The sequence below is a fragment of the Hyaena hyaena genome, unplaced genomic scaffold, assembly GCF_003009895.1.
Source record: "Hyaena hyaena isolate Hyena2069 unplaced genomic scaffold, ASM300989v1 scaffold_34, whole genome shotgun sequence".
Taxonomy (NCBI): Eukaryota; Metazoa; Chordata; class Mammalia; order Carnivora; family Hyaenidae; genus Hyaena; species Hyaena hyaena.
Window position 1 is genome coordinate 1,778,697 of NW_024080665.1, and position 140,060 is coordinate 1,918,756.

General features: G+C 53.1%; 3 protein-coding genes, 1 long non-coding RNA gene and 2 other non-coding genes across 10 annotated transcripts; 4 read left to right on the forward strand and 2 right to left on the reverse strand.

Annotated features, from left to right (window-relative positions):
• Positions 1 to 7,825: 7,825 nt before the first annotated feature.
• RPS3 (ribosomal protein S3) lies at positions 7,826 to 13,439 on the forward strand. The gene is made up of 7 exons (XM_039228763.1): positions 7,826 to 7,903; positions 9,088 to 9,218; positions 9,495 to 9,588; positions 10,067 to 10,161; positions 11,859 to 12,046; positions 12,514 to 12,710; positions 13,365 to 13,439. The coding sequence occupies exons 1-6, from the start codon at positions 7,874 to 7,876 to the stop codon at positions 12,705 to 12,707; spliced, it is 732 nt and encodes a 243-aa protein (XP_039084694.1). The 5' UTR covers positions 7,826 to 7,873; the 3' UTR covers positions 12,708 to 12,710; positions 13,365 to 13,439.
• Positions 8,776 to 8,924, forward strand: LOC120229657. Its single transcript, XR_005527800.1, has one exon. It is a non-coding gene; the product is annotated as a small nucleolar RNA SNORD15 (small nucleolar RNA).
• On the forward strand, positions 12,262 to 12,406 carry LOC120229656. The gene has a single exon (XR_005527799.1). It is a non-coding gene; the product is annotated as a small nucleolar RNA SNORD15 (small nucleolar RNA).
• An 8,527-nt stretch (positions 13,440 to 21,966) lies between the features above and the next one.
• Positions 21,967 to 31,039, reverse strand: KLHL35 (kelch like family member 35). 2 transcript variants are annotated; one of them, XM_039228732.1, is made up of 7 exons: positions 31,017 to 31,039; positions 28,002 to 28,862; positions 26,589 to 26,773; positions 25,527 to 25,645; positions 24,689 to 24,877; positions 23,168 to 23,356; positions 21,967 to 22,304 (listed from the first exon to the last, which is right to left on the reverse strand). In XM_039228732.1, exons 1-7 carry the CDS (start codon positions 31,022 to 31,024, stop codon positions 22,116 to 22,118), a joined length of 1,740 nt encoding a protein of 579 aa, XP_039084663.1. In that variant the 5' UTR covers positions 31,025 to 31,039; the 3' UTR covers positions 21,967 to 22,115. The 2 variants fall into 2 exon arrangements, with proteins under 2 accessions (XP_039084663.1, XP_039084662.1); XM_039228731.1 differs by lacking the exon at positions 31,017 to 31,039 and having other exon boundaries at positions 28,002 to 28,865.
• Positions 28,780 to 44,024, forward strand: LOC120229613. The gene is made up of 4 exons (XR_005527787.1): positions 28,780 to 28,869; positions 30,703 to 30,790; positions 39,023 to 39,197; positions 43,941 to 44,024. It is a non-coding gene; the product is annotated as an uncharacterized LOC120229613 (long non-coding RNA).
• Positions 33,965 to 119,283, reverse strand: GDPD5 (glycerophosphodiester phosphodiesterase domain containing 5). 4 transcript variants are annotated; one of them, XM_039228727.1, is made up of 17 exons: positions 118,598 to 119,283; positions 87,182 to 87,265; positions 75,890 to 76,066; positions 60,579 to 60,682; positions 57,447 to 57,540; positions 56,727 to 56,786; positions 50,297 to 50,395; positions 49,921 to 50,014; positions 49,397 to 49,542; positions 45,262 to 45,344; positions 43,964 to 44,114; positions 43,198 to 43,416; positions 42,465 to 42,622; positions 42,079 to 42,226; positions 40,535 to 40,617; positions 37,630 to 37,742; positions 33,965 to 34,942 (listed from the first exon to the last, which is right to left on the reverse strand). In XM_039228727.1, exons 3-17 carry the CDS (start codon positions 76,004 to 76,006, stop codon positions 34,794 to 34,796), a joined length of 1,818 nt encoding a protein of 605 aa, XP_039084658.1. In that variant the 5' UTR covers positions 76,007 to 76,066; positions 87,182 to 87,265; positions 118,598 to 119,283; the 3' UTR covers positions 33,965 to 34,793. The 4 variants fall into 4 exon arrangements, with proteins under 4 accessions (XP_039084658.1, XP_039084659.1, XP_039084660.1 ...); XM_039228728.1 differs by lacking the exon at positions 75,890 to 76,066 and having other exon boundaries at positions 118,598 to 119,279; XM_039228729.1 differs by lacking the exons at positions 75,890 to 76,066; positions 87,182 to 87,265; positions 118,598 to 119,283 and adding an exon at positions 61,689 to 61,769.
• Positions 119,284 to 140,060: the final 20,777 nt, after the last annotated feature.

Genomic DNA, 140,060 nt, shown 5'->3' on the forward strand with positions numbered 1-140,060 from the left:
TTGAAGACTAGGGTCTAGGCTGCCTACCCAGGAGTGGAATTGCTGAGGTTTGGGGACGCATGCTCAACACTCCTAAAGGATACTGAACTTTCCAAAGCGGCTGTGCTAATTGCTATTCCCCCAGCAGCACAGGGCAAACGCCATTGCTGCCAATCCTCCCAGTGCTTGATGACTGTTGTGGAAGTCTGCAACATTCAGGAAGCCGCTATGTCCTTTGTCTCCCTGGGAAAGTGCAAGGGTCAGCAGAGGTTGCTTGTAGCCAGAACTCCAGGCCTTCCGAGCCTGCAGGGTCAGAGCCTGGAGAACTAGATCAAATGGTTCTAATGGCTTCTCTCCACAAAAGCCAAAGTACCCATCCCTGAGAAAGAGCAGAGGCTCATAGCCAGCCCTGTCATACCCCAGGCCTGGCTCCTGCCCCTGAGCTGCTGCTGGCTACATGCCAGCGCTTGGCTCTTGCCTTCCCCCTTTGTGTCCGAGCTAACCAGCCGCCTGTTCGCACGGCCTTGCTCTGGGCAGGAAACTGGGCAGTTGGTAGCACTGGCTTGTTACCATCCCATTCCTGTCTTCCCAACGCCTCAGTGGAGTCAGAAAATTCAGTCCCTTATATGTGGGTTTCACGAGTCCAATCCTGGGGAGCCAACCACCTGCCTCCTGTTTGTGGAGCATGCCCACCTATACCTGGCTGTGTGCTCTCCCACATTCTCAGCCCCCTGCCTTTGACTACCCAAGATGCTCACTTGATTAGCGGACGGTGGAAGAAGTAAGAAGTACCCGCTGGGATGAGTCCCAGCCCCACGCCTTTCTGGGAAAAAGGTTGAGCAAAGCGCTGTAGTTGCAGACTATGGCCGCCAGAGGGCAAAGTAGACAAAGGTTTGGGAGAGCAGGTTTGGGAAAGGTGGAATTTCCGCGTTCTACAGTGAAACTAGGCAGTGTCTCTGGGTACCCCACTTGTGTTCCCCCTCCTCGAGCTGGGTTTGGTGACACCCTCTCAGAAAGGCTGTAGCTGGTCTTTCTTACCTGCCTGCCCTCCCCTTATTCGACCTTGCTATAGCTGTCCCCCGGCCCCACCTGTCCAGCCCAGATGCTGATCCCACGCCCTTGGAGGAAGCCTGATGATTTCTACTCCTTTCTGATGAAGGATCTGAGCTTCAGAAGGTTAATGAATTGCCTGAGATCACAAAGTTTGTAAGTGGCAGCACTGGGATATGGAACAGATCGAGGGGCTCCTGGATGGCTCAATCAGTTAAGTATCCGACTTCGGTTCAGGTCATGGTCTCATAGTTTGTGAGTTTGAGCCCCGCATCGGGCTCTGTGCTGAATGCTTGCTCAGAGCCTGGAGTCTGCTTCAGATTCTGTGTCTCCTTCTCTCTCTGCCCCTCCCCGCTCACACTCTGTCTCACTCTGTCTCTCAAAAATAAATTAATTAAAAAACAAAAATTAAAAAAAAAGAGAGAGAAAAGAAACAGACAGAGCCGGCTTCGTTATTTCCCCAATGCCCTGCCTCTGATCCAGCTTCCATCCGCTCGGCATCCTCCAGGCAGGGCCCCAGCGTCCTTCATGGCCCCCCTGCATTGTGGTGACAGTATTTGCCTGATGTTTCAGATGCACATCTGTCCGTGAGAATATATCTCACTGCCTAAGGAGAAATCTGGGGGGATGTGCCCCAATATGTTTATACTGCTTAACCAGAACAGCGTCGTTTTTATTTCCTTCTTTATTCTTTTCAACGTTTTTTATTAACGTATTTTATATTTTGAATCAGAAAAGAAAGCTATTTTCATAACGAGGGAGATCAGCCCCTTCATTCTGCCTCAAATGTCCACTGGTCTAGTAAATACCTAAGTGTCTTGTGAGCCTTAGCTCAAGGATTGGATCTCTGTGACATCTGTTTGAATATTCAGTCTCCTCAGTACTCTATTGTCCCCATCATGACACGTATGATGCTTATCACACTAATTTATCTGTATCCTCCACCTCATCCCCAGTTCTGAGCTAGGGTCCCCAGGACCTAGCATAAGCTGAGGATCCATGTAAATAACTAATGCTAATTGAGCACTACTATGTTCTGGGTGCTTAACTATGTACTAAGCACTTTGCCTCTATTAATGCATTTCATCTCACAATCATCCCATGAGGTTGAGGTGGGCTTACCCATATTTTCATCCATTTAATAGACGAGGAAATATATGCAGACATAATGTGCTTGAGGTCACATAAGCTAGTAAACGAGCAGAACAGGGGTATGTGCCCAGGCTGTCCGGCTCAAGCATGTGACCTTAAACACTATGCCACACTGAAGAAAACATGCTTGGAAAAGTTTGGCAGGATGAGAAAACCTGGAATTTCTCCAAAGTGTCATTCAGTCTGAGAAATGTTTTGCCTAACCCCAAAGGCAGGGATTTAAATCCATACCCCAACCTGCTGTGTGGATCTAGGGGCCACACAGGTAGTTTGCTCAGAAAAAAACGAACAGTGAGTTCACCTGTATGCATTCACCGGATCACGTGGGCCTCTGTTTATAGAAGAGAGAGAGCAAATGTATGTGGAAGAGGGGCTGTGACGGTCTTATTTCCTGGTGCTAGAGGGGCGGAACGATCCTGAATTCCCCCGATGGGTCTCTTCCACCCGTCTAGAGTGGACCTGGGCCAGAGTGGGGTCCTAGTGATGTGGAAAATGTTGGGGATTGGAGCCAGTGGTGAAGAAAGATTTCTTGAGATGTCTTCAGTGCAAAAAGCTGGTTTATTAAATCACGGAGACAGGACCCACGGGCAGAAAGAGCTGCATGGGGGGTGTGAGTGATGACTGACTGTATACCTTCAACTTGGGAGGAGGTTAGGGACAGCATAAGTCTCTAAGGAATTTTGGAATTAAGGTTTCCAGGACCTTGAGGAGGGTGGCTAGTGGTAGGAAAAGGTCATTTATTACTGACTAGTAAAACTTCAGTCATGAGATCCTTCAGATGTGTATCAGTGGGCTACAATCTTGGAGTATAGTTGCCAATATGTATGTTGGTGGGGGAGGGGTAGAGATAAAGGAAGTTTCCAAAGGAATTTTTATATGTTAAAATAGACTTACAGGATCCTGGGGGGTCGGGCTAAGATCACCTCTTGCCCTTAGCAAAGTGTCATCGTTGGGGCAGCTGAGCTCCTAGAGGAAGTCACTCTGCCTGTTCCAAGGACTTGTTGATTCACTGTAAGTTGTCAGGAAATTTAATTTTTTCTTCTGCCATTGTTTCCCACATTGTTAGGATTCAACTGAGCATGAAATTTAACTCTGAGCTTCTCAAGGCCCCAGGCAAACAGAGAAACAAGGTTGGTACGTAACACGCCACGTGAACTTTCTTCTGTTCTTTTAAGTTTGTGAGAAGTTACCGATGGCCCATGCTCTCCTAGCCATGGTACCCGATCCCAAGAAAACAAGAAGTCAGACCCACTGATCTCTGCATCAGAAAAGATTACAGCAGCACTGCCCGACAAAAACGTTAAGGGCTGCAGATGGGAGTCACATATGTAATCCCAGTTTTTCTTTTTATTTTATGTTTATTTATTATTTTTGAGAGAGAGCACGAGCAGGGGAGGGGCAGGGAGAGAGGGAGACACAGAATCCGAAGCAGCCTCCAGGCTCTGAGCTGTCAGCACCAGAGCCTGACACGGGGCTCGAACTCACAAACCGTGAGATCTTTTTTTTTTTTTTTTAAATAGTTTATTGTCAAGTTGGTTTCTATATAACACCCAGTGCTCATCCCCACAAGTGCCCTCCTCCATGCCCATCACTCCCCTTCCCCTCTCCCCCATACCCATCAGTGCTCAGTTTGTTCTCAGCATTCCAGAGTCTCTCATGGCACAAACCGTGAGATCTTGACCTGAGCTGAAGTTGACCACTTAACCGACTGAGCCACTGAAACAGCAAAAGAAACAGGTGTATTTAATTTTAATAGCATTTTTAAACTCAATATGTCTAAAATGTTATTGTCTCAACATATAATCAATATAAAAATTATTAATGAAAATTTCTTTTTTTATGTATGTACTTTGAAATCTGGTGTGTATTGTATACTTCTAGCACTGTTCACTCTGACCAGACACATCTCAAGTGTTTAGCAGCCCCATGAGGCCAGTGGCTACTGTATGGGACAGAATAGATTTATAATTTAAGAAAAGAAACTTTCCTTTACCTTAAACTCTCAGAAGAAAGGATCATGTATGGCATTTGGTGCTGGAGGCTGGGACATTCATACTGTTTCACAAATGGTCGTGTGATTAGAAATCTAAAACATGTGGCCCTTGCATTTTTTGTCTTTGTTATTTGTTTTTAAGTTCACGAGTAATGGATATATATTTATTATAAGGGAAGCAATAAAGTATATTGCCCCTTCACCTCCCTCAATACTGTTCCATCCCCAGAAGTAGGTTTAGTTCTCCATCAGGGGGTGGAGATCCTTCTATGTATTTACAGGCATACGTGTTTTATTTTATTGTACAAGATATTACACAGTCCATATTGCTCTGCAACTTGTTTTTCTGATGTAGCAGCATTTCTTGGTGCTCTATTCCCTTGTGCACCTCATTCTTTTTAATGACTACATAATATTCTGCAGTCATTTCCCTATGGCTTTTGGGCTGTTTTTAATTTATTTTTTCATTATTAGTAACACTGCTATAATGAGCATTCTTTATTTTATGTTTATTTATTTTTGAGAGCGGGGGAGGATGCAAGTGGGGGAGGGAGAGACAGAAAGAAAGAGAGAGAGAGAAAGAGACAGAGACAGAGAGAGAGAGACAGAGAGAGAGAGACAAAAAATCCCAAGCAGGCTCCCACACTGGCAGTGTGAGCCCAATGCCAAGCTCAGACTCACCAACCGTGAGATTATGACCTGAGCCAAAGTCAGACACTCAACCGACTGAGCCACCCAGGTGACCCATTATGAGCATTCTTGCAACTACCTCCATGGATATTTGCCAGGGCAAACCACAACCTTTAGTGTTCTGGAATTTCAGGACGGGTGCTTGCGTGGCACTCACAGAGCCCAGGCATGCCTGCATGTTGCCACAAGGCCATATGAGTTCTCCTGCCCACCCGCACCTGCCTCCTCCCAGTTCTGGGGACACTTCTGTGGCACGGCGGGCTCAACACAGTGAGCCTTGTCTACACTTTGGATGTCCTAGGGGAGACTGAGGCACCCTCAAAGTCCCTGCTTCTATTAGAATCCAGTGTATTGTGACCACTATTATTTTTGTGGGGTTATTTTGAGTAATACGATATCTTCTTATAATGGTCTTAGATAAAATGTAAGGCATCATGATAAAGACAAAGGCTTCCTTCGTGGGCTTCCTTCCGGAACCAGAGGGCAATACCCAGGCAGGCAGCCTCCTAGTGTCACCGAGGAAGGGCAGCAGATGAGCTACCATGGAGGCTCCAGGGCTGGATTTACCTCCAAGAACTTGCCATGGTCTGATGCTTACTTCTGAGTCTCCAGAGCTTGGTTCAGAAATGGCACTTGCAAACAAATTCATGTGAACCACACTACTAGGAAAGATCTAAAACCGGAACTCATGCATTGATTTGATTGCTCGTCAAATTTTTATTGACACGGGGCTTGAGCCAGACCATATGCCAAGCTCTGGTTGTAATGAACAAAACAGGCTTGGTCTTGATGGTCTAGTGGGACATAAGCAGGCCATTCCAACCCCATGAGATGAGGTGTTGTGGTTATGAGATCAACTAGGAGGAAGTGACGTATTTAGCATGGGGAAGGAAAGAGCCAGTAAAAGTATCACAGGAAAGAGAAGGCATGACTGCTAGAGCAAGGTCTCAAAGGAATAGAACTAAACTTGAACCAGAACACACGGGGTGGTTGACCTTGGGCAAGAAGAGAGTCTTTTTCCTAAGCAGGGAGGGATGGCCAAGGACACACACAATTATAGGATGGGTGAGAGGTAGTTCTTGCCTGTACGATCTACCGGGGGGACAAGGGGTTAGGAAGCAAGTTGATCACTGAGAGTGAGCGGGAGGCTCTGGTTTGGCAAAGGTTAGAACAGGCACCATGGGAGAATGAGGGGCATATCTGGATAAGGAAATATTCTGACCCCAGCATGCAAGGCTGCTCCTGTCCCACAGCACCCAGATCCTGTGTGAGGGCACAGGGAAGTCAGGTAGGCAGACTCACCAGGGTGGAGACTTTATCAGCCTGAATTCACAAGCCATTGAGCTGGATAAGCACAGGAGTGAGGAGCAGAGGGACATGACACACGGAGGAGGAAAGCATGATCCTGGGTTCCTCATCTCAGTGAGGTTTGTCACCAAGTGCCCACTGCTGGCATCAGAAACTGGGGTATCATTCTCAATTCCCCCTCAACCTCAGTCTATCACCAAGATACATAGATCCACAGCCTACCTATCTCTTTGGCCCATCCACTTCTTTTCATTTTCCCTGGTCTCTCTGCTCCACTACCCCCAGAACTCTGGTAATTCCGTGATTATAGGACAGATCTTTGCATCAGAGTCATTTCAGTGCTAGAGAAAAGCTAGATAGCTTCTAGGGCCAGACAATAAATGAGTGAAGCTGCCAGGGCCTGGGGGCACATTGGAAAGCCCTTTGCCATCTAACACGGAAGGAGAGTCTGCATGAGAAAATGTGGGCTCAGTATTTTGCTAGATCTATTTTTAAGAGAAGCCTAAAATAGTTTTACAGATAAATGTCCTGATTTTAAGTGTAGGCAAACTATTCAAATTTAAGATAAAACTGCTCCTCCTGAAACCAATATTGCTCTGTATGTTAACTAACTAAAATTTATATTAAAAAACACAAATAAAATGTAATGCATCTACAAAGAAAACCACCCTTCATCACGGAGAAACTTTTTCTTCTTTCTTTTCTTTTTATTGAATCTATACGATATGATGGGTGTTAGTTGAACCATCATGGCAATCATTTCAGAATATTAGTAAATAAAACCATCATGTTGTGTGCCTTAAACTTATACAGTGACATATGTCAATTATTTCTCAATAAAACTGTTGTTGAGATGTTTTGGAGTGAAGTGTGCTGATGTCTGCAATTTACTTTGAAATGCATCAAATGATGCACTGTTGGGTGGATAGAAGGATGGGCAGATAATAAAGCAATTATGGCAAAGATGTTAATTGGAGCGCTTTGGTGATGCATATACGCACAATCCCTTTAACTTTTCTGTACATTTGAAAATTTCAAAATGTAAGGGGAAATATTTTAATTGAAAAATAATTGTGAGTCCATGAACCATTATTTTGTGACTTCCGTTACAAGTTTTAACGGACTTTATGAAAATGAGGTACTGGTAAATGAGTTCATAACATAAAGGGTATAGAACGGTTCTTAAAATATTTAATAAATATTAGATATTATTATTATCATCATTTGGTAAAAGGCGAAAGATTTATGCAATCTGAAGAGAAACCTATTGTCATTTGGAACAGAGGAAATGGTCACAGATTGGAAGAGCTGGGCACCTAAACGGATTTCATCGAGGGCTTTCAGCTGACTTTTATTACAGTGTATAGTGTAGGAACCAGGATTCCATGCTGTTGTTGTATGACCTTGTAACTGTAATTTCCATCTCTGTGCCCAGTTGCTCACTTTTAAGCTAATGAGAATTGGACTGTAAACTTCGCTGCAGTTCCAAAGTTCTGATTGGTCTGCTGCTCTTCCTGTTTCTGCCTATAGGTGTCTCCATTACCCTTCTTCCCCGCCCCTTTAATGCTTTCCTAAAACTACAATTCCCAGGAGGGCCCACGGGCGCTGATGTCGCGCAGTTCTTTGTCGTAGCTCGCGCCCTTTATACGTATTTCCGCCTACGAACCCCTTCCTTTTCTCTCAGCCGTGCACGGCAGCAAGATGGCGGTGCAAATTTCCAAGAAGAGGAAGGTGAGGACCTGGGGGCCGGTCCGGGGAACTGTGGCGCCGCGCGGGTACGGGCTTGTGGAGATGCCGTCGCAAGACCCTGTGCCCGGCCTTGGGAAGCTGCCTTGTACGCGTGGCATTCCCGCGGGCTGCGGATGGCGGTGGATGGAACGCGGGGCCCGAGCCGGGCGAGCGCAGTTCGGCGGCGGAAGGCAGCGAGACATTTCTGCCGCTTCGGGGCGGAGAGCAGATATGAGCGCCAGGCGCCCCTCCGGCGCCGGAGAAAGCACTTGTGAGCATTTCTTGGTCGACAGATAGCTTTAGCGAACGTATGGTATCTGGGGAGCGGGAGCCATTTCCCCCTGCGTCTCACACTGGCTTTGAGCAGGAGAGGGAGCGGCGTTTTCATGCCTTCGTGACAGGATGCAGCCATCTGACCCCAAAAACCTCCATTGGAAAGGCTCCTGAACGTTTCTTGCTGCGTTTGGGGCCCAAGGGAAACTCCTGGGGGGGAGGAGAGGGAGGAAACCTGGGGAGAACATTTCGAGTTTTAACTTTCCGCTTTTCAGTGGGCGAGAACTGTTAAGTCCCATTCGCTTTAGACAGAGGCGACTTGTTTTCGTTGTGCATAACATCGTGTAAGTCCACACGCTTTGGAGTTAGAACTTGCCAGTTTTGTAAGACACGGGTAGTTAACCTCTAGGTAACGTGGCTGGGGTTCTTATGGTCCAAGTTGTGTCTTCAGGGAGGCTGCTTAAGTCACTCTATTTTCACCAGTTCCGAGAGTAGTGAGCGTCTGTGCTGTGCTGAGTGAATGGGTTGTAAATGTGCCCTTTTAGAGCAGCTTTTGGTTCTGCATGTGTACCTGCGTGTATATAAACAACGTCTTAAAAACCCTTCAATGAAGAGATGATGACGAGTCTGACTGGAGGTATTCTCTTTGTCCGGGTGGCCCCTACTTCGTGCTGCGTTCTGTGGCACTTTTAAGGGCCCTTGGGTTAAAGTAACTTCCAAAGGACGACCTAGAGGCATTTATCTGAGAAGGGTTGCCCCGTTCCTGATGGGACAAGGGTATATATACAGAGAGAGGTGACGGGCTGGTTGTTAGAGGTGTGAAACTTTGATGAGAGTTGCCCTGGCAGAAGGACTAGGCAGGAAAAAGTGAGCCTGCATCCGTGTTCTAATTGTGAATTTTATCTTTTGGTTAGTTTGTCGCTGATGGCATTTTCAAAGCTGAACTGAACGAGTTTCTCACGCGGGAGCTGGCTGAAGATGGCTACTCCGGGGTTGAGGTCCGAGTTACACCAACCAGGACAGAAATCATTATCTTGGCCACCAGGTGAAAACTCCCATTTTCCTGGCTATCACCTGTAATTGTTGTAAATGCTAGAACGGTGTATTCTGTAAATTTAAGGGGACAACCAGTGAATTGGCTCTAGCAAACATAACATGTTTTTTTAGCGGCATTTTAAGTCTGATTCTAGTTTTTGACATCCACGTTTTTATATATTCTTATGTCAGGTGAATGAGACTTTACTACCCCATATGTAAAAGATTTAAAATCACGTCAGGAATTTTGTGAGAGCTATAAGTTAACCCTTTTTATTTTCCTCAGGACGCAGAATGTTCTGGGTGAGAAGGGCCGGCGGATCCGAGAATTGACCGCTGTGGTTCAGAAGAGATTCGGCTTCCCTGAGGGTAGTGTAGAGGTGAGTGATCGAGCTTATGCCAGAGATTACTGTGGTCCTGGAGATGGTTATTTAGAATGGTATTTGTACAAACTCTTACCATCATGAAGACCTTAGTTATGATCACTGAATTTTATAAATGGAGTGGTATTCTGTTGAAGTTCTCTTAATAAGCAGTGGGCTTCATTTTATAGGCCTGTTCTTAATTTCTGATGGTTAAGGGAATTTTACATTCAGTTTGGGCATGGTAATGGTACGTATGATGGATTGGCTACCCCATTGGTTGGTGTAGCTGTAGGGGGATCTAGGGGTGGGAGGGCAATAAGGAAAGATTCAGACCATATCACAGTATATGTTACTCGTGGGTAGCAGAAGTGTTTTAGTACTTAAGGGATGCCAGCAGGGATACCTGCTTGCTTGCAGGATGAACTGATTTTTTTTATTGAAAACACTCGTGAAGGTAACAGGTTTAAGGGTGTGCCTTGTTTCCTTCTTAAAGCTTTACGCTGAAAAAGTGGCCACAAGAGGTCTGTGCGCTATTGCCCAGGCAGAGTCTCTGCGTTACAAACTCCTAGGAGGCCTCGCTGTGCGGAGGTAAGTGTCTTGAGCCTTTTAATAATTATACTTTAAAATGAGACATAGGCAGCAGTGACCTGCCTTTCAATAGAGTTGGGTGTACTTGACATCCTTTTAAGAATTAATCCTCTATTTTATGGGCATTTTAAAATTGGTACCTACCAGATTAAAGTTGTAATGGGAGAACCCTCCTTTTTGACCTTCTTTTGTAGATAGAGTACAAAAACAAAAATAAAGATTCCCCTTGCTTCCAAAAAAAAAAAAAAAGTAATATTATACTTTAAAGATTGTCAGTACTGTAAAGGGAATACTCGGTGCTTTGGGAGTAGAACAAAAACTCTAGGGGGAGGAGATTAGGATTCCTGTTGAAGTTACTCAGATCCATTGAGTGCAGGTATTATAAAGAGATGAGACACAGCCCTGATGGGGAAGAGCTTATACGTGAGCAGTGCGAAGATAGTGCTGTGTGGAGGGGTGGACTATAAAGCCACAAGGTGGCTAGATTGGCCCTGGAGCTGGGCCTGCTGGTAAGATTTCAGTAGGTGTTTTTTGTGCAGTTTCACGGTTTGTGAACTTCTCGGAATGCCTTGCCTGGGTGTTTGGAATTTAGTCAGTACTTCCTGCAGAGCCCTGGCGGGTTTTTCAGCAGGGGGAGGACATGAACGCTTAGCTTTAGGAAGGTTGACCTGATGGGGAGATAGGTAGCAGGATAGGCTGTAGGCAGGGACCTCTAAAAAAAAGGCTGCCTGCGTGGTTTGAATACCAGGTTATACCACTTAGAACTGTGGTCCTCAAAAGCTTGGTTGGTCCCTGGGCCAGTATCACTGCCATCATCGGAAGACCTGTTAGAAATAAAAACTCTCAGTCTCCACCACTGAAGTGGAAGGTGGGAGTGTGGCCCAGCAACCTGGTCCAGGTGATTTTTGTATATAATGAAGTTTGACTTGGAAGTTCTGAGACCTGAGGCACTTAGCTTCTGACCCTTGGATCTTCTGTTTGTAAATGGAGGTCATTACATCCACCTCACCCTTTTGTGGTGATTAAATGAGATGCGAAGGGGCCTGGATCCTAGAGTGATGGGTCCTACCTTCCCTTCCCCCCTTCCCTGTTGAAAGTCACATAGCTCTCCCAGTTAGTATTTCCTAGGGTTTACGGTGATAAATGAGTTGGGGGCATGATGTTTTAAGGCTTACTGTCCATTTATAGGCCTAGAAACCTTTGTCAAGGCGGGCTGGGAACCCACATTAGTAATTAGGGTTCCTAATGAATGCGAATTCTGGAGATACAGGGCCACTTACTGACTGGGTTCTTAAGATGTGTGCTTACCTGATTGAAATGCTGAGTTTTGCCACCCCCACCATTTAATTGCCAGTTCAGTTGGCCAGAGTGGGGTCTAGACTTCGTAGGTTTTTTTGGTTCTATTTTAATCTTGTTGAGGTGATCCTAATATGCAACTAAGGCCGGGAAGCATGTCGTTAGAACGAATTGGTATATATTCCCTAAGGAATCAGCCTAAGATGAGGTGCGATGGGAATGAAGGAAAATTGCAACACTCTGGTCAAATTTATTCTCCATTAAAGGAACATTAAAGACCGTGCATACTAATAAGTCTTGTGCTTTTTGTTTCTGTTTTATAACACGGTGGGGTGTGGTGGGCTTGAACAATCCTGTCTTTGGTGATAATAGGTGGATATCTGTCTCTTGTTCTCCCAAAGGGCCTGCTATGGTGTGCTGCGGTTCATCATGGAAAGTGGGGCCAAAGGCTGTGAGGTCGTGGTGTCAGGGAAACTCCGAGGACAGAGGGCTAAATCCATGAAGTTTGTGGATGGTCTGATGATTCACAGTGGGGACCCTGTGAACTACTATGTTGACACTGCTGTGCGCCATGTGCTCCTCAGACAGGGTGAGCAGCTGGGAGTGCTTGGGGGCAAAGGGCCTTTAGCAGATAGATGTGTTTTCCATGCGCACCTCGGTGTTTGGGGAATTCGTTTTGGGAGCAGTGGGGCATATGTATACTCCTTGAGTTTACTGATGAATGTGCTGCATTGAACTGCGAGAGTTACTGAGGTCAGTCAGATCCGAGAGTTGGTTTGCTCTTGTCTCAGCCACCTGTGTACCCTTCAGTGATGACACGATGACGAGTCAGAAAGGTCACATCCTGCTCTTGGTCCTTGTCAGTGCCACGTTCTGTGGTGCTGTGCATGGGTTCCTTTTGCAAAAGTGTCCTGTTCATTGATTGATTAGAGGCATTTGTCTGAGAAGGGACTAGACCCAGGGGTGCTTTAGTAACCTACTGTTCTCTTCCTTCTGTCCTCTCCTGTCGTGGGACCGCTGCAGCCACAGCTAGATTCTAACTATGGCATCTTCTAGGTGTGCTGGGCATCAAAGTAAAGATCATGCTTCCCTGGGACCCAAGTGGTAAAATTGGCCCTAAGAAGCCCCTGCCAGATCATGTGAGCATTGTGGAACCCAAAGATGAGATCCTTCCCACCACCCCCATCTCGGAACAGAAAGGTGGGAAGCCAGAGCCACCTGCCATGCCACAACCAGTACCCACAGCATAACAGGTACGTCTCCAGAGGCCTCTTGGGGTAGAGTCAGATCCTATTTCCTTGTCTTCGTATTAATAACTGTCCTACACTGTGGTAAGCACTTGATACATAAAAATTGGACTATAGTTGCTTTACAATATAGGTTGGAGTCAGAGGCCCATTTGCCCAGGGATTCTGTTGAGTATATTTGCCTTTTCTCTTAAGTTCCTTTCTTGGGGCACCTGGGTGGCTCAGTCATTTTGAGTGTCTGACTTTTGATATTGGCTCAGGTCATGATTCCAGGGTTGTGGGATCGAGCCCCGTGTTGGGCTCCGTGCTGAATGAGCATGGAGCCTGCTTAAGATTCTTATTCTCTCCCTCTGTCCCTCTCCCCTGCTCATGCTCTCTAAAATAAATTACTCTTATGTTTACTGTGTTTGAAACAAATTTTCCTTTATTTGCTTAAAATCATCAAGGCACTCCTGTTAGTAATTAGTCATCTCTTCCTCAGCAGCCCCTTCAACAGTTAAAACAGTAACACCAAGCCTCTTCTTTACCCAGCACCTCTTGTTTGTTTCTAGGTGTTCTGTGTATATATATATATTTCACACAAACCCTAAATGGGAAATGAAAGAACCCAGTATTCAGGTGAAGATTCTGTTCTTACTGATGTGCTTCATTCTGTTTCAGGGTCTCCTTGGCAGCTGGATGTGGAGTTTGGATTTTGCTGTGTAAAGACCTTTAATAAAATCTTTGAAAAAGACACATGGCTTGAATAGACTGTAGGTCTACTGTTTGGACTGATAATTTGATTGCCCTAAGGGAACATTCCTTGATTGAGTCTTTGGGCTGCCTGGCTCGCTTTTCTGGAAATCCTTGGTTTGAGCTGTGCTTATGAGGCAGGCGCCAGAACAGGGTCCAAGCAGAGTTAACCAGACCTGATAGTCCATAAATCTGGTGAAATGTGAAGGCTGATGGCTAATAGGACAGCACCTTGAGTAATTCACCTGCAGTTTGAGGTTATAGGTTTAGAAGAGGGATATATTTGAGATGGCCTTTTTTCCCCCCGATGCATGAGGAAATCTGTATTGCACATAGGAAATCAGTGCATTTTATTTTACCCATTAGATTTTGGGTCCTTCTACACTATAGGTAGTGTTCTACATACTTCTTATTTAATCCTGAGCATCTCTAAAGTGTAAAGGGAATTTGTGCCACTAAAGAGCTTGAAGTGTAGAAGTATATTTTCCTAAGCAGCATAGACCTGTGATTAAAATCCACATTTCTGTCTATGCTCAGTCCTCGGAGCTAGAAGAACATTTACATTGTCTATAATTTGTCATATCTAGAAGTAACCTCTAGTCAGTTCATTTAGCAGGGACACTCCCCTTTGGAAGTCTCTAACCTCTAGCACAGCTAATGTGTTAATGGCCGCACTATATTCCACTAGGGAGTGGAATATATTTTATTAGGAAGTAGACCCTGAATATAAAAATGTGAATGTTTATTTCCCCATGCTTCCTACCTTGAGGTGACAATTTCTCAAGCTGATGAGTTTTCTGGGAAGGGCTGAGGTGAGGTGGTTATGAACAGGCAGGCTGGTATTGGGCCTCCACAGTAACTGCACGTGAGTTTTGAGTGCCTTGAAATAATTCTGCCCACCACCAAATCTAATGCAGTATATGCAGCTATCATAAGGTCTTATTTATCCTTTGTGGGTAAAACTAATGGTACTTGGCAATTTTACTGAAGATGTTGAGCTACATTGTTTAATTCCTGTATTTCTGGACTTCTGTAGTTTGGTTGTGAGGGGATCTTTTTTGTTGTGAAACTAGTTCAGCTAATAGGAGCATCGAGAATATGTGGTGAAGACAGATTAAGGTAGTCCTGGTCGCCTAGGACCTCAGTATGGCGTACTGGCACAGCCAGTCACAGGTCTTTGTATATCAGATGAGGTGATTAAATTCCTTAACTTCAAATACACTTAAAAATGAAAGTGTGTGGGGTTCAGTCATGCTGTTAATGTAACTCCCCACAAGGGGGTGCTGTAGCAGGAAATACGCGCCAAAGTAGCAGCTTGGAGAAGAAAAGTAAAACGTGAATAAAGTATAAGGTTATTAATGTCCATGTGTAAAGCTTGAGTTAGAACATAAACACCCCTGGATACCCATTATTCTGGTGAGGAAAGGGAGGCTGAATAGCAGCTGGAATTTGAGAACAGACCCAGAGGCCAAGCATGGGTCCCAGACTGATGGTCAACTGTCAATACGGAGAACCAGGAAAAGTGCAAAAACTGGTGGCACCAGAGGACAATGGGTGTATGTGGGGGGGGGGGGGAGGTTGTCTATCTCCAGACAAAGGTCCCTGTTACAGCTGCTCTAGGCCCATAGCAGAATGATAATGTGTGGAGTCTTACTTTCAGCCCTTACTTCCAGTCAGCCAATCTCTACTAGTTGGGAAATTAGGCTATGGGAATGTCCAAGCCTGGTGGGGGTGAGGAGAACCTTTCTCTGCAGAGTGCTTAAGGAGACCAAGTTGGGGGGGGGGGGTGCTAGGCACGTCAGTCTCCTCTCAGAGCCTCTGCTCATCTGCATGTGATTTCATAGCACAGTGCCTGACCCCTAGGTCCTCCATAAATACTGGATGTTGTTACTATTAGTACTTAAGTGTATCTTGGAAATGATTAATGGCTTAACTTCATGGTATTGGGGTTCTCCCCATCCTAACTACAGACCCTGACCATAGGAACTGAGCTGCTTCTGCTGGGAAGTGGGCATAGCCAGTCAGGTCTCCCTACTCCATTCTGCAGGTGGTGAAATCAGCCTTTACCATGCCACGTCCCACCTAGTGATTGTTTCTGAGCCCCAGTGTTGCTGTGTATAACTAGCTGTTCTATGTTAAGGCCTGCCAACCCCAGAGCAGGAAGTCAAAATTGAAGTATTGAGAATCAACATCTTAAGGCACATAAAATTTTGAGGTTATTTTATCCATGAAACCAACCATTTCCCGATGTTATTGATCAAAAACTTGTGTAACTTGATAAGCAGCATGACTAGTTAGAAAATGATTATTCCTTGCCCTGAGTTTGCTGTACACATTCCATTAATCTTTGAGCATCCCTATAATGGGCTAGTTCTGTCACCAACTTCATTTTATAGCAACTTTAGCCCACATGATACATCTTAAAGGAATGTGTGAGTTTTCTTAGGCTATGGAAAATAGGATATCTCAAGACTCTACTTAAGGTTTGACAAGTGACATGAAGCCCTAGGTTGGGAAAAACTTACTCTAAACTCACATTTTTAAAATAGTAAGAGGCCCCAATGGTTCTGAAATTCAAATGAAATGATGCTTCTGCTGCTCAGTCCTGTATTGTATACCAGCTCAGGTGGCCAGGTGCAGCTGGGCCTTTGTCCACCAATGGGGGTGAGGAGGGGGGAGTGCTGCTGTGATGGGTTCATCCCACCCTCCACCCTCGCTGGCTGGCCATGAACTGCCCCCATGACCAGCCTGTACCCACCAGTCTTGTGTGGTGAGTCAGAGGAGCTGGACCTTTAGAATCCTAAGTTGTTGAGAGGGTAGAGGAATTCCCTTGCCTTTAAGAGTATTTTTGCTTTTGAGAGGGAGAGCAAAGACCCAGCTTTAGGGCCACTTCCCCATCAGGGATGGGGAACCAGAGGAGATGGATCTTGGCTCAATGGGTTTCCCTCAATACAAGAGGAAGATTAGCCATCACTATTTACCATTTGGGTCCAATAGACATTGTATCTTTTATATTTTAAGTCACTTTACAAATTTATAGAAGAATAAAGGGACAGTGGAAAACAGTTTTATAAATTTTACAAGTGTTCAGAGTTTAAAAATACTAGAATTTTATTTTAAAGTTTATTTTTGAGAGAAGGAGAATCCCAGGCTCTGTGCTGTCAGCGATGAGCCCAGTGTAGGGCTCTAACCCACAAACAGTGAGATCTTGACCTGAACCAAAATCAAGAATCAGACACTTAATCAACTGAGCCACTGAGGTGCCCCTAAAAATACTAAAATTTTAGCAAGTATTAGCACAAGTCAATATACTAAAAACCATTGAATTCTAACCTTTCAAATGGTTAAGTTTTATAGGATGTGAATTACATTTCAATAAAAATGTATTCATAAAAACAGATAATTTGTGTATATATATATACATAAATGAATTAAACCTGCAATTTTGTATTTTTCTTGCTGAGAGACATCGACCTCAAATGAGCACCATCTCTTGAATGCAGTTAAATGTTCATCAGCCACCATGTGCAAAGCTGGAATGTGATCATCTTGTGGCTACTGATTCCAGATTTCAAATCGATCTCCAGTAGGCTCTAGCTTCTTGCTTCTGGTTTTTGGTTTTGATTTTGTTCAGTTTTGCACTTGCATTGTCTACATGGAATACCTTACAATTTTTGATGGCTCATAATGTTGAAAAGAAGACATTTTCATTGCTCCATAATTTTAAAACATTTTTGATTTTAGATTTATAACGATCAATTTGAAGGACTGATCTAATTTTTAAAACATCTACAGCATCTTTTCCCCTTCATTCACCTTAGTACACAACTGCCTCAGCGTGTCTCCATTTATGAACTGTAACAAGCTATATCAAGTAAATGAGGTGCAGACATCATAAAAGATGAGTATTGTACAAACAGGATGGTACAGACCTTTGTCAAATCAATACTGTATGATGAAATACTTCCTGTTGAATGACTTAAAATGCCATATATACTGTCTGTTTTTAGAAATAGGTTGTTCACTCACCAACTCTTGAGTCTGAGAAAATTCATCTAAGAGGGATTGTGCTTAGGTGACCAAGCTTCCATCCTTTCAGACGAGAGTGCTGCCGTGTGTCCCTGCATTTACTTTCTGGTTTGTCTCTATTAAGTGTGAAATGTCCTCTGTCAGTTTCCTTCTCTTCTGTCATTATGGGCAGAGAATGAAAAATCCTGAGTTCTCAGCCGACGTCTCGACTTCTTTTATACTCTTGAAAGATGATATGCACTATAGGAAATCGAGTATGGAGGGGCGCCTGGGTGGCTTAGTCGGTTAAGCGTCCGACTTTCGCTTAGGTCATGATCTCGCGGTTCATGGGTTCGGACCCCGCATCGGGCTCTGTGCTGACTGCCAGCTCAGAGCCTGGAGCCAATTTCAGAGTCTGTATCTCCCTCTCTCTCTGACCCTCCCCTGCTCACGCTGTCTCTCTCTCTCTCCTAGAAATAAAATAAAAAAAATATTAAAAAAAAAAAATCGAGTATGGAAACTGAAGGATGATGTAATAGTAATGGTTTATTCACTACTGCATCTTCCTTCTGGGCACTACCATCATTCTTCCATTTGATCATTGTAGTCTTTGGGAATAACTGATGAGTAATATGAAATAATATTTGGGATGATTAAACAGCAAAGTTTTTCAAGATACAGGAAAAATAAATTCATGATCTATTAATGTACTTTATAGAAGAATCTAATGAATCCATATGGTCATTGCAAGACAGAATGAGTTTTATTGTCTTTTTTAAAAAGTAAATTTCTCATTGTTCTTTGGAAACTCACTAAGAATAACAGTCATAAAGTATTAATCCTTACAAGTACTTAGAACTTCTCAAAAACGAAACTCAAAAACTAAATTTGGGTCCAGTGGCTTCTGATAGTATACAGAAAGTTAAGTCTGTTCTCAGCTGGAGAGAGGACGGCAAACCCATTTGGCTAAGGAGTCATATACTTAGGACTTGTGGTCTGGCTTTCTCCTGGACTGTAACAGTCCCCCCCAATTTCAGCAGGCAGCCTCGGAGTGGGGGTGGGGGAGAAGCCAGGGAGGCCCTCTATATATGGTCTTGGTCTAAACCGCAGTCCTAGGAAATTAGGACACTAGTGTATAATCTTTTGCTTGTGTTCTGGTGAGCCTCACCAGGGAGATGAACCATGTCTCCTCTCATCCAACCAGGAGCCCTTAAGGGCAGGGACGATATCCCATCAGGCTGGGATTTCCCATGGTGGAAACGTACAGTAGTTCCCCCCGCCTTATCCATGGTTCCACTTTCTACGGTTTCAGTTACCCGAGATCAGCTGTATTCTGGAAGCAGATGATTCTCCTTCTGACTTAGGTCGATAGTAGCCTAATGCTGCATCACGATGTCTATTGTCATTCATCTCACTTCATCTCACCCTGTAGGCATTTTATCATCTCACATCATCACAAGAAGACAGGTAAGTATAGTACAAAAGGAGCCTACATTCACATAACTTTTGTTATAGAGTATTATAATTGTATACTTTATTAGTTATTTTAAATCTATTACTGTGCTTAATTTATAAATTAAACTTTATCGTAGGTATGTATGTGTATGTATGTAGGTATGTATGCATGTATGTATAAGAAAAACATAGCATATATAGGGTTTGGTACCAACTGTGGTTTTAGGCTTCTGCTAGGGAGCTTGGGATATATCCCCCCACAGATAAGGGAGGACTACTGTATTTTCTTTTTCTAAACAGCAAAGCTACACTCAACACCATTTTAGCAGAGCCTGGGCAAGGCTGCATGGAGACCGTGTGCTTTATAGATAGCTGGACCCAGGGTGGAATCCTGGCTCTGCCACTATTCACCAGACCAGTGACATTAGTAGACAAATCACTTCATAACTCTGAGTGTCTACTTCCTCACTGTTAAGGGAGGAAATAGTACTACCTCACAGGTATTATGAGATAGAAATCCAGGAAACTTTGATATAGTGCACTGAGTGGGAAGTCTTGTTCGGGGCATTGGGGGATACAGAGGTAAAGCTGACACCATTCCTGCCTCAAGAAGCATTCTTTGGGTATGTCGAGGGAGACTAGAGATGTCACATGTATAGGCTTGGCCATATGCCTGGCGATAAAAGAGCAGCCTATGAGGAAGGGGCACGAGGAGAGTGATCAGCTCTGGAGTGGAGGGTATCAGATCTGCCTAGTCAGAGAGGGCAGGAAAGGGCATTGGCACTTGCAGGGAGAGCACTGGGGGCATGAAGGGTCATTGTTGGGGAAATGGGGCAGCCTGCTTGGCACACAGGAACTGCCCAGCCCAGGTGGGGTGCCCATGTCAAGATCTTACCCTGAATTTACCCCTACCTTTTCCACTCAGACTTTGGCCTGGGTGCATAAGCAATACAACACCTTTTTTGCTTTGTTCTGGGTGTTATCAGTGGGGTAGAGACTGGCAGGCTCTGAGGGGCTGAGCCTCCCCTCCCCTCCCCTCCAGTATTATCAACTGTGTCCAGATGGTCACAGGCTTCTTAATCTGGGATCATCAGAGGATAGCAGCTCAGCTGGGACCTGGGGCTTTGTGCTGGGTTGTGATGGGCCAGTCCCAGCTGGAGAGACCCCACAGATAGGGCCCTGGGGCTTTGGAAGATGGGGAGGGGCATGGGCTGTCCCCGTGCCAGAGGGGATGCAAGGAGCAGATGATAGCTCTTCAAAAGGTGATCTAAGTGCATGAGAGAAGGAGCCCCAGATGGGGCCTGGCCAGCTCCTCTGGGCCTCAGAAACAGGCATAGGACCTGAACCGCTGGATCTCTGCCTCAGAATACATGACATCTTTTGTCTCCTCTCTGTGCTCTGAGCTCATCCCTTCCCCTCTAGCAGTTCTATTTGGCTGCCCATAGAGCCCAGGCCCCCCAGGTGCTTATGATGGCAGGAGGAGCTTGTGCCCCCTGTTGACACTGGGTATCTTATAAGTCCAGGTGTGGAACCTGGGCTGGCTGGGTTCTCAGGCCTGGGCCCTGGTGCCTGCCACCCTGAGCCTCAGGGCTGCTCAGGGTCCCATGACGGTTTTGTTCTGTTTCTACTTCTTTCATGGGTCAGTTCCTCCCTCCTCCTTGGCCCTAGCATCTAGTAGTGAGCCTCATTTGTAATCCTTTTTTTAAGGCTTTATCCCAGAGTCTGAAACTTAAAGCTGGAGCTTCTCCCTTCCTTATGATTATATAATTCTGTTTCTGATCCTTGGATATGTTTGCTTACTTATAAGCCTAAGCCTCTGTCTTTTTATTTTACATTTGTTTGTTGGTTTATTTATTGTCAAGTTAGCTATGATACAGTGTAATTTTGGCTTCAGGAGATTTCTGTGATTCATCACTTATATACAACACCCAGTGTTCATCCCAAAAAGTACCCTCCTCAATGCCCACCACCCATTTTCCCCACCCTCAGCCCCCCAACCCCATCAGCCGTTTGTTCTCTGTATTTAAGAGTCTCTTACGGTTTGCCTCCCTCTGTTTTTATCTTCTTATTCCCTCCCTTCCCCTATGATCATCTGTTAAGTTTCTCAAATTCCACGTTTGTAAAATCATGATATAGATCTTTATCTGACTGACTTATTTCACTTAGCATAGTACCCTCCAGTTCCATCTACATTGTTGCAAATGGTAGAATTCCATTGTATATACAAACAACATGTTTGTCCATTCATCAGTGGACAAACATTTGGACTCTCCATAATTCGGCTATTGATGATAGCACTGCTATTAAGCATTGGGGCACATGTGCCCCTATGCATCAGCACTCCTGTATCCTTTGGATAAATTCCTAATAGTGCTATTGTTGGGTCATAGGGTAGTTCTAGCTGTAATTTTTTGAAGACCTTCCACAGTGTTTTCCAGAGTGGCTGTGCCAGTTTGCATTTCCACCAACAATTAAGCCTCTGTCTTTTTAGTTGTCTGGCTTTTAATTTTACCTCTCATTGCTAAGTGTTTGAATTGGAGAAGGTGGTTTAGAAAGAGAACCATCCTGACCAGAAGTGCTTTACGTATTCCTGAAGCTTCATGAAATGTTGAGTCATAGACTCTGCCACTGACTAAGGTATGTGATCTTGGGTGATTCTCATCTTTTTAAGGCAGTTCCTTCTCTGTAAAATACAAATATTAATAATTAGCTTATTAAAAGTTTCAAAAATGCCAATAATCTCAAATGTAGACAGTGGTTACCTCTGGGATGGATGTGAGAAGGAATGGGTTTAGGAAAGGAGGTACCTACAAAGGCATTTGTAAAGATCTGTTTGTTAAGCTAGATGGTGGAAACACAGGTATTTACTTTATTATAATTCTTAAGCCATATAAAAATATATACTTTTTATGCATGAAATGTTTCATAATTTTTTTTAACATGTCCACACTGCCGTCATGAAGGTAAACAAGGTAACATATGAAGGTGCTTTGTAAAGAGTCAAAGTAGGGAGTAGATATTGGCATTACTTCTCCAGGCAAAGCAGGCTTGAGCTGGAACACAGACCCAACCTTTGAACAGGTTTTATTTCTATGAGGAAGGGCGGGGGGCAATAAGTTAAGGGGCTATTTACATGGAGGTGCCATGAGGGGAGCAGATGAATCTGAGTTCTCTTTCCTTTCTCTGCTTCCTGGCTTCAGGCTGCTCAAGTCCGTGTCACCTGCTCAGGCTCTGAATGATGGTGATGCAGCCATGGGAGCTGGTACAGCGCTGTAGGGATGGCTGGGCCTCCACCTGCCCACTGCTGGGGTCAAAGGTGAAGACCTTGTCGGTGCTCTCCCCGAGATCATCCCGGCCACCAAGGATGTGGACTTTGCCATCACACACAGTCACACCACAGCTCTCCTGGGTGGACAAACAGAAAGATAATCAGTGATAGCCTGGAGATCCCTCTGTCCCTGGCTGGCCAGGCCAGACAATAGCCACACAATATGAGCAGGCAGTCTAGATTGCAGAAAGGCAGGGACTGGATGAATCTGAGTTCAAGTTCTGGCTTGACCCTTAGTAAATGGCCTTAGACAAGTCACCTGCAAAATGAGAACAATAATTGTCCCTTCTTCGTAAGGTTGCCTTAACAGATAATGGGGTTAAGCAATTTAAGCATTTTGCATACTGCCAGTAACAGTGATAACAGTCACAACCACTATGATCTCAGACTCAGAGAAGCCAGAAATCTCAGGCTCTTAGAATGACTGAAGGTCAGAACTGGCAGGGACCGGCAACCCAACCACATGTCTATGTAGTCTCTTTGGAGTTTCAGGGAAGGGGACAGGAGGTGGGGGAGGCAAGGAATGCAGGGGCCAGAACAGCCAGGGCCTGGACCTCCCTGCTCTGATATTACTAAGGCAAGGGAACTTACCAAGTCCCTTCTCCACTCTGACCTCCCCCCAACAGACTACCAGCTGGTGGCCTTCAGTACAGGAGAGACTGCAGGGTCATTTAGCCCAAGACCCCCATTCAAGGCTAAAAGCACTTAGGACTTGGGTTCCATGCTCTGCCTTAATATGGCCTAACTGGTGGCCTTGGGTGAGGCCTCAACCTAAGGCTGGTCTCCTCATCCTGTGGAACACAAGGCTGGTTATCATAACGAGGACAAAGGAAAGGAATTATGTGTAACTGCCTAGCATGGAGTCCACATCCTTAGACATGGGACTTTGCTCTCCCAAATGCAACAAGTACCAAGGCTTTGCCCGGGAGCCTCTACTCACCACAGGGCTGGGGAGGACAGCCGCCTCCCCCCAGACATCTGTGCCAGGGTCATAAGTGAAGATTTTGCTCATGAGGCCTCCTACCACATAGATGGTGCCCTCAAGGGAGACAGCCTCGAGACAGCACTGTGAGAAGGGCGCCGGTGATCGCAGGCTCCACTGGTCCTCCTCGGGGTCAAAGCACTGCACCTGAGGGGCAGGCAGAGGGGCTGTGGTGAAGCTTCACCCCCCCCCTCCCCCGCAACTGCCTTACTGCCCACATCCTCCCACCTCTCTGGCTAGGGGGACTCATTCAACACATTGCCTGTGTCCACCAGGCCTGAGCTAGCATCTGGAAGAATAGAGGAGACCCACCGGCCCTGCCCTCAGGGGTGCTGAGTCTGATTCCACATTCGAGCCTCAGCCCTGGACTCCTCCCTTTGTCCAAAGCCGCCTCATCCTTCAAGGTCCAGGAAAGGTCTGTGTCCCACGAGGTGCAAGTGCCATCTGCACCAGTGCTGGAGAAGGCCCTCAGAGAGCAGGCCCCCAGTAGAGATGCATTTCTTGTTGCAGACATTGTCAACCCTCTTCCTTCCTCCTAGTGCTCTGAGCTTCCAGCTGGGCTGTCCTGGCAGTCCCCATCCCTACAGCTGTCCACAGGCTGCCCAGCACCACCAGTGTGTACAACACCTTCCACAGTTTCTGAGGGCTTATCCTACCTCCGTGTTCACCTTTACTCAGTTTCCTCAATTGTTTACTTGGAGACCCCTGGAATGGCTTATAACAAATCAGTGCTGCACAAAAGGATATTAAAGGGCAGTTCCCCCAGCCAGCCCCAGGAGGGTGGGGGTGGGACAGGGTGGGAATAAGGAGGGATGAGGGATCCTAGTTTTTGAAAGATTCAGGTCCCAGAACCACAGACTTGCGAGACCATCCTCACAAAGGAAGGGAAACAGAGGGAGGAAGCTGCTATGAAGATTAATTTTTATTCACAACGTAAATGTTCAGCAACAGAAAATTTGGTTGATAGACTGGTTCTCCACCTAAAGAACTACTGAAATGGTGGCTGTGAAAAGCATGTGGAAATCTGCTTACATTTAAGTGAGAATAAAAAGCAGAATGCAAAATTTTACTAACAGAACACAAAACTAAAACAAAAAAAGATTCAGAAGAAGCCTGGAAGGCAATGTACCAAAATATTAATGGTAGTTATCCTTTGGTGGTAGGATCATGGGCGATACTTTTCTGTTTCTCTGGTTTCTAAATTTTCAGTAACGTGTGCTGGCGGTTGTTTGAACGGAGGAAAAATTATTTTCAGTAATCCCATCCTTGCCCTCAATTTTTAAAATGTATGAAACCACTGTGGCACCAGGTAAAAATACTCAGGTGACCTTGGGGTCATCCATCTCTCTGAACTCACTTCCTTGCCTGAAACAAGGTCACTTCTCAGGGTTGGTGAGAGTGAGAAAATGGACGAGGACATCAAAGTGCCGGTTCTGCGCCTGGCACACAGCACACTTCCAACGCCCCCTCTGTGCCCACCTTGTTGGTGCTGACTCCGTCTTGTCCGGCACCCCCGATCACGTAGATTCTGCCGGCGCAGGCCACCACTCCGGCCGAGCTCACGGCCTCGGGGAGAGGTGTAGCAGGTGCCCAGGTGTTGGAGAAGGGGTCATAGCGTTCTACGCTGTGCAGGCGCCGAAGGCCATCGAAGCCGCCCACCACAAACAGCTGCGGATAAGGACAAGCAAGGGTGAGGTGCCGCGGCCACTTTGGCGGGAGTCAAAGCTGTCTGCTTGCCCGCCCCACGGTTCCGCTCTGTGCAGAGAAACTTTCTCAAGACCCACACTGGGTGCTTCCCGGCACTGTGGGCACCTGGGAGGCCTCCAAGCACTTACCAAACCTCCCTGAGCACGTTTCCTCTGTTAACTGGGGATAATGTCAGTCTCTGGGTGGATACTAAATTCGTAAAATATCTGGCATCAAACTGATACTTAATAATAATAGCTAATAATTTATTGAGTTTATCAACTCACTTCACTGATCCTAAGAACTTCTATTTTCTTTTCTGAATTTGGGATGTAGCTTACAAAGATAGCAGATTTTTTTCCTTTTTTTTTTTTTTTTTTTAAGTGGCAGAGTCAAAATTCAAACCTAGTCTGTTTGGCCCCAGAGCCCACACCTTTGATCCCTGACCACTAGGCTGTACTATTATGGTGAACAGTATTAGCATTAGCATTATTATGTAATTTCAGGCAAGTATCTTTCCTTTTTGGTGCCTAAGATCGCTTCTTTCAAAGAGTGTCTTAGAGGGCCTTCCCCAAGTAGTCCATTGATCTGTACCTTGGTCCACCAGGCAGCAGCTGCTGTGTGTCCCTACCTGCCCCTGCATGACTGCCATCTTATGCCTCCACCTGCCCTTGAGCAGCGAGGCCACCTTGATCCAGGTGTGCAGAGGGGAGCTAAACATCCACACGTCACGGCTGTTAATGTGGCCTCCTAGGGAAAGAGAAGCAGCTGTTGACCCCAAGCCCTCTTGCCCCAGCACCCCTAAAGACCTAGAAATAAGGGCCCCCAGATGCAAAGGAAGCATTAAGGGTAGACAGCAGGAAGGACTCCCCGCACTGTGCTGGTGTGAGGCTCTGGGCCTGTGACCTGGACAGTGTGCTCTGAATGAATGGTGGGAAGGTGTGAGTTAGGACAAGGGACAGGAGTTTTGATGGGAGAGGCCTGAGAGACTCAGGGAGGGGGAGCTGATTTTCACTGGGTGCCTTATGGTGGTATGCCAGGCTCTGTGCTCAGGGAAGCAGCGGGGGGGGGGGGGGGGGGGGGGGGAGAACGCTTAGAACTCAAATAGACATGAGTGCAAAGTGTGCCCAAGTGTCAGGAAGCTGATGGAGACAAAGGGAAAGCAGAGTCACCTGCGCTGAGATGGGGAAAGGTAGAGTGTGACCTAGTAACCCTGCCTTATTTCTGCCTTTACCTTCACACGATTTCATGTCTGTTCTCATCCTTCCATGAGGTGTTAGGATTATTGTACCCAGTTTACAGACAGGAAACTCAGATGCGGCTTAGAAACCAGGAATGTACCGCTGAAGACCACACAGCCTTTCATTCCAGATCACAGACCAGAACCAGAACTTCTAGTCCCTGAAGCTGAGCACTGGTATGTCCTACGGGCCCAGGCCCCAGGATGCAGGCGGTGGACTCTCCTTCCCTGTTCTCCTGGAGTTACTGACCAGGGACTCACCTCTGAGGAGCAGCCTTCCCAGGGTTGGAATCACACTAGTGACAGGCTCTGCAGACGTACATACCACTTCAGGCAATAACCGCAGGTTATCAGGAAAGGCCTGCCCCAATTTTGCAATTGGAGATTAAAACAAGGGACCAGCATGAGAGGCAAAGAGGCCAATCCTGTGGGGGTGCCACTGCCTGCCCTCACCAGAGACATAGACGTCATTGCGCAGAGCACAGGCGGCAAACTCTGAGCGCGTGTAGCCTGGGAGGCTGGGCAGAGGGGTCCAGCGCCGGCTCTCTGGATGGTAGGCATCAGTGAAGGGCAACTTCAGGAGTCCCTTGCGGTCACAACCGCCGACGACCACGATCACTTCAGCTAGGTCCATGAATCTGGCAGGGTGATAAGCCCAATGCCTGTTAACCCGCACCCAACTCTCGGCCTTCTCTCACCCTCTCGATGACCACACTGTACTGACCTGCCCTTCCACGCTCTTTTGTCCTCCAGCCCCATGCTGGACTCTGTCACCTCCAACCTCCTTTCCAGCTATTGATGGAAGAGTGTCACACTAATCCCTAACCCCAATCTATTGACCTCTAAATTACAGAGAAAGAATCTTTACAGAGCCCTTACCTAGAAATGTTACTTCATTCAATCCTTATGATAATCTTATTAGGCAGGGATTACTACTCTTTTTGCAGAGGAGGGAACTGAGGCTCACAGATTTTGGCTTGCCAGAAGTCATGGCAATAAGTGAGAGAGCTGGAATTCAAGCCCAGGTTGGGTGCCACTAACTCATTCTCTTCATCCCTTTCTGCCCTTCATCCTTAATGAAGACTGCTGACTCTGCTGCCTCCCTCCTACTATAATCACCTAAACCCATTCCCTAATTACTAATTCCTTGGACCAGGCTACACACCCTTTCAGCAAAGCATTCTCCCCTCCCACTAACCAACTCCTCAGGCTTTTGACCACACCAGAATTTCCAAACCAAGCCACCCACTTCCTACCTAATTCTTTGACAAACACTGCGCATCTTCTTTGTACCAGGCCCTGAGCTTAGTGTTGGAGACACAGTGTGGGAAGACAGTGGCGTCCTGTCTTCTATCCCTGGGAGGGTGACAATCTTGACTACTCCACGCAAAGTCTCCTGGTTTGGCCCTTCCAGGGGTGGGAGTAAGCCTCTTATTTTTTTTTTTTCAAGACCTATTTATATCCCTTACTAGGTTGAGCTCTCGGAAGTAAAATCTATTTCCACCTACTCCCAAGTCCCAAGCACCCAGTACAAGACCCGCACGGAGGAAACACCCAGAATTACGGATGGATGGGCAAGACAAAGGATGTGTACAAGTTGTTAGATCCCCGCCTCTCCCTCATTAGATCATGGACTCTTTCAAGGGTAGACAGAATTCCCAATATCAAGCCCATGAAGTGTGTGCTGAATGCATGACCACATCTCATTCCAGAGGCACGATTACGTGATTGGATTAAAGAATGCCACAGGACTGAGTGGTTGTAGAACAGAAGATGAGAAAGGGTGGAAGGCAAGGGAATGGGGGTTGGGGGGTGAGGGGGGTGGGGGGGCGAGGGGGGTGGGGGGGCGAGGGGGGCGGGGCGTACCTCCGCGGCCGGGCCCGCAGCGCGCCAGCCTCGCAGCCAAGGATGAAGCAGGCGCGGGCCTCGAGCAGCAGAGGGCGGCACTCGCGGTTGGCCTGCAGCAACTCGTCGGCCTCCACCTTCTCCAGGAAGTAGGCGGGCGCCAGCAGGGGCAGGCGCACGTGCTCCAGCAGGCGCCGCAGTTGCCCGCGGCGGGCCGGCGCGTCGTGGCGCACCCAGCGCATGGCCGCCTCGAACACGGCCTCCTCGCGCGCCACGCCCAGCGCCGGGTCGGCCAGCAGCGCCGCCACCTCGTCCGGCGCCAGCTCCAGGAAGTCGGCGTGGCGCGCCACTTCGACGAAGGCCTGGCGCAGCACGCGGCCGCAGCGCTCGGCCAGTGAGGCGAGCGAGAAGGCGGCGGCCACGCGACGCAGCGCCAGGCTGTTGGCGGCGCGCAGGCGACCCTCGAGGAAGCTGGCGCAGGCCTCGCGCAGGCCCGCCACGCCCAGCCGCTCTGCGAGCGCCAGCACGGCGGCCGCCTCGTCCTCAGCGCGCAGCCGCACGCCCGCCCCGTACACGTAGTCAAGCACCACGGCCAGAGCCGCCGCCGCCACGCCCGGCGCCTCCGAGGCCACGGGCACCACGGCCAGGCCGCGCTCCGGCTGCCCGGCGGCGAACAGGCTGCGGAAGTAGGCGCTGCCCGCGCTGAGTGCCGCGCGGTGGCACGGAAAGTCGCGGCCACCGGCGCGCAGCACCACGTCGGTGAAGGTGCCGCTCAGTCGGTACGCGTTGAGGGTCTGCAGAAGGCGCTGCGCGTGGCAAGAGCCGGCGCACGGCCCCTGGGACCCGTGCTCCGACTCCTCCAGCACTGGACTCTCCAGCATCCTGCCAGGTAAAGAGCACAAACAGCGTCACAAATCCACCCGGTTGGGCCTGGCGTGAGGGCCGGAGGCCCCTCGCCCGTCTATTCCTTGGTCCCTTGGCTGGTTTGCTCACGCAGGTGTGCATGGATGTAAGGCGTGTGCTTTCATTTGTTCAGCTGCTCCTCATTCCACTCCTCCACGCAGAGCCCTAATGGCTGTAGTGATCTAGCCCCTGACTACTTGAAGGGCTGGGCCCTGCCTTAGCTGTATCTCTTCCCCTTCGCTTACCCACTTAAGCCATTTTACTCTTTCTCATCTTTAGACTCGTTAAACTTTTTCTTTCTTTTTAAAAAATGTTTATTTTGAGTGAGTGAGAGAGAGAGAGAGAGGAACAGAGGGTCTAAAGCAGGCTCTGTGCTGACAGCAGTGAGCTGATATGGGGCTCGAACTCATGAACTGTGAGAGCATGACCTGGGCAGAAGTCAGACGCTCCACGGACTGAGCCACCCAGGCACCACGAAACTTTTTCTTAATATCAGCAGGAGACAGATGGTGAGCTCTCAGATGGGATGATTTGAGGAGAGTCTAATAAGGAAAGGGATTACAAGGAGTGTGGGAGCCGATAGCCAACTAAACCCAATTGAAGGGGAGTCTGGGAGGGTGTTCCTATGGAGGCATCTTCAGACTAAGAAGCATAGGTAGAATCAGCCAGGGGAAGGAAGGCAATGCAGGGAGCTTGTCTCTATTTAGAAAAGAACTTTTGCTAAGGCCCGGGGAGGAGTGCCGGAGGCTAGGGCCCAGCTGAGAGGGAAGTTGGCCCTCTCTCTAGTGAGTTCTCTCCATGTTTTCAAGGAAGCACTGTGGGGAAATAGAGCTAGCTCTAAGGGCTGATCCGGGCTCTAACCCTGCCTCTGTCACTGACTCACTGTGTGAGCTGTGCAAGTCACTCCCCTTCAGTTTCCTCTTCTGAGATGGGATCATAGTGCCTACTTCACAGGATTGTTGTGACTTTGTGACTATTAAGGGGAATTTAAAAAGTGCTAGGTACATAGTACAAACTCAGCTAACATTTCTTCACATGTTTTTTTTTTACATGAGAGGAAGGAAGCACATGTGTTAGTTGCTTTTATGTTCACAATTTCATTTGATCCTTACAACCCTGAACATTTCTTTAGATGCCCCTGCCCTTCTTTAAGTCTCATAAGGAAACAAACACACAGGGAGTCAGACTTTCAGTGGTTGCTGTGAGGATCGAAAGAAAGGTGTGTGTGAAAGCACTGTGCAGACTGAAGGGCCGCACTGGGCTGGTTGTAACTTGGCCATTATGAACATACAGTCTGTGCTTGCACACCTCCAGGGACAGGGAGCTCACCGCACGAGGCTACTTGCCCTGGAGGTCAAATCTTGCCCAGTGTTAGTCTGGCTTTCACTGCTCATGCCCCGGTCATCCTTGGTGGTGGATCCCCTGTCTCGGGATTACAGAAATGGGCTCCGTGGTGGGCAGGGTCCCAGGAAGCTAACTGTGCCCAAGGAGAGGGGCCGGGCCCTGCACCCACCTGGCTCCGGTCTCTGCATGCCTAGCTGCTCAGCCACACTTGGCAGGGCTGGGGGATGTCCTGGAGCAGCCCAGGATCAGCGGAGGGAGGTGAGAGGTCAGCAGAGCACGCTGCCCCCATTCCCTTCTCTGCAGGCTGCTGGCTAAGAAGGCAGCCGCCTCCTGAGCTGAGATCCAAGAGGGCAGGTCTCCTCAGGGTAAGGGGGGACTTGTCCCGGCTGCACGAGGGGCTGCCTGGTGGGGCAGGGAGGGAGTCCTCTCCTGGGAAGCGCGCCAGTGCTTTTGCATCTTTTCATTTGTTCTGCAGCTGTCTACTGCGCTGGGACATCAGACTCCATTTCCACCCTGGAGATTCCCAGTCTGGGGGCTGGAGGACACCCGTTGCAACGTGGAAGGTAGGGATTCCCAGGCAGGGCCCTGTCGGGCATTCTCCCTCCCCAGCAAAGGATCTGGGCCCCTCCAGACAAGGATCCTGCTGCCAACTAAGAGATCCAGCCTCTAGAAGTTGACATGCTACCCTGTTCTCGTTCACACCCACACCCACAAACACACACTCAGACTTTTAGACACGACACAGCCTTGCCGCGAGGGTCTGAGTCCCCGGATGTACCTGGAACTTACCTGGCCATGCCCTCACCCTGGTGCTCTGCGCTGCTGCTCTGGCGCCGACCCCTCCTGTCTGTCCTGCTGCCGCACCCGGCAGTCTCGCTCCACTGTCCTTGCTGCTCTGCCTGGACTCCCGCTCTGCCTCAGCTGCAGGAGGACAAAGGGGCCGGACGCCAGGGGGGAGGGGAACAGAGAGGGGGAGGAGGCGAGGAGGGGATGCTGGGCTTTTGTTCCATTCTTGGACCGGCCCAGGGACGGAGGGAGGGGAGGAAGGAGGCGAGAGTAAGCGTGGCATTGACTGTCCATACATCTCAGGAATCGTACCTGAATTGGGGGTGACTGGCACTGGCTGCACCCCTCAATAAATGCATGGATGTGAAGGTGTGGGGGAGATTGCCCTAGGGAGCTGGGGTGTAATTGGGTGGTTGTGAGCGTACAGGTGTTCCAGGGTCCCTGTATGCAAGCGTGGGAGTGCATGGGGACGTGGTGACTGTGTGGCACCGGGGTGGGTGATTGTGTAGCTGTAGGTGTGACTAAGCATGTGACTGCATAGCTTAGAGGTCTCCCGTTTCCCTCCTGCCTCTGTGTGGTTCTCCCTTATCTGTGTTCCTGCCTGACAGCAGACTTTGTCTTATCGGACTGCAGGTGTCTGGTCGTCTGCCTGGTGTGTCCGTCTTAGTGTCCATCTCTAAGTGATTGTTTCTGGGTTTGACGTGGATCTATACAGGAAGAGGGCTGTGTCTTGTGGACCGTGTGTGTCCTATGAGTTGAGGTGTTTTTCAGCAATGTACGCGCCTCGGAGGGGACCCAGTGAGGTGGGACGTGGTGGTACCGAGCAGGCCTGGTTGGTGGGGATGAGAGGACGCAGCTTTGGGCTGGCCTGGCCTCCTGGACACCGAGGAGGCAACCCCGTAGGCTGCCTCCACAAGGGACCACAGGGCCTAGTGTTTGAGAGGCGGGTGGGGAGATTTGCCTTTCATGGAAGAGGATAGCTACCGGGAGGAGGTTGCTTTGACAAGAGCCTGGATAGGCCCAGGGCGCTTGGGGTCTGGTCCTGGAACTGCTGTGACTTGCCCTGCGGCCCGAGGCAGACCCCTGCTCGTCCCTTGGCTCAGATCTTCATCGTGGCAGTAGGAATGCTCCCAGTTCCTGCTCCTCCCCTCTCAATGGGTTGCTGTGACGCTCACGAGGGGGTCTGTAAGTGAAAGCCACATGCCATGTGGAGTCAGTGAGGCCTGGGTGCCACAGGAATGTGGCCCAGCCAGCTCAGGCAGGCAAAGTTTGTGGAGGGAGCTGGGATGGCAGGGGTCACCATGATGCTGGCCAAGTAGGTGTCCTGGGGGCAGGGCAGAGTCTGTTCCCAGCATCCCATGCCAGGGAATGGTCTGTCTCCCTTCCCCCTAAGAAAGGAGTGTGTGTTGCTCTGTGTCAAAGGTTATGAGAAATTCTGGCACCTTTTCTTTTTTTATGTTTATTTATTTTCAGAGAGCACGAGCAGAGGGTAGGGGCAGAGAGACAGAGAGGAAAGAGAATCCCAAGCAGGTTCCACATTGTCAGTGCAGAGCCTGATGTGGGGCTCAATCCCACGTCCCTTAGATCGTGACCTGAGCCGAACCTAAGAGTTGGACACTTAACCGATTGAGCCACTCAGATGCCTCTGGGTCACCTTTTATCTGAACTTGGGAAGGATGGCCCTGGAGCAGGCTCACCCAGAGGAGGCTGTGCCCCTGAGGTCCAAGCAAAGGAAGGAGTGGGACAGGGAGGGGCCCTGTCTCCAGTTTCCCTGTGAACAGGACAGTCAGTCTGTCCTCCACAGACCAGGGGAGGATGTGGGGATGGCATCAGGAGGGTGGGGTTCTCAGGAACTCTTCAGGTCAAGGGACAGCAGCCAGCACTGACCACAAGCTGCAGGCTCAGCTGAGCGTGGAGATGGGAGTGGCCATCTGCCCACCTAGGGGATGGCCTCTATCCTGCCTCCGTTTTGGGGGATGAGGGGAGGCAGCTGGACGGCCTCTGCAATGGGGAGGTGGGTACAGCATAGGGCCCCAGTGAGAGTGGGATGCTGACTAGCTGTCCCACTCCGAACTCCCAGCAGCCTCCACCTGCTCCTGAAGGCTTTGGGAGGTCTCAGGTTGCCCGAGTGTGGCCATGAATCTGCCAGGGGGACTGACTGGACAGGAAAGGGCTGAAAGGAAAGGTCAAATCCACTTTCCTGGGTGGGCCTGCCAGAGGCTGGAGCGGTTACTGGGACATTTTGGGTAGAGCAATGTGCCCCATCCCTGACCTGGCTGTTCAGGATTTCCCTTATACTTTGTGCCCAGGGAAAGGCAGGAGCTGACCTCTGTCTCGGAAAGGGATGCACTTGGTAGAAGTTCAGTAGGAGGAAGGGGGTGTGATTCCTCTCACAGTTCCCAGAGGGTGGTCCTAGAGGTTAATGTGGGGGGCCCAGTCTGGATTCCAGAATTGGGGAGGGCTTTCTTTTCCTTTCTTCTAAGAAGGTACCAGAATTGCTCAGACCCCAATAATTCTGTCCAGAAGAGATACATCCCTTGGCTCCTAGGAAGCACCTCAGAAAGCCTCCATATGGTTGTGAGGGGACCTCTAGTTCCACCACCCAGGAGGCCTCCCCCTCTGCCTTGCCATTCCTGGCTGGTTATGGAAGGCACGTGTAAGCTCTGGGGCCAGAGCTTAGGTGGGAGTCTGCCTCTGCCCATTTTAGGCTGTGTGGCTTTGGATGGGCACTTTACTGCTCCAGGACCATCTCCCCCACCACAGTATGGGGATACTGGTCCCCAACCCCAGGGCCATTAACCCCTGGTGTCATGGTGACGCTGGGTAGGGGCCCAAGTACCCTGCCACTCTTCCACTCATTTCTGAAGATGGTTCCTCCTTTGGCCAAAACTGAATCCCAAACCCAGGAAGTTCTATCCCTGCCCTCCCACAGACCGTTCAGAGACAGCACATGTCAGGATGGCAGCTTTAATCATAGTGGCCACGGCTCTCAGGCTTGCTCCACTGTAGGCCTCCTTGGCCATGCCTAGAACGCTCTTCCCAGGTGGCCACTGCCGAGTGGCCACTGATGTGGGAACCTGAGGCTGTGCCAGTCCGCAGATCCCTTGGGCCTATGCCACCCTGCCCTAGAAGCCGGTTGGACACTAGAGCAAGGGACAAAACAGCCCTAGGCCTGTTCTCCTGGCCGTCTCCAGCTGCTCCTGGGACATGGCTCAGTCCCTCTCCTGAGGCAGGGCCCGTGGTGGTAGGAGGCTGGTTAGGGAGGAGTGTGTCCACCACGGCAGGCTTTCCTCCTGGGCTGGACCTCCTTGTGCTTTGAGACGGATGTGAAGAACAGCTGCTGGGGGCAGAGGCCCAGCCCAGGCCCTCAAGGCAGGAGCCACACAGAGAAGTCGGTTGCCTCAGCATAAACAGGAGGATGGACACACGTGGACATCCACATCCTCAGCTGCCACGCGGCCCAGCAGTGACCCATCAGAGCTTCCAGATCAGGATGCAAGGGAAGGCCTCCAGGGGAGGACCAGGCCCTGGGCCCCAGACTTCCCAGAGCGAGCCCCAGGCCCGCAGGGGCCTCTGTGAGGCTGGAGTTCTGACCCAGCTGGGCCTCAGGTGAGAAGGGAGCCCCCTTCAAGGGGAGCTGTGGCTGACAGGAGGCTGGAGCCAATGAGGAGGCCGTGGAGCCAGCTCACAGAGCACTCCAGGTCCAGACATGCTTCTGCCAGCTCTCTTGGGTCCCCTGGTCTCCACGTTAGGTGCTGGCTGGGACAGACAGGTCTTCAGCTAACGCCCACTCCGGTCTGTGAGAGTCTTGGTGCGGCTGCCACTCCCTCGGTTATCCTTAGGGGTGGGAGCGCTGTTGGCATACATGTCATAACTGTTGTCTGAACATACAGAGAGCTCATCGGAGATCTCCATGCCGTCGCTGATCTCTGTTGGGCCAGAGGGAGGCAGAATGTGAGTAGGGAGAAGAGGGGTCAGTGAGGATGGCTGGCAGTTGCAGGGGGAAGGGTAACTCTCAACAGCTTCTGATCAGACATTTGGGGGCTGATGAAGTCACTGTGTTCAGGTTTGGCATTGAGGTTGGCATTCAGGGCCCTCCTCGGACTCTGCAAACACTCTGGCCACACCCCATCCTCCTCTCCCTTCGAACTCCACCTTCCAGCCACAGAAAGCTATCTGCACCCTCCTGAGCTTGGTGCTCATGTGTTTACTCGGGGCCTTTGCACATATTGGTCCCTCTCCTAGGAGAGTCACTCTCCTGGTCACTCCTAGGAGTGACCTCCCCATCAGTACTTCCTTTTCTTAAAATATGGCTCAGTTTTTCTCATCTCTGTTATTATGGTCCCTTAAAAGCCTCCCCTGAGCCCCCCAAGCTGGGATGGGGCCGCCTGATGTCCACCTTAGCCTCTGCTTCCCCCTGCCCCATCACATCCTGTACTGTCACTATCTGTGGCCCCCACCAACTGAGTACTTCAAGCACGGGGTGAGGTCTGGGCGTCTGTGTCCCTACTGCCTGGCACAACACTGGACATAGAGCAGAGGCTCAGGAAAGGTCTGCTGAGTGGAGCTGAGCCCACCCTGACGGGACTCAGGGTGCCTTGGTGAGGATGAGGGTCTCCAGAAAGGACCTCTCAACCTAGAGTGAGCAGGGTGGCATGAGGACTGTGGCTGGCTCCTCAGAATCTGTTCTCAGAAGGTGCTTAATGAATGCGAGTGTCCTTTGACACTGAAGGAGAGGTGGGGCCCTGGATGGGCAGAACCTTACAGGCCTAGAGACTGACCTCTTGCTTTCCCTTCATTCTGTCTACCCCTTCTGACTTCGCTGGGCCAGGCTGTAGGAGCCTAGGGACCCCAGGTGCCTTTGGCCCTTCCAGGAGCTTCCCAGTGTGGCTAGAAGGCTGTGGCCAACAAGGGGAGGCCCTCTAACCCAGCCTTGGTGCTCAACCGAGAAGGCTCCCAGGAGACAGAGGTCTTTTAAGCCAAGGGGGGAGTAATGTAAGTGCCCCATAGGCAAGAATCTGTAAATCCTAAGCACCTAAAACAGTGCCTGGCAATCATTGGTTGAAGGAATGAATAAGTAAAGGGAAGAATGAATGAATGGATGTTCACACAGTCCTGGGAACAATCTTCCAAACCAGTCACCCCCACTGGGGTCTCCTTTGTTCAGGCTGTGTTTACCAAGCACACTTCTGGGCCACGCGTGGTGCTGCCCCCACAAGCACCTTGTAAGGGGGGTGCCAGTCCGTTTTACACAGGAGGGGTCTGATGCCAATGTGCCCTGGTTCACACTCTAGTTGGGGATAGAGCTAGGATTTGAGCCCCAATCCATCTGGCTCCTAAAAATCCCTCAAATCTCTCCTCTGTGTTCCCGCACCCAATCTTGCACCTGAATTTCTGGTTTCCTTGCCTCCAGCTTCCCTCTCGAGTTCACCCTCCATGCTTGTTACAGGTGGAATTGTGCTTCTTCCCCCAAAATTCATATGTTGAAAGTTCTAGCCCCCAGTACTTCACAAAAGGTAAGAAAATAAGGTGGTTGCAGATGTTAAGATGAAGTCATTAAGGTGGGCCCTAGTCCAGTATGCCCAGTGTCCTTATGAAGAGATGAAATTTGGACACATGCATACTGGGAGAACCATGTAAACACAAAGATGACCATGTACAAGTCAAGGAGAGAGGCCTGGACCAGATCCTTTGCCCACGGTCCTCAGAGTGAACCAACCTTGCCAACACCTTAAATTTGGACTCTGGCCTCCAGAATCAAGACTATAAATTTCTATTATTTACACCACCAGTTTGAAGTGCTTTGTTACAGCCCTGTTGTAACAGGGACAGATCTGCCCATCACCCAACTCTGCTCTCAAAATGGAGCCCAAGCTCCTGACCACACATTCATGGCCCGAGTGCTCCCCGCCTCCCGTGCCATCTTGGGGTGAGCGAACCCAAGGCTGCCCCCGCACACCATACAGAATGATAGTTCTTGGTACCCGAGTAAGCCGTCCCCCCTCACTACTTCTGAACATATGCTGTTCCTGCCTAAATACCCTTCCTTCCCTCTGCTTGGTCAGCTCTCACTTCAACCCACCACCCAGACCCTCCTGCTCATCTGTCCCATTTCAGCTGGGCCGCCTCCTTGTACAATGGGCCCCAAAACCCTCAGAGAGCTCTGACCACTCTTCTCTGCACCCCACTCTGGCTCAGCACACCTGTTGAGTTCTAGTGACCCCAGTTTTCTATGTATTTATTCTTAAAGCTGCCTCCTCCATCAGACTGGGAATTCCATCAATGGGCTGGCAGCAAGCAGAAGTGAAAAATCAATATCTGTGGTGTATAAACCAGGCAAAGGAGGGAGAGCCTTAAAAGCAGACTCCCCTACCCCCACCCCTGCATGTGCCTTTGTCCACCAGCCCGAGGGCTAACTGCCACAGGGCTTGGAGTTGATGACAGCATGCGGAGGAGTGCATGTTTCTGTATGTGTACATGATGCTGGGTGGACATATGTTTGTGCTGTGTCCCTGGCTGTATGTGCTGCATGTGAATGTGTGCACGCATACTCGAGTACGTGCTGGGGTGGAGGTAGCTGAGCCCACTGCCTGTCTCAACCTGCAGGGCTGCACACCTGAGAAGATGAGCTTCTCCTTCATGATGCTGACGTCCCGGCTGGTCCGGAGCACCGCAGCACTCAGCATGATCTGCTCGGGGTTGTAGCTCCGTATGCCACCCAGGCGCCACCTGCAGAGATGGGCACAGGTCCTTCCCCACCCTACCTCAGAGCAAGGGTCCTGCCCAGTTCCAGAGTCTTCTCTGGATTGGGCCTGAGAGACCAGCAGGACTCTTATCTGACTAGAGATGGGGAAACTGAGGCTCAGAGAAGGGCTGGAGTCAGACTGCGCTGACTCAGCCAAGGCTCTGCTGCCTCCCTCTAATCCCCGGAACACTCGCTCAGCCCCCCTTGCCCAGGAAGATGGTTTGTGGGGTTGGTGAGTTCTGTTTCGGGTGCTTGCAGTTACACATTGACCTTTGGGGTAAATGGGGGTGAGGGAGCTTAGCAGCCCTGATTGACGAGCCATCTGTGGGTTGCACACCAGTCTCCGGGAGTCCCGGCTGATGCATCATCCAGCTCCACCATCAGGCCAGACTGAGTGAAGTCAGTGGGGAGCCCCCCCCGCCGCCAGTGAAGTGAAAGAGGGGCGGGAGGGGAGGCAGTGGGGGGGCTTGTCTTCACAGGTTCAGAGGCAAGGGTGTCCAAGTGACTTGGGTGAGCCAGAGGCTGCTCTGCTCCGACAACCCTAGGAGAGTGGCCTGTTTCCTCATGGGAGGCACAGGCTAGATTGGGCATTAATCCCTCTGAAGGCAGAGGCAGGAATGAGGTGTGGGATAAAATTAAGCCAGTGGGCAAGAGGTGGGGCTGTACGGGGTGTGCAGGGGCCAGGAAGGGCTGGGTAACTCGGCCTTCTGTGCCCAGCCCACAGCAGTTTTTGCTATTGCGATACCTCTGAACCAGCCCCAAATCTCTGGTCTCTGAACTTATGACTTGTCCTGCAAACTAGACAGAAAGACTCACCGAACCCCCACCCTCATTCCCACCAAGAGAAGCAGGGGGCAGCTTGGAAACAAGTACCCAACCCCTTGGGCGCTGAGCCCAGCCAGGGTGGGGGGTGCAGCCCAGACTCCATGAGACATCAGTTGTTTCCAGATGGGGTCAGCACAGCAGAAATGGACAGACAGGTGGACAGGCAGATGGGCAAATGAAAAGGACAGACAGACCAGGGGAAAGCAGGAAGCAGAGGAGAAGGCAGCCTGTGTTCTGGCTGGGCTGGCTGCCCTACATGTCCTTGAGGGCAGCGAAAGATCTCTTATCTGCCACTGTGTCCCTGGCATCAACCTCAATGCCTGCTGTGTGGAGGGTGCCCATAGTATTGGTTCCGTGAGCAAATGGAGGAAGGGGGCCTGCAGGGCATGATATTCTCCCTCAGGGTCCCCTCCTCCATAATTCCTCTCCTGATCCCCAGGAAGACAGTGACACGACCCTGGCTGGATATGTCCATCCCAGCACCTGAGCCACCCTGGCTGGCGACCACCCAGCACACCGGGGCTCCGAGGGTGACGTCCTGGCTCCTCACTGTAGGCCCAGCACAGCCCCAGCACATGTGGATGTCTGCTGGCTGAGAATGAAGGAAGGGCCAGGTATGTGTCCCTTTGCTGCCTCAGCCCCTCAGCCCGGGAGCAGCGTGTCCTCTGGAAGCTGGTCAGTGAGGCTGTCTAAGGCAGGAGGCCCAAGGCACTTGGCCTAGGTGAGGGCTTGGAACCCAGGACCTAGGACTCCTGTTGGAAATTAACATTAAGCTTAGGAGGAAAGTGGCAGGTCGGGATCGCTGCAGCCAGGCACCTCGAGGACAGGAAGCTCAACCACTGCAGGGTGCCCCCTGGGGAAAGCAGGGAGGCCGTGTGTATAAGGTGGGGGGGTAGGAGTCACAAAGTGAGAGAGACACAGAAAAAGATAAACAGAGGCAAAGCCAAGAGTTGGGAAGGGAGGGATAGAACTTGGTAGGTTTGCACCGGCTAGTGGTGAAGGCCCCTGCGAGTGCCAGACTTGGTGGGGGGAGGGACGGCCAGGCACAGCCCCTGCCCAAAGGGAGCCGCTTCGGTGCTGAGAGAGGCCAGGCCAGCAAACCTGCAGGGAAGTGTGGGCTCCCGTCCACAGAGACAGCGAGGAGGGACACACCGGGCAAGATGGGGAGAGAAGGGAGGGTTGTGGGGGAAAGACGGAGGGCAGGGGACAGGAGGAGGCTTCAGGCGAGGGGGAGGTGTCTGGGAGGGTGACCCGCGAGGGACCCTGACCCAGGCACCGGCTCAGTGCACGGCAGGTTCTCAGAGGGAACTGGAGAAGGGGGTGGAGAAGGGGGTGTCAAGGAAGAGGGAGAAAGAGGAACAGGAGAGGAAGACCACACCAGAATTACCTGATCAAGTGATAGCTGTGAGATGCCAGAGTGCAGCAGAGAGGGGGGTGGGGAGAGAGAGGAGGGACATGCGCCGGATCAGAGCGGTGTGTGACAGAGAGAGAACGTCAGTCAGGAACAGAACGGCCAGTTGCTGTTTGGGGCTGGTTTGGGGCCCCTGCCTGGCCCTAAACCCTCCCCCAGACCAACCCCACTTCCCCACAGCAGCCACCATCCCGGCTGCTGCCCCGACCGGCAGGAGGTCTCCAGCACGGCACACCTGAGTGCCGGTGACAATCCAGGCCCCGGGGACCAGGTCAGGACTCGAGCCAAAGTCCACATAGCAAACCATGGCAGAGCTTGGCTGGCTGTGGGCTCCTAGGCGGGTACTTGTTCCGGGAGCCCCTCAGCTCTGGCTGAGGAGGACGGGCTGCGGGCCACTGGGCAGTCCTCCCTCCACCCTGAACAGGCTGCCTGGGCAGGGCTTCTCCTGGCCCTGGACTTGGGGAGGTCTGACTGGCTGAGGTGGGGGCTTGCCCGCTGTGGGGCAGGGAAGGCTGTGGAAGGGCGTCTGGGCCTACTCACTTCTGCAGCACGAAGATGCCAATGATGAGGCTGAACGAGATCAGGTCCGCGGTGACCCACATGAGACAGTACTCGTCTGGGGGCTGTGGACAGATCGGGGCCGCTTTTCAGTCCTGGCCGGTCCATACCGGGGCCCCAGGCTGAGGGTCCATATGGGCAGGAGGACCCCACTCACTATCAGGGATGAGCTGGGCGGGTCCAGAGGGGGCTTCAGGGCTTGAGATGATATTTTGTAGGAGTAGGCGCTGAGCACTGTGGGCCTCTGTGTGTGTGTGTGTGTGTGTGCGCGCGTGTGTGAGTGTAGGATAAAAAGTTCTGTGTGGGGCGCCTGGTGGCTCAGTTGTTAAGCATCTGACTTCGGCTCAGGTCATGATCTCAGTCTGTGAGTTTGAGTCCCACATCAGGTGAGCATGTGCCCCACTTCTCTCTGCCCCTTGTGGGATTCTTTCTCCCCCTCACTTGTACCCCCCTTTCTCACTCAAAAAACCAAAACCAAAAAAAAAAAAAAAGGTCTGTGTGGCATTCAGGGCAGAGGTGGCATGTGTGAATAAGCCTGGCGGGTTTGTGTGCTTACAGGGGGCTCCAAGCAGAAGCTGAGTAATGAAAGACAAATAGCTGAATGTGAGGGTGTAAGTGACTAGTAGGTACGCAGCGGTGCATTGGGCATCTGTGCCAGTATGAGATGACGTGTGTCACTGCAGGGTGTGGAGCGAGGGGCTGCCCCCAGGGGGGCCAGGGAGGGCGAAGCCTCCAGGGCAGCCAGGCCTTGATGTCAGGTAACTGAGGAGGATGGGTGGGGCTGGACAAAGGAGCACTTCTTGCTGCCGGTCAGCTCCTGTCGCCTGACACTCTGTGCACACTGCTGCGGCGGCCGGTCGGTGAGGTGCTGCTTCCCAGCAAAGCCTCTGGAGGTTTGTAAGGACCACGGGCAGGCGGACGGACGTGACCATCCCTAACCTAGACCTGATTACTTGACGCTGACACTGTCTCAGCCATAACAAGACCCTCAGACTGGCCGTCAGGTCCTCAGGGAGGTGGCGGTGGGGAGTTGGGCTCCCCCCCGCCCCCCGCCCCCTGTGGCAGAGCAACTGGAGCTCAGGCCAGTCTGCAGGGGACCGACCGACCACTTGAAAACTGGTGTTACTGGTGTATTCTCAGAGCAGCTTTTACATGTTTCCTGTCTGTCCTGTTGTTACCCTCCTTTCCTAATGCCTTCCCTTTCTTTAAAACAAAATACAACAAACCCCCAAAACCCAACCCCCCAAGTAGTAATTTACTTCTCTGGGGCCCTTACATGATGTTTTTCTCCCTGTGGGTTGGGCCCAGGTTCTTTCCACACCCCCCTCACCTTAGTGCAGACCCCAGAGGCCATGATCTTCCTTTTGCCTCAAGCCCAGGCCCCCCACCATGCACTGCCCCCACCCTTGAGATCTCACCGGAGAGCCCTGAGCATGGAGCCTACCCCCCAACCCTGAGCCACAGGCTCTCTCTACACCCCCAGGTGCCCTCTGGACCCCTCCCCCCACAACAATTTCCCAACTTACCATGATCCAGAGAGGGGAAGGCACCTGGGACAGGGCATGGGAGTTGTCGGAGGTGACAGACGGGACCCCCGCGCACCACAGCAAAGAGAAGAGCCACGGTGCATTGACTGTGTAGAGGTTCACGCTCAAGTTCCAGGATGCATAGTCCCTGTGGGGCAGGGGGATGGAGGCTGGTCAGCCCTCAGACTGGGGACTCCAGGCCCGTAAAGCATGTCCCCCTCACGAATGTCCTGCCACCCCCACAGCTGGGGCTGGAGAAAGGGGTCTGCACGCCCAGAAGACCAAGCCAGACCAAGCCCAGCTCCCCCTGATGCTCTTGGCCTCTGCTGTCTGCACCAGGAGCTCCTGTGAGCCAGCCTCCGGAGGGGGGGTGGGGGGATGGACACCTGAGCTCCTGGCGGGACACTTGAGTGTAGCGCAGATTCAGCCTCTGGATGTGGCCTCTCCGCAGGCTGGCAGCTGCCTCCTTGGAGCCCGACGTCTGTTGGAAGCCAGGAGCCACCTTCCGCACGAAGGGCCTCTGCCTGTTAGGCAGCCACATGACCTGCAGGCGGGAGGGGGGCAGCCTCAGCTTTCTCTTCATCAAATGGGGTTAGAGCGTCTACCGCCAGAAGGCCCTGGAAGGTTTCAAAGAGCCGGGACCTGGCACACAGGGGAGCTTACGTGTAATCATCACTATGGGGGTCAGCCTGGTCCCCGCCCAGGCTGTGAAACTGCTCTAGCAACAACTCAGGGAGCTTCCCCTGGAGACCTGTCATGACAAGACTGACAACCCAGGCGTCAGTCACTCTGTAGGATGACACCAGTTTAGTGTGCTGCCATAAACCGGTTTGGAATTCCTCTGATCTCCAAGTGTTACAGCACAAGGATGCGGGCAGCGCTTCATGGAAATGACTGTCCCGGAGAACCTGCTCGCACCCCTTGTACATTTTAAAGGACTTTGTTTCCCTCTTGTCTCCACAATGACCTGGTCAGGAAGGCAAGGGGCACACTACCCCCATTCTACATATGTGGAAACTGAGGTCTGGACAGGGGTGCAGTGACATTACGCTGCAGTCCTCCTGCAGCCAGGCCAGGGTTTTGGGGGGCGCAGGGCTGGGCTGCTATGCAGGGCCTGACCTGGTGCTGGGGGAAGCCAGAGCGCAGCAAGGCCTCCAGCGTGATGTTGAGGAAGCTGCCGCGGTAGGGGTGTTCCCGTGGCGGGTCACGCAGATTGAGCAGCAGCGTGGCATTGCCCTTGGCCAGCTCCAGGAGCTCTGCTAAGCTGCAGATGGACTGGTTCTGAGCCTCCCTGTGGTCGGAGGGTGACAGGGAGCTGGCCGTCCAGAAGGGATCCGTCTGGCAGAGAAAGGGACACACATGGCTGCCTCACCAGCCCCTTGGGGCCTCCATGTGCCTTCTTGGCTACTGAGCACGGAGACCCCCCCCCCCCCCCCCCCCGGTGCCTACTGCGGCGCGGCTCAGGTAAATTGATAGCTGTGGCCCTGTGGGGGCACTAGAAGACTGCGACCCTAACTTTTCTGTGCCACACCTGTTTACTGAAAGAATCAGTTGCTTGGAACTTATCCCAGACCCTAGCATATTTCTCCTTTAGTAGCATTTCACCCCAGGGAACCGATTTCCCTCTAGAGTTTGACTGTTAACATCACCACCATCAACTTTTTCTGATGGGGGAGACAGAACCAGAAAAGGCAGTGACAACCATGAGATCAGGGCTTCAGTGGCCAAAGCCAAAGCAGGCCACTGACCAGCCTGGATGTGAGTCACTGATGCTAGCGGTGGGGGCTAGGTGTCATCTGAGCTGATGACCGGCCCCAGCCCTCTTACTCCATGGGGTCCCCGCCTCTACTTTCCATGCCTAGGACTGGGACAGGTACAGCCAGACCTTCAGGAACCACTGGCCAGCATTGAGCCTCTGCAGGATGGTCCAGTTCAGCATGGAGGCGGGCCTGCGGGCGAGCTCCGGGAACAACTCCTCCACGTTGGTGGTGCGCCGCAGGGTGGTGTCATGCATGAGAAAGGGCACGCCGTCCAGGCTGCGGGAAGGTGGGGTCCCCACGTCACTGTCCGCCCAGGGTCCCTCACCTGCCCACCAGTCATCCCCCTACCAACACATGTAGGCTTCTTCCTACCCACTTCTACAACCCCCATGACACCCAGGCAGGCTTTGCCTCTCTCTGGACCTCAGGTTCCCTGTCTGCACAGGGAGGACAGGGGACTGACAGGTGACTCCTTCCGGCTCTCTGTGAGGGTCAGATGGGGTTAGGGGCTGATGAGGATGGAGGGCTGGGTCTATTCTTTTAGCAACCTTAGTAGATAGGTACTACCTCGTTTGATGATGGGGAAACTGAGGCTGGGAGAGGGAAGTACCTAGCTCAAGACCCACTAGCCAGTAAATGGTAGAACCTGACTTAGAACCCAGGCCATGTGATGCCATACTACAACAGTACAAATGCAGGCGCCTTTGACCTTCCCCCTTCCCACCATCCTAGTCTACCCAACTGGAGCTGCTGATACCACATATCATGTCTTAGTGTGACACAGTAAAAGGCACCTGAGCCCTCCTTCCTCAAGGCAATTTACCTCCATCTGCTAGAAGGTTTTGGTACACAATTCTGTGGTATCTACACTGGGACCAGATATCTACGATATCATACCCTCATGCATGTGATGTCCTTATTCACTACACAACCCGTGTAGCTGTACATGGCAGCCCTGCCTCTTTCCTCAGAGATAATCTGTTGTGAGATGGGTATGAATTCTTCTTGACCTTTCATGTTAACACATACTTTTAAAATCTACATGTCGAAAACGTAGAAATCGGTTTCTGTGGTCTTGTAAAATAAAATTGACATCACAGTGAATATATCACTCTGCAGCATGCTTATCCCAGCCATCGGTGTTTGAGCTCCACTTGCTGAGCCACTCAGATCTAGTCTTTCCTTCAGGTGGATCTGCGGCAGGACTCCAGGTCCCACACACTCACCCCTGCTGGAGCCAAGAGCAGCTGCTTAGTTCCCTATTTTATATCCTGGCATCTGGCACAAACAGGGTGTCGGCCCTGGGCGAACCATCCAAGCCCCCTCTCTGAGGCTCTGGGACCCGAGGCTCCTCCAGCAGGGTCCCGGATGTGGATGCGGCAGGGATGAGGGGACTGGCAGTCCTCCTGACCCCCACACCTACCTGATGGTGACATCAGCCTGTAGCCCATACAGCTTCTGCTCGAGAGCCTTCCGGAAGGACATCAGCGTGTGCTCTGGGGCCAGCTGGGCAGAAAGGGAGAGCCGAGATTTAGCTGATGAACACCTCCCCAGCCAATCTAGAACCTTCCGTGTTGGGAGGCTGGAGTAAGTCTGGTTCTAATTCCAACTCCTCCCAGTAGTAGCTGTGGGACCCTGGACACCCATGCAGCTTCTCAGAGGTTTGGTCTCCTCATCAGTGAAATGATGCCTGCCTCACGTGGCGGTGGGGTGGGGAGGAGGCAGAGTGGTTGGTTAGTGTTGATGTATATAAATGTGGGGGTGCGAGGGCTTTTATACGGTCCTCTGCCTCGTCAGTCTTGGGCTGGACTGCAAGCCATGTTTCCTCCTGGTTATACCTGGAGTCTGGGTGGAGATCCCAGAGGGGGAGAGGGGAGGGGACACAGGATGGCAGCGTTTCCATAGAATGACCCGTTTTGTCATCCATACAGCCATGACAGGCCCATCCCCAGACTGTTACATGGATTAAAAGCCCCTAACCATGCTGCCTGACGTACAATAAATGCTTAATAAATGACTACTACTAATCCTGTAGCGTACACATCAGAAAACCTGGGTCTAGCCCTGGCCCTGCCATAAACTAACTTTGTAACTGCTGGTGCATCTCTTTCTCCTATGGACCTCAGCTTCCCCATTTTCCCCTTGGGGGTATATATCCATTGTTCTCTGAGGGTCCTTCCAGTTGGGAGAGTTGGAGGTTGAAGTCTCCCTCCCTAGTTCTGTCTTGCCTGAAGGCTCTGTCATACCCTTTGTTGCCACTGGGGGTCACCACCATATCGGGGATTGGGCTAGGACCCAGTGCAGTGGGAGTGGGAAGGAGCAGCTGGACTTCCCAGTCGCCTCACCTTCTGCACCTTGGATTTTTTAGCTATAAAATAGGCTAATGTTATCAAGCTCACAGGTGAGATAAGGGGCATCAGCAGTCTCTATAACTGAGTTCCTTTCTTCCCCTTTCCCTGGGGCGGAGCAGTTTTGGGGGACATGGCCACCTTCCCCAGTCAGGTGTGCTGTGTGGCCCCACCCAGAAGTGGGACAAGGCCACAGAGGCATCTAGAGACAGGTGTGACCTCAGTGGAGTGTCTGCCCAGCTCACCTCTAAACGTCCTGCCGCCAGACCTCCCACAAGTGGCTGCCCAGGAGGTGCTCCTTTGTGGGCTGAGGCTGCTGCAGGTAGACTCAAGGTAGACTCATCGTGGACACAAAGGAGCACAGTGGGGTTGGGGGGGAGGCTACAATGGCCTCTGGGGTGCAGGGGAAGTGACTGGGAAGGGCGGAGTCTCTTTTCCAGAGGCTTTTGAATCTGCGCTCCCAGGGGTAGGTGCTGGCCTGGAGAGGGAAGCAGGGAAACCTAGCCCTCCCTGGCCAGCCTTGGGACTCCAGGAGGGCTCCAAGAACCATGTGGGATTTCAGGGTGAATTCTTAATCCCTACCTGCCTCAGGCCTAAGCTCAAGTGGGGTTCTTTTGTCAGGAGTGTGTATGTGAGGGTTGGCTGTCACAGACTCAGGTGGGCAGGCCACTGCAGTTAAAAGTCCTGACTTTAGGGGCGCCTGGGTGGCTTAGTCGGTTAAGCGTCCGACTTTCGCTTAGGTCATGATCTCGCGGTTCGTGGGTTCGAGCCCCGCGTCGGGCTCTGTGCTGACTGCCAGCTCAGAGCCTGGAGCCTGTTTCAGTCTGTGACTCCCTCTCTCTCTGACCCTCCCCTGCTCATGCCGTCTCTCTCTCTCTCTCTCCTAGAAATAAATAAAACATTAAAAACAAACAACTAAGGAGCTTACAAATATGTTGCTTTGTTTAAAAAAAAAAAAAAAAAAAAAGTCCTGACTTTGGAGTTAGTCTGACCAAATATTAAAGACACACACGCACACACAGGTGTACCCACAGAAGAACCATACAGCCAAGGGCACACGGACACACTAAGACAGCAAGGTGCACTTGGGCTTATCACACACAGATGTGTGGATCCAGACTCAATGATACACACAGGTGTAGACACCGACCCGCATGCATGCACAGTGACACATGGAGCTGTGTCAGATGCTCGTGCTATCCCCTCAAAAGCCACCCAGAGGATGCAATCAGCCGGATGCACAATGTGGGAAATTCTACAGGACAAATGACTCCGTTTCTTTGACAAATAAACAGCATATGGAAAAAAGGGAGGGGATTCTTCTCTACTAAAGGATACCTGGGAGACCTGTCAACCAGATGCACTATGTGTTCCCCATGTGGATCCTGATTTTTAGCAACTCAACTGTAAAAAGGCATTTTTGAGACAAAGAAAAACAACATGGATTCAGCATTAGATAATACTACAAATTATTACTAATTTTGTTGGGGGTGACATCAGCATTGTAGTTTCGGCTGTGTTTAAAAGAAAAAAGCCCTTATGTATTAGAGATACACCCTGAAGTATGTATGGGCAAAATGATAGGATGTCTGGGATTTGTTTGAAAATATTACAGCAGAAAAGAAAAAATAGGGACACAGATGAAACAAAGGATGGCAAGAACATTGATAAATGTTGAAGGTAGTCTTGGATTCATTATATTATTCTTCATTATATGACCCCTTACACAGTTCTCGCCACTTCTGTGAATGTGACAGCTTTTTCCTACTAAAAAAACGATCCATGCTGGGGCTATCTGGTTCCTTCCCTTTGGCTGAGCACCCACCCACCTCGGCACACCTACTTGTCCCCTGGCCTCTAGAGCAGGCAGGTGGGTAATCTGGGTCATGGATGGAAAAGGTGCTGTAATCTTGAGCCCTGCCCACCTTCAAAGGCTGTGCTTCTAAATTACCCTCACAATGGTCAGCAGCATGAGGCTCAGAGGAGACAGGTGACCCCCTGAGACCCACAGGCAACATGGGGCAAAACTGGACCGCAAGTCCAGATCCCTCTGACTCCAAAGCCATGGCCTTTCCAGCGGGCTGCCTCCTGGAGGTGCTGGGACCAGCAAAGGGTGTGTTGGGAGGGTACCAGGGTCCAGCTCGGGCTGGATCTTATCTAGAAAATGGCACAGTAACACCCAGCACAGGTAATGGGGGAAAACCTAAGGATGACCCACAGCCCCATCAGACTCAGCTAAAAGTTACTTTGTGAGGCTGCCTTAACTGCCCTGAAATTCAGTGACACCATGGAGCTCTCAATCACTGCAAAAGGAAAAAAAAAGAAAAAAAAGGTAATAAAGCTCTCATGCAGTCCCCAAGCGCCGCCTGGTGGTGGGAATCGGTACTGCCTCTGTTGAGAACCACAAAGTCAAGGTGTTGGTGCAAGAGGAACCCGGGGTCCAGAGAAGGGGGCGGGCTGGCCCCAGAAGACAGAAATATCTACCTCTCACTCTCTGTGCACCAGGCTCACAGCCTGGCACTTCACAGGTGCTAAGTCCTGCTTCACATGGTCCGCCGGTGCAGGCACTCTTGTTATCCCAGGACACAAGGTCAGGAAACCAGCACAGAGCAGACAGGGATGGGTTCAGGCTCCCACAGTTGCCAAAGGGCTGAGGAAGCATGGCTCTGGAACCACCCTCTAAACCTGTGTGTCACAGGGCTCTGACTTTGACTCCCTCTTGTCTCTAATTCAACCCTGTTCAACAACCTTCCCTCTAGCAGTGGGGTCTGAGCTGCACGTGTCCCTTCCGCACCCCACAGCCCAGAGGGTTCTCCTGCAACCCAGGGACCTGCTGTCTTCCCCACTCCACCCCCAACATCCTCACCCCCCACCCCCCGGGCCTTCCCAACCCACAACCTGGCCATGTCTGGCCCTGGCCAAATCTATCTTTCCAGGGCCCTCAGGACAAAAAGTTAAATCTTTTTAGTGCGACACCTTCAGGACTCCTCAGGATTCAGTCCCATCTGAGCTCCCCAGCTTTGTCACCCGTCCTTCCCATAAACCCCCCAAAAGGGCTAAAGATTCCTGCTATTACCATGTTACACATATTATCTCCCTTTCCATACAGGGTCCTCCCTACAAGGAGATAGGTCTTGGCTTGTCCCCCCGAGAATGGCAGCCCACCCCTCCCCACCCCCCGCTCTGTTAGGACCCTCCGGTGGCGCTCACCATAGGTGCCCCACGGTGGCCGATGAGGGCAGGCTTGGGGCCCAGGTCCTTTTTCTCCATGATGCAGGGAGAGGAGATGGTGAGAGGCGCCAGGTAGAAGGCAAACACCATGGCAAAGAAGATACAGAGAATGGCCATCTGGGAGGCTGCAGACACCAGCTGTGAGTCAGGCTACCTGGTGAGCCATCTGGCTTTCCACGAGGCCTACCCGTGAGTCCTGGGCAGGCTGGGGTCGGGGCAGGGGGATGCCAGAGCCCTCTTCCTTCCACCGGTCAGGACCCAGATGCGCTGAGCGGACCCTGCACCACAGCCAGCGCCCATCTTGCTGGGAAGGAAGTGGGCTTCTAACTCACTCACACACAGACTCATGGAGGAGGAAGCGTGTGAGGCTTGGGCTGCAGCCCTCGGTGGAACCCATGGGCCATTATGAAGCAGGACCACCACGCTGAGAGTGGCCACCCAGGTGAGGGCCAGGTGAGCGCAGGACAAGCTGGTTTTGGTACTTGGGAGGCAGCCATACTTACAGGACCGCTCTGCACGGGCAAACTGTCCTGCCACGATCCAGGAAAGCGCGGTGACGGCGGCCAGGGCCCCCACGTGCAGGAATGGTGCCGTGCCCTTGGGTGTGGGAAGGGGCAAGAGGGACCATGAGCTCCCAGCCATCCTAGACCCTCTGGTCACCAACATCCCAATGGCCAGCGTATCTCTGTCCGTGGGGCAGGCAACTCTGTCTCCTCAGAAACCCCAAGCTGTAGCACCCTCTGTGCTCTGACTTGCTGTGTGACCTGGACCCCTCCCTGCCCCCTCTGGGCCTTTGGAGGGATGTGAGTGATGAAAAAGCACTGCCTTGTTGTGAAGGTCCTGGGGAAGTGGCTGCCCAGCCCCACCTCACCCCCTCACCTGCAGGGAGATCAGCAGCACCTCCCACTCGTCCTCCCACAGCTGGGCCACGGCTGACATGGCCACTACCGTGGCCACCAGGATGACCACCAGCCCCATCTGGAAGGGGAAGAGTCACAGACAGGGGGTCAGAGCAGGTGTGCCTCGACAGCCCAAGCGTCCCCAGTGTGTCTGAGAGCGGGACGTGGAAGCAGAGACAGCGGGAGAAGCCCAGGACGGGCACAGGGAGAAACGGAGGGTGCAAGAGGGACCGACAAAGCAGGGAAGGGGGAAGCAGAAAAGAGGTGCAACGAAGCCAGAGACGGCTGGCCAGAAATGACAGTGAGAAACAGAGGCAGGAGGCGGCCGGCAGACCTCAAGAGAACGAAGGGAGGCTGAGGAGGAAAAAAGGTGGGAAGAAGTGGGGGGAGGGGGAGGTGCGGCCCCAGGGTTCAGCCCCGCTGAGGGGGTGAGGAGGGAAGACACTTGGCCAGTGGGGGCCTCTCATGGGCCCAGCAAGTCAAGTCCAAGGCCTCACTTAGCCCTGCCAGCAACCCCTGAGGTGAAGGGTGACCTGCCTAGGCCGCAGGGGCAGGAGGCTGAGGAGCTGGGTCCCCTGCAGGAGCGGATACCCTCTCAGGCTGGAGCAAGTAGAAGTGAGGCAGAGTTCTGGCCCACCGGCCCCACGGCTGAGGCTTGCTCCCAGCCCAAGCCTCCAGCCTCTACTGTGTTTATGGGGGCCCCTCTCAGCTGCCTCCTAGAGAAAGCGAGGAGCAGGACTCGGGACGGGACCTTCACAGAACAGAGCGCTCTGGGGACAGTTGACACCTGAAACCTCGCATGCAGCACAAGGTGCTCCCCCAGACTAAGCGAAGCCTGGTTTCTGGCTACTGGGCCCCCAGCCCCAGCCTCTACCCCACTGCTCGGCTCTCACTCCAGCCGCCTCCCACTCACCGCCAAGCCTGGCAACTTAAGGCTCAGGTCACGTCTCTACCCCAAAGCCCCCAACCCCCTCTCCATAATGGGCCAGTCAGGGCCCCCATCCCCTGCCTCCAACGACTTCCTACCACGGCTGCAAGCTGTCTCCCCACTGCCCCCCTTCCCTTCCTGCTGCGCCCTTCCCGGAGGCAGCCCAGCCGTGTTCGAGAGCCCTCCTGAACGGAACAACTGAACGAGATCGGAGGGTGGGGGAAGACCGTGCTTGCTCCATCTTCGCTCCCTGCGCCAGGCAGAAAAGATTCATTCCTGCCTGGGATTAAGTTTTCCTTTGGAGGTTTGTCATTCAGCCCATCAGCCCAGAAACGAATGTTCCAATAAGAAATAAGAATAAGGCTGAGATGGGTAGGGGCCTTTATGGACTGTAACGTACTGGCCCTGGGGGACACGAGAAGGGGGAGAAGAGGAGAGACGCAGGTACAAAGAGGAGGGCCTGTATGCCTGGGGCGGGGGGATGGACATCCTGTTTTCCTCCTGTTTATTCTTGTAATGTCCCCTGTGAGGTCATTATGACCTCGATTTTACACACAGGGAAATAGCTCAGCCTAAGGGTCTGCTTGCCCTGTAGCTCTGAGGGGGCAGATCAGGAAGCAAACTCCACTGTCTGCCTCAGAGGTCGTGCTCTTTCTGGGATGTCAAGCCGCAGTAGAGGGAGGCCAAGGAGTGTCCTAAGGGTCTCTGAGAATCCTCGACGAAACACAGGCTCCCTGCCCCCTGCCGCCCCATGCAGGCAGGCCCTGGGCACAGCAAATGTCTCCGAAGGGTTGTTGCTGACAGTCTTATTACATTTAACTGCTAGTGGAAATACTTGCAATAAAACTGATTTCCCATAATCCTAATGCAATTAAAATTTTCATTCTCTCTGAGCTTTGCAGTTGCTGTCGTGGCAACCATTATGCTCAGCAGCATTCCTGCAGTGTTGAGGGTCTGTGGGATCCCCCACCCCGGGCTTTCTGCTTAAGACACATTACCAGCACTGATTCCCAGCAATGTGACCATGACCATTGACCCCTTGCCCACGTGCTGGCGCCTGGAGGAGCTGGAAGGCAGCCTGGCAGAGGGGGCAGCAGGTGGGCCTCCTGGGGGCGGCTGGAATCTGGGTTCTGCAATCCAAATCGCAGGTGACAGGCCAGGGCTCTTGGGGCCACTGGAGCCACACCCTTCTGTCAAATCCCAGCTCTGAGGCCTAACAGGAGAGGCTAAACTCTGAAGCATGTTTCCTGAGCCGTGCCGTGGGAGGAGTGAGCGCCCACTCGCGAGGGGTTCAGGGATGAGGGAGAGAAGGCAAGTGGTCTGCTAAGCACAAGCGTTACCAAAATAGTGAATGCTTGCCAAATGTCAGTGGTGTGATTGAAAACGTGGGCATAATATCCAGTGACCAAGATTATTACAAGGCATGACTGAAACACTGTGTGGGAAGTGTCTGACGCACAGAGTAAGCACCCACTACAGGATGGCTACGGCCATCGCCATCGCCATCGCGAAGAGTGGCGCCCAGCATGACAGAGCCTTCCTAGTACACTGCTACTGGGTGGGGGCGGGGCAGGGGGAGGTTAGATGCTGGGAAGAACTGGGGAGCCTGGGCCGGTGGTTTGGAGGGGAGCCTGAATTCATGGGTAGCGCTGATGAAGGGAACGTGGTCAGGTGGTACACAGAGGCGCCACTGCCAGCCACCGGGGCCTGGGCTGGGGGCAGACGCACAGGCCCCGCCCCTGCTCAGTCAGTACTGCCGCATGCATGACTGTGTGGCGCCCAGTCCTCTTCCCTGGGCCTCAGGTTGGGTCACTTGCAGACACCTCCTCCATGCAGGCTGTGGGCTGGGGGCTGCCACCCCTGTGACAGGAGAGTCAGGCAGGGTTGCAGATGGGGCCGTGGGGTGTGATCAGTGCCAGGACTGGGTAGGGGGCAGCCTGGGGAGGGGGGAACTGTGGTCAGAGCTCCTCACAGCCGTGGTGTCTGGGCGGATTCCGGAGTGGTGGGTGGGACAGGAAGGGGACATCTCAGGGAAATGACCTCCTGTTTACTGGAAAGCTCCAACCACACTTCTCACCTTCTGGACCTCTGGACTTGTCTCCTGTGTCTGGGAAACGGGGTGTTTGGGAGGACGGGGAAGGTCCCCAAGTGCACACCCAGACCTGATCATGCAACCCTGCTTCCCCAAGAAGCACCCTCTGTGCATCGTCCTGGGCCCCTCTGTTCTGCAGCCCCCCCACCCCCAGGCCCCAGGGAACCAGAGACTCTCTAAATAAAGCTCATGATTAAAACACAACCTAAAATATAGTTCTTAAAGCAGTATGATACAAGCATGGACCAGAGAGAGAAGTAAAATTTAAAAACCCAGAAACAAATCTAAATACATTTTAAAAACTAGTCTACTATAAACGTGGGAGAGAACAGATTACTGAACATAGAGTTGGGACCTGGGAAGCCATCTAAAAAGGAACAAAAATCACACTGTACCCCCCTCAAAGAACTTCCAAAAAGGTAAAACAAGTAAATGTTGAAAAGAAAAATTAGGAACCCAGAAACCTATAATTACCAAATGATACCAACAGAGAAATTTTTTATCATCTTGGAGTGGGAAAGATTTTTTTAAGTTTATTTAAGTTGTGGGGCGGGGGGGGGGGGGCAGACAGAAGAGAGAGAACGAGAATCCCAAGCAGGTTCTGCACTGTCAGCACAGAGCCTGATGCGGGGCTCAATCTCATGAAGAGAGAGATCATGACCTGGACTGAAATCAAGAGGAAGACAGGCTTAAGTCAGGTTTAAATCAGGCTTAACTGACTGAGCCAATTTTTGACCATCCCAGCTGTCCCTAGGGAAAGACTTTCCAAAGTCCGACACAAAATCCAGGAGACAGAGAGGACAGATTCACATCCTGAAAAATTAAATTCCTATGGCAGAAACACAAGCCCAGTGGAAAGATGAATTAGGGAGAATCATTTGCACTTCACTGGCCAAAGGGGTAATTTTCTGAATCTATAAAGAGCTCCTACAAATCAATAAACAAAAAGCAAATGCCACAGCAAAAAGGGCAAAAGAGATGAAGAACCAGTTTACGAAAAAGGAAATGCAAATGACTCAGGCATGTGGAAGATGCAAGTCTAAGTCATCACAGGGGAAATGCAATTAAAGCTACTCTGAGGCATCACCCTCACCCATCAGATTGGACAAAGTCAAGACACCTGTGAATACGCTACGGCGAGGGTGCTTTCTAAGCAGACTGTGAGGCATGGGTTGGCGGCCCCTGGCAAGGAGGTACTTTGGCAGGAACGAGTGAAAGTGCATGCTCTTTACCTCGCACCTCCAGCCAGGGTCCCTGCCGCATTGTGCCGCACGCACTGGGATGTCCGGCTGGCCCACCAGCCTCGGGAACCAGGGATGAGACAGCGGGACAGGAGCAAGGGATGGACGTGATGGGAATGTTCTCAGTGCACGGAGGGGCAAGGAGCTCCAGTTTTGTCAGGGTGCAGAGGTAGCTGGCTGATACTTGTGTTTAGAGAGGAAGGAAATCAAGAAATGCAGATGTGTATTTGCAGGTACTTAAAATACCTCTAGAAGGATAGTAGGGGGAGTTACATTGCCTGCTTTTTAGTACCTTTTTAATTTTGAACCATGTCCATATATTGGATGGTCAAAAATTGGTTAAAACAAAAAGAATAAGGATTCTTTAGAATCTTAGGATGAAGTGACAGAATCTTAGAAACAGAATAAATAGTAGAATTTCTCGCTCCTGCTTGAACACTCCCAGCCCCCGGGAACCCCCTCGCTCCTGATGCAGTGGGTGCAGCCATGGATCAGCTCTGCTTGGAAAGACCTTCCTTGGGAGGGGACAGAGGGGAGAGGAAAGCGGGAGCTGGCACTGGTGCGGATGAAGGGATCGGACCCCCTAGCCCCAGGGAAAGGCTCCGGGTACTGGTCTCCGACCCCGGCTGGCTCAGTGCCTCCGGAGGCCTCTCCACTAGGATCAAGCAGTGATCCTGGCCTGCTGAGAACCAGGCACGAGCCTGAGGCGGTAAGCATGGTGAGTGCCAGCCCCCCTACTCCAGGTGCCAGCTGGTGCAGCTCTTTCAAGTCAGCTGCCCAGTGGAGAGAAGAAAGGGACTCATGAGGGGACTTCAGAAGCCCAGAGGACACCTCAGGATACAGTGACAAGCAGGAGGAAGCAGGGAGGGCTGCTGGCTGGTCTTCCCTCCTGTCAGACTTCAGTCCCTGGGATCTGACTCCCCAGCGCCTGGCCTCAGAGGCCCCTGGATGCCCACTGGTACCTGCCACTCCACACAGACCAGTTGGATCTGCCCTGTCCTCCCGGGTCCTGCTCCATGTCCTCCTTCTAGCAGGAAGTGAGTCCCTCCCCTGCTGCTCCTCACCCATCTCATGGGCTCATGGTTCCTTCTGGACCTTTCTGTCCCTTCTTCAACAGCAGGCTCGCTCTGAGCCAGACTCTGGGGAAAAAGAGATGTCCAGCCTCCCGCCAAGACCCAGGTGTTCCCAGGAAGGAGGGGCTCTCCTGATGGGCTTTGTTCCACCCATGCCCCCTGGGGCCTCAGGAAGGGGCGGCGTTGGCCACATACATTCAGCACCACACATGCAATGAATGGTCTGAGTGCTGAGGCTCGGAATTGAACTTGGGGCCCAGCCCTGAGTGGCGCACGGGGCCACAGAGATGGACGAAGCCAGTCTGGCCTGCAAGGAGCTCCCAGACGGGGGTGGGCCGGGGCCGGGGAGCCAGGCAGAAATGCACGGCATGGACTGGACGCTCAGGACCATGGCAGGGGAGTCCGCCAGGGCTGGGGAGCAGCCTGCAGGTGGGGGAAGCAAGGACTTCCTTTCCTTCCAAAGGAGAGAGAAAGGCAGGGCAGGGGTGAAGAGGTAGAGCAGAGAAGAGGCAGCCATGCTGGCAGGGCCTGAGGGGTGTCATGCAGCAGAGGCTGAGGGTGGCTGTCCCGTGCCAGCAGTTGGGAGATATTAGCAGGACCCGAGTCATCCAGGGCCAGAGCGCCAGCAGGGGAGCTGGGATGGCCCCGGGAGAAAGGGGAGAGTGGTAGGCAGGGCTCTGAGTTGGGAATGACAACACCAGCTTTACAGTGAGCTCACTGATGACTGAAGAGGCGAGGGGGCCAGGGCTGTGACCTGCGCTGGCCAATCAGCAGCTCCAGAGCTAGATTCTTATTAAGTGGGAGACCCCGGGCAAGTTCTTTAACCTCTTCATACCTCAGTTTTCCCAACTGCAAAATGGGATGATATTAGTACCTATACCATAGGGCTACCAGCGAGTGTTACACAAGTTAATATAGGCTGGACGATGAGAAGCATGCCAGGTACGTAGTGAGCACTCTGTTAGCTACTGGAACAGCTGCCATCGTGATCCCGAGGGAGGATGGCGTGTCCGAGCCCTTCCTCCGTGGCTACAACCTCCCTGCCCTTCCCCACCACCCACGGAGGCAGCCCTTACCTTGTGTAGCCAGTGCAGGTTCATCTGCTGACCCACGGCGATGTGACATAGTGCTAGGACCTGAAGACAGGGCCCGCGGGGTGACAGTCAGACACCATGTGTGACCTGAAGGTTTCTGCTAGTTCCCCAGACACCCTTCTGGCCACCACTGCTCGGGGCCTGGCTCAGAGCAGTCAACAAACCCTCCCCGTAGGCCATGGGCATGCCCAGCCCGGCCCAAGCGTGGCCTCCTCCCAGGTTGTTCTAGGCCATAAGCTCCTCCTCTACAATTTCTCCCTCAACAGGTCACTGGGCCCTGCTGCCCATAGGCTGCCCAGTTAATGTTTTGGGAGTTCAGGACCCCAGGATTCTGAAGCAGGCTTGAGCCCAGTCCCCAGGGAGCCCCTAGTCCAGCACAGAGAGAGACCCGAGTCTGAGGGAGTAGAGAACTGGGAGCAAGAACCAAAGCAGAAGTTTCTGGAAGAGATAATCTGCAGCGGGCCCTAACAGCAAGATGGCTCCCATCACCGGGTCAGGAGGAAAACATTCCAGCGTGGGGCTTGGAGGAAACCGAGCCCCAGGGGTGCAGCAGGCTGGGAGGACCCGGGAAACGCCAGCTTCCCTCTTTGGGCCAGGGTGGTCCTCCCATCGGCCCATGTAAGCCAGTCTACCCGCCCCCCCCCCCCCCCCCCCCCCAGCCCCGGGAGTAGGGTCCCCTGCCCTCTGAGACGGCCCACGTACCAGGAGGCCCGCGATGTAGGTGAAGGCAGCAGCCGTGGTCATGAGGATGGGCACAGACCAGTCACTCCAGTAGCCCATGCGGTTGTAGAGGTACCTGCCGGGAGGAGAAGGGGTTGGACCCGCACCGGGAAACCAGGAGGTTCCCTTGGGACAGCGGGCCGTCAGCTCTCACACAGCCAGGCTCAGTGACCAGGCCTCAGACCGGCCAGTGACGATGTCGCAGTTCCCGTGCTCACCAGCCAGGCCTGTCCAGGGCTCACAGCAGACACCTGGGCATGCCCCAAAGCATAAGGAAAACAATTCCCCATAATTCTCCTGCCAGGAAGTAACCGCTACCAAGACTTTGCAGCCCTTTTATTCCACTGGGTTTCCCTGCCGGGCTTCTGTATTTGTAAAGGGCAAAGCCAGGACCCTGTCGTGTCCGGCATATGCTCAATTTGGGCTCTGGAGGGAGGTACGCTGGGTTCAAATCCCCACTCTGCCTCTTACTGGCTCGTAGGACCCTGTGGAGGCAACATGCTTCCCTGATTCAAAGATGCCACTGATTGTGACATTCATCTCAATCCCGATGCTAGACTGTGAAAATCTGGGGTCTTAGGATTGATAAAATGTAATATCTGGTTTCTCTTAGCCTTAGTTTTCTCATCTCCAGGATGGAGATAACAAAGTGCCCTTCACAGGGTTTCCTGAGGATGAAGTGAGGCAAGGCACGTGGTAAGTACTCAATCAATCCTCTTGTTATTAACACAGGAATTTACTGAGGTCAGTAAAAATCCTGAGGAAATGTGATTTTTTAACAGCTATGTGGTCTGTTGAATTAATGAACCACATGTGGCCAACTTTCTACTGATGAAAACCATTTCTAATTATTCGCTTTTATAAATTAACACAAAAAAGAACATTTTGCACATAGCTTTCTATATTGTTAATTATTTTCTTAGGATAGACTCCTACGAAGAGAATTATGGGGCCCAAGGAATGAACTTTTTAAGGCTCTTGATAGATGCTGCTTAGTTGCTCTCCAGAAAGACTGAACCACCCACATCTTCCCTGTACAACTGGGGAAACTGAGGCTCAGAGAAGGCAGCAATTTACTCAGGGGAGTCAGAGACTCTGAGCCAGCACCAGGCAGTTTCAGGCCCTGCAGCCCAGGGCGATGGGAGGGGACACGAGGGCACTCTGGGGCACCCTGGCCTTCATCCTCAGATTGTAGGGGGAAACCTACCGCTTAGAAGATCACTGAGTGCACCCTCCACTACAGGTGGAAACACTGAGGCCCGAAGAAGGGTGGGACCTGCTCCTTGGGAACTAGTCCTGAAGATGTTTTGGTTCCACTTGTGTCTCACTTTTGGCAGGGAGCCCTCCTGGACAGCAGCAGCCCGCCTGGCCCCTCCCCGGCTCTCCGCAGCCAGCCCGGACCACCTGCTTCCTGCTCACACCCCCTCACTGTGTGAACTACCCCAGAGACCGTCGAGACCAGGAGGGCTGGGCCAGGGTCTCCTGAATCCCAGCACTGACTCCAAGAAACTGAGGTGACAGGCTGAGGGAGCTACAGGCCACCCCTAAGTCCCAGGCAGGCCTTCTCCCTACAGCCCCCCCAAAAGGGCAGGCACCCTTCCTCTGCGTGAGCTGCCAGTGACAGGGCGTGCGCTCTTTGGGCAGACTGGGTAGTTCTGTGGACAGCGTGATATGGTCAGCCACGCTCAGGTCCCTGTCCCAGATCTGCCTACACTTTGCTGTGTGACTGTGGAGTGTCTGCTTAACCTGTCTGAACTCTGGTCTCCTCAGACTGTCCTCAGTATGTATTTTGGCACTAAGTGGCTTTGCGGTGGGTGAGTCCTGCCTTCTGTGGGCGTTAGTCTCCCCGTCTGTACAAGATGGGGGTGGACCTGAGGCTCTCCCAGGCAGCAGACCTCCGGGTCAGCAGAACTGTCCAAGTCTGCAGAGAGGGCCAGCACAGAATGTTCCCATTTACGCACAACAGTGCCTGTGCTTTGGATACCTGTGGGAATGAATAATTGATTTATGGCATTTAATAAAGGCCAGAGGCCACCCCTGGGACTCAGGCTCAGCTTGCTGGGCTGTAGGGGACAGCAGCACATCCTTTATTGTGCTCATTCATAACAGAGGCACAGCCTTGTGCCATGCAGAGGGGAGCAGCTGCCCAGACTCCACTCACAGAGTCTTAGGATCATCCCAGAATCCTAGAACCACAGCCCGTTGGAAGTCCAGAGTCCTAGAAATCCCAAATTCTAACATCATGGCCACCTTCCAGCTGGAGGCCGGGCCCCCCCGGAAGCAGCTCTGAGGGTGACATGGAGCTCCGAGCCCTCCCATGGCCATTGTCTTGTTTCATCCTCAGAAAGAGCTGATGAGGTTGGAATGATCCCATTTTATGGAAGAGGAAACCGAGCCGGAGAGGTTCACCGTAGTGTGCTCACGGTCACACTGAGCTGAGCTGGGCTTCTAACCAGAAGGAAAAGACAGCACTGAATAGGGAGTGAGGAGGCCTGGCTTCCAAGCCCCAACTCTGCTCCTAACTGGCTATGTGATATTAGGCCTCAGTCATGGAGGAGTTCCCGTTAGAACCCAGGGAATCTCCCCCGATCCCATGCCCTTCACTGTCTGGCAAAGGCAGGCAGAGGAAGTGGGTGAAGAAGAAACAGGTACCCTTGTGTACCCAGGTACCAGCCTCAGACAGCCCTGCCCTTGGACCTGAGGCTCGTGCCCATAAAGGACCCTGAGCTGTTCCAGAACCATAGCATCGGCCAGTGCTGCCCAAGGTCCTGCTCGGGGACTAAGGAGGCCTGGGGTCTGGGGTCACCAGCTCTGCTAAGGCCCTGGTCTTTCTGGGCCTTGGGAGTCTTGTTTGCAAAGAGGTCCAGAGGCCCCAGACCCTCGCTGAGCCCTGCCCCTGTCTTACGTTCTTGTTTTCCATGAGGGCAGCACCAGGAAGGAGTTCCCCCCAGTGGGTATCAGCTGCTGCTCCGCCTTTGTTCTTTCCAGAGGACCTGCCCCCCAAAAGCCACACAGAGAACCCTGAGGGCCAGCCTGGGAGAGGGCCTCAAGCCAAAGCCATTTCAGCCCAGGGCCCAGGCCCCCACGTCCCCTGCCCACCACACCCCCACTCACCAGTTGAATTCATCGTAGTCATTGTGCACTTCCCACCAGAAGTAGAGCCAGGTGAGCGTGAGGCCGAAGGTGAAGGTGAGGAGCAGGAACCAGAGGCGTTCCCACTGCAAGAACAGAGCGGGGTAAGGGGCCAAGTGAGGTCTGGGGCTGGCCCCTGGGGTCACCTCCCATCCAGATGTTCTTCCTGCTCCCACTTCAGCGCCAAACCTGCCAGGCAGGACTACTCCCCTCTTTATACTGGTGGGGACCTGAGGCTCAGAGGGGGGAGTGACCCGCCCAGCACCACAGGCCCCAAAGTCACAAAATGGTAGAGAGTGAGGAACGGGGTCAGGGATCCACCCCGGTGGGCTGAGGCGCTTCCAGGGTGCACCATTCTCTCCATTCTGGGGATGGCCCCCAGGAGCAAAGGCCGTGTCTGCCTAAGCCTTCTCACTGGCGTGGTCACCTGCAGTCTGTGAGGTCACATCGCTTACCTCCTTCCCTTCTCACACACCTACAGCGCAGGTATTCTTTCCCACCCCTGCCCCACGCTACGGATAGATACACTGAGGCCTGGAGAGGTGAAGCGACTTGTCCTAGCCACACAGCGAGTGAGTGGAGCATTAAAGACCGCCCCCCCCGCCCCCCGCACTGCTCCTTCCAGAGAGGTCAGCAGGCACTTCCGGCTGGGCACTCAGGTTTATCCCTGCTTTCGTCTGTCGCCTTATCTCAGAAGCACAGCAAGCTGGGAACATCCTGCTCTCTGGGAAACTGCTGAGATCATCAGAACGAGCCAGGCATTTGAGGGGAAGTCAGTGTAGAAGAGAACAAAGACCACCCCCACCTTGAGGGGCTGCAGGCCTTGGGCGGCCTCTGTATCTCTCGCCTGACCACTGCCCAGAAGGCTTGCAGGCTCCCTGCAGCTCCCTTAGGCTTCTTTGATCCTTCCAGCCTGGAACCATGGTTTGGACCTTAGTGTAGCCTCTTGATGGCTTCTCACTGGTTAGGCAGCAGGGAAGCCCCTCTGGGGGTGTTCCCTCCACCCCTCTACCTTCCTCCCCTCCCCCAACCAATTCCCTCACTCCAGAAGAGCCACTCCTCCCGGCTTATTTGTCTAACATTCCCATTCACCTTTCAAGTCAGATCAGATGTCACCGCCTCTGTGAAGTCTTCCTGGACTTCACCTCTGCCGCCCACACTGCAGCCACAGCCTCAGTGCCCCGGACTTTAAACTTATGCCCTGTGCACCATGATCTGCTCATGTGACTGTGTCTCCCAAGCGACTGCAAGCTCTGCCAGGACACACCCTTAGCATTTATGACTGCAGACAGGGACGCGTGTACAAGAGGAGAGAAAGTTTGCTCGCTGTCCGGGACGCCTCCATCCTGTGCCTCCAAGAGACACCACGGTGGAGTGGTTATGCACACAGTGTCTGGAGCCCAACTCCCTGTCTACCACTTACAAGCCACATAACCTCAGGCATTACAAGCGGACACAACCCCTCTGCGCCGCAGTTTATTCCCGCGTGGCGTGAGGACCCTAATAGAACTTACACCACAGGGTGGATGTGAAGATGAAATGAGCTAATACGAGCCAAGGGCGCAGAGCCAGGGCTGGCTGGCAGTCAGTGCTCTGGTAGCTTCAGCTTCACGCTCTGCCTCTCCCTGCACGCAGGACAGGCCCTCCAACCCCGATGAAGGTCCGCACTGAGCACCAACTCCATGCCTAGCCCTGGGCAGGAGGGTCGGAGCCTGAGTGACAGTTGAAGCAGCCTCCTCCCCTCCCTGTCATGTACAGAGCCAGGCGGCCCTGCTTCACCCCACTTTGTACATCAGCAGAGACGTGGAGGTGGCACTGGAACCCAAGAATGGCTGGGACTGTCTGGGGGGAGCAGAGAAGGGCCGCAGCTCAGCCACGGCGCTGAGGGCTGGGGGCTGCCCCATCTGAGCCAGCACCCCCAGCCCGGCTGGCCTGGCGTCCCCCAGGTCTCCACTTTCTCTGAGTCCCTCTTGCTGCCTCCGATTCTCATTTGCTCACAAGTAAGAATTCATTCGCCCCCATTTCCTGCAGGGCGTAGCTGGCTGGTTCCAGGCCAGCTTAAACATCGGTCTTCCGAGTCTGAGCCACCTCTGGTCATGCCATGCCTCAGCCCGAGAATGTCACTGGCTTCAGCCCTCGCCTCTGCCCTCACACAGGCACCTCACAGGCCACGCTCTGAACTGCCCACAGTTCCTCAACAGGCCCCTTCAGGCCCCATGCCTCTGCACAAGCCATACCCCCCATTTAGCAGGCTACCCCTCTCTGGTTCAGGGGCCACCCTCCTCCTCCCTGAGGCCTTCCCTGTCCCATCAGGTGAATCTCATCTCCACAGAGCTTCCATAGCCCTGGCCCCATGTCTGTTCCAGCATAGACCCTGTAGTTCTAGAACTGTCTTTATATGTCATTCTCCTCTGTTATACTGTAAGCACCTTCAAGATCTAGGTGGTCTTCCTATTCCTGGGGTGGGAACTTAAGAAAATGTTGATAAAGTTAGGTGAGAAAAGACCCTTTCTCTTACTCTGCCATGAAGATGTCCACTCAGGAGAGATTTCACTGCGGGCTTACCATCCCACCCCCAGAGAGGGGCCCGCGGTCTTCTGTGGGCCCCCACCTGGCAGCAGTGAGTGGCCATCTGCCCACGGAGACCCTTCCACTTCGGCAGGGGTGAGGCTGCTGCACCTCTGGCCAGCACACAAGGTTCTGAGAGGGGCCTGGGTGAGGGGTGAGCCTCAGCCTACGATGGGTCCTATCCCAGGCGAGCAGCCTGGAATTCAATGCCGGTGGGACCAGGGAGCTAGCTATAGGGACAGTGGTACAGATGCTGGGGGATGTCCTGTGGTGAGGGATGGTGCATGACCGAGACGCAATTCTCACAGGTCTGCCGGGAAGACCAGAGGTGTGGGGGGACCCACAGCAGACAGGGGTCCTGTGCACTAAGGGCCGCTGTCCCTGCTTGGCCAGATCCTGATGGTGGGGCAAGAAGGGCAGGGTGAGAATGAGGGGCTCCCCTGCCCCAGTCCTGGACACTGGATAAGAATAGAGCTGGCAGGTGGGTGAGGCACTGAGGGCATGGCAGGTATGGGGGCAAGGCCTTAGTGTTAAGGAATGAGGAGCCCCGTTATCAGAACCGGTGTGAGCTGGGATGGGGGGCCACCTGGAAATGAAAATCCTGGGATCTAGAAGCTGAGGGCCCCATGGCCACAGGGAGCCTATAGATGGGGATGAAGAGGCCCAACCCTAGTAGGGAGTGGAAGGTCCCTGTAAGAACAATCAGAGGAAGGGCACCTGGGTGTCTCAGTTAGTTAAGTGTCCGACTTTGGCTCAGGTCATGATCTCATGGTTCGTGGGTTTGAGCCCCACGTTGGGCTCTGTGCTAACCGCTAGCTCAGAGCCTGGAGCCCGTTTTGGATTCTGTGTCTCCCTCTCTCTCTGACCTTTCTCTGCTCACGCTGTCTCTCGTTCTCTCTCTCTCAGAAATAAATAAAACATTAAAAAAAAAAAAAAAAGAACAATCAGGTAAAACCTGGATGGCAGGGGCTGGGAGACAGGGAAGGGACAGGCCAGGAGGCAGCAGAGGACATGGCAGGGAGTAGCACCACAAACAAAGAGGCTCCAAAGGGCACTGAGGGGCATGTTGGTGCCACTACAGGAGAGGGGCCTGGGCCTGCGCCCAGGAGGTGTGGGCTCTGAGGTCAGAGCCAGCTGGGAGGGACGGTGGAGCCCCCAGCCCTCTGTCACCTCTCAGTCTGCACAGGGCCTGGGGCTCTCTCTCTCTCTGGGGTCTTATCTCCATCTGCGAGCAAATGAGGAAAAGCCACGCCTCAGAGAGGGGCCCACACCTACGGCTGAGCGAGCTGGGGACCTCATCACCAAGAAGTGGCACTCACATCATGGTTACATGGTACACAGTTAGCACGACAATATTCCAGCAGATGCTGGACATGAGTCCTGGAGAAGGGGTGCCTTTTGTGAATCTGCACAAAGGCTCAATATGGATGAGTAGAGGGGAGTCAGAGGCTGAGGAACACACCTAAGATCACCAAGCAGGGGAGGACAGGACTCGGGTACCCTGACGGGCCTCCTTGAGAGCCAGCCCTGCGCAGCTCTCCCCAAAACCCACCCTTGCCGTCTTGGACCCAGGATACTAGTCCCAGGCCCAGCCTGCCGCCCCTGCGGTTCTTGCTCCTCTCTCTCTGGGCTCTACCCCAGGCCAAACCTCCTTCAGGTTTGCACCCCTATCCCTCCCCACCTGGAAGACCTCCTTTCCCTGAACACTTCTGCATAGATCCTTAGTGCCCACCATTCTGACCCTCAATCACATTCTGAAATGTGGAAATGAAAACAACTGGGCTCAGGAGGCAGATGGACCGATCTCTGCCCCTCTGAGCCACAGTTTCCTCACCTGTAAAATGGGGATGGCTGCTATTAAATGAGGTGATATATGTCAAGTGGCACACTGTAGACACATAATAAGGGACGGTTCCCTGGGCCATGGACTCCTTCAGGACAGGGATGGCTGAGATGCATCCATGCACCCGGGGCCCACATCCTGCAGAGCACAAGGTGATGCTCAGACTCGGAGTGGAGAAGAGAAGCAGGCGTGAGCCTGTGACTCAGGGAGGCTTCAGGTCCCCGGTGGACGAGGCCATCCACCAACCCAGACATATCCTCAGGCTGAGGACCGGGGGAAGGAGCTCCTGTGATACCCAGCCTCGTTCTGTTCAGAGCCTATGTAGCCACCGGACCAGGACAAAGGTCAGGTAGCTCCTGAGCTGGCTGGGCAGCAGCAGGAGAGGCCAAGAGCAGCTGGGGAGGGGACAGGCCCCGGCCCTGAGCTGCGTGGGCTGCTCTATTCCTGCACCGGGAGATGGGGGTGACAGGGAAGCCCGGAGGCCGAGCTCCAGAGGCTAGGGCACCCCCTGCCTCATCTCCTCCCATTCTTGTCTCCCCCTCCAGGAAGACGGGTCCCTCCCTCCTGCACCAAGCGACAAGTGTGCTGGCTTCCCAGAGGCCACCGCTCCCCTCACCGCCTCCTAATGATTGTCACGTCTTCTCCTCTTCCCCCTTCGTCTCAGTCCCGCCCACCCCAGAGCCTTCTGCATTCAGAGAAAAACGTGCTGAAAGAGCTTATTAGCAGCAGGGACTCATACCGTCACCAAGCCCAGCTGCAGCCACAAAGCCAGCCCTCCACAGGAAGCACGCGCACAGGTCCAGCCCACACCACACCTCAGCCCCAGGCCAGGATGCACGTGGACACCGCCGCCCCTCCTGGGGACCCTGCCCCAGACCCCCAAACAGACCTCAGAGCCTGAACTCTGCATCAGCAGCAGGGGCCATCCTTCCAATCTTGACATGGCCACAGACTCCAGATTCACAGGGTAGGGGAGACAGCTGCTTTGCTGGACTCCTGTCCCCACCCTGTCCCTGCCTCTGCAGCCCCCAGGGGAGGAGCCCCCCCAGCTTCTGCTCCTGAGCTGCAGGGATGGGCGCTTCCCTCTGGATGCTGTCTGATTCTTCCTTCTAAGACAGCAGCTGGATAGAGGCAGGCTGCCTTTGGGAGCCCAGCAACGCTTGCTTCGAACCCCAGACTGGCCACTTCCTACTAAATGGGTGACCTTGGAGGAGACGTTTACTTATCCTCTTGAGCGCCAGCTTCCTGCTCTGTAAAATGGGACCAGCAGGTAGGCATACGGCACAGACCAGAAGGGCCTACGACCCGTCCCTCCGCCCTGCCCTCAGGCGCCGCTGACACCCTCAGCCTGAAGCTGGTTCTCGAATGCCACACACAAATCTAGCGAAAGGGCAAGAAATCATTGGGGTCACATGACCAGGGCATGGGGGGCATATAAACAAGAGTTGGATTTTAATTCTCAGCTCTTCTCCCCAGGAGCCGCAGGGCCGGGGGCCAGTCACCCAGGACCAAGCCTCAGCTTCCCTCTCTGTTCACGGGGATGACATCACCTCTACCTCACAGGAGCGCTGCCAGGCCCACATGTGATTACAGATGTGAGCTGTAAGTCGCCAAATCCATGATGGTTCCTATAATTATCGTTTCGCATCTGACAGCCCTTTAATTATGCGAAGACAGTGATCAAGACGTCCCCCGTCCCCCGCCCCCCGCTCTACACCACATTTCTTCCGGTTGCTGAGGACAACCGGCAGCTCACCTGCTCCCACCCCAGGGCGGGTGCTGCAGTCGGCGGGACAAATAGTGCAGGCCAGCTCTGGAGGCTGCTATCCTAGGAGCCGACACAGATGAAGGATGGAGACCCTGGCATAGCACCTGCCCCGTGCCCCCTCCTGGCCCCACACTGCCGGCCGTGGAGGACACAGCCCCACGTGGGCTCTTCACAGAGTTGGGGCGAGGTGCCCCTAAGAGTCCTCCACTTGCTCCACCTCCTCTCTTCCTCCCCCAGCTCTGCAAAGCAGGTGGTGTAGTTGGAGGAAGGCAGAGCTCAGACAGGGGAAGTGATCTGCCCAAGGCCACTAAGGGCAAACGTAACAGTGGAGCCAGAATCCATACCCAGGCCAGGGTGCCTTCAGCATCTCCAACCGTCCCCGAGCAACAACAGGCAAGACCTGTAACTGTCCTCGTCCGACCGAGGAGGAAACTGGCCCAAGGTCACGCAGTGCGTCACAGGCAGTGCCAGGCCAGGAGCCCTGGAATTTCAGAATTAGAGAAGAGTTCAAAGATCATCTTGCCTCATCCTCTATAGGTCCAACTCAGAGATGGAGAAACTGAGACCCAAAGAAGGGGAAGAGCCTAGAACCAAGGACACAAGATTAAGATACAGTAAATTAGTACTATATAGAGGAGAGAGAATTCAACAGATGGTGTGGGGACATCTGGACATTTGGTAAAAAATTAGACTGCCACCTCACACCCCATGCCAAATCAGATCCCAGCACCTCCCCTCCACATCCTTGCCACCACTCTCTTCCAGTCGTCCTAGATGTATGCACTGAGCCTTGCACGCTGGGAGATGAATGAGGCCTGGATTCTGCTCAGAGCAATGCCCACAGATGACTGAGAAGCCAGCAGGCAATTCCAGTCCTAGGAATGAGTACGGTGAACGGGGCAAGTGTGGGCTGCTCAGGAGCTCACAGCCAGTTACTGGAGGAGAGACGGTCTGGAGGGCTTTCTGGAGGAGAGGATGCCTGCAGCAAAGCTGGAAGGAATGGGCTTGCTGGGATGACAGGTTAGGGAGCCTGGAATGGGGCAGAGGGAGAGAGCAGAAGGTATAAAGGCACAGAGCTCAGCAGTTTTTCTCTGGGGGAACTGGCTGCCTTTTCTATGGACGTATAAAAGCTCTATGTAGGAGGATTAACCTTCATAGTCACTGTATATTTTTTCTTTCTTTTTTTTTTTTTAATATTTACTTATTTTTGAGAGAGAGGGGGACAGGCAGAGTGTGAGCAGAGGAGGGGCAGAGAGAGACAAAGAGCTGTCAGCACAGAGCCTGACGTGGGGCTCGACTCACAAACTGAGCTGAAGCTGGACGTTTAACTGGCTGAGCCACACAGGTGCCCCTTTTTCTTTCTTTTAAAAAAATTTTTGAGAGAGAGAGAGAGAGAGAATTAGTGGGGGAGGGGCAGAGTAAGAGGGAGATGGAGGATGCAAAGTGGGGTCCACACTGACAGCAGACAGCCCAATGTGGGACTCAAACTCATGAGCCATGAGATCATGACCTGAGCCAAAGTCAGAGGCTGAACCGACTGAGCCACCCAGGTGCTCCTATTGTATATTATTTATTTCATCGTTTTACTTTAATTTTGTTTATTATGCTTTCTGTATAAAAATTTAAATTTTCATTTAGTCTGCTCTCCTCTTCTTTTCCTTTAGAGGTTTTGCCTTTGGTATCATGTTTAAGAAAGGTAGCCCAAGATTATATATTTGACTCATATTCTATAGTGGTAATTTCTTGGCTTGGCGGTTTACATTCGAATCTGTAATCCACCCAGCTCTATATTCATCTGTCTACCGCTCCACACGGATGTAGAGATACATGCACGCATAGAGGCTGGAAAGCCATTTCTCTCAAGTGTTAAGATTAGAATTCCTTCTACTTTACATCTTTCCAAATTGTTTGAATTTTCTCAACAAATGTGCACTTCCTCAATAGAGAAAAGGAATTTAAAGATAGAAAAAATTACATTTTAATCCATCTGGAATTTATTTTGGTTTGAGGTAAGAGGCAGAGATCTAATTTTATTTCCACCAAATGGATACTTCAGCTGTCTCCACACGCTTTGTGAAATCCTCCATCATTTCCACGTTCACTTATCACGCAGAATATCCTCACATGCATGTGCACTGCTTCTAAGCTTTCTAGTCTTCCCCAGGGCAGCCCTTTCCCCGTGCCTGGGTGCTGCTGGGCATGGCTCCTTTCACGGCGCTGAACTCTGCTCCCTGTGCCACCCCTGGGGTCCCCAGTCTGCTTTAAGGTCCCAGAATCCAGTGGGTGCCTGGATGGCTCAGTCAGTTAAGCAACCAACTTCAGCTCAGGTTATGATCTCATGGCTCATGCGTTCAAGCCCCGAGTTGGACTCTGTGCTGACGACTCAGAGCCTGGAGCCTGCTTCGATTCTGTGTGTGTGTGTGTCTCTCTCTCTGCTCCCCCCTTGCTCACAATCATGTCTCTCTCCCTCTCTCAAAAATAAATTAACATTAAAAAAAAGAGGTCCCAGAGTTCCTCTGTGCCCTCAGCACCGCACAGCCCTGCAAAGACTGGAGAGATTGAGGGACTCCTACCCACCGAGAGCTAGTCCGCTCTCCTGCAGGCTGGATCTCGGGCCTGCCAGCTCCTCCTCCAGTCATCGGCTTGACACATGCCAAATGGGGGGACTGATGCACCGGAAAAGGCTGGGAAATGTCAGATGTCAGCTGGGACGGGTGCGGGGAGCTCTGGGAGGGGAGAGACAGGCAGGCCCAGGCAGGATTACTCTGGCCCTGACCCAGGAGATTTGGGGGAGGGGGTGGCTTGGGGAGGTCTAAGCTGTATTACAGCCTTAGGGCCAAGCGGGGAAAGGGATTAGAGTCCCCTCCCCCAGCCAGCTCCTGACGGCCAGATTTATTTTTCTGGGCTACAGAGAGCCGGGCAATTAGGCCTCTGTCTGCCCTGGGTTCTACTGGGGTGCGCTTGGAGCGGCTCATTAGGCAGTCGGATGAAACACCCTGCCGCTCCCCTCCTACGAGGGAGTCTATCAGCCCACAGGGAGACAGGAGCAGAAGAGCTGGGGAGGGGGCCTCAGGAGGATCATCCCAGGCCCGCAGAGGGCTCTGCCAAGGCCACAGGGTGGTGGGTGGCTGCACCCCCTGCTAATGCCCATCATCTCCTGCCCCATCCGGGCTCCCTGAGCATACACTCAAGCCAGTCATGGAATGTTAGCCACTTCCCCATGAGTGTGTCAGGGCCAGGCACCCTCAGCACCGTTCAAGGAGGAGCTAGGCAGAGTATAGGGGTTCCCGAAGGCCAGAGATGGCCTGGCTTTATTGCAACGATAAATCCTCGGCTCTCTGCAACAAACCGGGGCTCTGCCAGCCTCCCCTCTGTCTCTCGTGGACGTGTAATATCATCTCCCATTTTCTGATCATCATAGCAGCACTGCAAGGCTTCAGGGATAACATGGGGTCTCCCCCCCACTTTAGGAGTGGCAAAACTGGAGATCAGAGGGCAGCCCTCTGACTGCTGGGCCCCTTTTTGCCAAAGTACCGGAGAAGGGAACAGCCACCCCTCTGAAAGTTTATAGGGAGAACACATTGTCCCCCCGGCTGGGACAGAAGTCTCTCTTGTACCATACGTGTACCCATTATCGAACTGGACATTCATTGCGGCAAGAATCCGAACCTCCATGTAACCATAAGCAAGCTGAGGCCCAGAGACGGTCTGGCCTTGCCTGAGGTGACACACTAAGTCACTGATGTGGACAGGGCAGAGCTCAGGCCACAGCTCCCTGGCTGGGAATACCCAAGCACTTCTGGCTGACTCCAGTCATGCCTTGGAGACCAATGCGAAGGCTGCTTCATCCAGGGAGCCCACCTTGATTCCTGAGTGGGATCCACTCTCCCATCAAGGCCCACTTGGTAGTGACAGGACAGGGAGGTGGGGGACCAGCTGGGAAAATCTCCAGCCCTGGGCTCCCGTCCACGGGCAGAGCCCGATCTTGGCTCCAAGTGTGGCCTGGGAGGTCCTGCGAAGTCAGCACCCTCATCTGCCGACCACCGCTGGGGGCACCGGAAGACAGCATGCACCTGGCCCCGCATGTATGCTGGCCCTCTCCAGACCCAGTATCTGAGAGCCTCTTGGAGGTCCTGCCTCTCCAGACACAGTCCGCAGGGTGGCAGGTATGGCCTGCCTCCGCCATCCACCCAGCCTTGCCCAGGCCCCTCCTCCGAGGCCCGGGCTCTCACAACACCGAGCCCCTGGGAGACACAGAAAGTCACAGTCCAAAGGGGCGGCCCAGGCCTGAGGTGCTGGGGGAGCCTGGGGGAGGGAGGCCTGATTCTCTTTTTGTTTGACGAGGGTAATTCTTAGAAGAGCAGGCATTTGTGACGAGCCGCCTCAAGAGGTAAAGAGAGAAGGGGCATTCCAAGCGAGGGGACAGCCTGAGCAAAAGCAGGGTGAAGAGGTGGGGTTGTCCTGGGAGGTGTGAGGGATTGGGGGTGGGGGTGGAGGTCTGATGAACATCCCCCAGCAGGGATCTTCCTGTGTGGCTGCAGGGGCTCCTGTCACAGGAAGTAGGGGTGGAGAGACTTAGCTGTCTGTGTCCCGCCTGCACTGGGCTCTCCCCCTGGACTCTACAGAGACCACTCTCCCCTCCCGCCTGCCCCTGGACACAGCACGGTTTCCCATTTCCGTCCCTGGAATGGCGTCCTCCGGCTAGGCTAGAAATCAGGGGACGATGGGAGGCGTATAAAGGACTCCCTCAATCTCTTCCACAGCCAGTCTGTAGATTATACTTTCCAAGTGTCCCTAGAATCCCTCCCTTCACAAAGAACCTGCATATGCCTCCCTGGGGCGAGGCCTCCCCACCTCCACCGCAGGCCCCTCTGCGCATCCTCCACAATTTAACAAGACTGGTTCTGGCACAGCCTGAGTCTGACTGGGCTCCCTCCACCCAGGATGGGGAACAGCCTCAGGCCCAGGCCACATGGCCACAACCTTCCCGCCTCACGTTGGAGCCAGACTGCTTTCAGTTCCCAAACACAAGAAACTCGGGTACACGAGGAAGCTGGGGTCCGCACGGCACCCTGTGCCTTGAACACTTCCCCAGCCGGGAGACGGGACTATCAGACACCAGTTCAGCCCAGCTCCCCTGCCAGGGTTTTCCTGGGCTTCAGGCAGGGATCATCCTGGGTGGCCTGGGTGTGTTGGATCTTGTCTGTTCCCCCACCAGCCTGGGAGCTCTTCAAGGGAGGGGGGAGCTGGGTCAGATACCTCTCTAACTCCAGGGCCCAGAGCAGGTATCAGGATGGGTCTGTTGATTAAATAAGTAATTAGTGCATCCCAGACAAGACAGTGGGTATGGAACCGTCTGGACTGGGGAAGCAAGCAGGGGGTAGTGCAGGCTGTGCCTTCAACCCCCATGGCTGGAATAAACCACTTATTCTTCCTGGAGCCTCCTCTGTGAGACAGAGGGGTCAAATGAGCTTTTTAAAAACAGCCCTCAAAAGGCAAGTGTGCTATAGAAACACAAAAGAGGTGACAGTCACTATCTGTCTTGGGCTGGGAAGTTCCTCCAGGTGTCTGACCTATATGCCTCTTGCTACCAGAGAAGCTGGTTTTGACATTGTGCCGCCTCCCACAGACACGCAGTCCTCAGGGGGCCCTGGGGGACAGCCTGGGAACTGTCTTCTGTCCTACCAAGTCCTTAATTGGCAGCATTAGAGTAATGAGTCACAGACAACAACCAATTAATTATCCCTGGTTATAAAAAGCCTCACTTCCCCTTCCTAGCTGTCGAGTGAGCCAGCCTCCTGCTGCCAGGCTCCTCCACTCCCTAGGGGCTGGGGGCAGAATAGGTCATTTCACCTCTCCGGTCCTCAGTTTCCTGCTTCCTTATTTGTCCAGTGTGTGTCCTGGGGGTGGGGGACTGTAGGAGCGAAGGCTTGGAAGAGGTTGGGATGCATCAGGCTAGTGGGACAGGAAGGATCAGGCTGGTGGGGCAGGAAGGAGGCTGCCAGCTGGCACGCAGAGGAGGGGGTTCCTCCGGGCTCCCCAGAATCCACTCCGGTACCGCGGGGCCAGCCCTTCATCCCAGAGCCATGGAGGGCTCCTGGTCCCACACTCTTCTTCCTCCTCCCTCAGGCAACTTCCCAAGTGTCCCTCCAGCCCCCCTTTCTTCCGCTTCTTGTAAGTTCCCATTTAATAACATATTCCAAACATGTATGTCCTCCTCCCATCAGCCTCCATCTTCTGGAGGCTCCTGCTGCAATTCTATTGTGGACTCCCTCCCCGGTGTGATGTGGCTTCAAGCCTTGAGTTCCCCATTGGCATGACAGTTAAAGTTAGGGCCGATCTAACTAACAATCAACAGGGCAAGGCAGGTAAGCTCTGGGATCCTAGCATATACTAGGTACCCAATAAATGGTAACTATTACTCTCCAGCTTTATTTCCAAGGCTGAGCAAGATCATGGGCAAAATGATTCTGTGACTCACTGCCCCGTCTATCACCCCATTTCACAGATGAGCACAAGAGAGGTCTGCCTTCACAGAAGAACTTGACCCCGGGCTTGTCTGAGTTGGGAGAGGCCAGGGGAGGCTTCCCGAAGGGGATTTGAGGGGATGCAGTGCCTGGGCAGGGGGAGGGGCCCCCAAAGTCAGAGGGGAAGTCAGGGATGAGAAGAGGCACAGGCCCAAAGATGGAGGCCCCGCCCCTTTTGGAGGCCCTGGCAGTGCTCTCCCTGCCCCAGCCCCCAGCCTGTGCTCCCAGAGCTCACCCCAGGGCCTGTTTGTTCAGGGAAACATACAGAGTTTGCTCCTACTGTGCACCTGCCCTGACAGCATCACTTCTCCACACTGTGTAAGCCAGAGAGCCCAGCCCACATCACCATCCCCGCCTAGCAAGCTAAGGAGGACCGAGAGGAAAAACAAGGGGGAGAGAGAGAAAGGGTGTGCTGGCAGAGGCTGGAACCCAGGAAGCGGGCGGGGAAGCGGAATGAGGTGAGTGACAGCGAAGGGGGAGTCTGTGGTTCGTGGGTCACCTGAGGCGAGCTCAGCCCTTCCTGTGGAGGCCCTGACACCCCCTGACACCCAGCGCTGCGGCAAAACCCCATCCTGGCCAAGCTGGCTTGCCGTCTCTGCAGCCCGACTGCCTTTGCTCCCTACCTGGCACCCCAGACCCTGGCATTTGCAGAGTAGGCAGCACTTGGGCTCCGAGTCAGCTCAAAACTGGCCTCAGCACACCACTTCCTCCACCCGGGGCCCCGTGCTGGCCCAGCCAAGACCAGTCACTTCCTGACTCGGAAGCCTGGGATGAGCCTGCCCTGGGTGCGCTGAGGGGTGTGAGATGTCCTGGGAGCCACGCCTTCCTCCAGCCGCTACTCCCATGGCCAAGGGCTTGCTGCTGGGGAGCCCAGCCGTCCTCCTCCCTCCTCCCTCAGCTTCGCTGTCTTCCCACCCAGAGCCGTTGGACCTACACTGCCCAGGGGCCAGATCCCAGCTCGGCCCCTCACTGGCATCCCAGGCTTCTGCTTCCCCATGTAAATGGTGGTGACGGCATCTAGCTCGAGGGCCCGTTGGGAGGAGCGAGTGGAGTGGCCGTGTGTCAGCGCTCAGCACCGCTCCTGGCACAGACACCCGGGTGCCGGCTGCCTGCCAAGCTGCTGCCTTTCCCGAGGCAGGGAGGCCCTGCTGCCTGCCCCCAGTCCCTGGGGAGAATGGACCTCAGAACAAAGCACAGTGTAAAAGGAATTCTCAAGTCTTGACCCAACCCCTTCTTCCATTTCACAGATAGAGAAGTTGAGGCTCTGGAGTCCAGACTTAATGACTAGTCTCAGCCAGCGCTGTGCCGGTCACTTCATGCCACTAGTGCATGCCATCCACTGGCAGCTCCCTGAGGAGGGACGTTACTGCACAGGTAAGAAAGCCCAGAGTCAACTGGGTACGAGCAAAAGAGGCACAATATGGACTTAAGCCAGCCTGACTCCCGATCATCACTGTGGGGGAGATCCCACGAACACGTGAGGGGAAAGGCTGTCCCAGGCAGGGCCGGGGTTGGGCAGGCTGAGGCTGCCATCTCAGCACCGCAGGGACCTGCCCTGAGGACTTGGGCAGGCCTTTCCCTCTTCCTTGCCTCAGTTTGGCCTGTGGCCTCCTCTGGGCTGGGAGGGGGGGACGTGGCAATACATCAGGCCACGTGGCACCTGCTTCTTACCATTTGGGAGTCACGACCCCAGGCTCCTGACTCAGGCTAGTGCTCTGGCGGCCACCAGCACGTGCAGAGAAGGAGGGCAGGAAGGTGGACAAGCTTCCCCATCCTTCCCATCCAGAGAGCCTGGTGATACTTGACCTCTGGCCTCAGCTGCCACTCACACCCCCTTGGCCACTGCAGCCTGTTTGGAGGCTGGCTTCTTTGTTCCGACAAACAGGGGAGAGGAGGAAAGCTGTTTACCAGGAGGCAAACCTTTTAGATAAACTCCATTGACCTCACTCTCTTCCCTCCTGAAGGAGTTGGGTTCCTCCAGAGAAGAAACTGGATCCCTCAGCGAACAGTGACCCCAGGACGGAAGCGTGGCTCGGCTCCGGGTCTGGCTGGGGGAGCAGGACACCAAAGGAGGCTTTCTTTATCCGGCCGAGCACCTGCTGCCAGCTCTGACAGGCCTGTAGCTCAGGTGACAGAGTCCTGGTGCCAGCCCACGGCCCTGCCAGCTCCCAGGCTCTGGGACGGCCTGGCACCACCTCCTCACCCTTCCCCCCAACACTCCACCTGCCTGCCTGTCTTCTGGATCTGCCAGGAAGCTGGAAACTTCTGCTCACCTGGGCATGAGCCCCTCCTAAAGCACCCCCTTCTGCGTAGACCTCAGGAGCCGCCCAGGTCCCGTGTGTCAGAGGAGAGCTCACCAGCTACATCCGTGACAGGCCAGCCTACTTCCTATCCCACCTGGGTCAGGTAGATTTAGGAAGGACCACGGGCCCATTTTACAGAAGGAGAAACTGAAACCCAGAGGAGCATTGAGCATCCAGAGCCACACAGCCGAGTGATGGAGCTGAGACCCTTCCCTCTCGCTCCCACCGGCACCCCCTGCGCTGGGGCTCCCTAGGTCCTCTGACCCCACCCCAGCATGGCTCACCGGCGTGGTGTCATCGTGAGATCTCTGGTAGCGTTTCCAGCGGCAGCCATAGATGCCCGTGAGGCAGGAGAGGCACAGCTGAGGCTCGTAGTACTGCAGGGGCTGGTGTCTCACCATGCTCTTGCGTGCGGCCCTGGCGCCCGGCCCTCAGGCACCCATGGAGACCCCTGGCCTGTCCTGCAGGAAGAAGCGCAGGGGTGAGGTGGGGAGGTGCAGGCAGTCAGCCCCACACCCAGCCTCATTAGGTGCCAGTCCTGCACAGGACCCTGCAGGGAGGCACACACACTTGCGGGTTCCCCACAGTCTCCTTCTCCTCACCCTCCACCCCACTCACCCCCGGCCACACTTGCTCTGTGCCTGCTGCTGCTTCCTGTGCCCGGAATACTTTTCCCATAAACTCCACAGGGCTCCCCCTTCCCCTCCTCTCCTCAGGTCCTTGCTCAAATGTTCTTTTCTCAACCAGACTTTCCCAGGCCACCTCCTAGACTGCAAGCCCTTCCCATACTCCCTCAGCCATTCTCGGCTTTATTTTCTCAATCGTGTCCTCCAATGTACTTTATTTAAAATATAGCAGGCACTGAACACTTTGAACACCTCAGGCGGCAGGTACAACAGCCCAAACTCATTTGATAACTGAATGAGGTTGTGGTTGAGCCAGGAAACTGCTCTGCTGCCCACAAAGCGTTCACCCCTTTGGGCTCAGGGAGCCGTCAGCCCAGGTAGCTCTGCCCGTGGGTGGTGAAACAACGAACAGTAGCTTGTGGGTCGAGCTGCTGCTGTCAGGGCAACTGTCCGGTCTTGCCTGGTGCCTGGGAGACACCTGTGAGGGGCTCGGTCTCTTGGGGCCAGAAAGGGCCAAATGTGGCCGAGTGGCCACCAGCCTGGGGGCCTCACACACCCTGATGTCAAACTCAAACATCATCTGATCTTATCACCACCGCTGTTATCCCATTCACAGACGAGGAGCCTGGGGCCCAGAGCCAGGAGTCAGGACGCAAGCCTCAGTCTGTGGGACTCTAGAAACTCAAAGCCACATGTTATGTGTCAGGCCCTATCTTAGGTCCTGGAGACAATGTAAACGGGACAGGCACACTGATGCTCTCAGGGCCCCTGTAGGACGGGTGAGAGGCAAAGTCAGTCACTTAGAACTGTACTAACTAAGCCCTGTGAGATCAAATTCACAAGCCAAAACTTTCACCCTTTATTTAAAAAAAATTTTTTTTAATTTATTTTTAAGTTAAATTTATTTTTGAGAGAGAGACAGAGGGTAAGCTGGGGAGGGGCAGAGAGAGAAAGAGACACACACAGAATCCAAAGCAGGTTCCTCTGTCAGCACAGAGCCTGATGCGGGGCTTGAACCCACAAGTGGGGAGATCATGACCTGAGCTGAAGTCAGATGCTTAATCAACTGAGCCACCCAGGCATCCCAAAATTTGACCCTTCCAAAGTATACAGTTCAGTATTTAGCATACTCAGTTTTCAGTATAGTCGCAAAGTTGTGCAACCATCCCTACTATCTGATTCCAAAGCATCTTCATCATCCCAGCAAAAAACCCCAGACCTATCAGCAGTCACTGCCTCATCCACCCCACTCCAGCCCCCGGGCCCTGGCAACACAAATCTACTTTCTCATTTATGGATTTGCCTGTTCTGGACATTTCACATGATTGCCATCAGATGGCATACGGCCTTCTGCGTCTTGCTTCAATCATTTACCATGTTTTCGAAGCTTGCCATATTGTAGCAGGAATCACTACTGCACTCTGTTTTAGGGCTGAACGATCCTCAACTGTACGGAGAGATGATTTTACCCATTCATCAGTTGAGGGACATCGAGGTTGTTACTTTTTAGTTGTTATGAGTCATACTGCTAACGAACAAGTTTCCGTGTGAGCATGTTTTCAGTTCTCTTGGTACATACTTTGGAATGGAGGTGCCGGGCCATAATGGCAATTCCACATTTAATCTTTTTTTTTTTTTTTTTTTTAAATACAGATTCCCCAGCCCCACGCCCAGATCCCACATTCTAGTGCTGTAGACTCAGGATGGGCTGAGGAATCTGTATGTTTTTAAGTATTTATTCATTTTGAGAGAGTGTGCGAGTGAGTGAGCAGGGGAGGGGCAGAGAGAGAGGGAGGGAGAGAGAATCCCAAGCAGGCTCTACACTCATCACGGAGCCCAATGCAGGGCTCAGTCTCACGAACCGTGAGATCATGACCTGAGCTGAAATCAAGAGTCGGATGCTTAACCAACTGAGCCACCCAGGCGCCCCTCCACGTTTAACCTTTTGAAAACGGCCAAAGGCTGCTTGGCAAAAACAGCAAAGCGGCCGCACCTTTTGACATTTCCCATGTATTATCCTTATCAACACCATTCCCCAGATGAGAAATCTGAAGCACAGAAAGGTTTAGCCATTTGCCAAAGGTCACACAGCAGAGCCAGTCAGTCTGGCTCCAAGGGGCCTCGCTCTAGGCCCAGGGTTGGCAAATGATAACTCACGGGCTGAATCCAACCGGCCACCTATTTTTATATAAACCACAAGCTAAGAATGGTTTTTCTATATTTTCACAGTTTGGGGAAAAAAACTCAAAACAAGAATATTTTGTGACACACGAAAATTGTATGAGACTCAGATTCCAGTGTCCATAAATAGTATTATTGGATGCAGCCTCAATCATTTGCTTAAGTATTGTCTATGGCTTCTGTAATTGTAACTGCAGGGGTGAGTGATTCTAAGAGAGACTGAATGGCCAACAAAGACTAGAATACATACAGCCCAGCCTTTTGCGGGGGTGGGGGGACAGTCTGCTGACCCCTGCAACCCCTGGGCAGCTATAATGGCTCAGGAGCTGGTATTCTAGAGAGAGTAAGGGGGGCCCATGGGCACTTCACACTGTGCATGGAGGGGCGGGGCATGCTTCCAGGAGGCAGCACTGAGCCAGGCCTGTCTGAGGCCTTAGTGCCCCTGGGGCTGCTCCAGGGGGGTGGTTCAGACCTACTGCTTCCACCTCGGCAGCACTCAGGGCCTTGACCCTTCCCCCCCGCCCCCCAAATGCTAACCTCCGCACAGGGATTATAGCCCCCAGTCTGTAGGAGGGGGGAGATGCATTAGGGCCTTGCTGGGAATATTGACTGACCAGGAGCCTCCTAATTGCTGGGAATTGTCTGGCATAGCCTGTGTCTGCGGCTCCCCGGGGAGGTACGTGGAGCACACGCAGCTACTGGGGGCTCTTGGGGCCAAGCCAAGCCCAGGGCTTAGGGAACTGAGGGGGTGGGGTCTGGTGGCCTAGGTCCCATGGGGTTGTGGAGCGGGAGGGGCAGCTGGGGGCAGCACTCTCAGTCTTACTTTATTCCACCCTAGAAGGAGTGTACAAATGTATTCCCGCATTCGCAGCCTTCCAGAGCGGGTAGATGGCCAGATCTTACAAAGCCAGGGGGCCAAATCCTACCCCAAGATTAGGGCCTCTACTGGTCAGCTCAATCACATCTGTCCCCACCTTTGCTCTGTGACTGGGGTTTCTAGGGTTCTTTCCTGAGCCTTGGTTTCTGAATCTGTAAAATGGGGTAAAAGCCTTTGCCTTGACACCTACAGGGGACCAGATGGGGGAAGGGTGTCCCAGGAGGGCACATCGCTGCAGTGACTGAAGTACAGCAGGTGGGCGTTCTGTGAACAGGAGTGCACACAGAGGTCTCCCTGCTCTCGCCAGCCTTTCCCAGGACTCCCAGAGCCTGGGACTGAGCCCCACATGTCCTCTGCCCTCCCCCCATCCCCCCACCAACTGAGCATTACAAGGCGCCAGGAATGGAAATTGCACTTCAAATCAGAAGAGCAGAATCGCCTGCACTAGAGCCTCAGCCCAGGGCTCAGCTGATCGTGGCTCTTGGAATCGGCTCCTCCCCCCACCCCCATCCAATGAATTTTCACATGTTCTCCTGGGGCCTTTTTGTCCTTTCCCATGGCTTCAGTTACCAGGTGTGGACAAGCCCTTCCAACTTGCAGGGTCACCCAGGCCCTGCGGACCCAGCACAGCCACACTGACCTCCTCACTACCCCAACCTGCTTCTAACATCCCTCACAGCCTCTTCCTTGGCCAGTGGCCTGACCCGGGTCTCATCTCTCCCCTAGATAGAAAATCCTCTGGCCTCCCTCTGGGCGTCACACCCCACCAACCCAAGCCCTCAGCTGTGGCCAGAGTGAGCTCTTGAACAAACGGCCTCTGATTCCTCCAGCCTCATCCTCCAGAACTTGCCATCCCTCCAGCTGATAAACACCTCTCCATCCTTCAAGTCTCAGCTCAGATGTTACCTCCTCCAGGGAGCCTCCCATGAGCTCCAGGTTTGGTTAGAGAGTTTCCCAGTCTCCCATAGCCCCAGGAGTCCCTCAGTCTTCCCCAAGCACCCTGTGTGAGCACCAATGATGGGCCTCTCTCCCCCATGGGATGGCTTGGGTTGTTCCCATGTCCCCAGAGACCAGCCGCAAGAGGCGGGGGCACTGGGGGCTTCCCGGACGGTGCTTCTGGGGAGGCCCGGAAGTCTTGCTAACAGAGATGTGCTGCTCAGTCACGGGGCACTCAGACAAGCTCCCAGAGGCCAGACTCTCCCCAGCCTCCCCCGCCACCTCCTCTTCCCGCCAGGGCTAATGGCATTACTCAGGATGGATCGATTTCTCCAAGCCACCTCCAGGACTGCTGATATCAGCCAAGTTCCCAAGAAATCCCTAGCTGGGAGCTCCTCCTGGCCCTGGGATGAGAGAAAGCCGTTGCTCCTGAGCCTGATGTTCAAGGGCGCCCCAGAGTCCAAAGTTCTGTTTTCTGCCTGAATTCCCAGCCCCTGCCCTGAACCTTCACAGCCTCCTGTTTTACACAGGGAAGGGCCTTCAGGGGTCAGGCCTGGGATGGAGTGAGCACCTGCTATGGCACAGGATACTGGCACCTTTAGGGTCCCTCTCCCACCCTGACATCCTGGGCATGGACCTGAGCCTCCTCCTGCTTCTACCTCACATGACCATCCTCACTGCCCTGAACCATGCTGGCTGTGGCCGCCAAGCCTGTCCGCCTTCCCGAGAGTGGAAAGAATTTCAGGCCAGGTGTCGGTGCCCAGGTTCCAGCCTGGTCTTCAACGGACTTGCTGTGTAACCTTGGACAGGTCACTGGCTCTCTCTGAGCCTTACTTTAACCACCTGAGAAATGGGGACTAGATGGAGTGATGCAAAAAAGTAACCAAGGCTGTGATCAAAGGAATAAAACATAGATACGTGTTACAACATGAATAAGTCTTAAAAACATTATGCAAAGTGAAAGAAGCTAGTTAGAGAAACTGACACGGATTGTACCAAAGGAGAGCTCGACAGCCTTTCTTTACAACCTAGAAATATTGGCGCCAGGTGAACAGATGAACAAACTGTGATCCACCCAGACAATGGAACAGTACTCAGGGATAGAGAGAAATGTGCCATCAAGCCACACAAGCTACCTGAAGAGATCTTAAAACCATTGTTAAGAGACAGAACCCTGAAAAGGCTACATCCTGTATGATTCCAGCTCTATGACACGTTGGTAAGGATAAAATCATGGGAGTGGTGGGTGCAGGGGGTGGGGGCAGGAGAAGCACAGATTTCTAAGGCAGTGAAACTCTTCTATAGGACACTGTAATGACGGACACATGTCACCATATATTTGTCAAACCCCAAAGAATGTACCACACCAAAAGCGAGCCCTAGTGTAACTATGACTTAAGTGAACACCGTGTCAACATGGTCTCCAGCAGTAACAAATGCGCCACCGGAACATAGGATGTTAATATGAAGGGCAGCTGTGGGGTGGGGAGGGAGAGTATGTAATAGCTCTCTTTCCTTTCGATCGATCGATTCTTCTGTAAACTTAGATACGTTCCAAAAAAAAAACCCAAAAAAGTCTAAGGGCACCTGGGTGGTTCAGCTGGTGAAGCATCAGACCCTTGATTTTGGCTCAGGTCACAATCTCACGGTTCATGAGTTCGAGTCACACGTCGGGTTCTGTGCTGACAGCGTGGAGCCTGCTTGGGATTCTTTCTCTCTGCCCTTCCCCCCGCTTGCGTGTGTTCTCTCAAATAAGTAAACTTAAAAAACAGTATATTCATTAAATATATATGGATTTAACTTTGATATCTCTATCAATTGACTCATCAATAGAGAGGTAGGCAGGCTGGAGAGATTAAGTGATTCACCCAAGGCCAAACAGCTGACGGGGGAGAAGGGAGGATTTGAACCCGGGACTGCGGAGTCCTTCCATGGCACCAGCCCTAGAGGGAAGGTCTGCCCACATTCCATGGCTGTGCCGGCCACAACGCCGGTATCACTGCAAAGTGCATTGTCAAAGGGCTTGGCCCACTATTTCGGTTTGGCGCAATATTTTGGTTGGCGCTAGGGGAGCAGGGACATGAAATGGCACCAAGAACCCAGGGGAGGGAAAAGAAAACCCCTGACAAATGTAGGGCTGGGGGAGGAGGAGACCAGCCTCCAGCAGCCTCCCAGGGCCCAGTGAGGAAGGCAGGGCGTGGGTGTGGACAAAGAACGGTCTGCACTTCCTGTTGGCTGTGGCTGCCCTCGCTGTCCTCAACCCAGCCCAGCGTTGGGTGACCAGCAAGCTGGGTGGCCTCCACAGGCCTCTGGCCTCAGTTTTCCCATCTGTATCATGGGATACATGCCACCAGATGGTCCCCAAGGGCCTTTCAGGCACACACCCTAAGACCTTCTAAGCACCTGCTCTCTCTTCATCCCCAGGAGGAAAACAGAGATGGGGCTGCACAGGAAGGGGGGAAGGAAAAACCCCATAGTCCTTGCCCAGTGTGAGGGGAAGAACCCCTTCCCTTCCCAGGACTGGTGCTGGGAGCCCTGAGCCTGCCCCTGCCTAGAACAGTCAAGATGAGGATGAGCTGCAGGAAGGCCTGAGACAAGGGTGGAGGCCGAGTCATGCTGAGCCTCAGGCCCGGGCTCTGCCCCTGCCCAGGTGCCTTCACCATCTTTGACAGAGACCAAGGTACAATGATGACCCCAACATTCCCTTGGAGTAAAACCCAAGGCACAAGAGGCACAGGGCGATGAGGACTCCTCCCCGTGGCGCTCAGGGAACATGGCCCTGCAGGTAGACCAGCACGTCCCTGTGGCTCTTCCTCACCACCCTGCCCGTCCCCTGCTTCCAGTGCAGGTGTGCCTGCGAACCGGCCTTCGCTCCGGGCCCCTCTGCCCCTCTCCAAGGCCTGGAAAACTCCTCTTGGTCTCAGCTCAGCAGCCCCTCCTCCGGGAAACCTTCCCTGCCTGGGCCAGGGTCTCTTCTGGGTCCCCTAACTCCTGTGCCTCCGCGGGTCCCAGCACTGATCACTGCAGGCTGGCTTCTCGGAGAGGGCAGATCTAAGCGGAATTCAGAAACAAGGACGGATTTGTGGCACAAGGGGAAGCAGGGACTCCAAGTAGGGGGACAGCACAAGAAAAGCCTGGTGACAGGGAGGCATGAGCTGGGCCTCTTTCAGAGCTGAGGGCACCCCAGGTCCCAGCCAGCAGGCTAAGCCCCATGTGGGTTCCATGAGGGTGGGCCTGTTGCCAAAAGGAGACTCCTCATCCTCTGGGAGCCCAGGGGCAGCAGGGGCCCTCCGGGGAGCTCACCAAACAAGCAAACCCAAGCCCAGGAGGCAGATCCCTGGCCCCGGGGCTGGGGCTGGCAGTGGGGGGCCAGGGCTGATAATGGGACCAGCCAATGCCACCGCCCTGAGGCACAGCTTTCTGGAGTGCTCACACATTTGCCACCTTCCTGTCCCTGGGCCTCCTCGGATGGCTAGGATGGTGAGATCCGGCTGCCGCCATCTCACTGTGTGGCCCCGGGCACATCGTTCCACTTCTGTGCGCCTCACAGAAAGCCCCAGATTTAATGAAACCAACAGAGGAGAGAGCCAGATGTAGGGAAGGAAGGAAGTCTGTCATGGATAGGCTGGGAGAGTGCCGGGAGGGAGGGGGGGAGGCCTTAGAGGTGAAAAGACAAGGCAGGCCAGCAGCCCCAGGCCCCCATCATGCTGGTTCTTTGGGGAAAAGCTGCTCATGGCCAAGGCTGGGGCTCTGCAGGGGCCCTCAAAAGATCAATCAGGCCATAATTAGGGTCATTATTAACCTCTTTCCACAGTGGTGTCAGCCAGCCTGTTTATCCAACACTTCCCTGCCAGGAGACTTCTGATTTCCCTTCCCCCCCACCCCCCCCAGCAGGCCAAGCCGGACTGTCTTCCAGGCAGGCGCACTCCTGACCCTGGCGGTGGGCTCCCCAGTTCTTCCGCCCCTCTTGGCCGCCCCCCTGCAGAAAGAGCTCCCTGCTTCTCCCCTGGGAAGGGATGGCTTCCTTGAACTGTGGCCTCTGGGATGATTTGTTCCCTACCTAAAGGTCTTGGGGTCACTCAGTGAATGTTTAAGAAGCGTCCGCTCTATACCAGGTGCGGCTGGGAGCCAAGCATGATTCACAGGGACTCGGACACAAACCTTCCTTTCAAGGAGACAGCCTCGCTGCACAACAGCAGCTGGGTTACGGCCACACGCACAGTGCTTTCTAGCACCCAGGAGCCTCCACGGGTGTCGACTCATCGAAGCATCTGGCCAATTCCACAGGTCAGTACCAGATCCCCATTTTATGGGCGAGGAATGGAGGCTGGCAGGGGTCAGGACAGGTCTCCTGAGCTGCACCTGCAGTTAAGGCCCCAGGGGGGAAGACTTGCATGTTTGGGGTGTGTCTGGGGGTACAGGCTGGATCGGAGCCAGGAATGGACCCTGGGGACTTGGGTTCTCTTGGCATAGGAAGGACCCCTCTTTCCGAAGTCAGGGGTATGAGCATGCGCTGAGTGGTCACCAAGAGTGCGGCCTGGCCTTACCTAGAACGCAGAGCTTGGCATCTCAGAACTCAAAATCTCTAGCTACGAACTCTCTAAACCAGGGTCTTAGAATCACCTCACTCAAGATTCCTACAATCAGAGTCCTGGCGCAGTCTGACCGGGATCTAAGAACTGTCCTTGGATTTCAGGCTATTAAAGTCCTAAATGTTGGCACCAGGAAAGATCTGGAGCCCTTCCATCCGGTCTCACTTCCCATGCAGAAATCCCCAGTTAGTTCCTAGGGGTGGCTCCCTAGCAGAGTGGCCAGCATAGGCTTGCATACCCCCTGTGATGGGCCCCTCCCTCCCTGGAGGGCTGAGTGCTTCCCTCTTTAAGCTGCCAGGACCCCTATCACCCCCCTCCCCCACGGGCACTGACAGGTTCTCCCTGGACCAGGCAGAGTGAGTAAATATTCTCTGGGTTTCTGGCAGGGCCTCAAGGGTGATCCCAGGCGCCTGGTGAGGGGGAGACTTTCACTATCCTCTCACCTCGGCTGACACCCCAGCCTCCCAGGAACCCAGTGATTCAGTCACAGGGACCAGGCTGGCTTTTTCCGATGCCTGTCCCTGGGTCCCCGGGAAGGAGGGGCCACCCGAATGGGAGGAAAAGGAGAAAGCAGAGTCTGGCAGAGACTTGCACTGAACAAACTTGTCTCTGCCCGGTTTTTACCCCTGGAGGGAACAGAGAGCGATGATTTATTTTAATTATTTATGTAAAATAGCAGAGTTATCATACAAACAGGCTTCCCAAGCGGGCCCTGGGGGATGGGAAGAGAAGCAAGGCCTACCATTTAAGGAACCTTTCTCTTGCTTCCCTCCCCTACCTGTCTCGCCCCCGCTCCCCCTGCCCCTCCTCATACCACTCTGCTCCAAGCACACCACTTTACCCAGCCTCCCCACCTCCATGCCTCTGCTCATGCTGGGCCCTCTGCCAGGAAAGCTCTCCCCCTCCCCATTCAAATCCTATCCATCTTAACAAATGGACCCTGTGTAAAGCCTGGTCTGAGCCCTTCCCCCCTCCCCGAAGCCCACTGCCTCCTCTCTTTGTGTTCCTGTCATCTGGCAGAACTCTGGAGACATGATCACAGGCCTCTGTGCCCGGTAATTATCTGCTTCCGTAGCTGCCTTGCCCACCAGGCTGCGAGCCTCCCCAGGCAGAGATTTTTAATCCATTTGGCCAAGCTTTTCTGAAGAGCCACAGTGCCTATGGCCCTGCACCAGGTGGTGGGGACAAAGATACCCCAGGCCCCATCCCTGCTGGAGGAGTCACTCTATAGGGGACCTGTGCCTCTACACTGGGCCTGCCACCAAGCAGGCACCTGTTTATTTGTGAGTCAGACAAGCTGCTTAAATGTGCAGTGGAAGGAAAGAAGATCACAGCCCCTTAAACCACGCGACTGTACAGCCACTTCTGAGCCCGATCCCAGCTCTGCTCCTGAATTATAATTAGCCTCTCCCAATCTACAGAAAAAAATAAGTTACTATAAAAAAAAGTCTCAATTAAGTATGTTCTCCCACAATTTTTGCTTAACCCCTTGCTATCTGTTTGCACATATCTGTTCCGTGTCTAGTAGAAGGTGACCCCAGAATTAGCACAGAATACTGATTTCCACATTGTCACTTCATCCCTCTTCACTGTTGGGTTCTGTGACAAACAGGACCCTCTCCGCTTCCAGGCATGTCTGAGAACCTGGGGCCTTAACCTTTTCTTCCCTCCTCTCAAATTTCTTGGTCTCCGTTCGGTAACCAAAGAAAACTGGATTTACTAGAATGCTGAGGAAGAAAGTCACAGGAATTTGCTGGCCTGGCACACCTTGAAGGTTCACGCCAATTCCATGATTCAAGACCTCTAATTCCACCATTTGCGATTCGTTCCTTTGGCTGAAGAATCACTTTCTCTAGGATTATCTTTTAAAATACAGATCTCCTCTGGAAATGGGAGCTCTTTAAACCCCCAAATTGGACATCAAGGAAATTTAGTTTAATACATGGCTGTAGCAGGAGTAAATCACAGGGATTGAGAATGTGCAATGAGAGTCAGTCTGCCTGGGTTTGAAACCCAGTTTTACCACCTACTAATTGGTATGATACCACTATACCTCAGTCTCCTTATCTATAAAGTGGGGATAATAATAGCACCCACCTCATGGGCTGTTGCGGGGATTAAGCGAGCTAATACATGTCTGGTGCTTAGACAGGTACCCGGCGCAAACTCTACTCCAGATCTTTACTTGCCCACCAAATGGGACAGCAATTCCTGTCCCGCTTGATCGGCTTTTTTGTTTTTTGTAAATCGTAAGGTGCTGTCCCCCTGGGAGAGGTAGATACTGTTTTAGAAGCCAGAGCACTGCTCTCTGTAGCTTGTCTTTAACGCCTTTCTCCCTCCCCCCTTCCTTTCTCTTTTCTTTACCTGGAAGAAGGTAGCAGTGGCTGTGAGAGGGGCTCCTGAGGATGTCCCGTCCACGGAGGCGGTGTTGTCACTTCCTTGGGACAGCTGAGGGGACAAGGAGACAGACCCGGTCAGATCACTCATCGGTCCCCCCGCCTTCTCCTCTCCCACCTGACCCTACGTGAGTCCCGACACCGTGCCCAGCCCGTGCTGGGTGTGGGGTCCAGGGCTGGGTCATACCTCGTCCCTGCCCAGGGACGCTGCCACGCTGGCAGGTGGCCCAGCAGCTATGGGCCACCAGACCCCCAAAAGCAATCCTACCTCTACCCATGCCGCCCACACACCAGTCCCGACCCCAAACCCACGATAACCAGTACCCTGAACCACTCTTGCCCCCCCCCAGAACCCATGTAAACGCAAGCCAAGTCCCAGCCACCCTGGGGAGCAACTGGGGCTGCATGTGGCTCCAGGGGGAGCAGAAGCCCTTTCGTGCTGCCCAGAGACCTGCTCCTCTGGAGGCAGCCGCCAAACCAGCCGCTCTTCTAAGGCAGCTGATGAGGGAGGGCGGTGGGCTGGAGGCGGGACCTGGGCACGGCAATTATGTGGCCAACTTCTGACTCATGCACTGCCTCCCCTCTCGCCAGCTCCTGCAGCCAGCAGGGCAGCCCTCCTGCCCAGGAACCAGGAGGAGAGGGGGTCCCAGAGGCCTCGCGGAGAAGCGGAGAAGGGAAGCGGCTCTGGGGCAGTGCTGCCGGCTTGCAAGGGCCACGGTCACGTTGCCCACCAGGGCACAGAGAGTCAGAGGCAGAGCCGGGGCTGGGACCTGGGCCTCCTGGTGCCCTGCAGCGCCAGGGCTGGGGTGGCTCAGGCCTGCTGCCCAGGCCCGTGCCAAAGCTCCAACCCGATCAGGCCCTGGAGCCGCACACCAGCAAGAAACACACAGCCAAGCTCAGCCTCGGACCGGAGGGGGCCAGAGCTGGCCTCAGAGAGACAGCTTAGCGAGGACATCCAGCTACTGAGAGACAGACCCCCGGGGCACCCTCACCCCGCCTCCCTCACCCTGCAGCCCCAACGGTTCCTGCCAGGCTCTGAATGCACTGCACTTTACAGTTTACAAAACATATTTATTTCCTTTGTCTCCCATTGATTATGACCCTAAGCGATGGGTGGAATATAAACAGAGCAGAGCTTCTCAAACTTCAGTGTGCAAACAAATCGCCTGGAGACCCTGTTAAAACACAGTCTGACACGGTAGGTCTAGGCAGGGGCCCAAGATTCTTCATCTCTCACCAGCTCCCAGGTGATGCTGGGCTGCAGGTCCAAGGACCACAGTTTGAGTAGCAAGCACAGAGTTGTTAACAGCATGGGCACTGGGGTCCAAGTCAGAATCTCGGCTCTTACTGTGCACCCTCGGGCAGGTTACTTAACCTCTCTGTGCCTCAATCTCCTTATTACAAAATAGCAACAATGACAACAGTAATATTAAACCTGACTTCTAGGGTTGATGTGACGATTAAGTTATGTAAAATGCCTAAAGTGATTATTATTTCAAATTTTAAAATGGAGGCTCTGGGACGTGGACGCAGCCAGCAAGGGAGCAGAGCCAGAATTCAACCCCAAATCTCTTCATGTAAATCCTGAGATACCAATTTACCACAAAAGGTCACCACCAGCAAGCCCTCCCCCAGACATGGATGTTGAGGCCCAGAGAAGGGTAGGGAGCTGACAAGTTCATGAGAAAGTTGGTGTCAGAGATTCAAGATCATGACTCCGGCCTCATGTTCTTTCCACTTAACTGTCCTTCTGCACTGAAGAGAAAGTGCCACAAATTCTCCCTGAGGCTCCCCCCCCACCCTGCCTCTGCTTCAGCACCTACATGGGCGGTGGCGACCCTGGAAGCGAGACGTGGGAACGGCTGGAGGTGGAGGCTGCCGCCTTGCCCACCACGGCCCGGGTTCAGGGTCCCCTGCTCTCTCAGAGCCCTGCCCACCAGGCTGGGTGAGAACTGTCTGGCCTCCTCCTTCCTTCTCCATCCCCTGCCTCTAGTCTGTGCCACTGCTTGGTCTCAGGGTCACCTAGCCGGGGTCGCAGGCTGAAGGTGACGTGGCCAGGGCTTATCTCCTCCCCCACATTGGTTTCCCAGCACGAGACAAGTGGGAGCCTGTGAGTCACTTGAGGGAAGTGTTTGGCCCCAAACAGGAAGTAGCTCTTCCAGCTGAAAAACCTCTCCGGGATCCCCAGGGCCCTGCAGCAGGTGGCTGGGTGGCAGAGCCCAATGAAGCCGATTGGGAGTTAGTAATACCTATTCAGATTTTACCTGAGACTCACGGGGCATCCATCCTCAACTATAAAACCTGGCCAGAGGCTTTTCTGCTGTGTGATCTTAGGTACATCAGTGCACTTCTCTGAGCCTTGATTCCCTCAGCTATAGGCTCTGGGGCTGCATTACAAGACTGCCTACAGCCTGGCATTCCACAATGAAATGAAGGGTTGGAGGAAGTGAGTACAGGTTTTAAATAAATGAGTAAACGCACACATGAATGAAATGAATGAGTGATCCAGACACAGAGATTTAAACACCAGCCATAAGACAAGCTCCATCATTTATCTGTCGTTAAGCTGTACGCCAGAGATCTCACCAATGAGATCTCATCCCGTCCCGTGAATCACCCTTAGGCGCAGGGAAGAAGGGCCACTGCCCTGAGCCCCACACGTCACAGACACACGCTCACAAATGAACGTAGGAGAGTACATACAGGAGCCTCCGCCACAGGATACCTGCGGGACCCGCGAGCCTCGCCCTCGCTCCCCTAACGCCGCTCAGGTCCCGTGAAACCCTTCTCCATTTCTTGGGCGTGAAGAACAAAAGATGCTTCTGTCCAGATAAAGGTCTGTGGGTTGCTTCGTTGCAGATGAAGGAGAGAGACACTAGGAGTGGTGGAGGAGGGGAGACTAAGTAGCAGGAACGTTCAGGAGGCAGATTAAACTTGTCAAATCCTTTAGACAGCAAGGAGCAATAGCTTCTTGCATAACAAAATATCTTTCCCAGTAATGCTGAGCAACATTTTCTTTTCTTTTTCTTTTTTTGGCTTTTCTCCCTGTTCCAATTTGTGCTTCTAAAAGTACTCATGAGTTAGTGTGGTATCCACAATAAATACACACGGCACTGAAGAACATCTTAGAGCATCTAAGAATTCGTATTACTCAAATGAATGTAACATGATGTGTGACACTAATTCTTCACACTGGCAGCTACATGGACATGAAAGGCTGGGCCTGTGAATAGGTTCACAGTGACACATGTTCAAACATGTGGATATTTCATCTCTAAATAATTTTATCTTAAAATCGGATATTCGTCGATTACGATGTATGTAGTTTTAATGCCCATAGATAATTTCGAGGAATTAAAAGCAATTTTTGAGGATAGACGTTCCCTTTTCTTTACATTTACTTTATGTTTTTGATGGAAATATACTCAAATTCTATACGCTTGAAATATAACCGCATTTTATTTTTGATCCTTCAGATGATTACCATCAATACCCAATTTTCGAATGATGTGAAAATCTTGATTATAACACTATAACTATGGTGATCTTGTTAAAATGAAGACAATATATTTTATGAAATAATAAGTAGGAATGCATGAATGTCTCATAACTCACCCGAACATCACCAGCAAAGCACCAAGATGTGTTCTAATAATTACATCCAGTCTCCTTTGCCATTTAGTCACTTTCAGTTGTATAAAACTGTTAACTTTACGTGTATATTTCAATTTGTATTATGAAGATATATTTGTCAAGGTGAGAAAATAAAATTATTTAACAGTTTCTGGGTTTCTTGAATCACCTCCAAATATCCAGCGAAGTATATGACACGGGCCTCTATTGGTATTTTTGTCCTGGGTCCTGAAAACTTTGCCCTGGGCCTGCCTCTCTACTCCTCACCCACCAGCTCTCACTTCTGTGGGAACCAGGCCGCCTGCATCGGCCCCTTCACCTGAGCATCTGCTGGGTGCCAGCCTGCCCTGTCTTCCCTAGAGTCTGCCTTTTATAAAGTGCTCTATGCGTGAAAGGTCCTCATGCTTAGACAGGGGCCTTATTTCCAGAGCCAACCGAAGTTCCTTCAAGGACAGCGGCCACGACTCGACTAGCATCTCTCTCATACCCGTTGCTCCTTAAAGTTCCTTACTCTGCAGCACCATCTGTGAAGGGACCCGGCCCAGGGTGCCTAGAAGTGTCCAGCAGCCCCCTGGCCATCAGGCTGAGTGAGTGGACATGTTTGGTCCACACAACTGGTTTTCTCCTTTGCACCCTACTCAGTCCACCTCTACCCATGCCCGCCTTCTGTCCACTTACTCTGAGGCTACTGGTCACACTGATCCCCTTGGACAAAAGCCATCAGAATGCACGCTTTTGAGAAACCTCCATGTTCCCTGCCCACCACCCTTCCTAGCATCTTTCACAAAGAGCTTCCAGAGAGCAGGACCCAGGTTCTGGAGGGGGACAGAGTGTCAAGGGGAGAATAGGAGACCAAGAGCCAGGAGGCCTGGGCTCTGAGCCTGGCATGGCCACTGGCAGGCAAAGCAGCCTCCTCTCTAAGCTCAGGTCTTCATTCCTCAAGTGGGATATAGCCACGAGCCCAGATTCCCCATGGGATGATTGGGAAAATCCAGGGAGCAGGATGTGACAGAGCTTTGTCAACTGTAAAGTGCTGACCGAGGGGATTGGACCGAGGGGATAGGCCAGTGTGTTCCCCACTGGCCTGGCACATGTCGAGTCCATCAACCGTAACAGTGTCGACCACATGCAGAGGGCCGGCTGTAGCCTTGTAGGGGGTGAGGAGTCCGTGCATTCTCTCATTTGTCCACCTCAGCCTCCCATTGCACCTGCATTCCACAGATAGCAGAACAGAAGCTCAAGGGCTTTGGGTCCCTTTTCAAGGGCATAGCTACATGAATGGCAAAGCCAGGATTCATACTCTGACTCACAAACCAGTCTACACAACCATAAATCCAGTCACTAGCACACAGTCCTTGAGCTCTTATGTGTGCCTGGAAAGGCTCCAAGCCCCTGGTCGGGGAGCCCATTGTCTAATGGTATAGAAAAAGGCACTGAGTACTCTCTGAACAAAGGAGGCATGAGCTGGGGGAGGGGTACAGGAGGGCCTTGATGGTGGATCAGAGCTGTCTCCTAGCCCAGCACTGGACCCACCGGAGGCAGCAATGAATACCCTCGACAGAGCAAGCCTGTTTCCTCCACATCCACCACGCCGGCCAGCCGCTCCCTGCTTGTTCCTCAGCAGGGGAGGCAGGAAGGGGCCCAGGCCTTGGGACAGGCGTACTAGACATTAAGCCTGGTAAAAGCAGGACCCCGTCCATCTGAGCACAGAACAAACCCTTTCCACAGTATATGCTCCATAAATGGTTGTCAGATAAGCTGGTGATAAACAGCACTGACTGACCCTGGGGTACCTACTTCAGTCCATCCTGATCCTTGAGAACTTAGTACAAGTTCCAAATCAGACAGAGCTGGGGGCCAGAGAAGAGCTGAAAAGGGTAAGGTGCTTACCTAACCAGCCAGGGAGCAGGGAGGAAGTCCTGGCCCTCTCACCTCCACCCTTTTGCTGTGTGATCTTGGGCAAATCACTTTGCCTCTCTGGGTATCAAACAGGGATTAACACCATGTTGAAATCACCTGATTTGAGGTGGGTGGATACAACACTTTGGTTAGAAACATGGGGTGCTGAGGCTCAGAGAGGGGAGCTGACTTGGCCAAGGTCACACAGCAGGTGTGAGACTCTGAACTAGGATCCAGGCCTGTCATGCTCTACAGAGCTGGACTCCTAAAGGCCTTAGTGGGGAGGCCAGATTGTGGGTGACATCCTTTAGGATATCACAGGGGCGGGAGAGGAGCTGGGGCAGATTCTAGAGGAGCTGGGGCAGACGTTCCCAGCTGATGTCACCAGTTAAAGTCATCATCGTCAGAGATCTGAGAGCCTAACTCCTGCTTGTTTGTTCCTGGGACACACTGACCAACATGAGTTCCATAAGCAATCCCTGAACGCCTTTTATGGACAAAGCCCAGTAGACACGGCAGGGTACGGTGGGCTGAGAAGAAAAGCCAAATTCAATTTGGGTGGGGATGGGCTCAGGGGGCCTTGATTTCCTCTGTGGTGCCCAGTACGCCCATGGCCCTGACCTAACTACTGCCCCTGGGTCCCCTGCTACATCCTGCTCTGCACGGATGCCCTCTGGGCTGTGCAGGTAGGGCTGGAGATGGGAGTGACCCAGAGGCCAACTTCTCCAGAAGGGACTACAGCAAGGCAGCCTGGCGAAGGTGGAGAGGCTGCATGAAGCCAAGTCATCAGGGAGAACCTTGGGGTCTGGGCCACGTCTGCCAGCTGGAGAGCTCTGTGGGATCCTGTTTCTGGAAGCTGAGAGTGTGAGCCAACACCTGAGCCTGGGGGAACCGTGGAAGCACAAGGAAGCTCTCAGAAGGTTCTGCCTCTTGCTGACCACACACAATCCTGGGGCACCTCTTCTGCACCCCCTTTCTAATAGGTGAGAAGAGCTGTCACTTTTTGGTGCTTCCTCTGTGCCAGGCTCTCCATAATCTTTATCGGATAGGATCCACACACCATTCCTCTGGAGAGGCCTCTGTCATGCTCCAGCCACACCCCCTGGGACCCTGTTACCATTCAGGCCCTCCCAGCAGCCAACATCTGCAGAGGTGTGGCCCTCACATCCGCCCAGACTGCCCTGAGGCTGCCGGAATCCCTTTGCTTGCATTCCCCGGGCCCCCCCTTTTACCAGTGACCACCTGGGTAAACGTCTAAGTTCTCTAGCATCCTTGCCCTGGCAGTCAGCCCTGGCCTCACGTCCCCAGAGCTCCTCTCCAGCCTGAGCCAAGTGCCCCCTTCCACTCTTGCTTCTCCTTCTCTTTCTGGTTCTACTTTCCCTATTATTTTAGCAGCTTCTTTCCTGGAAAACTTCCTGATAAATCACTCTCACGTGAACCCTCGTCTCAGGCTCTGCTTCTAGATCACCCAACCTCAGACAGCTAGGAGGTCACTGCCATTAATTTTCCCATTTCAGAGACAAGGAAACTGAGGCTGAGACTTGGAGTTGTTGAAGCTCCCTCGTGTGGTGAGCAGCAGAATGGACTTGACTTGAGGTGGGCCCCAGGGGACTAAGCCTGAGCCCTGAGCCTTCTGTCCTGGGTTGGCATCATCTGAGCCTGATTACATTCCTCAACACTGTACCCCCCTGGCCATCTGAGCTAACTTTCTTTCTTTCTTCTTCCTCCCACTCCCCCCATTTTTTTTTATTAGAAGGAAAGCAGGAGAATCTGCAGATGATCCAAGGGGAATGACTAAGTCCTCAGATTCTCGTTGGCTCAGATCCTGTTTTGGTCAATCCTTGTGAATCAGGGCGGGTCTGACATTCTGGGAATGCAGGGAGACTTCAAACCAACTTTATGAAAACAAGTTGTAAAAACACTGGTCGCCACTCAAAGCGGCCGGCTGATCAGCTTGGCTCCACAGAGCAGGGTTGAACAAGTTCACCAGGAGGGAACACAAAGGAGAGACTTCGGCTAGACCCCGAGGAAGGACTTCCCAGTAACTGGGAAGAAAGGGAGTGCTAGCTGGAAAGGGGTGGAGGGGGGCAGACTGGGTGAGACTCGGGCCTGTGCATGGGAGGAGCCAGCCCAGAAGAGGAGCAGAGTGAGGTCAGCTGTGAATACCTGCTCCCGTTCTCTGCAGACACCCTCCCCGCCAAACCCGAGGGAGCTGGGCGTGGCCTCCTTGGAAGCCTGAGGATCCATGCCCTGACCTTCCCAGGCTTTTCTTATTTGAAGCAGCCAGGAGGCCACCCCTAGAGCGCTGGAGACACAAACCACCGGAGGCCAACTCCACCCAGCTCTGAGCTCCAACCACTGACTAGGATGTTCTGAGTTCATGGGGCTTCTGCCTCCTAGGAGGTCAAAAGTCTCTGCACATAAGGTTCCCTGATGCTCCCACCCCCAGGGTGGACAGATACCTTGGAACCTGGCAGAGCTCAAGGCAGGACTGAGGGCTGCCACCATGCCACCTCCTCCTCCCCTGCTCTGCACAACCATCCCTCCAGGAAAATCCGCCCCTTCTAGGCACCCTCCCCGGGGCCCCAGCAGAGAGCTAGTGCAGGTGTCCACAGCAGCCTCACCCTGCTCCTCCTCCCTCGGCACCTCCTCTGGGCTGGCTCCTTGCAGATGGCAAAGAACAGGCCCTGAGTCTCACCAGTCTGTCCCCCTCCACCCCTTCCCAGTGAGCACTCCCCTTCCTTCTCATCCAAACCTCTGAAAGCGGTGTCTACACTCATGTCTCTGCTGCCTCCCTCCCAACAGCTGTTAAACCTACAGCCCTCTGCTCCCACCAAGTTCAACCATGACCTCCACATGAGTGAGCCCACCATGCAGCTCTCAGTCCTCCCCGACCCTGTGGGCCTCACCACCTTCTGGAAACACCTTCCAACCCTGGCGTCCAGGACACCAGCTGCTCTGGTTTCCCTCGTCTCCAGGCCCCCCTCTCTGCCCGGGGCCTCATGCTGCACTTTCTCCTAAGCCGTTTGTCCTCCCTTGCCCTTCATACTCTCTTTGGGCAAGATCATTCAGCACCACTGTCTCTGCCTGGACCAAGCTCGAGATGGGAGCATCCAGTGACCCCTGGTCATCCTGGGCTGGACACCCCAATAGGAACCTCACACCCACAGCGGCCCAATGATGACTCATCACATTCCCCTAAACCTGCTCTAGCCCGATGCTTTAGCTCAAGGCACCTCCATTCTCCAGTCTCCCAGACCCGGCAGATGAGAACCATCCTTCGCACCCATCTTCCTCAAGCCCCCAGGCCCACCTGGCACCGGTTCTCTACCTCCCTTCCCCTCCCCTCCCACCAGACAGCCCTGCATTCTTGGCTCAAACTCCTCCTGCAGGAAGACTTCCTTGACTCTCCTGGTGGACTCGGGCATGCCTTCTCCTATTTCCCTAGGCCCCGCACAGCCTGTCTCAGCAGCCCTGCTTGTGTCCAGGTACACACGGATGCCCCTGGCTGGCTCCAAGGGCAGAGGCAGTGCCTGATTTGACTCTGGGTCCTAGCACCCAGGCCGAGTTCTGCACCAAGGAGCCCCTGGAAGAGGCGTTCCAAATCTGGGGAACTGGTCTTTCTGGTGAATTTGCCCCATTGGTGAGATCTGGACCTCCCCTTGGCCCACACGCCTCCCAGACCAAGGGCTGTCTTTCCTCCACCCCCCTCAGGGCTTAAAATACATGAGCACTCGGCCCCCTGTAGACAGATTCTAACCTGTCTGCCATTTATAAGGAGAGACCCCGTGGGGCCTGCAGGAAACCAAGGGCCCCCTCTCATACCTGTGCAAGCACATGCACAAGCACACAGAGGCAGACATACACGAATTCGGAGCACATATTCACAGGCAGACCCAGGCAATACATATGGACACACAGGCACACACGGGCTCATGGAGCCACATGCAGGTGTAGACAGGCCCACAGCTGTAGCACTCTAGAAGCAGCGTGATCGTGGGCTTCTGCTTCCCTCATGGACACCAGGGGTGCCAGGAGTCAAGGTCAGCTTGGCTGGGGCTCAAGGTTGGCTCTTACAGCTGCAGGGCAGAGGCTGGGGTGGCGGGAGAGACAGCAACAGTATTTGCTCTGCTGTGTCAGCCCTTCCTTCACTCTCAGTTTCCATAAACCCTTCCTCTGGGAAGACTTCCCTCTCAGTGCTAGGTGGGGAGGTTGCCCCCAGATGGGATCCTGCCTTGATATCCCCCCCCAATCTTTCCCTTGAGCCCCTCTCACATGTAAGGGAAGGGCTGGACCAGCCCAGTCACAGCTCAGAGCTTTTAGGGTCAAGACTAAGTCCCTTTTCCCAGCGCTAGTCCAGCCTCGCCACCACAGAGCGGCTCAAATGCCCCTCCCAAGTAATCCTTGGCCGTTCCCTTTCCCAGATGCAGCCCCAGCACCAGAGATTATTGCTCAGCACCGGTGAGTCCATCTAATCCTGAGGATGGCCCTGCCGGGGTGGGTGTGCTCCCACTCCTTTTACAGGTGCCAGATGAGGGGACTTTCCCAGGACCACACAGTTGCTAAAGAGCCCCTTCCTCTCTTTCCTTGAAATCAGGTTCTGGACCAACCTCCAAATCCACGACCTCCCTCAGGAGGGAGCACTGGCCTTGGAGAGAGGCTGGGAGGAGGCTTCGGGGGTAGAGGATCTCGTAGGGAGGAGCCTTGCACCTGAAAAGCACCGGTCTCTGAGCGCCGCTGAACCTGCTGCAGCCATGTGGCCAGCTTGAGGCTGGATGCTTTGCTAACTTGCTGTGGCATATGGAGCAAGTCACTGGGCCTCAGTTTCCCCATCTGTAATGTGAGTGGGGGTGGACACTATGAGCCTCGGGATCTGTTTCATTTGGACAGGAGTAAGGGGGATTGGAAGGGGAGACCATGGTGGGGGGCCTTCCCCACAGATGGGGCAGAGGGATGTGGAGGAGGCCACTCAGCATTCTCTGGCTTTTCCAGCTTCCCTAGGATTGGCTGCCTGGCTCTTCCAGACCCCTCTGCCAAGGCACGCAGCCTCCCACCCTTCACCTTCCCTTGCAGCAGAGGAAAACTGCAAAGTATCCAATACACTAGAAGGGGAGAAAAGGCAAGTGAGGGTGGGTATGCACATCACATGCAAAACTGATGCAAACACCCTGGCAAACACCTGGGCATGAGCAGCATTCCGGTCCTTTCCCTATATCCCCTAAGTCCAGTACCTCCCCCAATTCTGTGGTCACACCCCAGAAGTGGCTCCCTCATTAGGGTACTCCAGCCTTTCATATCTCTGCCTGAGAAATAGCCAAGAACTCTCTGGGACCTAAAAGATCAAATCCCATATGCAAAACTTTTCTCAGCCTGGCCTCCATTCACCTTCCCAGCCCCCCTCCCCCACGTCACCTCAGGGTAGCCCCTGCCACTTGGAGCTAAGTCCAGGCCTCAGGATATAGTCCACACCTTTACACAGCTAGTTCCCTTTGCACAGAGGGCCTTCCCACTTGCCCTTGCTTGTTGAGAATTCCTATAGATGCCTCAATACCCAAATGGAAACGCTACAGTTCATTGAATTGGCTTCTGCATTGGGAATCAGGTCTTAAAATCAGCACATCAAGAGTAAATTGCATACGGTCAAAATCACCCTAGACTATATATAGCTATCACTTATATACAATGCCTAGTCACCATTCTAGACAGCGCCCGTGCTTGGACTTCTCTAACTCTCACAACTGTGGCCGCCTGTATTTCCATAGACAACTGCGGCAGTGTCTTTCACCGCACATTCTCCTCCTACAATGTTCTTCAGGAGAGGTAGGGCCTATGCTACTCCCACTTGAATCTGGGAGGTGTTTGGGACAAATGGCAGAAGTGACCCTAGGAGACTCCCAAGGACGGCTCATCAAATGTGATGCAGCTTCTGCGGAGTTCACTGGAATATCCCTGCTGGGGCACTGGGCCGCCATGTAGACAACCCGACTGCTCTGAGGCTGTCATACTGTGGGGAAGCCCAGAGGAGCTCGCAGATGGGAACGAAGCCCTGAAACCACACAAAGAGCAAGAGAGGCCCCGCCAACCTCCAGATGCCCCAGCTCCTCACTCCTCCAGCCATCATCTGGCTATAACCATGTCGGAGCCCCTGAGCCAGAACCGCATGGCTGAGCCCATTTAAAAAAATTTTTTAATGTTTATTTTTAAGAGAGAGAGATAGAGTGTGAATGGGGGAGGGTCAGAGAGAGAGGGAGACACAGAATCTGAAGCAGGCTCCAGGCTCTGAGCTGTCAGCCCAGAGCCTGACGTGGGGCTCGAACCCACAAACCGTGCAATCATAACCTGAGCTGAAGTTGGATGCTTAACTGATTGAACCACCCAGATGCCCCTCAGTTGAGCCCATTTTAGACTCCCGAGCTATACAAACTGAGATTGTTCTTACAGAAAGTCACTAAATTTCAAGGTGATTTGTAATAATAGTGACTGGAACATCATTATCTCCACTGAGGGAAAAAGAATCTGAGGCACAGAGAGGGGAAGCAATTTGGCCAAGATCACTGAGCTGGTAACTGGCAGAGTCAGGATTTGTACCCAGGCAGTTTAGCCCCAGAATCCACACTATTTACTGCTACACCCTATTAACTGCCTTCAAGGTCTGCTTGGTCTCCAGGTCCACAGCAGACCTCAGGGAGGGGTTGCTGAATAAGTGACTGAGGGAAGGAATAAATAAATGAACAGGTGAGTGAAAGCAGAGGGTGAGCTCCCAGGTACAGGGCAGGACCTCAGACAGGCCTGAACATGCAAAGGAGTCTGAAACGAGACCCTAGTCGCTAGGTCAGAGCGGCTGTCCACAGCCCTGGGAGAAGGCGGCCGTCAGAGAAGCCTGGCAGACGCCACCTGCGTATGGCCCTGCACAAAAGAGCCTGAGACGCTCATCTCCCTGCCCCCTCCTCCCCCAGCCCTGCATGTCGCAGGCTTATACACAGGCCCCGGGAGAGCCAGTCCTACCTGAGGACCAGGCCTGTGGATCCTGGAGATACAGCAGCAAGGTCCTTGAGCCGGAAGGCCAGAGACCTTAGTTTAATCCGGGCATGACCGCTGTCTGCCTGTGCAAACTGGGGCCAGTCCCTGCCCCTCTGCGGTCCCCAATGCTCTCCAGCTCCACCAGATGCTGAGCAGGCCTCGTAGAAGGGGGTTAAGGTGAGCTTGGGCATGTGGGTCCCCTGAACCCCAGAAGGTATCTGGTCCAAGATGGAAAGTGCATAGAGAACAAATCCCCCCTCGCCCAGCCCTACTTTCCTGGGAACCTGCCTTGCCAGGCAGGTCTACATGCCCAATTTCCTGTCCCCGCGGCCCCATCAGGCACAGCAGTAAGTGGTGAAGGACTCAGACCCACCGCTCAACCGATGCTAGAAGCTGGAGTCCAAACCAGGCCCACTTACCTCCCAAACCCCCCCGCTTCACAGTAGCAAGAGGTGACGCACGCCACGTGTCCAGCGGCAAACAAATGGATAAACGTTTGGTGCACACGCACCGCGTAATATTATTCAGCCACAAAAAAGGGAAGGAAAACTTGTCACATGCTAAAGCACGGACAAACCCTGAGGACATCATGCCGAGGAAAATAAGCCAGTTGCAAAGAGACAAACACAGTGTGAGTTCACATATATGAGGTGTTTAGAGTAGTCAAATTCCTAGTGGGATGGAGGTGGCCGGGGGCTGGGCTGGGGGGCGGAATGCAGAGTTGTTTCCTAGGTATTTCCGTTTTGCTGGTGGAAAAGTTCTGGAGATCTGTTGTGCAACATTGTGAATAAAGAGAACACTACTAAACTGTACACTTAAAAAACTTATTAAGATGCTTTTGGGACTCAGTCTTCCCATCTGTACAACTAGAGGGTGACCCAGGATTTCTCCCAGTTCACACACTGGGAATAATCTCTGCAGGGACAGGGAGGAGGGCGGCACCAAGGACCCGCAGAGAGGGGGACCAGGACGCTCACTGTTCAAAGGACCAGGGCTCTGGAGCGTGGTCTCATGATCCTGCCCGAAGCAGGTTCTATCCGCTTCACAGAAGGGGAATCTGAGACCCAAGGGGATTTGGTTTTGTTCCAACTCAACAAACAGGTGCCCGCACCTACTCTGCTTGTGATAGGATCGCAGTTCCTCTTCCCAATCCAGTCCTGGAGTAACGGAAGGCACAGCACCATTCAATGCACCAAAGTCTTCCCCATCCAGGGCTCTCTCCAGGAATCGAGACTCAGGCCTTTCCCCCAACTCAGGAACCTTTTGCCCCCAGAAGGAACGAGGTGGGACAGTCCTTGGTTCCGATCTCAGCTCCGCCAAGTACCAGCTGGACATCATCCCCACCACATCCACGAGAGCCCGTCCCAGCAGCACCCCTCCGAGGGTGAGATGAGGCAGGGGCACAAACACCCAGGCCTGCAGGGTCTGGCATACAGTAGGCACTCAGTCCATGGCCGCCATCAACAGCCCTCTCCTTGAAGACAAAGCCATTCTCATCGACCTGTTTGTTCCTCTCAGAGACCGGTTTGTTTGTGTGAACACTTCCCAGAGAGATGTTTCCCCCAGGAACACTGGGTGGTGCTCCCTAGCCAGCCCCAGGGACAGCAAGGGAGGAGCGATGGGCCTCACTTATGGAAAAAAAATCAAATCATCATCACGTGGAAACAAGAGAGAAGTCCTGGGGAAGCCCGTGGTAGCCCCAGCACCCTTTCCCCACCCTCTCCCTCCTCCACCCAGGAGGACCCACGATGGCCCCAGATCCTGCTTAATAAGGCCCCTGGGCCAGGCGGGGAGGCCTGGTGTGAGCCGGCTGCTACTTAAATCACACAAAGCCTTCTATTCTTAGCTGAGTAGTAGGGGCCTAGTTCCTTGCCAGCTGCCACCAGCCCTGTGGTGCAGGCCCGGGGGTCAATCACGACCACCAGGAGGTGGCAGGCGGCCCCTGACCTGACTGAAGCCTGAGGCCCGCACGAGGCGGCTACAGAGCTCAGCCCTGACACTGGGAAGGAAGGTGAGGCTGGGTTCTCGGCCCTGGGCTGCTGGCCTACACCCCGGGCCACCCTCCTGCAGAGCCCCCAAGCACCCACTATGTGTCACTCGTGATTTTTTTCCCCAGGAGAGTTTTATAGAGCATTCCTCACTGAATCTCACAACCGTGAGAGTTAGGTATCCATGACCTCCCTTTTACAGGGACGGCGAGACTAGGGACTCACCAAGAGCCACCGGCAAATATGCAGAGTCACACGTCACAGCCAGGGCTGCCTGGCTGCAGGGCCTCGCCTGTCCCAGAGGGAAGGTCCCCTATACCTGGGGACCTAGATGCTCCTCTGCTGGGCTCATCAGTGTGAGAACATGTCTAAGCTGCTCTGACCTTTTCAAGGAGCTTAACAGAAAGTTTCTCTCTCCTGCATACACCAAGTATCCAAATCCCAAGTTCTTTGCTCTGGGTTATAATTAGACCCTCCCTGCGAATCGGCGGCCTACTATGTGCCCGGCACCTTACCGGATGGCCCACCTGCTGGGTGGTTTGATCTGACCTTACAGTAGCCTTGTGAGGTTGACCTTGCCATCAGCATTTGGCAGATGAGGCTGTGCCACAGATCTAAGGTTGCACGGGCACTGTGTGGAGTCGGACAGGAAGTGGGGCATGTCAGGCCTTTTTAAGATGGGGGAGGATTGATGCTTATGGCCACTGGCTCTTCTTTCTGTAAACTGCTTAGGTTTACATTCCTGTTCCATGATATCCTTCCCCCTGCTGGCCCCCTCCCTCTGCCCCCACGCCAGCCCGGGCAGCGGGAGCATCTGTGATGCCCCTGGGTGCTGATTGAGTCCAGCTGTATGCCTGGACACCCACCCTGCTGGGGCTGAGACACCATCTGGGAGCCTCTCTGGAACAAGGGCATTGAGAGGACCCTCAGAACTCTGGGGGAAGAGATGCTGGGCGTAGCCCAGTCTTGTCACCCTGCACCTCATCATGGGCACAGTGGCTTTGACCAAAAATTCTGTGTGACAAGGTATGGACCTCCCCCGGGAGCGGGGACCTAAGCCCTGGCAAAATAAAGCAGCATCGGCACCAGAGATCTGAGTCGTCCCGACTGACACCTCCTGGCACTCGCTGAGAAGCAGAGGGGATGGGGGGCAGTGACTATCTTGTTCTGCCCACGGGGCCCAAGCACTCCCCTCCCCGCCAGGTGCCCAAGGACACAGGCCTGTAGGTGGGCAGGCCCTGCTGGACCCCAGCCTTGTGACCAGGACAGGTAAGCTGGGGAGGGGGAGGTTCCTCACATGGGTTCCCCACCCTTCCCCAGAGACCAGGACCCAACACCCTACAGGCGTCTGGGAAGCGGCTGGGGGGAGGGGACAGTATCTGGTCCAGCCCCGGCAGACAGGAGGGGCGGTGCTGTCTGTCCTATTGGAATGCTCGCTGTTGAGGGAATGCAAACACAGCCCTGGCCTGCGTGTGCTCCTCTACATAATTCATGGGCTCCTATGCTTTGGCCTGGATGCAATGTACTCAGCAGGAGAAACCTGCATGGAAAATGGTAAGTGGTGACCTGGAAGCACTTCCAGGAAAGGAGGGAGTGGGCCTGAGGCCTGGGAGATTATGGAAATTGGACAAATAAGTGCTAATAACAAGACTGTTTTACACGTGTGTGGGATAAGTCAGTATACTACACACTTTCACAGACTGCATCTCATTGAAGTTTCACAAAAGGCCAGTGTGGACATTACTATTATTCCCATTTTACAGATGAGGAAACTGAGGCTCAGGAGTTAAGTAACTTATCAATGTTCCCAAAGAAGGAAGAGGCAGAACTTCCTACCCTGCACCAAACAGCCTCATGTAAACAACCTGCAACCCCAGGCTGGCTCAACTCCCCTTCCCCGCAAATCACAGTCTGGAGCCTTAAAAGAGCCAGCACGCAGCAAGGACACCACTTCATCCGGAGCCCAGTGCCCAGCTGCTAGAGGAAGACAGTGAGTAGTGAATTGCACCAGCAGAGCCAGCCTGACCTCTGCCCCAGCTAGGGCTGCCCAGGGGACCCTGGGCTAGAGGAGAAACGCTCTGGGTCTTGCCCAGCTGGAGGCGATGTGCTAGGTGACCTTGACTGACATGAGCATACACAACTCAAGGTCCAGAGAGGGGAAGGACTTGTTCAAGGTCCCACAGCAGAAGAGTCTGGCCAGTCCACACACTGGGCACCGCCAGGTGCTGGGAACACTGGGATGAATGTGATGTGGTCTGGCCCTCCAGAAGCTCCCTGTCGGGGGGCGGGGGGGGGTTGGGGCACACACTCAGCTGGTGTTCGGACCCCCGTGATCTGCCTCAGGTGGCTCCTCCAGCCCCGTCTCCAACAAAGTGCCTTTCCTCCCTCTTCCCCCGCTGTCTTGGCTCCGTACAGCATCCTGAAGACGTAACCCACCTGTTGCCACCTTTGTACCTTTGCTCAGGCTCCTGTCTCCCAAGAATGCCTGCCCACCCCCGCATGTCCCACTATAACCTCTGTGCTTCTCTGCAGAGCCTCAGATCCTCCCCCCCCACTGCCCACTCCCTCCCTCCTCGCCTCTTCTGAGCCTCCCCACACTCCTGACCTCCCTGAACATCTGCGCACTCTGCCCAGGGTAACTGTTCCTGGAACCGGCTCATTCACACCCCTGAGGACCTGGGGCTAAAGCCCCGGATGAAGTGAACGTCACACACCCACCCACCACAAAGACCCCCAACACTTTAGAAGAAGCACTTATTCCTTTATTCCTTTTAACGCTTGTATTTGTCTTTCTTTAAAAACCCTTCGTGGGCACGGGGAAATGAAATGGAAGGTTCTTAGTCAGACGCATCCTGGCATTTCCAAATGCTGGCTCTGTGCCTGGCACACAGTAGATGTCTGAGATATGTTCGCGTGGTGGATGAAAAAATAAAAATATCTCCACCTTGCACTTCCTCCCGCTTCTTGAACCTCCGCCATTATTACCAATGCTGTCCTGGGGCTAAACCATGTTCCCTGTGATCCTCTCTCAAAATGCAAACAGCCCTGGGCAAGAAAGAAGCTCTAGCAGGAGGCTTCCGGTACAAAACGGGAAAGTAAGGGTTTGCTGAACCAGCTCTTCCCAAAGTGTTCTCTCCAGGGTATTTAAGTCCCAGACCCTGCTCTGTGACAAAGGAGTTTCATGCCGAAGCAAGCCGATGAATTGGGAAAGGCTGGCTGCACACTGCACCACCTGTTGGGATGCTAATTTTCATCAACATATTAAAAGCCCAGAGAAGTCCTATTTCTATGTGACCTAGCAGTTCTTGAATTTGTATGCTCATGTGTCCTAGGACCCTTAGCATTGCAGGGAACTAGGGCTCCTCAGAGCACTGTTTGGGAAGTGTAGGCTAGATGGCGTGCGCAGTCCACTGTGGGACAAGGTATGCGTGCTTAAAGGACGTCTGTGTCTGGCTGACCATTTTACAGAGAACCAGGTCTGACCTAAGCCATCACCAATGATCTTTTGTGACAGAAGCAGAAAATGAATGGGGCACCATACGGTTTATAAATGGAACACAGAGGAGAGGGAACAGGCCAGGTTGGAGAGCCGAGTTCCCATTGCAATTCTATGCTCACTGCTGGCCACTGGGCAGGAGACGTCACCTTGCTGAGCTTTGCTTTAATCATCCGTGAAACCGGGCGAATGCCATCCTCAGGGCTGTTGTAAACTCTCCGTGTGGTAATGCACACGGAGGCAGATCATAAACTGTAGGTCCTGTCCTGGTATTTGCTATGTGCACATCATTATTTCCCTACGTGCACTGCCAGGAGGGTGTGGTCATGTCTCGACTGATCACAAGCCACTGCATAAGCCCTCAATCAGGATGGATGGATGGATGGATGGAATCCATAGCAAGACCCAGAATCAACAATGGCTGGCTGAATAAGAATGAATGAATGAATGAACGAACGAACGAACAAACAAACGAATGAATGAACGAACGAACGAATTAACCAATTCCAGTAAGCTCAATTGTCCCATTTCTTAATCCCTAACTGGTAACAGTAAATCAGGAAGGACACGCGCTTGTGCTCGCACATGAGGGGAATGAACGAACGAACGAATTAACCAATTCCAGTAAGCTCAATTGTCCCATTTCTTAATCCCTAACTGGTAACAGTAAATCAGGAAGGACACGCGCTTGTGCTCGCACATGAGGGAAGAAAGGTGGTGGACTGCTAGAGGCAGCAGAATGAAGGTCAAGGTGAGAAGAGCCAAAAACCTGCAAAAGCAGACCCTCCGGCAGCCAAGCAGGCGCAGTAGCTCAGGGCCAGCGGGTCTCGATGCCTCCAGCAACACAGTGAGTGCTTGCAAGGCCCTTCCGGGAGAGGAGAGGTTAACCATTTGCATTGTGCAGGGAAAGGAAGTGATCAATCCTTTTCACAAAGGTTTCCAACCCAAACTATGAAAGGGTTGTTTTTAAAGGCAATGAGGGAGCAGAAGGAAGCTTTAGGGACACAAGCCTTGACTGCCTGTTGATATAAACTTATCAACATGGTCATGCACAGGTCAAACGTGTTTAAAGTGCCTACTGCGTGCCAGGCAAGTGCTAGTAGGCACTTGGGTGGGGGAGGGTATACTCAAGGCCTCATCACAGGCAGCAGACAGTATCCACACATTGGAGACTGGATAAATGAGGTGTCAGGTCACTTGAGGACAGAAAGGGAAGTGTTAGAGGAAAAAGCCACAGACAGGAAGTCTGGAGAACCAAGCTAGATGCCAATGTGACCTCAGGCAAGTCACCTTCTTTCTCTGAGCCTCCATTTTCCCATCTATAAAGTGGAGCTGATAATGAATATCACGAAAACTACGAAATTGCATCAGGCACTGGACCAGTGTGGATGGTCGTCAACACAGCCATTGCTATTTGCTGTGGGGGATGACTGTCCCTTTCCCAGATGAGCAAACTGAGGCTTGGCTGGATACTCACCCGCTCAAAGGCAGAGAGTTGGTAGCAGCTGGAATTTAAACCTGGGTTTGTCAGATTCCAGAGCTCAACCTCCCCGGCCCTCCCAGACAAGTCCCACGCTACCTCGCACTGACTGCCAGGACGATTCGGTGACACTGTGGATATCAAAGTGCTTTATAAAGGTAAACTATTAGGTGTCCAAAGCCAAGAAGAAATGACTCTTGATTCCTCGGTGAAGCCAAACACTGGAGTTCACAGGGGCATTCCGAACTCAGAGCTCCTGGGCTCCTAACCCCACTCCCTCCTCCGTTCTTTGGCCAACTTCTTCCCAGAGCCCCATCCCAGACCAGAAACAGCCTCGCTCATGGCCACCTGGCCTCCCCTGCTGAGGACCTAGAGGGCACGGTGTGGCCCAGATGCCAAGGGGGCCAGGCAGAATCAGGAGCTCTGGGCTTCCTCACCACTTCCTGCAGACAAGGCTATGGGGCCTCAGGGCCAGTCTTCTCATCTCTCTGAGCCTCGGGTCCCCACCCATCCGCCCCAACATGAGGGATTAAAGCAGACTTCATGTGGGAAAACAAATTCTCCAAGGTGGGACTCAAGAAACATGACTAACCTTTAGCTGGGTGAGTTTAGCGGGGTAGGTAGGAAGAGATTCAGGCTCTCAAGGGGTAGTACCCTACCTACCAGGAAACCCGCATCTAACCCTGATATCACTGCCTGCCCTTGGAAGCTCTGGTCTGAGAGTGGACCCAGCTCTTACCACCACCACTGGAACCCTAATCTGCTGGCTTCCAGGTTGGCTGGGGCCCAGGTCGGGGAGAGGGAGGCAAATGGTCTTTAGGCAGAACTGCATACATCTTCACCAGAGAGAGCTGAGCCCCAGGCACAGACATCCTCACTATGGCTCAGAGAGGTTGCTAACTGGCTTCAGGGCACACAGCAAGATGGGCCAAGTGGGTACCAGGACCCAGGTCTTGTAGGCCCAGCTCAGGGCTCTCTCCACTGCCCCAGAGTCATCCCTTCTGGAACATGGATCAAGCACAGTAAGGATGATGCACCCACCCCCATCGCACGGTGGTCACTGACAGCTCGGCCACCAAGCCACAGGGTGAAAACCAACTCCCAGCTGCTCCAGCCCTTGCCTCACTGCAGGTACTGACGGGGCACGGGAGTATAGAGGAAGAACTCAGTCCGCCTCTGCAGGGCCCTCAACAGGAGGAAGGACATTCCAGTTACATTACGGCACAATGGATCTCAGTTAAACACAAGAAAGAACTTCCTGAGGCAGCATTAAAAATGGACAGAGAGAGCAGGAGGAAGATGACTGTGGAGTCTCCTATAAGGTAGAAGATGTGATCTCGTCCATTAGGTCATTTTAGCTTCGAGACAGACCTGGAAGGGAAGGGCTGCTGCCTTCATTTTATGGGTGAGTACCTGAGGCTCAGAGAGGTTAAGCCACCTGCCCAGTGTCTTCAAAGTTCTGATCAACAGAGGCAGAGCGGGGCTTCAAAGCCAGGACTGACTTGGAAGGCTGCACACCTCCCCCCTCCAGAAGGGCTCTGTTTGGATCAAGGCACCACCACGCCCATCGCAGGCGTCCGTGCCCGCGCCTCCTCAGACACCCAGGGGTGTGTTGTGGGTGATGCACAGCATTCCCGTCAGGGAGGTGAGGGAGCGCCAGGCCAAGACCAGCTGCAAAGAAAGGGCTCTGCACTCTAGGCCTGCCCAGATGCCCCCAAGACACCATCGCTGGGGGGCCTCGTGGGTGCTTTCCATGCAATGTAGCCCAACACATCTTCCATCTGGTCAAGCCTCCAGCTCCCTGCTCGGCAGGAACCCCACGCTCCCCCCAAATCCCGCACCCAGGCGCCCCTTCACAGGGCCTTGTAGTGTTGGGGCAGCACCCCCTGCACAGTCTGTCCCAGACCTGCCTGGCTTCACACTCCCCTCACCTGGTCTTCATAGGCTCCCTAGAGTCCCCCAAGCTCAGGGCGGTGCGGCTCATTCTGGACATCAGAGGCTGATGTCAGAGCCACCAACAGCTGCCCAGCTACATAAAGTGGCTACTCCAGGGCCACCTGAACTCACCTGACACCAACCTGCCCATAACCTTGGCCTCACTCCAGGGATTCGGCTCTCCCTGGCAAGGCCACCCTGGGAGCTACCTGCAGCCTGATCTGGGGGATGCGGCGTGGCCCAGGCAGGCCCCTTGGGTCCCTGACTTCTCCGCGGCAACAGGGTAGAGGAGAAGCCTGACTCCTCCAGCCACATTCAGTGCTCTGCATGTCACTGCCCCAGCCCTGTGAGTACTTGCCCCAGTACACAGATGGGGAAAATGAGGCTTGATAGAATGAGAAGCCATTTCTCACAGGACACGATTTGCAGCAGAGGACTGGGGGGAGGGGCAGACAGCTGACAGGTAAGTGTCCGTGGTGTGGCAAGGCTGCATGACACCATTATAACCTTGTCACTGGGCAGAGTCTAGGCTGAGAGTGGTGACAGACCCTGCCCTGTCACTGACAGTCCAGCCACATTGTGAGTTCTGGACTCTCACCATATTATTTGTGATCATGGCAAAGGCTGTCATCCCTGGGTGCTCCCTGCTCGCCAGGGACTATCCCTAGTACTTCGCATTTATTCGCTCATTTGGTCTTCACAACAACCCTCTGAGTACTCTCTGTTATCCCCATTTCATAGATGAGGAAGTCAAGGCACAAGAGACTATGGGGCACACTGTGTAGTTGCCCAGCCTCTTATGGCAGAGTGAGGATTTTCACAGCCTATATTCTAACCACCGCTCCACACTGACTAACAAAGAGGGACAGAGACACAGGTCGTTCAGGTGATCAGCCTGGAGAAAACTCAGAGCCACGTTCTCTAAGGACCAGTGAGGGTGGAGCTGGACACAGTGGCAGGCACGGTGGGCAGGGGCCTAGGCACCCATCTCAGAGGGGTAGGAAGGCACTGGAATGCTTGGGTTTGTCTCTGGTGTAGGGGCCGAGCCACCCTTCATGAGGGATGTGCCCAAGTAGCAAGAGGTGACTCTTCAACTAAATCCTAAGGAGGGTGGGTCCACCGGACTCCACAGCTTTTGACCAATGGAGTGAGGAACACGGCCTGTTGGCCACTCTAGGTTCACTAGCCGCCCTGCGGGGAGCCCGGGAAGCCGATCTTAGTGGACTGCACTGGGCTCCGTGCCACGGGCTTCTGAGTAGGTTCACCTAGTGGGAAGCCGCAGTGGGAGACTGGAGGAAGGAAGAGAGACAGTTGAAGTTTTCCCCCACCACCACCCCCCACAGATCTCCTGGGCTGACCGGTTCCCTCTACTGCAGGCCACAGACCTGGTCCATATGACTGACCTGGCAACTTCAGTCCCCTTCAGAAGGTAGCGGCTCACAGGGGTGCTCTGGGTGCTGCACGCTCCTTCATTGGTTTGCCACACCCCTATTTATTGCCAGTGCAGCTCATCCTGGGCTGATACACTCTCTCTGCCTGGGCCAGAGCAGACGAGACCAAACACTACCACCAAAGACCCCCTTTCTACGGCCTTCTCCCCAAACAGCCCTTGGAGTCTCCTCTAAATAAACATGGAAGAAATTATTAGAGCAGAGCAGTTTATGGGGGTGTCGTTACTATTACTATACACACGGGCCTCTGTTGTCTTGGCCTGGGCCTGGCCCAGCGCACGGCGCAGGCTGCAGGCCAGGGCGGGACCAGGCCAGGGAAGGAGGGAGCAGGAGGCAGAGTTTGGCTCTTAGGGAGGACAATCAATGACAGTTCCTAAGCGTATACAGCAGGCACTAAGCTTTATACACTGAGCACTTCATTTACTTCTCACAACAGCCCAAGAAGTACATCCTGGTTATGCATTTCACGGAAGAGAAAACTGGGGCTCCAAAAGCTGAAATGACTCACCCAGGGTCATACTGCTGAGAAGTGATAAAGACAGGCCTCAAACGCAAGCTCCTCTGCCTGCAAAACCCATGCTGGTAACTGCCTTGAAATAATGCCATTATACTGGCTTCCAACAGAGGCAGCTGACTTAAATGGGGTCAGTTATTGGTGAGGGCCAGACAGAGGCCTCCAATGTCTCCCCCATCCCCTCCCCTAGTTGGGGGGGGGAGCCTTCTGACATTCTTCAGTCCTCCCAGGTGGGACGAGGCCCCAAGCGGGCGGTGCAATTGGGTGTCCAGGTTGGAAAAACAAGCAGATTCAGACAAAGCTTCATTGTGAAGGCGGGCCCGATGATTTGGCCATTAAAACAAATCCCAGCAAAACAAAATGCCTGCTGCCTTATCTTATCTCTTAGTGAAGGGGGGTGCAGGAAAGGGCTCCAAGACAGGGTGTTGATCCCTCCCCACCCCAGCCTCCATCTAAAAGACCCAGTCTCGGAGGCTGGGGCAGGAGGAAAGAGCACCGCGGGGGGAGTCCAGAGCCTCTGTCACCATCTGTGACCTTCTGCTGCACAGAGCTGATGCTTTCTGTGCAGGGCCTCATCAGGTCTCTGCAGCCCTCTCAGAGAAAGATGATTGCTATTCCTATTTTCAAATGAGGACACCGAGGCTCAGAGAAGACAGCAACCAGGAAGTAGAGGAGGGTTGGAACCCAAGCTTATCAGACTGCAAAAGGCTTTCTGCTCCCCCGTTTCTCCAGGTACAGAGGTCCCAGGGAGAGCCGTACCCCAAAGGAGGGAGCAGCCTGGAAGCAATGAGCCCCTTCCCATGGGGCTGTGCAAGTATCACCCTGAGAACACGGAAGAATGCATCCCACAGAGGGTGGTGGGCGTCTGTCAGTCCTGGGGAGCTGACGGCACCTGGGAAGCCTTAAAACTGCTGATGCCTGGGTCGTTGGCCCAGGCACGACTATTAAAAGTTTCCTAGATGATTCTAGTGTGCAGCAAAATTTGAGAGTCACAGACCCAGAGGCGCCCACTAAAGCCTCTCCTAGCCCGCCAGGCTACAGGCTCCCTACCCGCCTCCTGAAGAAGAGAAAAGCTTTATTACTCTGAGCCTATTTTACAAGAGGGACACAAAAGCGGGCAAAACATAAGGGATGAGGTCATGTCCCCGAGGCCCCACAGCCAACCACAAGTGCAGGCAGCACAAGGGAGCCTTGACTTCAGGATGTCTCGGAGGCCAACTCCTTTAAGATACTTGGGGATCCTGGCTCTTGTCAGTGGAAGGAAATTTTCTCTTTGAGCCTCTTGGGTGCGAGGATGATGCAAATTCTTCACAGCATTTCTTCCTTCCTTCCTTCCTTCCTTTCCTTCCTGTCTGTCTGTCTATGTATGTATCTATGTATCTATGTATCTATCTATCTATCTATCTATCTATCTATCTATCTATCTATCTATCTATCGAGTCCACTTATTTAAAAACTAACAAGCTACAGGATTAATGCTGGAAGACACCCCCTGGGTGCGAGCAAGGCCTGGTTGTTCTTTTCTTTAGATTTGGTCCCAGGCCTGGGAAAAGCTGAGACTCTCAGACCTCAGCCCATTTCTCCTCCCCACCTGCCTCCCTCGTGCCCTCACAGCACAACATCACAGATGCTGAGACGGCGGGTGGCAGTGGAGAGAGGGAAGCTGGCGGGGTCCGGCAGACCCGGGTGCTGCCTCAGCTCTCCCCTGGCTGGCTACCCTGGGACAGGAACCTCTCCTCTCTGAGCTCACCGAATTCCTAGTGCTGACCTCGCAGAGAAGCACATGGCGCCATGGTACGTGTGTGCGTGCAGATGGTGTGTGTTACACGGTATCTTCACACTCAGCTCTGGGAGCACCACCTCCAGGAAGCCTTTCCTGACATCCTCCTCGCCCGGCACCAGACAACCCCAGCCGCCCGCCTTCCCTGCCACATTCTGTCACGTGCGATACTGTCACTGCCTCTGTGTCCTCCCCTCCCTACCCAGTCATTCATTCATTTGTTACACAGAGCAGCTGCCCTTGGCCTGGGATCCATTCCATAGGCCCTTCCTGAGCACTGATCTCTGCCAAACTCTTGGCAAGGTGCTGGAGACAGAGCTAGTAACAGCTGGCATGCATCGAGTGCTTCTTGTGGGCTAGATGTTTTCTGAGTGCTTCGTATGTATAATTCATGTACTCCTCACCACAACCTTGTGCACCAGATGCTGTAATTGTCCCCATTTTACAGATGGGGACACGGTGGCCCAGAGAGGTGAAATCATTTGCTCAAGTCACATGGCTAATAAGTATGTGCACTCGGCTGTGGCTTCAGCATGACTCTGTATCACCATCCACCAACGCTGATGGCACCGGCCCGCCCCGGCCCGCCAAGCTCTCTCTTGGCAATTTGGAGGTTTTGTATCTGTGTGCCTACTTGTTTAATGTCTGTTTCCCCCCACAGACCAAAATGTCCAATCAAACTGCATTTTGGGTTTTTTTTGTTTTTTTGTTTGAACATGTCTGTTTATTTTGAGAGAGAGTCAGAGAAAGTGGGGGAGGGGGAGAGAGGAGAAATCCGAGTAGACTCCACGCTGTCGGCGCAGAGCCCAACTCAGGACTCGATCTCACGAACCATGAGATCATGACCTGAGCTGAAACCAAGAGTCGGGCGCCCAACCAACGGAGCCACCAGGCGCCTCTCAAACCACATTTTGCATGTGTTTGTATGAGATTGAGAGAGAAACACACACAGACGGCCAGACAGAGAGACCAAATGAACACTGCTTCCGTTTAAGAAGGTCTTGCTCTCCGCCCGGCATCTCCTACCTGGACCCAGAAGGCCCCTCCCAACTCGGCCATTCCTGCTGTGAAAGCCTGATAAGAGCGAGGTCCCCGGACATCCCGGTGCTGCCCCCTGCCCTGAACTTGGCGCCGGGCCCTCCGTGTCTGACAGCTGCCTCCTTACTGGGAAGGCGTGGGAACCGCAGCTCTCTGACAGAGCCCTCACCAGACAGCAAAGTGTCCTTCTCCGGCGAGTCCTCCTCCCTCCTGGCATCTCCGGCTGGACCCTTCAATCAGCTTCTCTCCGAGCCACTCCCTCCTGGGGCTGCCGAGGAGACAGGCAGGGCAAGCAGACTCAGGCTGACATAGCACCCACTTGTGTGCCCAGCCCGGCTGGGCACTTCACTCCCGTCATCTAATTTCACCCCCACAATACTATTATTATCAGCCCCATTTTACAGAGAAGGAAACAGAGGTACAAAGGTTGAGCGGCTGGCCCAAAGGGTAGCTTGAACCACCCCTCCCAACTAGGGGGATGCTCCTTTGTGCCAGGCGCTCGGTCAGGAGGGGAAGACTGGGGTGGCAGAGAATAACCTGGTTCTGAAAGGCTGGCAAGGCAAGCAGCCCCACACAAACCCTCTCCACAGGCCACAGTCAGCGAGTAAGCGTGTGGATCCATCCAGAAGGAGACTTACATTCTGCCTGCTTGGGGGGAGTCGTGGAAGCTTCTAGGAGGAGGCATCTTCAGGTGTGCATAGAATCCTCACTGCTCTGCCACCATGGCCACCACAACAGACAGAAGGGCAGGCCTTGGCCTACAAAGTTCTGGTGCCCAGTGAGGACCTGCCACCACCTGGGTGGCCGCAAAGGAAGGAGAGGAGGTGCCCTGCCAATGACCCCACTGGGGCTGGGCCAGCTGGGCCCCAGCCCTGCCAACCTGGCCCAGCCCGGCCGGCTCCCAATAACAGGGTCTTCTCTGCCCAGCTAATGACCGCGTTGCCAGCAGCCCAGGCAGCCACCCCCTTCAGGGCAAGCAGCAGCTAACTACAGAGCTGCTGGCCCAGACAGTGGCCAGGCCAAAAATCACAGCTACCCATCACACCACATCCTCTGGCCCCGATTGCTGTGGTCTCCTCCTCCACCTTCTAGAGTCACAGAGGACACTGCAGAAGCCTGCGGCTCCAGGGGCTGGGACGCCACCCCACTCACCACAGACATGGGAAAACGGGACCACAGAGCGGGGCCGATTCACCCCAAGTTGCACAGCCAGGGTCTGGATACCTGGCCCTTCCTTAGCCTTGAGAAAAAGGTTCCTTTCCAAGCTTTTTCCATGCAAAGTATGCTCTCGAGGTACTTGGGTAGAGTTGAGGAGACAGGACATTTCAGTCACAGATAGGAGCCTGATTCCTCACTCCCCACTGTCTAGCTGGGTGACCTTGAACAAGGCAGTGTACCTCTCTGAGCCCCAGTATCTGGGTGATAACAGGAGCTACTTCCCAGGGTTGTGAATGAGAGTATCTATAAAGTACTTAGCACAGCGGCTCAGAAGTACTCAAGGGCATTAGCCGTTGTTAATATCATCAGCACAGTGTTACTAAATGAGTACACAGATACATTTCGCTGACTGTAAAATGTGATGCAGTGGTAGGTATTATTTGTGACTATTACTGGGAAGTGTTAAAAATTCAGAGAAGTGACCAGAGAGGGTTAGGTAATCCAGGGATATTTTTGGGGGGGATTTATGACCTGAGGTAGGCCTACATAAATGGGGAGGTGAGCAGAGAAGCAGGGACGGCAGAGATGATGAGCAGACGGCAGCACATGATATGTTTGGGAGACCGTGATGAGCAATAAGCCAGAGGTCTGTGCAGTGGCTACACTGGGCAAGGCCTCGAATGCACAACAAAGGGGCCTGGTCATTTTACAGTCAAGAAAGAGCCACAGAGGGTTCTCTGTGAGGACTCCATATGCTTTCTGAAATTGAATTTTGTCTGAGAGTCAAGGCTCTCTACTGTCTGGCCACCCATCCCTTTTTTCCAAACCTCTCTCCAACCCCACAAACCCCAGTATTACCACTCCAGATTTCTTCCCACCTCTCTGCCTTCTACACCATCCCATCAGCCCCGTCATTAGCCCACCCCATGCTTCATGTCCACAGTGAAGCACCCTTTTACCAATATGTAAATTGGTGCTTTACATATACGACCTCGCAGTCACCCATAATGTCTCTTATTTTACACAGGATGAAACAGAAGCCTGGCAGGGCGGTATCTCGCTCACTGTCTCACAGTAAGGAAGTGGCACAGCCAGGATTCCATTTTGAACTGATGTCAGGACCCCTGCTCGCTAGAGCAAATTGCCTCTCGTCCCAGACCAGAGCCTTCTGAAGCCTTCTGGGTTACTCCAGCCTCAAAGCCAATCCCTGCCAGCCCCTACCACTCATTTGGAATCAGAGCCCCATGACTTGATCCTAGCACATCTAGCTTGGTTTCCATTGTTTCCTGCGAGTCTACCTTGCTCCGGCCCCCAACAGGAAAAGAGCCAGGGTCGATGATAAGTCACTTTCTTCCTGTCTTGTCCCCCTCCCTCCATATCCAAGACTTTGAGTAGCACTGACAGGAACCACCCACCTGCTACAGTGAGATTCAGAAGTTCAGCTGAGCACAGAGCAGCTTCCCTGAGCCTGCCTCCCAGCTCAGGAGGGGAACCATAAATTATTCACTGCATCTTTGTGCCTCGGGAGAGCAGACAAGGGGCCAGGGGGAATGAACACCAGCTACCCCCAACCCCAGAAGCCAATAGCCCTGGGATGGCGTAGGGGGGTCAGAACCCAGAGCCCCTAGCCAGGGTCCCCAAGCAGATTCTGGAAGGCTGTGGAGCGGGGAAACCGCCAGGAGAGCGTGACCCATCCAGGAGCCCAGCTGAGCAAAGCCAAGTCTGTGAGCCTGCAACAGTAGCCCAGCTGCCAATCTGAGAATTTTCCTGGTCAAAATTCCAGCCTCCTTTCTTTACAGAGAAGGAAATAGATATTGGACCGAGCACTATATATTTATACCTTATTTAATCCTCACAACAACCTTGCAAAGGAGAAGTTCTAATTTACAGAGATGCCGGCGCTCTTGAATAAAGTGCATGTGGCCCAGAGCCACGTGGCCAATGGGAGGCAGAGCAGATTCACGCCCACCTGGTCTGACTTAGCACCGGCTGCCTGTGCTGTTTAGCCCACCCAAATGGGAGCTAGTCGCCCCACTGCCTTTTCCATCTGGGTAACTTCCAGAGCACCTGGAATGAATGGACGCTCAATTCCCGAAGCAAACTCAAAGGCCCTGGGCAAGCAAGTGGCTTCATCTCTCCGAGCCTCCGTTTTCCACACATGGTAGCCATTAGTAACAAGCCCGGCCTTGGCAAACACAAAAATCTCTTTAGCACTTGACAGTCTGCCAGATGTGATGGCCCCATTATCTGAACAGGTAACACACAGCCCGCCTTGACCCCATTTTACAGGTGAGGCTTGGAGACATGCACGCATCTGCGAGGTCCCAGGTGGCTCCGCAACCCCCATTCTGCCTCTCTCCAGGTTCCAGGTTCTTTCCACCACACCATGAAATGAGATCACAGGTGTGAAATTATCTCATCAAAGGGGAGCTTTGTTTAGATGCAGGGGTTATTAGAATTTGAATCCCCATGGATGGGAGTTGGGGAGAATGCCAAGCCCCTCTGTAACCTTCTCTTCCGGCGCCCCCAATCCCTCCACCCTCAGGGACTGAGCTTTAGCCTTCAGCTGACCTCTCCACCCTCCTCTACCTCCCAGGGGCTTTCCAAGGGGGTTTCCCCACAACACCAGGAAGCTGGGCACAGCAGAGGTTAACTAGTCCCAGCCAAGGCCACAGGGCTCAGACCAAGGCCGTGTCCCCTCCTCCTCCCCACTCAGAACAAGAACCTACAGAGCTCATGCCAAGCTATCTTTCACAACACCCCTCTTTCTGCATGGCCCCAGGGGGCAAGAGAAGGAGCCCCTGCCTGGGAATGCAGACACCTGGGACTGTGCCCCTAGCCCTGGCAGCCCCAGCCTGGAGACCCTGAGCAAGCCTCTCCCCTCCCCTCCCCTCCCCTCCCGGGCCAGAGGTGTCTGGCAGGTTCCCCTGCCCAGGAGAAGCTGAGGTCAGACCTTCAGTCTGGGCCAAAGGCTATGGGATTGCTGGCTTGTCTCGGGGCCCAGCAAGCACCACACAGCCTCCCAAAGCAGCCTCATAAGCGGTCACCATGACCTCACATCAGGGGTGGGAAAACCCCCGCCACCCACCCAGAAGATGCTAGCTGGGAGCAGATATCTTGAAAGGTCTTTGGGAAGATTGTCTCAAGCGTACTCTGCCTCAACCACTTACTTACTTTAGCCCCTTGGACAACTGGCACACACACACCGCCCCCCCCCAGCCTCCCGCATCCCATTAATAATGTGAAGGAGGAGAGCTGGGGAGCGCTGAGAGCCCTCACCTCCTCTGGCTCTGACCGGCTCGGACTTGGGGACCTCTAGAGTGAGTTTTCCCAACAAGTAAGCAGCACCTCAGGATGCCTGGTGTCTTAGAGAGTCTGGCACACGGGGGCCACTGCTCCCTGGTCTGAGGGTCCACAGGGAGGGAAGCTGTGGAACTGGGAAGCTTCCCATCTCTCCCCTCAACTCTGGGTCACCTTTCCTGGGACGTGACCTGGCTGTGGAGTGAGAGGGAAGGCGGCCAGAGGAAGCCACCTCCGCAGCCTCAGGATCAGCTCTTGGATGCCCAAGTGGCCCTACTTTGACCCCTCCCCGCCACCTCCTGTCTGGGGGCTCTCCACTTCCTTTCTTCGTTCTTCGCTTCTTTCCCTTTCCAACCTAACCCTCCAACCCAGTCTCAGTCCCCCAGAGTGAAAAGATCAGTGTCACTCAACCCCGCTGCGCCTCAGCTTCCCAGTCTGTTAAGAGCTCATAACAATGCACAACACCTTTTTTCTCCTGGAATAGTAGTGAGCCTTAAACGAGGACCATTTGCGCAAGGGTGGGGCGCGGACGCGCACACAATGGGCGCTCAATAAGTGCCCGTTTTCTCCCTTCCAGGCGCCCTCTCCTAGCTCCAGCCCCAGCTAGTGCCCGGTACACGCCCGCAGCTGGCCCCCGTGTTGCCCGGTAGGGGTCGAAGGCCGCCCTCGCCTGGCATCCGGGGCTGTCTCACCTGCAGCTCTCGGCTCTCGCCCGCCGCCGGGGCCGGGGTGGTGGGTGGCCTGTGTTCCCTTCTTCGGGGCAAGCGCTGAGCCTCTCGCCTGGAGCGGCAGAAAGGTGACAGCCTCGGCTCACAGCACCAGCTGGGTCCGGCTCAGTCCGACCGCCCAGCCCGCTTGGGACCCCTCACGGGGTGCTGGACCCGGGCCGGAGCTTCCTGGGCGTTCGCACGGTCCCAAGTCCGAGGCACCGGGCGGAAGGCAGCTGAAGTCTCGGGTCTCGGGAGCCAGAGGCCGGGGGGCTTCTGGGCTCCTTTGCACTCGGTCGGAGGGCTGTGGCACCTGCCTTAACCCGGGTCTCGGACGGAGGTCTGGGGTCTCCGACACACACTATAGAAAGGCTGGGCACAAGCCCGCAACCATGGACCAGTATGGTGGGCCAGCAGCTTCCCGTCCCAGTGCACTGGATCGGGTCGAGAGCTCAGGGCGTCCCAGCCACGACGCGCGAGACCGCGGGGCTGGGAGCGTCCCGGCACAGAACCCCGGGCCGGGGCAGGCGGGGCCGGGCGCAGGCGAGGACGCGCAGAGCCGCGGCGGCCGGAGCCCGGCGGAGAAGTCTTCCCAGGTCCGGACTCCGCTCGCGCTGCAAAATGGGGCGGACCTCGGCGCGTCGGCTGACTCCGGAGCTCGGGGCCGCGGCTCCACTTCCTCCTCTTCCCCCGGCTCGCTCGCGGCTCGCTCAGCCCTGCGCGGCAGCCGCAGCCACCCCCGCTGCTGTCATCCCAGCCGCCCACCCCCACAAGAGCTGCAGCCGGAGGCGAGCCCAGCGGAGGCAGCGCCGCCCAGCGCCAGCGCGCCAGCTGGCGCGGCCCCGTCCGAACGGGGCGGAGTCAGGCGAGGCCCCGCCCCCACCGGGCCTTTGCCAAGGGGCGGGGCGCACCCCAGATACCCTCCTTCGGCCCCGCTCGGTCGGACAGCGGGAGCCAATGGGAAGATGGGAAAAGAGCGGAGCTCTGCGGAACTTGTACTCTAACCTGAAGAGGGCGGGGCAGACCGTGGAGACTTTGCGTCCCGGGAGAGGACAATGGAGGGGTGGGGGGTTTTAAAGAGTGCAGTGGGGTACAGGGTCACCTGGGGACCCCGATGGAGGGAGAGGTAATGGAGGGGTGGGGGGTTTTAAAGAGTGCAGTGGGGTACAGGGTCACCTGGGGACCCCGATGGAGGGAGAGGTGATGTCGACTGGTGTGTGGGGGGTGGGGGCGCAGAGGCTGCCGTGTGTTGGGGAGCGGGGAGTCAGGAAAAGAAGCAGGGTGGAGGCGAGGTAAGATATTTGGGGATAGAGTAGTCTCCCAGGGATTGGGGAGCTCACCGGGGTGGCGGGACACCGCCTTCACAGTACTCTTCCCCCTTCCCCAGCTTCAAGGGCTCAGCGCGCGGAGGTGAGCGTTGGAAGCTGTGAAATACTCAGATTTCACGAAGCGGTGAAAAATAAGTTTTTGAAAATAAAGATCGAATCTACCTACCTATCTTCCTTCTTTCTTAACTTCCTTCAACACTTCCCCCTTCCCGGCGCCAATCCTCGAGGAGGAAAGCCGTCAGTTTTCGATACACTAAATCAAAAGCAGTGTGTGAGGATCACACACACACACACACACACACACACACACACACTCCCTCTCTGACAATCCCTCTTTCTCTCAATCTTTCTCTTTCTCTCCCCTCACCCCTCTATCTCCCCTCCTCTCCCCCAGCGCTTTGGGGGTGGTGGGCTTTGTGTCTGATTATTTCCAAGAGTCCCCTGCCAACTGCGCAGGGCAGGGCACAGGGCAGATGTTAAGAGGGTTTTGATGTATGAATGAATTAGTGTCCATGTGCTGCTGGGTCATGTAGAAGCCACTAATTGGCCTGGGGAGCAAAGGAATGGAGGCTGCACAGTACAGCTTTTCAGTAAGGCTCACACCAACCTTACACAATAGTTACCCCATGTCCCTGATGAGGACACCTAAGCACAGGAGGCCAAGTGATATTCTCAAGATCATATGGCTGGCACAGGATTCTAACCACTTATCACTATCACTTTCTAGGGGAGGGCTGTGTGGTTGTGACCAGGTTACTTGACCTTTCTGTGCCTCTGGTTCCTCATCTGTAAAAGGGAAAATAAAGATGCTGCTACTTGGCAGTGACTGGACAGGCACCAGACATCAAAAAATGGAGGGAAGGGTATTCCTGGCAGAGGAAACAGCATATGCAAAGGCATGGAGTCTGAAAGAACACTGGTCTATTCTGGAGAATTAGGCAAGGCTTCCTTGAGGGAGTAACAGGCAGGCTCGGGGCAGAAGTAGAGGGTAGCTAGATTAGGAGGGAACCTCAGGGAATGGACAGTGTTCTGGGCAAAGAAGCCAGCCTGGGCAAAACAGTGGCGGTGAGGGAGGACATCCCTTTGTTGAACCCAGACAGTTCAGAGTGGTTGGACAGCTCCCAGGGAAGGAACAGCAGAAGTGATGGGAAGAGAAGAGCATCCTAGGGCCAGACAGGAGGGAGTTCAGACTTTATTCTGAGGACCAAGAACTCTGTTGGGGTCTCACCCACGATTCTGAATCCAGCAGGATTATTCTGAGGCCCCAGGCTGGACTCACTGGTTATCAGAGGGGTGGCCTGGAAGTTTTTAAGCCAGGTATTGATAGGGGAAACACAAGTTTTTGTAGGGAAACCAGGTAGCAAGAAAACAGTTAAAGCCCACAGGAGGCAAATGCCACGGGGCCTGCACAGGGAAGATTGGAGTCTTCAATGAGGTCCCGACCCTGAGGCACTGGCCCATCACCTCTTGAGAGTGCAACAGCTTTAGGGTCTGATTGGAAGAACAAGGAAGAGGGTGAAGTCCAGGCTGGGGGGAGGGAAGCACCCTCTCTTAGCCCAGCCCAGAGGTTGGGGGTATGGAGGTTGTCCCCAGGAAACTTGCATTGGTGGATACGGCGGGAGGGTTGGGAGGGGCCACTTTGCTAAGAAAACTTGCATTTCTCCTTCTGCCCAGAACCTTCATATGGCTCCCAGTTGCCAGCACGATCAAGTCCTAAATATCTAGTCTGGTGTTTCAAGCCCTCCATCACGCCTCTCTCCCAACCTCACCAGCCTCCTCTCCCAATCACGTCCCTCTCTCCTTGTACCAGACTTCTCTCAGCTCTGTCCATGAGCAGGATGCAGTGGGTCCCTTCCAGGCGGTTGCTCTCCAGCTGTCCTTGCCTGGGGTACCACTTTCCCTTTCTCTCCTGAGTAACGTCTACTTCCCTGCTGAACTGAAGAGAAGAAACTTTGGGGCAAATGCCCATCTGTCCTTTTACTGCTATATCGTCAGAGCCCAGCACAGAGCCAGATACATCAGTAAATAAACTGTTGAATGAATGTTCCATCTCTCAAATCAAGGGTCTCTTCAGTGAGCAGCCTTCCTGGACTCCCCCAGGAAGTCGGCCTTTGGTATGAGATTGCTTGGCTTGAAGGCTCTATAATTACATATTTGGTGTCTAGTTGGCCCCACGGGGCTGTGGGAGCGTGTCCGTGGCAGTGCACCCCCACCCACCAGCACCCAGCAGAGTGTAGAGCAGGCCCTTGTTAAGACCTCAACATCGGGCAATGAATGAGGCCCTCAGAGAGCAGTCCTCCGGCCGCCCCTGCTGGGAGCGCTTCCTAGGCGATTCAGAGGAGCAGAATGCCAGAATGAAAAGGAGGCTTTCAGAACAGACCCTCCATCACCCCTGAGGCCTGGGAGAAGAGTGCCCAAGGTCACCAGGAGGTGACCAGCAAATAGTTCTCAGACACCCACATTCGCCCTCTGGCTACCCTCCCCAGGGGGAGGATGTCTCCTGACCTGAGAGAATCTGGCCTTTTTGCCACCAGAGAGGCCCACAAAGCGTGACGGATTCATGGTCATGGCAGCTCGTCTGGAAGGGTGACTGAGGGCTCAGAGGCCTCTGAACCTGGGCCTCTGGGGCTGACAGAGAAGGCTCACCCTGTTGGCCTCGTGCCCACGCTCCCAGAGCCTGGCATCCTCCTTCGAGCCTTCTGACCAGAAGAGGATTAACAGTTGGGCTGCTGCAGCTTCAGCTGTCACATGGCTCCTTTCATTCTCGTTGCAAATATTCATTTTTGTGCCCACATGTATAGTAGGAATTTTGCATTCTTTTTTTCTTTTCTTTATGTTTATTTATTTTTGAGAGAGACAGACAGACAGACAGAGACCTGGGGGAGGTGCAGACAGAGCTGGAGGCACAGAATTCGAAGCAGGCTCCAGGCTCTGGGCTGACAGCACAGAACCCGATGCGGGGCTCAAGACCACGGACGGTGAGATCAAGACCTGCGCTCAAGTCAGATGTTTAACCTGCTGAGCCACCCAGCATTCTTTTCCTTAAACAGGGTCGCCAAATTGTATATAAGACTTCACACCCCACAAGATCTGCTCCCAACAAATCGTTAACGTGTACCTACAATGTGCAGGTATTGGGCTAGGCGCCAGCAGGGGGCACCAGGGAGCACTAGGCAGCTGCTGCACTGCCCTCCCACTGGCCGGGTTGGTAGGCTCAACTGAACGCTGCTTTCCTACCTGTGTGCCTCTGCCGGCCTGGAATCCTTCCCCAGCTCATCCTGCCCGCATGCGCCCCACGTGGCTGGGGAATTTCCGCCCCGCTTCAAGGACCCTCTGAGAAGCCTGCCCTCCACTCTCCCAGTGGGAGCATAGCAGTGTCCCTCCAAGCAGCTGAGAAGCCAAGCTTTTTGTGCCTTTCTTGGGACACTGATCCCATTGAATCTTGGGCTGCTCGTGGGTCAGGTTTTAGAGGGCAAGGGATGGAGTCTTGTCTGTATCCCTTAGCCCATTCCACATTTACCAATAATTCCTGAGCTGGATGAAGTCCTAGACTACACATCGGCATCCAGGGATGGGACAACTGGGGAGGAGCCAGCCCTTGACACCAAGCCCCACCTCCCCCAGGCCCAGGGCTGCGTGCAGCGGCGGTGTGTACAGAGTGCCCTGTGGACACAGAGGAGGCTGCCTAATTCGGCAGCGGGGTGGGGACAGGACGGGGTCAAGGGCAGTTTTACAAGGCAGGTGACATTTGAGTTGGCTGTCTAAGGCTAAGTAGAAGCTGTCAGGTAAGGATGGAAGTCTAGGCAGAGGGAACCCGAGCACGAAAGCATGGAAGTGGGAACAGTCAAGTGACAGGTGAGAAGCCCAGTGTGCTTGAGGGAAGGGCAATGACGTGGGTAGGGAGAACTTGAGGACACACCAGGCACAGTTAGAGCACAGACTCTGAACCCACACGGCCTGGGTTCGCATCCCGGCTCTACCTTTACAAGCTCTGTCTTGATCCTGTGCCTGTTTCCTCTATCGAGTGTGGGTAATACCAGTACCTATTTCATAGGGTGTTTATAAGGATTAAATGAAGCCAATTTTGTAAAAGCTTAGGGTAATGTTAGTGCATGGTAAGCCCACTGTGAGTGACAAATAAAATGGAGCTGGAGGGGCAGGCAGGGGCCATATGAGGCGTAGCTTTGAGTTTGGACTTTTACCAGGAGGGCACCAGAACTTTAACGAGGAGGAGGGGATCCAGCCTCACTCCTCCCCACTCAGGACCTGCTGGTCCCCCCTCCCCAGCCCTCCTGTGCTTCTGGAGGCATCAATCAATACATAGTAGGGCAGCAGGGGCTGGGGCCACATCCCCCTGGCATACCCAAGGCAACTGTATGGCCCCGAGGAGGTCAGGGAGGGGCCCGGGGGGTCTGGAAGGAAGAGCATCGGAACCCTGGCTGGCCCTAAAGGATGGTGGGACTGGGTAAGAGTGTGTGTTGAGTGGGGAATGGATGGGGGTGGTGGAAAGGCAACAAAGCCACTTACCTGACCCAGACACAAAGTAGGATGTGGGACACTTGAGGTGTGATGTTGGGGCTGGGGAGCCAGAGGCGCATCCTGGCCCAGTCACCTCCCCTCTCTCTGCCTCAGTTTCCCTGTGAGCAAAATGGAGATGAAATTGGCCCCTCAAAGGCGGTGAGGACTAAAGCGCTCCGTCAGCCAGGCCTGAGGCAGCATGGTGTGGTGGGGGAGATCGACTCGGTCCCGCAGTACCAAGGCGGGAGGGTCGAGAAAGCCTGTGGCTGGAGAGATAGGCGGCCGACCTGTCCCTCGGGTCTCTGCCACAGAGCCTGGCTTCTGTGCTGCCAGCGGAGGGGAGTCTTGGACACAGAGGTTTGAGCAGGAGACGATGTCAGCCTTCTCTTCCGAGCTTGCCCCAGTGGCCGTTTGGAGAAGACTGAAGCAGGAAGGGCGGCTTGGGCCGGTTTTGAGAATCCAGATGACAAGGAGAGAGGAGGATCTGAACCTGGGCTCCAGGGGTGGGCGTGGGGGTCAAGGACATTTAGAGGGAAAGAGACAAAGGAGATAGAGAATTTGAGATGTCTGGGCCTGGGACAGCCTTTAGGGCGAGAGGGGGCCAGCCCCAGGGAGGGAACATGGTTCACAAGGATGCAGCAGGAAAGAGAGAAAAAGTGGTCAGAGAAGGGGAGAGGGGGCGGGCCAGGAGCATTGGGACTAAATGCTTCAGGTCAGCGGCTGGAGGCTGAGGGTAGTTCCAGGGAGAGGTGGAGTCAGGGGCAGGGGTGCATGCCAAGACAGTGCGGGCAGCCTTTCTCAGGCTCACTGGCAAAGGGTGCACGCTTGGTTGGCAGCTGGGGGAGGAGGCAGAGTTGGAGGCTTTGGGTTTTTGTTTTTGGAGGGGAGCAGAAAGCTTACAGCTTTCCCTGTGCAGGAGAGGAGGTAGCCAATCAATGGGCTGGAAAGACAAGGTGTTGCCTGAGACTGAGGAGAGGCAGCACTTCCGGCTTCCAGGTGTGGGGGGATCAGAGTGGGGATGGGGCAGGTGAGGAAGATCAGGCCTGAGAGCCTCAGTGAAGCAGGAGCCCCAAAGTGTCCGCCCTCCAAGGAGGGGCCAGGTGGAGCAGCCCTCAAGGCTGGGAGCTGGGAGGCGTGGCCATGGAAAGTGGAAGGGAGACCAAGGTGAGAGCCATAAATCTGTGTCTGGCTCCCTTCATATGGTGGAGGGATTGGGGGTGGCATCGGGAAACGTCTGTATCAAGTGAATTAAAATGTATATCTGGACTGCTTCTCATTCTGCTGGATCCTTAGCTCCAGTCTTGAAAGGATGGGCAGCTTCAAGATTCTCTCTGACCTAAGATGCTGTAACTCCCTCTCCTCCACCAAGCCCTGCCACCAGTCAGTGGGAATAAGAGTGATCATCATGAGTTTACCAGCACTTCCTGATGCTCACAAGAGGGGGAATCTTGGACCCACCATTGTCAACTGCATTCCACACTGGACCATGAACTCCTTGTTGGATTTCTTCTGTGTCTTCAGCAGCACTGGACGTGGGTCACACCCAATAGGTGCCTAATACCTTTAAAGCAAAGCAAAGGGGAGAACTTTATTTGACTGCCTCTGCTGCCCCCTGCTGTCTGATATGGGTTGGTGCAGAATAATCGTTCCAAGGGTTGATGCTAGAGCTCTGGCTCTCAAATCTGTGGGTCTCCGGACACTGTTTCACACCTAAACATTATTGAGGACGCCACAGAACTTCTGTTTATATGGCTTATGTTGGCATTTACACTGTTACAAATTAAAACATACTTTTGAAAAATATTTATGTAATTAATTAAAAATAACAACTTTAGGGGCGCCTGGGTGGCTTAGTCGGTTAAGCATCCGACTTTCGCTTGGGTCATGATCTCGCGGTTCGTGGGTTCGAGCCCCGCGTCGGGCTCTGTGCTGACTGCCAGCTCAGAGCCTGGAGCCTGTTTCAGTCTGTGACTCCCTCTCTCTCTGACCCTCCCCTGCTCACGCTGTCTCTCTCTCTCTCCTAGAAATAAATAAAACATTTAAAAAAATTAAAAAAAAATAACAACTTTAAACATTTTTATGAGAAATATCTTTTCCTAAACAAAAAACTAGTGAGAAGAGTGGCATTGTTCCCTAGATGTACAAATTTCTTAATGCCTGGCTTAATAGAAGACAGCTAGATTCTCCTGTTTCTGCATTTGATCAGGCACAATATGTTGTTTTGTTTGAAGCTGACATAGAAAATGCAGGTTTACACTAACACGTAGTTAGAAAAGAAGGGGTATTTAAATGGCTTTTTCAAATTATTATGGACATAGCAACAATCAGTTGCTATTAGAATCTGAAATCATATCAATGACATTTTCTTCCTCAGTTCCATTAACATCCACCGGTCTCCTTCACACTATTGAATGTATCTTTTACCCATGCCTGATTTTGTAACAGCATGCAGTGGCCATTAAGGGAAAAATTAATTCACTAAGTTACCTTTCAAATATTGATAAATTTTGGCGTATAATAGCTGAAGAAATCAAATCCATTAATATCGCCACTGATCTCATTGGAGAAATCTTCAAGTATTGAGAAACTGTCAAGCTTACAGTGGTGAACACAAGTTTTCCAAAATTCTAATTTTCACTTGAAAGCTTGACTTTTTATCATGATCCACAAATCCTGTCAGCCTACATTGAAATGACAGGCTCATTTATTCAGTTTTGAGAAAATGCCTGCCAGATCCTCAAGTCTGCATAACCATAATTTGCCTGTCAATTTGTCTTTCAAGTAAAAATAGTATTCCATGAAAAAAGTGCCTGGGGTGGCTCACAATTCCAACAATTGCACAAATGCTTTTCCCGGAGACAACCACAGTACTCCTGTCTTCAGCAGACGTGCTTCAGGATACCTTCCATTTTGTCGCAAGGAACATTAAAAAGGTGTGGATTCAAGGGTCAATATGGAATGAATTGAATATGTTTTACTATTTCATCGATAAAATAATTTGATTGCTTTCTTGAGTGATATTGGCAGCGTTTCACTGCGAGGGCTTGGCAGCAAAGAATATGATTATTTCTTGGACAGTTTGGAGCTCTGATTAGTACAGAGGCACTGGTGGTCGCACCATCTGTGAAACATCACCCCAGTGAAAAAGGCAAAGGAGGTCTTAGTATCGTTATGAAAAGAGTTTGGGGCCTGAAAGGGTCTTAGTGTCTGCTCTGGAATGTGTATTTTGTACTAGGCACTGGTTCAAGCATTTTACTCTTAAAAAAACTGTGATAAAATATACATAACATAAATTTTATGTTTTCACCATTTTTTAAGTTTATTTATTTTGAGAGAGATGGAGAGGGACAGCGCATATGTACCCCCATTGGGGGGAGGGGCAGAAAGAGGGGGAGAGAGAGAACCCGAAGCAGGCTCTGCACCATCGGTGTGGTGCCCAGTGTGGGGATCTAACTCACAAACCTTGAGATCACGACCTGAGTCCAAATCACTCAACCAACTGAGCCACCCATATGGCCATGTTTTCACCATTTTTTTATTTTTAATTTTTTAAATATTTATTTATTTTTGAGAGAGAGAGAGAGAGAGAGCGTAAGCAGGGGAGGGGTAGAGAGAGAGGGAGACACAGAATGTGAAGCAGGCGCCAGGCTCCGAACTGTCAGCACAGAACCCAATGTGGGGCTCGAACTCACGAACCGAGAGACCATGACCTGAGCTGAAGTTGGACGCTTAAGCTTAACTGACTGAGCCCCCTCCCCCCCGGCGCCCCTCACCATTTTTAAGTGTACAGTTCAGTGGCATTAAGTCCACTCACACTGTTAAGCGACTGTCACCACTGCTCATCTCCAGAATTTTTTTCATCTTAAAAAACTGAAAGTCATGCCCATTACACAGTAGTGTAATTCCCTCATTCCCCAGCCCCTGGCAGTGACTTTCTACTTTCTGTCTTTAGGAATCTGTTACCTCATACAAGTGGAACCATACAGACTTACTCACTCAGCATAATGTCTTCAAGGTTTGTCCCTGCTATCGCCTGTGTCAGAATTTCCTTCCTCTTTAAGACTGGATAATAGTCCCTTGTATGGTTGTCATACTTTGTTTCTTCACCCCTCAATGGGCACTGGGGTAGTTTCCACCTCTTGGCTGCTGGGATAGTGCTACTATGGACGTGGGTGTGTAAGTATCTTATTTGAGTTCCTGCTTTCAATTCTGTCGAGTATATACCTCGAAGTGGAATTGCTGGGTTATACAGGCATTCTGTTTTAAATATGTTTTAATTAAAATTTTAAAAATGAAAAACTGTAAATATTAAACACTGTTTGCCACAGCGGCTGCAACATTTTACGTTCCCACCAACGCTGCACAAGGGATCCCATGTTTCCATATCCTCTCCAACACTTGATAGTTTTATGTTTTCGATAATAGTCATCCCAGTGGGTACAAAGTATTATCTTCTTTTTTTTAAGTTTATCTATTTTATTTTTAGAGAGGGAGAGAGAGAAAGAGAATGAGCAGGGGAGAGGCAGAGAGAGTGGGGGACAGAGGATCTGAAGAGGGCTGGCTCTGTACTGACAGCAGAGAGCCAGATGTGGGGCTTGAACTCAAAAACCGTGAGATTGTGACCTGAGCAAAAGTCAGACACTTAACTGACTGAGCCACCCAGAGTCCCCCACCTTGTGGTTCTGATTTGCAGTCACCTAATGGCTAGTGATGTTAAGCATCTTTTCATGGGCTTGCTGGTCATCTGTTTAGCTTCTTTGAAGAAATGTCTACTCAAGTCCTTGGCCGATATTTGAATCAGCTTGTTTTTTGCTTGTTGACAAGCATTTTGCTCTCAAATCTCCTAAGAGCCCTGGAGGTAGGCCATTACTGTTGCCACTTAGCGGCCTGAGAAAACCAACACAGAGGTTAAGGAGCACGCCCACAGTCACACAGCTAGGAAGGGGTAAATCTGGTGTTAAGATAATCCCGCGTTCCTTTTCACAATGCCTTTTTCTTGTGCCCGAGAACAGAGGGGTGTCTTTTATCTCCAGGAGCAGCAGGAGTGGGGGAAGAATGAGGAAAGTAACTTAGTTGATGCCCCATCTCTAGCGTCATGCATCTAAGAGGCACTCAGGGGTGCTGTTCTTCAGGGTAGAAGAACCCCAACCAGCAAACACCACAGGAAAGGTGATGCTAACTGCGGCTTCCTATAATAACTCAACTCGAGAAAACTCTGCTGCGCACCCAGCCCGTGCCAGAACCCACAGAGTTCTCTTCTTATGCAGTTTTTGTAACAGAACAAGTTTCAGCGTAAAGGGGAATTCAATGAAAGGATATGGGGGAGTTCAAGCTCTAAGGGCAGGAGTAGGGTCAGGCCTCTGGATGAGGCAAAAACAGGCCCATCGAACAGGTCCCAGATTAATATTATGGTCCATCCACACAAAGAGAATCTGTTTTCAATCTCTGTCCTAGTTCCAAACTTCTTGGAAAGAAGGCATTTGGCCTAGCTTGACCATGGTCCTCAGTCCTCATCATGGAGGCTGAGAGCAAAGGAATGTCGTATCCGTGTTTGCAAGCATGGATGGTGGGGCAGAGGCAAGTCTTGGAAAAGAAAGGTGCTTGGCAGACAATCTGCCCAGCTTCTCCCACACCAAACAATACACAAACATGTCTTTTGTTCAGTCTCACTGGTGTTTGTTTGTGATATTTTGAACTTTTGTTTTACTGAACAATTCTGTATGGATAGCGACGAAAAGCTTCACACATTATGACTTCCAGTGTGACTTTTGGTGATGATTTCTCTTACTTTGGTGCATTGGTCAGCTACTGCTATAATGATGCCGCATAACAAACAACTAAACATTTTGATGGCTTCTAAACAGTATTTCTCTGTCTTGCTGACAGTCTGCAGGTAGGCTGGAGAGGCAGAAACGTTCTGCTTCAGGCTGTCTTTCAGGCTCAGGTCTGTTCCACCTGCCTCTCATTCTGGGATCACTGGCTGCCCAAAATCCACTTTCCTCACACGACTATCAGGGTGAAGCAGAAACACGGGATGCCTCTTAAGGCTCGGGCTCAGAACAATCACACAGTCTCTTTTGACCACCTTCCACTGGCCAAATTGAGTCACAAGACCAAGTCCAAACTCAACAGAGCAAGGAAGTGCACTCTACCCTCGGTGGACCATGGCAATGATAGGAAGAAGAATGAAGAACAAATGATGCAGTTGACTACACTTGGTCCTGGTTTCTTCAACTGTAAACATCAAATGATGTTTATGTGAACATCATTTGTTATGTGAATGGTCATCATTCGGTCGTATGGGTGCTATTGTCTCTGGCCAAGAGTTCCCAGGCCTGCTTCCACTCCATGCTGTAGGCTCTTTTTTTTTTTTTTTTTTAAAGTTTATTTATTTTTGAGACAGAGGGAGACAGAGCACGAGCTCGGGAGGGGCAGAGAGAGAGGGAGACACAGAATCTGAAACAGGCTCCAGGCTCTGAGCTGTCAGCACAGAGCCCGACGTGGGGCTCGAACCCACGGACTGCGAGATCATGACCTGAGCTGAAGTCGGACGCTTAACCGACTGAGCCACCCAGGTGCCCTCCATGCCATAGGCTCTTGAAGGGAGATCTGAGCAGCAAGCTTCCATGACCTGATTGATCCCCGAAGCCAGAAGGAATTTAGGAGAAGCTCAGGCCAGCAGCTGGCATGCTTTCCATATGAGAAAACCCAGACTTGGTGAGGAGAAGTGCTTTACCCTCCCCAAGGCCACCCAGCCGGGGAGCCAATGTGCAAACCCACCTAGTTCTGACACCCGTGTGTGTGCTATTATATCTCCCTGCTGCCTCAATATCCCACTGGGCTTAGAGCATAGCTGGGGAGAGAGTGGCAAGGTAGGACATCAGGCAGGGCTCACAAAAGCCATCATGGGTAAGCTCTCCTCTGAGCTGCCACAGGCCCTTGGGCTTCCCTCTGTTCTCTCACTTACCAGTCACTTCTGTGAACATCAGCTTCTGTGTCTGCTTCTACCAGGCCACACGCACCCCAGCGGCCAGCACAGGGCCTGGCACATCGTGGTCCTCACAACGATGGTCATTGTTGCCCTCTGTTCTACTGCTGTCTCCAGGCAGCCTGAGCCATTCCTTCACGTACTCAGTGCTTCTTTCCTCCCTTCCTTCTTTACGTGTAGACTGAGTGATGACTCTGTGCTCAGCATTGCTTTAGGGCTGGGGAAACAGCAGGGAAAATCTCTGCCATCATGAAATGTACTTTCTAGTGGAGGGAGGTAGACAATAAGCAAACAAACAAACAAAAACTGGGGTATTCGATGAGTTGTGTGCTATGGAGAAAAGAAAGAGCAACACAGAGGAGAACATGGAGTTACTATTTTAAATGGAGTGGTCAGGGAAGGGGACATCTGAGTAAAAATACCTAAGGCAGACCACACGTGCAAAGGCCCTGAGGTGGTGCACACCTAGTACGTTCAAGCCAGGAGGCCAATGTGACTTGAGTGAAGGGGGCGATGGAGAGGGTGGGGTGGAGCAAGAAGGTAAAAGATGGATCCGTGAGGTCACTGATATCAGATCATGGAGCCCATGGTAAGGAATTTAACTTTGCTCCAGTTGAAATGCGAACACACCTCAGAATTCACAGCAGAGGGGTTCAGTGTTTGCCTCAGGAGTGAAATAGACCAAGGGGGTTGGGTTCGAAGCAGGGAAAGCAGATGCAGCAACCAGAGGGGAGGTGGTGGCGGCTCAGGGAAGGGCAGGAGCGGGGCGGTGTGAGAGGTGGTCAGATTCCGGAAGTCTTTGGGAAGTGGAGCCACAGGATTTCCTGACGAACTGAATATCGATTGTGAGAGAGAGGAGTCCAGGGTGGCCCCGCCTGAGCACCTAGAAGGACAGCAGCGTCCTGATCTGTCACCGGGAAGGTGATAGGAGCGGTCGGTTTTGGGGGGCAGATCAGAATTCGGGATTGGATGTGCTGATTCTCGGATGTCTCTCAGACCTCCAAGCAGAAATGGCAGGCAGACAGTTGGGTATCCAAGTCTGGAGTCTGGGAGAGGTCCAGAAACATGGGCGTTGGGACAGAGAGACCGTATTTAAAGCCTCGTGGGTGGAGGAGACCAACAAAGAAATGGTGGCTGCCGGAGAAGAGAAGACCCAAGAGGGAGTCTTCGGGCTCCGCATCCGGGGAAGAGGAGGACTGGGCGAGAGACAGAGAGGGGGCGTTCGGGAGAAGAGCAGGCGGAAACCCCGGGGGTGTTGTGGCCCCGGGACTACGAGAGGAAAGGGTCCCCAAAGAGGGCCAGCCAGCAGTGTTACACGCTGGTGACAGGCAAACGCGAGGAGCCCTAGTCACCCACGGGGTCCCCAGAGACTTTGGAAGGATGGGCTTCGGGGAAGTGAGCGACCAAAGAAACGCTGGTTAGGGCAGGGCCAGGGAACAGCAGGAGGCTGGCCCGGGGCGGGGGGCAGAGGTCGCCTCGTTCCTCTGAGGGGTTCTGATGGAAAAGAAAGGGAAGACAAGACACCAAGAAGGAAACAGAGAGGGCTTTTGTGACACAGAGCATGTGAGACGTGTGTATGGCCAAGGAAGGGAGAGAGGACAGAAGAGCTGAAGGCGTGGGAGAGGGCAGCCTGCCTGGTGGGGGGGGAGGGGGGGAGGGGGTCCAACACACAGGAGGAGGCGCTGGCTCGAGCTGGAGGAGCAGTATTACCCACAAGATGCGGAGGGAGCCCGAAGTAGGGCGGTCTTTCCCATTGGCTTTGATTTTGTCAGTGACTCAGGAGGCAAGACCATCGGCTGGGATGGAGGTGGGGAGGGTGGAGACGCCGTGTGGCTTTGCCTAGGACCGCAGGACAGGAGACGCTGGTGTGCCTGCGTGGGAGCCTGAGGGCCCAGCCGTTAATGGCGCGCAGTAGGCATCGGGCAGCCTCGAGGGTGCAGACCCCCGGGCTTACACTGAGCTCCATTTCTTCCACACCGGTTGGCAGGTTGGCGGGCCAGGCGATGCAGTGTGGCTGTGCAACTGGGGGCTGCAGATCAGGGGCGGGGAGAAGGAACTTGCTGGCAAATCTCAAGCCTCCAAGACAGGATTTACATATTTAGGCACGCTCTCAAGCTTCCACACTCAAACAGTATGTGTGTGTGTTGAGAGGAGGGGGGCACATCCAGCAGCATCCCTCTGGGCTGGTCTCACATGGTCCCCTGTGCCACCGACCCTAATGTACCCAGAAAGCGGATACTATGTCATGGCCTTAGGAATGAGAACCCCATCTCCCTGACAAGAGCTGGTGTTTGGCCACCCTGTCTGGTTTCATTGTTTCATATTTTTGGGTCTGTTTTTTGGCAGAGGCTGCTTTTCCTAGATTACTTAACATCTGTTAGCTTGCTTCTAAAATAAAAGCAGACACGTCTGACTTCGGTGTCTTCTTCTCCTCTGTGGTGGTCATCAGCACAGGCCTGGCTGTCAGGGACCCCGCCCCGTGCCTTTCCACCCTGATGTCATGCCTCCTCGTGGGTGGACTCTGGTGTCCCACCTGGTACTGGTCAAGCCCTTTCCCCTTAGTGGAGTGTCTTCTGCCTCCAGCTTCTGGCCCAGCTCCTGAGGACTCCTTGCCACCCAGGACTCCACTACTGAGCTCCTAGGGTGCTGGCCTTTGGGGGGGGAGGTGAACACATGCTGAGCCTTGTGGTGTTGTGACCAGCTGGCCAGGCCCATCTAAGGTGTCCCTGCTTCTTACATCCCAGCCAGTCTCAGTCCCAACTCCATTCTCTTCCTCCCTTGTCCCATCAAGGCACCCGGGAGGCCCTGTGCTGGTTCGGGAGCCAGAGCCATAACCTTGCTCCAGCCAGGGAGAAGGAGCTCACACGTGCCGAGCTCTTCTGATGTATGCCAGGCACTGTACCAGGCACGTGTGGCCAGCACTTCTGCTAGTTCCCCAATATCTGTGCCCTCCTCCTTCCACAGAAATAGCACTCCTGATTGTCACTGGGGCTGTGGCCCTTTGGAATCAAAAGGACATTTCACGGACTCTCCTGCTGTGGCCCTGGGGCTAAAGTTACAACCAACAGAAAGTCAGCAGAATTGCTGCCACGACTTCTGGGAAGTACCCTTAAAGGGGGTGCCATGCACATCTTTGGTCCTTCTCTTATCAGCTGCTTGAAACATGTGATGTGATGGCTGGGGCCCTAGCTGCCGTATTGGTCTTTGAAGACAAGAGCCATAGCCAAGGGTTGCAGGAACCATGAGCTAGAAGGAGCCTGCATGCCCAAGGACTTAACCGAGCAGAGCCTCCCCACCACCCCTGGACCATCGACTTCCAACCATGCACCTGAGAGAGAAACAAACTCTCATTTAAGCCAGAATGATTGTGTGGATGTGTTACTCATAGGTGAACCTAATCCTGCAGCGATGCCTTCCTTCTGCTGAGTCACCTCATTTGCATTCTCACAAGAGCCCTGTCAAATGGATGTTACCCACCTCATTGTAGAGAAAAGAAAGGAGGTTCTGGGATCTTTATTAGGCAAGTGACCCGAGGCCACCCGGCCAGTGTAAGGCTGAAGTGGGTACAAGCCCCACTCTCTCTGACTCCTGGCTCTGCTCTCCCAGGCAGCCCTTGAGGTCACGCCCCATCTGACCACCCTGTGGGCCCTACTTCTGCCTGGACTTCCCAAGCATCCTCCATACGGGGCCCAGAAGCACCTAATGACATGGATGGCATTAGATGACAACTGCTTCCTGGGCAGTTTTAACACTGGCAGCCCCGCATCCCTCAGTGGTGGGCACACCCGGACAGGCGGTCACCATAGAACAGTGGCTGAGCAAGGACCCGTCACTGCCCTGGGGACACCCAGACACTGAGCCATTACAACCCACCCATTTCCTGGGGTTTGCTTCCTCCCTTCCCGGAGCAGCCCCAGGAGCTTCCGGAGCTGGGGCCTTGGCTGTCCGCCCCTGGGGTCTGGTTAAAGGCTGGCGCAGGGCTTAGCAGACTAATGAGGCTCATCAGTGCTGGCAAGAAGTCATAGCCCAAGTTACGTCCTGACCTGACCTTGCACCGGCCTCAGAAGTCAGGACCTCCCTCACCTGTCTTGACCCTCTGTATCCCCTGACTCCCTGCATATCCTGTGACCCCAAGAAAGCAGAGAGTCCTAGCTTGCTGGGGTCAGAAGCAGGGAGACTGACCTCAGGGTGCCCACCCATCCCTGCGCCCCACCCAGGTACCTATCGAACATGGTGAGCCCCAAATCAGTACAGCACACGGGGCTCCATACTCAGGGGGACTTGTGTCAAATCCTGGCTCTCCTGTCTTCTACCCAGGTGAGCTTGGCCAGTGATTTCACCTTCTGAGCCTCATTTTTCTCATCTGTCAAACAGGGATAACGGGACCTGCCACAAAAGCCTGTCGTGGGATTAATATGATAATGCACCACGAAGCTGAGCACGGGGCCTGGCACACAGTTAACACTCGGCAAAGGGTGTCATTGCCACTGTTCTTGCATAACAGGATAACAGGGACCCAGCCATCCAGGGGCTCTCCAGGGAATTCACGATCTGATGAGGAACCATGACAACAGACAGTTTTCATAAGTAAAGTAACTGTTCTAAAGGAGGAGAGAACAAGGTACGGTGGGAGTATCTGGGAGGCAGAGAGTCTCGGTGTGCTCCCTGGGGCAATCAGGGAGGTCGTCCTGGGGTCAGCAGAGCTCGAGAGAGCGGAGCCTTGCGGAAGAGCAAGTTTTTCCCAGGCAAATCCCGCTGATGAAGGAGCAACTCTCTGTCTCAGTTTCTCTGGTCATGTGACAGGGTGGAGGTGGGAACGAGGCTCGGCCTGGGGGTGGCGTCTTACCAGGGGCGCCAAAAGCTGTGGACTAGAGGGTCCCGGCACCCAGACTCCTCAACGGAGCGTCAGCGCACCCTGCAGGCCAGCAGAAGGTGTGCTCCCAGACGTGTCCTGCAAGCCTGCGGGCCCCCACCCACCCGCCAGAGAGGCGTGTCATTCTGCCTCTTCCTGCTTTAAGTCAGGTGAGGAGGGCTTCCAGAGCACCCTTCAGAGAGCTTGACACACGTGCCTTGACTCTGGGAGACACTGGGACCAGAAGTGCTCCCACACGCCGCACAGTCTGACAGCAAGGGGCCGTGTGTGGTGGCAGAGCAGGGAGGGCCTGATGCCTGGGTGGAGCGGACAGAGGATGCCTGATTCGCCTGCCTGAGCAGGTGTCCTGCTGCCTGAGGACCCCTTTGGGGGTGGTGAGCTGATCCCAACAGAGCGGGGACAGCTGGAAACAGACAGGGAAGTTGCAAACCAGAGGAGGCCCTGCCTCATCAGGGGAAATCCAGGTGAGAGGTCCCCAGAGGAGGAGTTTTCCTGGAAAATCTCCAGGAGAATCCCATGAGTTAAGATCAACTTGGGACGATCGCCATGGCCAGAGTGTCCCCAGGCTGGGTTACAGCTGTTATCAGGCAAGGAGGGCCTTTTCTGCTCTCTTTCCCACTCTGCACTCCACTCTAGAGGGACCACGGCAGCCAGTGATGGTCATGGAGAGAGAGCAGCGTCCTCTCCAGGTTTCCATTTTCTGAGGCAAGCCCAGCCTGAAAGAAGGGTCTTTCTAGACTGGAAAGATTTCAGGGTGTTGCTATTACTTTGGACTGTGTTTAAAAAAATAAACGTGTGGATGATGTACATAAAATTAGATTAGTATAATAAGCCCCCATTACCCATCATCCCATTGTAACGATAATCAGGTCATGCCAACCTTGTTTCATCGCCACCCCCAGGCAACTCCCTCTAAGTAATTTCGAATCAAATCTATGAGAAAGAGGAGAACAACTTCCTGCTTGCCTCTGAAAAATTAAAAATAAAGAAGTCAACATCCTCTACTGTTTGATTAGGGCTCTCATTTTAGGGCATAAACCTGGGATCAAAGCCAGCAGGGCCCATGGAGTCATTACACTGAAGGTGGGGTTCGTATCTGCTTCTTTTGCCATTGTGCCCGCTACTTGACAGTGCCTGGCACATAGTAGGTGCTCAATAAATCATTCTGGAACCTCTCTATCTATCTGTTGCTCTGTTGCTGCTCCAGGCAGCGGCTCTCCTCTTGTGCATCAGTGGCACAACAAATAATGTTTTAGTACGAATGTGTCTGGTGCAATATTTGTAATAAAAATCTTTCATAGTTCATCTGAAATTCACCTTTAAGTGGGAGCCCTGTGTTTTAGCTAGCAGCCCTAGGTGGGTCTTGCTGTCTCCTCAACTACCTGGGGCGCCTGGAGAAGGGTTCTCAAGCCAGCTTGCATCAGAATTACCTGGAGAGCTTGTTAAAACAGATTTCTGGGTCCCATACCCAAAAATTTCTGATTTATAAGTCTGGGGTAGAGTCCAAGAATTATTCTTTCTTTTCTCTCTTTTTCCTTCTTTCCTTCTTTCTTTCTTTCTTTCTTTCTTTCTTTCTTTCTTTCTTTCTTTCTCTCTCTCTCTCTCTCTTTCTTTCTGTCTGTCGTAGAGTCCAAGAATCTTCCTTCCTTCTTTCCTCCCTCCCTCCCTCTTTGTCCTTCTTTCCCTTCCTTCTTTCCTTCCTTTCTTCATTTCCTTTCTTTCCTTTCTTCCTTTCCTTTTCCTTCCTTATTTTCTTTCTTTCTGTCTTTCTGTCTTTCTTTCTTTCTTTCTTTCTTTCTTTCTTTCTTTCTTTCTTTCTTTCTGTGGAGTCCAATAATCTTCTTTCCTTCCTCCCTCCCTCTCTATTTCTTTCTGTCTTTCTTTCTCTCCCTTCCTTCTTTTCTTCCCTTCCTTCCTTTCTTCCTTTCCTTTTTCTTTCTTTCCTTTTTCTTTTCTTTCTTTCTCTCTCTCTCTCTCTTTCTCTCTTTCTTCTTTATGCCCAACATAGAGCTTGAACCCAAGACCCTAAGATCAAGATCGCATGCTCACTGACTGAGACATCCAGGCGCCCCAGTTAGGAATTTTCATTCTAACAAGTGCCAAGGTGATGCTGATGCCTGGGTCTTGGGGCCACATTCTGAAAACCACTGTTCCAGGAGTCAGTCCATTACCCTAGAGAAGCTCATGAATAGGATACAGGAAAGCACAGTGATCCAAAATGGCCACCAGAGGGCAGAAGCGCCCACTAGTTTGGCCTCAGGCCCCTCACAGTCTTGGGGCCGAGTCTATACCTTTGCTGAGCATTTGCTCTGTGCTGACCGTGTCCAGGGCCCTTGCTATGACAAAACCGTGGGTCAGACTCAGTGCCTGCCTTTGAGGGGCTCAAGGTCTAGAGAAGGAGACAGAGGTGTTACAGGCAGATACAACTGGTGCTGAGGTGGTGAGAAGCATGGAGGGGAGTGGGGAGGCTATGGGAGCCCAGAGGAGACTGGGAGTAGTCAGGCAGGCTTCCCGGAGGAACTTGTCTCCTGAACCCACACATGCAAGGGCACACAGGCTGGGAGGTATTGGGCATGCTCCAGGGGTAGTGCAGGAGCAGGGAGGGGCACGGGTGGGTGGAGTCCTGACGAAGATGGCAGCAGCTTGGCTGGATTCTGAGAGTCTCAAGGGGCTTCTGGAGGGTTTTAACAAGATACTATGAAAGGGTGTGGAGGAGAGACCAGAGGCAGGGACACTAGTGAGGAAGCTGTTGCAAGGGTCTGGGGAAAAGGTGACCAGATGAAGCGAGAATGGCAACAGTCTCTCATTCATTCGTTTGTTCGTTCATGCATTCATTCCACACATTTATGGAACAACTTCTCTGAGCCGAGCCCTGAGCTGGGTTCTGGGCCTCAGTGGTGCTCAAGACAGACAGCTTCTGGCCTCTCAGGGCTTAAATTCTAACAGGAGAGGCCACCACCCAACAGCCAATGGCACAGGGAAGCAGCTGTGGTCTCTGGGGACAGTATGAGGGATATGAAGGAAGCCAAATGTACAGCAGAGGGGGGTGGGAGGTGTGTCCCAGGAGAGTCCCTGACCCAGAGATCACAGATGCCTCATTCAGCCAGACCCCGGCACCCTCCCCACCGCAGTCCAGAGCTAACAGTATGATCATTGAAGGCTGCTGCCACGGCTGGAGGTCCAGCCTTTCCTGCCCCAGCCTCCCTTAGCCACACAGCCCTGTCCTTTAGGAAGGAAGAAAGAAGGATTATATGCAGGTACCAGGAGCTGGGCCCGCTCCTTGACCAGAGTCTGTCTGGACTCCAGCTCCAGGTGACTGCCCAGGCAGGCACCTTCTCCAAACATCCAGGGCTCTATTCCCAAGCATGTGAAGTGTCGGCCAGCTGGAAGTTGAGGAAATGGAGATGACCTTCAGTGCAAAGGAGATGCTCTGTGAGGTTGTCCTGGATACTCAGGGTTCCCGGAGAGCACCACATTCATCTAAGGAGGTGGGATTGGCCCCAGGGATAAAGTTCATTAAAATCAAGCTAACAGGAGCATTACTTTCTAGAAAGGTGGTCTTCTTGCTATTCTGAGAACACGCCTAATTCATTCTAGCCTTGAGGACTTTGCACAGGTAATTCCTTCGGCTTGCTCTCCTCTGCTCTAAGGCCTTCACAGGGTCAGCTTCTGGGGTAGGCAGAATAATGGCCCCCCAAAGATGGCTGTGTCCTAATCCTGGATATGTTCATTCACATGGTA

Bases quoted from the DNA above. Each gene is read 5' to 3' on its own strand.
- RPS3 (XM_039228763.1), top strand. From the start codon at position 7,874: ATGGCGGTGCAAATTTCCAAGAAGAGGAAG. The intron at 9,219-9,494 runs GTGAAAACTCCC...TATTTTCCTCAG, and splicing joins ATCATTATCTTGGCCACCAG to GACGCAGAATGTTCTGGGTG. The intron at 12,047-12,513 runs GTGAGCAGCTGG...GGCATCTTCTAG, and splicing joins CCATGTGCTCCTCAGACAGG to GTGTGCTGGGCATCAAAGTA.
- GDPD5 (XM_039228727.1), bottom strand. From the start codon at position 76,006: ATGGTGAGACACCAGCCCCTGCAGTACTACGAGCCTCAGCTGTGCCTC. The intron at 37,743-40,534 runs GTGAGTAGGCCC...CCATCTCTGCAG, and splicing joins GGCATCTTCGTGCTGCAGAA to GTGGCGCCTGGGTGGCATAC. The intron at 34,943-37,629 runs GTGTGCAGCCCT...CTGGCCCAACAG, and splicing joins GGAGAAGCTCATCTTCTCAG to AGATCAGCGACGGCATGGAG.
- KLHL35 (XM_039228732.1), bottom strand. The intron at 25,646-26,588 runs GTGAGGGCAGGC...CTCTTTCCCTAG, and splicing joins CAATGACGTCTATGTCTCTG to GAGGCCACATTAACAGCCGT. The intron at 23,357-24,688 runs GTGGGCACAGAG...CCTGCCCCTCAG, and splicing joins ACGGAGTCAGCACCAACAAG to GTGCAGTGCTTTGACCCCGA.